The following is a 121,896-nucleotide window of genomic DNA, read 5'->3' on the forward strand; positions in this document are numbered from 1 at the left end:
TCCTACAATGTGATTTTCTGGATATTTTTTCTCTCAATTTGTCTGTCATAGTTGACGTGTACCTATGATAAAAATTACAGGCCTCTCTCATCTTTTTAAGTGGGAGAACTTGCACAATTGGTGGCTGACTAAATACTTTTTTCCCCCACTGTATATGTATGCACTCACTAACTGTAAGTCGCTCTGGATAAGAGCGTCTGCTAAATGACTAAAATGTAAAATGTAAAAATGTAGTTAAACTAGTAATGTAACTACATTTTGCAGTAGCTTGGTGGTAGCTGAACTAAATTCTAATCTAGGTTGTGTTTTCAGTAGTTAATTACTTTGTTGCCATGTAGCGGTGTAGCTAACTACTGGAACACTCTTTTTGCAAAACGAAAATATGTGTGAAGTAGGCAATAATCTCCATTCTTTTTTGGCATCAGACCTGCCTAATTCTCACTTAAAACATTGTTTTTGTGATTAATAGGCTAAATTACACATTCTGTTAACATATGACCCCAAAGTGATCTGTCCTTGCAATTTGTAGTCTATGACATTTCAGATTTATACAGTATATGATAATTTTTCACGAAGTAGTTTGGATGTAGTGAACTACTTTTTCAGCTTTAGTGTAGCTTAACTTCTTCCAGTGTGAAATAATTGGTAGCTTGGTAAACTAAACTCAGCAAAAAAAGAAACGTCCGCTCACTGTCAACTGCGTTTATTTTCAGCAAACTTAACATGTGTAAATATTTGTATGAACATAACAAGATTCAACAACTGAGACATAAACTGAACAAGTTCCACAGACATGTGACTAACATAAATTAAATAATGTGTCCCTGAACAAAGGGGGAGTCAAAATCAAAAGTAACAGTCAGTATCTGGTGTGGCCACCAGCTGCATTAAGTACTGCTGTGCATGTCATCCTCATGGACTGCACCAGATTTGCCAGTTCTTGCTGTGAGATGTTACCCCACTCTTCCACCAAGGCACCTGCAAGTTCCCGGACATTTCTGGGGGGAATGGCCCTAGCCCTCACCCTCCGATCCAACAGGTCCCAGACGAGCTCAATGGGATAGAGATCCGGGCTCTTCCCTGGCCATGGCAGAACACTGACATTCCTGTCTTGCAGAAAATCACGCACAGAACGACCAGTATGGCTGGTGGCATTGTCATGCTGGAGGGTCATGTCAGGATGAGCCTGCAGGAAGGGTACCACATGAGGGAGGAGGATGTCTTCCCTGTAACGCACAGCGTTGAGATTGCCTGCAGTGACAACAAGCTCAGTCCGATGATGCTGTGACACACCGCCCCAGACCATGACGGACCCTCCACCTCCAAATCGATCCCGCTCCAGAGTACAGGCCTCGGTGTAACGCTCATTCCTTCGACGATAAATGGGAATCTGACCATCCGCCCTGGTGAGACAAAACCGCGACTCGTCAGTGAAGAGCACTTTTTGCCAGTCCTGTCTGGTCCAGCGACGGTGAGTTTGTGCCCATAGGCAACGTTGTTGCCGGTGATGTCTGGTGAGGACCTGCCTTACAACAGGCCTACAAGCCCTCAGTCCAGCCTCTCTCAGCCTATTGCAGACAGTCTGAGCACTGATGGAGGGATTGTGCGTTCCTGGTGTAACTCGGGCAGTTGTTGTTGCCATCCTGTACCTGTACCGTAGGTGTGATGTTCAGATGTACCAATCCTGTGCAGGTGTTGTTACACATGGTCTGCCACTGCGAGGACGATCAGCTGTCCATCCTGTCTCCCTGTAGTGCTGTCTTAGGCGTCTCACAGTACGGACATTGCAATTTATTGCCCTGGCCACATCTGCAGTCCTCATGCCTCCTTGCAGCATGCCTAAGGCACGTTCACACAGATGAGCAGGGAACCTGGGCATCTTTCTTTTGGTGTTTTTCAGAGTCAGTAGAAAGGCCTCTTTAGTGTCCTAAGTTTTCATAACTGTGACCTTAATTGCCTACCGTCTGTAAGCTGTTAGTGTCTTAACGACCGTTCAACAGGTGCATGTTCATTAAGTGTTTATGGTTCATTGAACAAGCATGGGAAACAGTGTTTAAACCCTTTACAATGAAGATCTGTGAAGTTATTTGGATTTTTACAAATTATCTTTGAAAGACAGGGTCCTGAAAAAGGGACGTTTCTTTTTTTGCTGAGTTTATATTTTCAGAGTAGCTTCACCAACATTGCTAGCTAATACTGAAGATTGATTTGAGTAGCCTGCCATCTGGCTGGAAGAGGAAATGCTCAACAGGGTGGAATACACAAGCTGGCATAGAAACATCCTCCTCTCCATAAACATAGGCCAGACTCTGCTTTATCACATACACAGTGCTGATATAGGGTTTGATTTTCTTTAGAATAAGACTCAATCTGAATGCTAACAGTAAGAAAAGCTAAGACAGTAGATACTCACAGATGTGAGTAATACAACCAGTCAATGTTAGGTCTGAAGGATTACTAGTCAAGGCTGGGATAGAGCTTTGATCAGGTATTTCTCTGTCAGAGTAATTTGCAGAATGTTCATTGTTCAGTTAGTGTTAGTTCACAGAGTTAGACAGGAGAGGTGGACTGTTATTGTAGCTGATGACTAGTTTATTGATTGCAGTGGATCAACAGGGATGAATGTTGACATGCTCCAGCCTCCAGTCTTACCTAGTTCAGTCAAGTTGAATCACGCCAATGAGCCCCACACACACTGACTCCCTAACTCACTGCTCTGACACCCTGGAAAACATTAGGAGAACATTCAGAAGAAGTCCGCTCCTTACAGTAACAGTGATTCAGCTACGTTTAAAGGTCTCAATATCAAATCATTTCTGGGTAGCAATTAAGTACGTTATTGTGATTGTTTTCAATTAATGGTAAAAAATAAGCAAAAATATAAATTTCTCAAGCAATAATTTTGCTAGGACTGTCTGGGAGTGGTCTGAGTTGGAAGGAAAGTCACATTTTTGACTGCACTGGATATTTAAAAAAAAAATCTGAGCTCATTCCTGGTGTCTGCCGTTGCCGGACACAAAAAACCACAGCTATCCTTTGGAATGGATTGACATCAGACTGCGACTGTATGATCTGCATGTTTGTCTATCTGCACTTGCTGTATGTATCATTTCTTTATGCAGTTCGGTACATGACATGGTGTCTCTTTAGTCACCAGTTAGGGGTGATGAGAGAAGAACAAGAAATACCTATAGCTAATTAGATATTAGCTCAACTAATTATGAACACTCTACAAATGCACACATCAAAGCCACACAGAGGGAGCAAAAAGGACTTAGGGGAAAAGAAAGCTTTTGAACACCGGGGCTCTGTGATGTCTCGTTTTCAGAGGCATTCCATAATGCAAATATCCCACTGGACAGAATTAATCACCTTAACATTTTGAATAACCACACACATGACATCACAGCCATAAAGTGAAGGACTTTGGCTCTGTTACATAAAGCCCCACAGGGATCGGCGATGTCACCTGCAGCTTTCAACATGCAACACAATGACATGACAGCTATTGTGATTGCAGAAACATGCTCCTATAAGACAATGAGAAGTCATGGAGCAAACATACAAAGTGTGCTGCAAAAACGTAATAAGTCTAATAAAAATGTAATTGGATTAATCCTCCCTGGAAAACGTCACACTCTGCACACATCAGTGAGGGAAGGTTAGTGTTATATCTGACGCCTGCCTTTCTATCCACATGTTCAGCATAGGACGTATGCCCAATTTGAAGGTGCTGGCCACACAGCTTCTTACTCACTAGTCACCATGGAAACACCAGCTAGTGGGCTGAGAAAGTTCCATGTCTTTGGCAGACGTTCAAATCAACTCATCAATATACAAGATAGGAAACTTCAATTGATAATATTATTTCTGTCAGATATTAAATTGTACACAGCTTTCAGAGAACGTTCTTTGACCTTCCCACCCCTGTCCCTGAGCCCTGACAATCAGAGCCCCCTAATGACATGGTCACATGGTTTCTGGGAGGGCTTTTCAGTGTAACTCTACCCTCAGAGCTCTGTCCAGCAGAGCAGAGCAGGTTTAGACTGGATACCCGGGTGCGCCACTCAGGGGCACACAGCTGGCCCTCCCAGAGACACGTCACTCAGCAGACTGAGGGCATCCACAGAGGAAACCCTGGCATGGATGGAGGGGAAGGGAAAGGGGGATAATTAGTCAGTTGCACAACAATATATTCAACCGAAATGTGTCTTCCGCATTTAACCCAACCCCTCTGAATCAATGTTGTGGAAAACTGATCCTCAGGCATTCTATCCTGCTCTGACTTCCTGTGCGGTTTAGGGCTGTTTGTCTCTTTTGTCTCTCCACTGATGTAAACACAAACCACTTCCATAGTGCTGTATCATGGTGAGTAGCTAAGTGACCTCACAAGTGACCTCACTAATTTCAAGAGGAAAAGGTCACTAACAGCAACATTTGAAATGTTTACTAAGAATAAATGACAAATTCAAATGAACTAATTTCTCATAAAGAACATAATGTACTGCATTGTAGACCCCAGGTCACGATCATAAATAATTTGTATTTTGTTCAAACAAATCAGAGATATAGCAATAGTAAGTGCTTTACTAGTTAGTATAGGAAAGATCTTTAGTATATTTTATGAAGGCTACTGATTCATGGATATAGCAGCGTTCTCATGATTATCCTACCACTAGATGTCATCATGTTCTGCAGAAAGAACAGATTAATACATTCAACATACGGTTAATCCACTCTCCTTAGATCCTGTTGATTGGTGTGTTTATTAAAAGAGGAGTTAAATGGGAGAAAAGCAAACAAAAAGGCCTAAAATCTTTTCCTTTTTATTTCTAATATGAGGAGCTTGGTTAACGTGGCAACCAGCGGCACTGCACAATTATGCAGAAGAGCGCTGAGGAGGCTGATTTTGAGTACAGCCAGGAAGAGAGCTGTATAAAGCACTATTGCCCACACTCTCACACTGTGTCAACTTACATATCTTCTCTCTACCCCCCCCCCCCCCAGCTCTCTCCCTCATTCTCTCTCCCCACTGTGATGCTATAAATGAGTCCACCATCCTGTCAGTTAGATGCCTTTCCTTATGGATCCATCACATGCCTGGGAGCATGCCACATGCCAACATAGTGCCACAGTTGTTAATGCCCTTGTCAATAGCAACCTAAACCACTCCTCTCCAGAGAGGGATAGTCAGCCTCCCCAGCTGATCACTACAGTGACCTGGAGAGGGGCAGGGGGTGAAGTTAGGAAGGGGTTGGACTGGAGCACAGACCTGGCAGATCCCTCTGTGTGTTCTGGGCTCCAACACACTGTCTGTTTTGAAAATAAAGCCCCTCTGAATGAAGCAAGGGCTGTTGTGATGCTCTCTCCACCATATCAGACAATCTGAAGGTTGACTTGGTTGCAGCAGTGAGGTCATTACTCAGGCTGACGGGAAGAGAATGGGCCATACAGGAAGCATTTTCAATATAAAACAAAGCATTGTGTCAAAGCATTTCCCATATACAGTCTTGGGTCATTCAGTGATTCTGAAGCTTCATTACATCCCTGTGCCCTCACCTGCTCTTGCTGATCAATAACACAGTCAACCTTTTACTGTAGTCTTCAGATTAATGTGGAACTGTGCATGTGCTTGTGGATTTTACCAGTTACAATGCTCATCAACCTCATGCCCCATTAACCATTGAATAATTAACCACCATTTTGTAACACAAGAGGGTTGGCAGCCAAGAGCAGGGTGGCCCAGAGGAAGGCGTCATGGCAACATTTTATTCTGAGAAGTGTTGGCTAACTGCACTGCCCTAGATCCACAGCGAGACAGGCCCAGGAGGCTTTGCAGCACTGCACCCAGGCTGCCACAGTTTACTCCCAGGGCTAGGGAGCAGTGAAACGGGTATAAGTGGGCCCCGGCAGGGTCCAAGTCATGTCAAAGAGTTTAACACTAAATATTAAACTGTGAATATTTAGCATATAGTTCTCCTGACTCGTTGTCAAAAACGTAATTAAGTGATAATGCCTGAGATTCCGGTGTTTGAAGGATATATTGGCACGGGTGTTGTTATTCAAACCGTGCCAATATCCTCCAAACTGTCAGGTTGTATACTGATAGAAGACAGGCGCAGAAATAGTTTTTTTTATTACTCAACCCAACATAAGGTAGGTCATGGAAAACGACGTGGACGAAGCCCAAAACAAACACGTATATATATATATATATATATATATATATATATAACACAGGGCTGTAACCCAAACAAAAGAGCGAGGTGTAAACCTCTAAATAAATACACGGGACGAGACCCGTTATAACAAGTGTACAATTACTCGGCATGTAAACTGTAATCCAATGTACTCACGAGACCAAATGACATGGAACAATAATCGACAAGGACAATGGGGAACAGAGGGCACATATATACACATACTAATCAGGGGGAATGGGAACCAGTTGTGCGTAATGAGACAAGACAGTCCGGGGTTGGTGGTAATGAACCAGGTCAGTGATGCCTAGAAGGCCGGTGACGTAAACCTCCGGAGCTGGTGAACGGAATGAGCAGCAAACACCGGCTTTGAGGACATTATCACTTTTATACAACGGGTTACCAACATATTGAAATAATGATTGACATATTGTCATTTTAAAAAAATTGGGTTGTATTTATTCATACTATTTCATCCTTCCACGAGATATAGTCCCGAATCTAGAAGCCGGTCGTTCGTTCTATCGGTTCGGTTACCAAAGATGCGACCCAGTCGTTCAGTCTTTTTTTCTGGATCTATGGACGCGTTGGTTTTAAATGTTCTATTGCCATACTGGCTGGCAACGTTCTTATCCATTGCTTGCAAGCTAGCCAACTACGGCAAACTTACAGATTTCACCTGGCATAGAAAATGTGCTCTCTAGTCAGGACACTGTTGTTAAGAGGAGCTAGCCAACAACACAGCTAACACAATCACTTCAAACTGAAACTAGAAAGACTGCAAACTAGCTGCATTTAGTTTCGTTTTACCTGTTTTCTATTGACATGTCTTTGTATATAACCATAAAAATCATGCTGATTCATGATTTTGACTGGCTGAGAAAAGCTGCCAGCCTGTCTGTCTTGTCCCGACCCCTACAAGTCCATTACTGTATGGGACAGCTGGAGATCGAATTTCAATATTGAAACAATGTTGCAGATGTCAGAGAGACAGACAGCAAGATAATGTCCAGATGCTTTTTACAGTGGAGATCAAGTTTATAAATGTTCTGGCTGGGCTGATGAGACAGTGGATTGCACAGTGAGATGGAACAGAGTAAATAAACATTTCAACATTATAGCTTTAGCCGGTGGTAACTTGTGGAATAGACACCGCCTTGAATGTGGTTTTAACCAATCAGCGTCCAGGATTAGACTGACCCTATAAATCATATGCAGGAGTCATTTTCCGATAGGAACAAAATGGGAGAGGTACAACTGTGTGAGATCTTTGAAATAAGATGGAATGAGACAAAAACTGCTTTTGACTGAACAGAGATGCCAGTTGGAGATGTAGAAAATCAGTTGGAGAGATAGAAAATCAGTTGGAGAGATAGAAAATCAGTTGGAGAGATAGAAAATCAGTTGGCGAGATAGAAAATCAGTTGGAGAGATAGAAAATCAGTTGGAGAGATAGAAAATCAGTTGGAGAGGTAGAAAATCAGTTGGCGAGATAGAAAATCAGTTGGCGAGATAGAAAATCAGTTGGAGAGATAGAAAATCAGTTGGCGAGATAGAAAATCAGTTGGAGAGATAGAAAATCGGTTGGAGAGGTAGAAAATCAGTTGAAGAGATATAAAATCAGTTGGAGAGATAAAAAATCAGTTGGAGAGGTAGAAAATCATGGCATAAGGAGAAATGTGGGTGACACTTTTTGACCCAATTTGATTGTGTCATAACATTAGTGCGCAGGGAAAATGGTTCCAATGGTTGATGAAAATGTATTGCAAGTCAAGCAGAGTAATCATCCAGAAATCATGGATTGCAATCGGATGTCATACCTTCCCATTTCTTCCAGGTACAAGAACGATTAAGCAATAGACATAGCAGTGAACTGTTACTTTAAGACTTCTGCTGGTTCCTGTGAATCAGAGAATTGGCCAAATACAGTGGGGAAAAAATGTATTTAGTCAGCCACCAATTGTGCAAGTTCTCCCACTTAAAAAGATGAGAGAGGCCTGTAATTTTCATCATAGGTACACGTCAACTATGACAGACAAAATGATATTTTTTTTCTCCAGAAAATCACATTGTAGGATTTTTTATTAATTTATTTGCAAATTATGGTGGAAAATAAGTATTTGGTCAATAACAAAAGTTTCTCAATACTTTGTTATATACCCTTTGTTGGCAATGACACAGGTCAAACGTTTTCTGTAAGTCTTCACAAGGTTTTCACACACTGTTGCTGGTATTTTGGCCCATTCCTCCATGCAGATCTCCTCTAGAGCAGTGATGTTTTGGGGCTGTCGCTGGGCAACACAGACTTTCAACTCCCTCCAAAGATTTTCTATGGGGTTGAGATCTGGAGACTGGCTAGGCCACTCCAGGACCTTGAAATGCTTCTTACGAAGCCACTCCTTCGTTGCTCGGGCGGTGTGTTTGGGATCATTGTCATGCTGAAAGACCCAGCCACGTTTCATCTTCAATGCCCTTGCTGATGGAAGGAGGTTTTCACTCAAAATCTCACGATACATGGCCCCATTCATTCTTTCCTTTACACGGATCAGTCGTCCTGGTCCCTTTGCAGAAAAACAGCCCCAAAGCATGATGTTTCCACCCCCATGCTTCACAGTAGGTATGGTGTTCTTTGGATGCAACTCAGCATTCTTTGTCCTCCAAACACGACGAGTTGAGTTTTTACCAAAAAGTTATATTTTGGTTTCATCTGACCATATGACATTCTCCCAATCCTCTTCTGGATCATCCAAATGCACTCTAGCAAACTTCAGACGGGCCTGGACATGTACTGGCTTAAGCAGGGGGACACGTCTGGCACTGCAGGATTTGAGTCCCTGGCGGCGTAGTGTGTTACTGATGGTAGGCTTTGTTACTTTGGTCCCAGCTCTCTGCAGGTCATTCACTAGGTCCCCCCGTGTGGTTCTGGGATTTTTGCTCACCGTTCTTGTGATCATTTTGACCCCACGGGGTGAGATCTTGCGTGGAGCCCCAGATCGAGGGAGATTATCAGTGGTCTTGTATGTCTTCCATTTCCTAATAATTGCTCCCACAGTTGATTTCTTCAAACCAAGCTGCTTACCTATTGCAGATTCAGTCTTCCCAGCCTGGTGCAGGTCTACAATTTTGTTTCTGGTGTCCTTTGACAGCTCTTTGGTCTTGGCCATAGTGGAGTTTGGAGTGTGACTGTTTGAGGTTGTGGACAGGTGTCTTTTATACTGATAACAAGTTCAAACAGGTGCCATTAATATAGGTAACGAGTGGAGGACAGAGGAGCCTCTTAAAGAAGAAGTTACAGGTCTGTGAGAGCCAGAAATGTTGCTTGTTTGTAGGTGACCAAATACTTGTTTTCCACCATAATTTGCAAATAAATTCATTAAAAATCCTACAATGTGATTTTCTGGATTTTTTTCCCTCAATTTGTCTGTCATAGTTGACGTGTACCTATGATGAAAATTACAGGCCTCTCTCATCTTTTTAAGTGGGAGAACATGCACAATTGGTGGCTGATTAAATACTTTTTTCCCCCACTGTAGCTGCCAGCATGAGCTTTACTGTCTGTCAGGGGTACGCTTACTGGCTGACCCAGAGTGTGGTATCATTGTCAATAACAGCCTCTCTGTAAATATATACAGTAAACCCCTGGTTGTTTATTCGGCAATTCAGACACTGTTCTGCAATCGTCAACTAGTGATCATTGCCACGTTTGCACACATTACTAAAATCATATAGTCTCACTGTATGGGTTGGTGAGTGTACAAACGCCCATAGCATGGTGTGACGTGAGTGTTGTGATGTTGGTACTGTACTGGGACTCAGTGATGGGGATGATAAATGACTTGGAATAGGTGTTGTACAGCAGGGAGAGTCAGCGCTGACGTGTGCAGTAGCTCAGGTTGCTGCTGAAACTGGGACACGCACAGACAGTGGTGGGTACAGATACAGACAGCGCTGAGAGGGGAGGTAGTGTGAGTGCATGCGGACGGATGCGGACGCAAGGGTGGGTTGTACTCTGGGTCAGACTTGGCACTGTGTCGGAGGCAACCCTGTTCCAGGCTTAATCACCACTCAGCTGCATTGCTGCCTCCCTCCCCCGGGTGCTCTGGTCTCATGGAACGCTAGTCTAGAACACAGATGAGCCAAAACGATATACACATGACCACACTGGCCTTGTCCCTGAGCATGCCTGGGTCTCTTAAAGAGAGAAGATAACTTCCCTCAATTGGCAAGTCTTAACACTTTTGTGCTTTATACATGAGTGAACTATTTAATGAAAACATAATTGAGGCATTGTGTTATTTATGTTTTGTATTATGCACAATCAAATTGTGAAAACATTTGTTGTTGAGCAAATTCAAGGTCATGGCGTAGATTGCAGGCTTGCAATGAATCAGTGAAAAATAATGAAGATGTTTGGGTTTTGATATTAACATGAATTAATTACATGAATTAATTTCTTGCCAAGAGCAACATTCCAGTAGCATAGCAGCAATGCAGTGCACAATATGCTTTGAAGTTTCAATGCAAGTTAATTTTTTATTGATTAAGCATATTATATTGGGAATAAATCAGATATAAGGTTAATCAGTTATTTGCAAGACTTGATAAAAAATAGCTACAAGTTCCTTTTGTGTGTTTATCCAAGAGCAGTACAAGTAAATGCTCTCAAAGTCCATGACTACTTCTCAAGATTAGAATCGAATGAGGAAAAAGTCCTGTGCTTTGTCTCATCGGCCTGGACCGGCAATCCTCCCGTGATGCACCAAGCCCTGTCTGGACCCTGGTGTGGGAGGCCCCGACCCTGGAGAGGGGTTGACGTCTGGTTCTGGAGTGGAGCCGTTGACCGGAGCTGAACTGGACCCCGGTGGAGCGGACTGCTCTGGCTCTCGACTGGAGCAGCTGACCGGGGCTGGACTGGGCACCAGTGGAGCGGACTGCTCTGGCACTGGAGTGGAGCAGCTGACCGGAGCTAGACTAGGCACCGGTGGAGCGGACTGCTCTGGCACTGGAGTGGAGCAGCTGACCGGAGCTGGACTGTGCACAGGTGGAGCGGACTGCTCTGGCACTGGAGTGGAGCAGCTGACCGGAGCTGGACTGGGCACCGGTGGAGCGGACTGCTCTGGCACCAGCCGTACCGGGCTGGGGACACGCACCACTGGTCTGGTGCGAGGAACAGGCACGGGCCACACCGGGCTGGGAACACGCACCACTGGTCTGGTGCGAGGAGCAGACACGGGGCATACCGGGCTGGCGACACGCACCACTAGTTTGGTGCGGCGAGCAGGTACAGGCCGTACCGAACTGGATACACGCAACACTGTTTTTGTGCAGGGAGTAGGTACGGGGCGTACCGGGCTGGCGACACGCACCACTGGTTTGGTGCGGGGAGCAGGTACGGGCCGTACTGGACTGGATACACGCACCACTGATTTGGTGTAAGGAGCAGGCACGGGCCGTGCCGGACTGGAAACACGCACCACTGGTTTGGTGCGAGGAGCAGGCACGGGCTGCGCCGGTCTGGAGACATGCACCACTGGTTTGGTGCGAGGAGCAGGCACAGGGCGTACCGGGCTGGCGACACGCACCACTGGTTTGGTGCGGGGAGCAGGTACGGGCCGTACAGGACTGGATACACGCACCACTGGTTTGGTGCGAGGAGAAGGTACGGGCCGTACCGAACTGGATACACGCACCACTGGTTTGGTGCGAGGAGCAGGTACGGGGCATACCGGTCTGGCGACACGCACCACTGGTTTGGTGCGAGGAGCAGGTACGGGCCGTACAGGACTGGAGACACGCACCACTGGTTTGGTGCGGGGAGCAGGCACGGGCTTTACCGGTCTGTGAAGGCGCACTGGCGGCACAGTGCGTAAAGCCGGCACATAGCCTGGTGCTTGCACGGTCACACGCTCCTCAAAGCGAGTGCAGGGAGTTGGCTCTGCTAACCTCTGCTCTAAAGACTGAGCTCTCTGCTGCTGGACGGTTAATTCCTCTCTCAGCTTCTCTTGTTGCCTGGCCAGCTCCTCTCTCCGTGCAACCATTGACTCCTTCTCCCTAAGGGCCTCCTGCAGCGCCTCCTTTTGAAGGGAGCTCTCCTGCTCTATCTTCGCGATCAGTCCCCGTAAGGTGGTTGTCTCTTCTGTTAGAGTGCTAATCTGCAGGTCTCTCCGAGCCTCCTGCTGCTTAGCCAACCACCCCGTGTGCTCCCCCCCAACATTTTCTTGGGGCTGCCTCTCGGGCTTCCTTAGCGGTCGGGACCTTTTGAGTCGCCATTTTATCTCCCTCGCTGCCTCCGTCTGCTCCCAAGGAAGGCGATCCATCCCTGCCTGGATCTCCTCCCACGTCCATGATCCCTTTCCGTCTAATATCTCCTCCCATGTCCATGATGTGTGCTCCTCCTGTTCACGCTGCTTGGTCCGTTGGTGGTAGGATCTTCTGTCACGATCGTTGAGAACAGGATTGGACCAAGGTGCAGCGTGGTATGCGTACATGTTTGTTTATTAAATAAACACAGAACAAAAGCAACGTAACGTGAAGTTCTAAATGCTAACATCAAACAAGCCAAACACACAGAAACAAGATCCCACAAAACAGGTAGGCAACATGGCTACCTAAGTGTGGTTCCCAATCAGAGGCAGCTGTCGATCATTGTCTCTGACTGGGGATCATACTTAGGCAGCCATGTTGCCTACCTGTTTTGTGGGATCTTGTTTCTGTGTGTTTGGCTTGTTTGATGTTAGCCTTTAGAACTTCACGTTACGTTGCTTTTGTTGGGTGTTTATTCAATAAACTAACATGTACGCATACCACGCTGCACCTTGGTCCAATCCTGTACTCAACGAACGTGACAGGGTAGAGGAAGTTCAGGAGTAAAAACAAACAAAATATAATTATTGTAAAATTGACTGTGTCCATAAAATGTATATGGTATGTATAAGCTGGAAGTAGAGGCCTAAGCATTGTTGTTCACTAGTTTACTCCAATTAGGGGAGGGGTGGTGGGGTTGGAAAGTAATAAAGGGAAATATATTTTTAAAAGGATATGTATAAATATGTATGTATATGTATTTCTATGTATGTATGTATATGTATATAAATATATACTGTATATATTTGCGGGGAAAAAAACATATGGGGGATTGGAAGTGAGGCAGGCAATTACATTGATGGAAGTTACAATCTATCTGCAACATTAAAGCTGATCTACCCCCCACCCCACCAAAAAACATTATTCTATATGAATGATTTTTGTATTGTTTGTAAATTGTCATTTCAACTGCCTTGTCCAGACATTCTGTTTCTCATTAAGACCTTAGTGAAATACATCCAGCCAAGACTACAATATTTGTAAGGATTTTTTTTTGCCTCAATCCGCTTATTTCACATCAAGTGTAAATGAGATTAATCCATGAGTCTGCTGCTGTAAAATAAAGCCTGAACAGTATGTACCCCTGAGATATAAGTTCACAGAGCGACTGAGTTTTCACACTGAGTTCTCCCAGTGTTCTGTCTCCTCTGTTGCCCAGGCAGGGTGACTTCTCCTCATGCCAGGAGTCAGTAGATGATAGATTAATCAGACGCTTCCTTTGCAGTGACAGAGAGGAGTCTCGTAGGTTAAAACAAAAAGAGCAAGGCCACTGAGGGAAACTGAACAGCCCTGTGTGTGTGTTGGTTTGCTTAGCCAATAGCCACAGTGGTCCGCTCCTCTCACAGCAGCACCTCCGCCTGGCCCAGTGTCACACTATACGCAAGTGGAGGCTGGTGGGAGGAGCTATAGGAGGACGGGCTTATTGTAATGGCTGGAATGGAATAATTGGAAGAGTATGGAAACCACATGTTTGACTCCGTTCCATTTATTCCATTCCAGCCATGCTGTCCTACTACAGCTCCAGCCACCAGCCTCCTCTGCTATACACCATCTGGGGGTTCTCTGATACATTAGTATGGCGACCTCAGAGGACAGCGACATCATACCCCAGCCCCCACCCTACCCATGGCCCTGGGGGGGAAACACTCCTCTGGACACTTGTCACGCAAACAGGAACAAAACCATTCTAATACGAGAAAACCAGAATCTGACAGCACAGAGCAGAGTAGTAGGGACTGGAGTTCTGCAGAAGATTTATGCATGGATAAACCCATTTCAGGATTATTCAGGCTAAGATAGAGAGAATTATTTCCCCACATACTGTATATGAAACGGCATGGTAAAATTAGGAAACTGTGATAACCTTAAATAAACCATTAAAATGAAACACATTTTCCAATAGTATAAAATTATTGGAGGATGTGGCGGGAATACAGACGAGAAAATCCACTGAAATACTCTGTTTATCTCTGTTTGTATCCAATTAGATATGATAAGGAACTCAGTACTTGCTTTGGGTCTGTTGAGTTGAGTTACATGGTTGGGGTTCATTATGTTGCTGCTGGCATTGCTGTGCACTTTATCACAAATGACATAGCTGCATCAGGCAAAGACAAAAAACTGAATTCAAATAAATACAATATTCTTTGTTCAGATTAAATGAAATTGATCAGATAATTGAAAATTATTCATAATGGGGTGTATTCTAAGCAAGTTACCAGCTAACTAGCTACATGCTATTAGCTACCGTTAGCGGTTTTTCACCATTGTCCGTGGCCTGCACCACCTACCAGCCAGCTCTAGCCTGGACTATTATTCAGCCAGTCTGCACTGTCTGCACAGCGCGTTATCGACCCAGAACATATCAGTTTTTCTGCCGGAATCACTGAATCACTGGACCATTAAATCCGGATTCATCGCTACCAGCTAGCTGCAACAAAATGGACGTTGTGGTTTGGCTAATCATCCTGAGCTAGGCCCATCTCCCGGCTATCTACCTCTCTGTCAACCGGACGGGACCACCTAGTGTTGACACGGAGCCCCGCCGATCCAACACGACTGGTCTGCCGACGAAATCGTCTGATGTGGTTACAACAGGCTTCCCGTTACGACGTCGACCACAAAGATTCCATCTGCTAGCCCCGGCCCGCTAGCACACGCTAGCCGTGGCCTCTTGCTCGCTAGTGCTTTAGCAGCCCCCGAACTACCTCCGAACTATCCTATTGCTGTTCACCGGACCTTATGATAACTCAGCTATACAGCTGATGCCTGCTGGACTGTTCCTTTTTACGGTACCGCATCCTGTTTATGTTTAGCCTCAGCCCAAACTGTGTCGCCATTACCAGCTGTCTCTTAGCTCTCTCAAATTACACCTGTGATTGCTTTATGCCTCTCTCCCATGTCAATATGGTTTGCTTATTGCTGTTTCGGTTATTTCTTATTGTACTATTTCACTGTAGATCCCCCAGCCCAGCTAAACCTGCCTTAGATAGCTCCTTTGTCCCACCCCCCATACACGCGGAGACCGACTCAATCGGTGCCTCCAGTGATGCTATCTCTTTCATTGTTACCCAACGCTTAGGTTTACCTCCACTTTACTCATATCCTTCCATATCCTTGTCTGTACATAATGCCCTGAATCTTTTCTACAACGCCCGGAAATCTGCCCCCTTTATTCTATGTACCCAACGCACTAGAAGATCAGTTCTTAAAGCCTTTAGCCATATCCTTCTTATAGTCCTCCTCTGTTCCTCTGGTGATGTAGAGGCTAACCCAGGCCCTGCAACCCTCAGTATCACTCCTACTCCCCAGGCGCTATCATTTGTTGACTTCTGTAACCGTAAAAACCTTGGTTTCTTGCATGTTAACATCAGAAGTCTCCTTCCTAAGTTTGAGTTATTCACTGCGTTAGCACACTCCGCCAACCCTGATGTTCTAGCAGTGTCTGAATCCTGGCTTAGGAAGGCCACCAAAAATTCTAACTATAACATTTTCCGTCTAGATAGAACTGCCAAAGGGGGTGGAGTTGCAATCTACTGTAGAGATAGCCTGCAGAGCTCTATCATACTATCCAGGTCTGTGCCCAAACAGTTTGAGCTTCTACTTCTAAAAATCCACCTTTCCAGAAATAAGTCTCTCACTGTTGCCGCTTGCTACAGACCCCCCTCAGCCCCCAGCTGTGCCCTGGACACCATATGTGAATTGATTGCCCCCCATTTATCCTCAGAGTTCGTACTGCTTGGTGACCTAAATTGGGATATGCTTAACACCCCGGCCATCCTACAATCCAAACTAGATGCCCTCAATCTCACACAAATTATCAACGAACCTACCAGGTACAACCCTAAATCCGTAAACATGGGTACCCTCATAGATATCATCCTGACTAACTTACCCTCTAAATACACCTCCGCTGTCTTCAACCAGGATCTCAGCGATCACTGCCTTATTGCCTGCGTCCGTAACGGGTCCGCGGTCAAACCACCACCCCTCATCACTGTCAAACGCTCCCTAAAACACTTTAGCGAGCAGGCCTTCCTAATTGACCTGGCCCAAGTATCCTGGATGGATATAGATCTCATTCCGTCAATAGAGGATGCCTGGTTGTTCTTTAAAAGTAATTTCCTCTCAATCTTAAATAAACATGCCCCATTCAAAAAATACAGAACTAAGAACAGATATAGCCCCTGGTTCTCCTCAGACTTGACTGCCCTTGACCAGCACAAAAACATCCTGTGGCGTACTGCATTAACATCAAATAGCCCCCGCGATATGCAACTTTTCAGGGAAGTTAGGAACCAATATACACAAGCAGTCAGGAAAGCAAAGGCTAACTTTTTCAAACAGAAATTTGCATCCTGTAGCACTAACTCCAAAAAGTTTTGGGACACTGTAAAGTCCATGGAGAATAAGAGCACTTCCTCCCAGCTGCCCACTGCACTGAGGCTAGGAAACACTATCACCACTGATAAATCTACAATAATCGAGAATTTCAACAAGCATTTTGCTACGGCTGGCCATGCTTTCCACCTGGCCACCACTACCCCGGCCACCAGCTCTGCATCCTCCGCTGCAACTTGCCCATGCCCCCCCCGCTTCTCCTTCACACAAATTCAGACAGCTGATGTTCTGAAAGAGCTGCAAAATCTGGACCCCTACAAATCAGCTGGGCTAGACAATCTGGACCCTTTCTTTCTAAAACTAGCCGCCGAAATTGTCTCAACCCCTATTACTAGCCTGTTCAACCTCTCTTTTTCGTAACGTCTGAGATCCCCAGAGACTAGAAAGCTGCCGCGGTCATCCCCCTCTTCAAAGGGGGTGACACTCTAGATCCAAACTGTTACAGACCTATATCCATCCTGCCCTGCCTTTCGAAAGTATTTGAAAGCCAAGTTAACAAACAGATCACCGACCATTTCGAATCCCACCGTACCTTCTCCGCTATGCAATCCGGTTTCCGAGCTGGTCATGGGTGCACTTCAGCCACGCTCAAGGTCCTAAACGATATTATAACCGCGATCGATAATAGACAGTACTGTGCAGCCGTCTTCATCGACCTGGCCAAGGCTTTCGACTCTGTCAACCACCGCATTTTTATTGGCAGACTAAATAGCCTTGGTTTCTCAAATGACTGCCTCGCCTGGTTCACCAACTACTTCTCAGATAGAGTTCAATGTGTCAAATCGGAGGGCCTGTTGTCTGGACCTATGGCAGTCTCTATGGGGGTGCCACAGGGTTCAATTCTTGGGCCGACTCTTTTCTCCGTGTATATCAATGATGTCGCTCTTGCTGCTGGTGACTCTCAGATCCACCTCTACGCAGACGACACCATTTTGTATACATCTAGCCCTTCATTGGACACTGTGTTAACAAACCTCCAAACGAGCTTCAATGCCATACAACACTCCTTCAGTAGCCTCTTAAACACTAGTAAAACTAAATGCATGCTCTTCAATCGAACGCTGCTGACACCCGCCCACCCGACTAGAATCACTACTCTCGACGGGTCTGACCTAGAGTATGTGGACAACTACAAATACCTAGGTGTCTGGTTAGACTGTAAACTCTCCTTCCAGACTCACATTAAGAATCTCCAATCCAAAGTTAAATCTAGAATCGGCTTCCTATTTCGCAACAAAGCCTCCTTCACTCATGCTGCCAAACATGCCCTCGTAAAACTGACTATCCTACCGATCCTTGACTTCGGCGATGTCATTTACAAAATAGCCTCCAACACTCTACTCAGCAAATTGGATGTAGTCTATCACAGTGCCATCCGTTTTGTCTCCAAAGCCCCATACACTACCCACCACTGTGACCTGTACGCTCTTGTTTGCTGGTCCTCACTACATGTTCGTCGTCAAACCCACTGGCTCCAGGCCATCTATAAATCACTGCTAGGCAAATCCCTGCCTTATCTTAGCTCATTGGTCACCATAGCAGCACCCACCCGTAGTCTGCGCTCCAGCAGGTATATCTCACTGGTCATCCCCAAAGCCAACACCTCCTTTGGCCGCCATTCCTTCCAGTTCTCTGCTGCCAATGACTGGAACGAATTGCAAAAATCTCTGAAGCTGGAGACTCTTATCTCCCTCACTAACTTTAAGCATCAGTTGTCAGAGCACCTTACCGATCACTGCACCTGTACACAGCCCATCTGAAATTAGCCCACCCAACTACCTCATCCCTATATTGTTATTTATTTTGCTCTTTTGCACCCCAGTATCTCTATTTGCACATCATCTCTTGCACATCTATCATTCCAGTGTTAATACTGATTGTAATTATTTTGCACTATAGCCTATTTATTGCCTTACCTCCATAACTTGCTACATTTGCACACACTGTATATATATTTTCTGTTGTATTTTTTGACTTTATGTTTTTTTTACCCCATATGTAACTCTGTGTTGTTTTTATCGCACTGCTTTGCTATCTTGGCCAGGTCGCAGTTGTAAATGAGAACTTGTTCTCAACTGGCTTACCTGGTTAAATAAAGGTGAAATAAATCAATAAAAATAAAAGTGTGTGTGTAAATTGGCTTGAGCGTGTCATGGAATCTGTGTAAAAGACCATGACCTTTGATTTAGTGCCAGAAAAAAGCCTTCAGCTCAACATTGAAATGGCCTTGGAGTCAATCACCATCAGGAGTGTATTGATGTGTTAAGTATTAATGTGACAGTAAAGTGGTGGGCCCTTCACATTACCTCAGCTATCAAACACAGACCCCTGAGATCAATGTTTTATTCCCATTTCCTCCACACATCCCAGTCAGCTGGCTGAGGCTATGCTGCTGCTGCTAGCTATGTGATACGCTCCCCTTTCAGTTTTAGACAAATACATCCAGCAGCCTGAAGAATCTGGCTAATTTGTTGCTTTGGACCACAAGTCTCCTGGAGAAAGAAAAATAAGAACACCTTCCTAATATTGAGTTGCTTAAAAATCCTTCATTAACCTGTCTCCTCCCCTTCATCTACACTGATTAAAGTGAATTTAACAAGTGACATCAATAAGGGATCATAGCTTTCACCTGGTCAGTCTATGTCATGGAAAGAGCAGATGTTCTTAATGTTTTGTCCACTCAGCATACAAAACCATGCATGCGTGAAAGCTGTGCTGAAAAAACATACACTGACATCCACACTTCCCTCCATCTCCTCTTAAAAGGAGTGAACATGCTGACAGTGGTGTTGAAATACTGGTGGAGAGGTAGAGGGATGGATGGGAGAAACTGGCAGTGTAATTTCCGTCTCCTAAGCACTCCACTTCTCCTTGCGTTCCTGTTGTTCCCTTAACGTCGAATTAGCGTTTGGGGCACAGCAGCACTCGTTAACAAACCAAAGCTACAGACTGAAGGATGCGTCTAGCCAGGCTTTACATGCTGCTGCATTGACTGACTAATAAGCACAAGATAACAATGTGACTCTAATTAGACTGTGATAACTAGATCTAATATCTCATATTGGAGATTATTGATATGTTGAAATCACATACACCCCCTTTACCTTTCTATGTAACTCTAATGTATATTGCAGCCTTTCTGATCCTGTCTGCTGTACCTGCAGACACAAAGTAGGGAAGGCAGCAATGAGGGTTTGGGGAGTCAGAACACACATCTTCCAACAGCCCCTCCCCCTTCCTATTCTCCATGACACCGTGGCAACAGCTCATCACGGTCAAACTCTGTTGACATTCTCACAATCAGTTGTGTGAGAACACTGAGTATACAGGGATAATGAAGTGAGACAGATGATAGATGTAATGGATTAGAGACCCTGGCTGGCTTGGCCTGGCATACAGGAGGGGTATTTTCACTGGGCTGGATGGACAGACAGGGAGACACTGACAAAGACAAAGGAGAGGAAGACTGAAAGATTTCACTAAAGCGCTGTCATTTCATAGTTTTTTTATTTATAGAAAATATATGTTTACGTTAGCATATCATTAATACAGTATTTAACTTAGCCTATTCTCCTTGGAGTAGGATAAATAGCCAAAAAGCAATTTCATTAATCTCAGCTTAATTCTTATCAGTGCAAAAAATGCATGACATCTTCTCTGCTCGCAGCCACTCATAATCAATTAAGGCATTACCATATCCAGGTCAGCAGAGAATACAAAAGTACTCTGCACAAGCCTGCCTGGCCTCCTCTCTGTCACCTTGGCCCATTTTAACACCACACAGGGGGCGAAGCAAAGAAACAGCCACACACAACCAGGATGAGAAAATAATGCATACAACATTACTGTCGGATGACACACCCACATGCTGCTGTTGTAAAAGTGAAGTAGGCCTATTGGAGCAGCCCTCAAGGAAACATTCTGAACAGAACAAATTGGAGACTAACTATCTTTAAGATCAGCTATAACAAATCCAAACAATGGGCTTCCTCTTGGTTGACATTATGAATGCATTTTCCATTCATGAAGGTCACATGATCTCATCACACTGTATAACAAAGCCAGAACATTTAACTATACAGCTGCTTTGTGATTTTTATTGCTCATCTCTAATATAATGAAAGGATCAAACTAATTTCACAGTCAAGTGAGTCTCCTCTCTCAGGGACCTCTGTGCCCCTCAAATATTAGTGACAGATGAACATTGCAGTCAAGCGCAGTGTAATAGAGCACATAGTTCCTGAGCAAAGACGACAGGCAATGGCCCTATCGACATCTCTCAGTGAACAACTGCCGGCGCTTCAGCTCGAAGAGTCCCATATGAGTATTCAGAGTGCAGCTGTCGATAAGAGGAAACAACATCTATCAGGAAGGCCAATCTCTCCAGTCCCACTGGTCCCCCATCACTTTCCCAGTACCTTCAGCACCAGCACCTTTCCCTTGTCACCCAGGGCTCCCAGTTGCCTGCCCTTGAACTGGATGTTGTGTTAAAATAGCCCTGCACACTACTGGCCCGGAGGTTCTGGAGATGGAGACATGAGTGAACAGGACAACGGTAGGTTGTGGAGATGGAGCACATCCACTGGAGGCTGCTGCCCAGATGCATAGCCCGAGGCACCACTGGATCTTATAGCATTTACATGTTTTCAAACATACATTTCTATATGAACAATGGTTTTGTATGATTGTGTCCAATCGTGTATCCTTACATGCACCATCATAAACAAAAACACCCACTCACCTGAAATTACATTTGCCTTGATTTCCTTGCTCCAGCGTGTAGCAGATTTGTTCGTGTCGGACACCATATGCTGCCACTGAGGTTTTAATGGCCCAGGGGCAGGTGGCCAGGTTGTGGATGACCTTACCGTCTGTCTGTGTGCCAGGTGAGAGGAGCCAGTGAAAGAGGACAACGGTGTGCCCTAAAGCACTGGACACAGTGGGCAGGAGTCAGCTCAGTGTAGATTAGAATATGATTAGGATTGAGACAGCAGGACACATTTTAACTGTGTGTACACCTACAGTTAATATCCTGCCTCTTGAGAACAATAAAAGCTTTTTCTATTTAAATCAGAGGAAAGATGGTTCATTCTGAGGACAACACTAGCTGAGGGGAGGGAGGTCTGAGGTTGCAGGTGCTACTGAAGGGGCATAATGCATAATGATGTGAGAGATTACTTTCAACCAGTAAAATAGAGAGAAAGAAACAGTTTTTTTCATGTGGAAAATATACTTTGCAGGAGGTTCTAAAACAGATATTTATACCTCACATGTCAGTTGACATTAAGCTCAATATAAAGAGAATGCATCAATCATGTGAACAAGTAAATAGCAAGATACTTTGGGGAGACGATATTCTTTTTTCCAAAATCTTGTTTATTAAATTTAGAAAAAACAATTTTGTTAACGGTTTCATAGCAATAGCAGGAAATAACTGAATCTGAAAGAAGGAGAGAGAGGGGGTGAAGGGCCGACCCCTGAGTTTAAACCATATCTGTGTGGAGCTCAGCTGCCCCTATCTTGCCCCTCTGGGGGGTCAACTGCCCCTAACCTGGCACAGACTTAAAAGAGTCAGTATGGTCATCAACAGCATGGTTTTTACCCGGTAAAACATCTAAAGAAACAGGACATAACTCCAAAGACATCAGGTAGAAAAGTTGAATTGCAAAGTCACTCTTCAAGTCAAGGTATTTCCTGCCAAAATATACCGAATATGCAATAACATTTAATTAGGTTGCCAAACCATATCGGTATGTGGATTTCATCACTAGGGAGGGGAGTTCTGCACAGCTTTGGGGGAGGAGAGGGTGTATCGGGATGCAGTACAGATGTAGTCCAAAGTGCAAACAATGTCTATGGGGTGTGGGGGGTTGTGGGGGTGTGAGCGGAGCGGGGTGTGCCCCCCCCCCCCCATTCTTCAAGGGGCTGAGAGGGGTGACTCTCTGGAGGGGGATCCCATCATGTCCTCTGGGGGAAACACTGTGAGTGTGCAGGCTCGGATCCCGCCCAGCGACTCAGGCAGGTCAAACACTTTGTGCCACTCGTCTTTCTCCGGGTCATACTTCTGCACTATCTCCACCATGCAGCGGTTGTTCCACGAGTAGCCTCCCACCACGTAGATCTTGTTCTCAAACACAGCCACGCCCACGTCACTCTGGCCCCGCAGCATGGCGGCGATGGGCGTCCACAGGTCCAGGGCCGGAGAGTAGTACTCACAGCTCAGCACGTCATCATAGTCGCTGGTGCCCCGGAAGTGATTCCCCCCGATGACGTAGAGGCGGTCGCCCACCGTGCACATACAGTGCAGGCCACGCACAGTGGTCATGGGCGCTTTCTGAGTCCATTTGTCTGCGTCTGGGTCAAAGCACATCAGCTCTTTCTGAAACGTGTCGTGAGTGATTCCCCCTGCAACACAGAATAAAACAGGACCACGTTAAATACGTTTGAAATAAGGTTGAAAATAGCCCTGAGGTCTACTCAAAAGCATTTAACGGACTGAGCCAATTGTACTGTACCTAATGGTAACTCTATCTTGGCCTCAACCTAGACCTACATTCAGCCCTGCCACGATGGATAGGGTCGGCCTCGACCAGGCCCTGTTCTGTCCTGACAGTCACATGACCAGACCACAGCACTGCAACTGGCCACGCAGAGCATGTTGTAATCCTGAACGCCCAGTTCACTCCACCCAACCCAACCACTCCTCAGAAACATCAGGCTACTCTGCCCAGCAACACACACACAATTAGCCCCATGCTTAGCACCACTAACATACACTGCACACATTTTCTCAGCCACATACACTCACCTGCAATAAAGGATATTGATACAAATAATAGCATCAGAAATTCAAAACACTAATACAGTGCATGTTTACACGTACACACATAGGTACTGTAGTGGTGGAAACAGAGGAATAGACAGGACACACAAAGCTGAGGGAAAGTGGGGAGAAAAAAAAAAACAGGACATGTCTACAGGGAAGGCTCAAAATAAAGAGGAACACAATCCCAGCATGCATCTGGGTGGGAGCCAGGCAGCCCACCCCTCCCCCTCCCTGTGTTGTGCAGAGTGCGCAGCGCAGTGAGGATCTGCAGTACATGCCAAATGGCGCCCGAATCCCTCCACTGCTTCTGCTACTGCCCAATGATCCCTCTCGCTCTCTCTTTCCCTATTTCCTTTCTCGTTCTACCTCCCTCCCTCATTAATCTACACAGGCCTATTTTTAATCAGTGGCCCTGACTGATCAGAAGTCTATAACATCAGCCTCCTCCCCCTCGACCAATAGATCAAACACTGAGATACACAGTTAGATCCATTCTCTTTATTCAAGTGTGTGTGTGTCATTAAAATAATCTCTGACACAAGAAAGACATATCAAACCCACTGATAGAACAGCAGCTTGATATGGGGTGTGGTTCTTTTCTTGTTGAGCTGCATCTCACTGCCCAAGGTTAGTAGCATCTTAGAGTAACTGATGTCTCTGGCCAACAACCTTCAGGGCTTATAAATGGCTGAAGGATATGTCTATTGCAGACACATATTTGTACAGCAAATGTGGAGAGGATAGATTTTGTTTCCATAGACTGGTTGGTTGTGTAGCAATAAAACTGACGGGTGCGCAACTATGGGGCAAAACAGACAGGGTTGGTTTAGATTGTTGACAACATGTTAACTATATTTTGTCTCCAATGTTTATTGAAATCATTAATACAATACATAATTACAGTTGGTTAGCTAGCTAGCAATTTTCTTGCCATATTAGCATTGACATAAAATCAGTTAAAACACCTCAAAACAAGACATGGTATCAAGAACAAGATGAAACTAGCTGAAATGAGCCACTTACGATTCCCCAAATGGCAGTTTCATGTCATTGTTGGTAACTATCTGGCCATCCAGAATCAACAACTAACGGACTTCTGCCCCATTGAAGCGTGTGCATCGTTTTCGTGATGCTGTCAGCTAACCCATCTATACATTTGCCAAAAGACAATCTCAGAGACACAATGTTCCGTTTCTCTTCTTTCTTTTTTCTTTTTTAGGGGGTAGATCAGCTTTAATATTGCAGATAGATTGTAGCTTCCATCAATGTAATTGTCTTTGTTAGAATTAATCATCATGATAATTTATCATTACTATTAATTACAGCCTTTAATTAAGGTAGTCTTATTTTTTTTATTTTACCTTTATTTAACTAGGCAAGTCAGTTAAGAACAAATTCTTATTTACAATGACGGCCTACACCGGCCAAACCCGGACGACGCTGGGCCAATTGTGCGCCACCCTATGGGACTCCTAATCATGGCCGGTTGTGATACAGCCTGGAATCGAACCAGGGGGTCTGTAGTGACGCCTCAAGCACTGAGATGCAGTGCCTTAGAACAAAGACAAAATAGTTGTCATACAAGACAACTGCAAGCATTTTGAGATGCTTTAAGATATAATTTTTTGTATCTCGAAGACAGTAAATTGTTGTCCTTTCATAGACACTTAAAGGCACCTGAGCTCATTGGTTGCGCTGCCTGGCCCACTAGATAATATTTCACCATGATTGCCATACACAGGCACATTTATCTATCTATTTGTGAAGATAAAATTGTGCCGGCGCTTTGACCCGTCGTAAAAATTTATGACCAGTTTGAAGGAAGCACAGTGCTGGCACAAATGAGACCCAAACAACTGAGGCAGGGGAACACAGAGGAGCTAGACAAAACCAAGGGGTCAGCAAGTTCCAAAAATCTGCCATGATGATAAATAGAAAGGATGGTCAGATGTGAGCTCTTGTCATCCCCCGGAAGATATAGCCCTGGTCTTTGAACTAGGCGATATGGCCAAAATATCATATCATGGTATTTTTAAAAAATTGGACAGTATGACGCTATTTTATGTTTTGAATAATAAAAGTTCTAAATTTGCTTTATGAGTAGTGAGTGACCCTAGGGCGGCAACACATACATTCTAAGTGATTTAAAATGGGTCTTTCTCCATTCTGATTGTTTTATACTGTTCAATTCAACAAATAATACGATATGGGCAAACAATCTAGGCCTAATTTTTTACCAAATGTTGCAATTGCGATTTGACTTGCGATTTAGAGTGAAACACTTGGGTGAACTGTTGGAATTATGGAAATAGAATGATTATTCTAAGTCTATAGTTAGAATATAATAGTGGGCACTTTGAATACAGTGTTTGACATGAGAATGAATGAAAATGCAGCACGTGCAACAATGTTGATGACAACGATGCTGTTTTCACTTTGCTTCTTAATATACAGTGGGGAGAACAAGTATTTGATACACTACCGATTTTGCAGGTTTTCCTACTTACAAAGCATGTAGAGGTCTGTAATTTTTATCATAGGTACACTTCAACTGTGAGAGACGGAATATACAACAAAACATCCAGAAAATCACTTTGTATGATTTTTAAGTAATTCATTTGCATTTTATTGCATGACATAAGTATTTAATACTTCAGAAAAGCAGAACTTAATATTTGGTACAGAAACCTTTGTTTGCAATTACAGAGATCATACGTTTCCTGTAGGTTTTGACCAGGTTTGCACACACTGCAGCAGGGATTTTGGCCCACTCCTCCATACAGACCTTCTCCAGATCCTTCAGGTTTCGGGGCTGTCGCTGGGCAATACGGACTTTCAGCTCCCTCCAAAGATTTTCTATTGGGTTCAGGTCTGGAGACTGGCTAGGCCACTCCAGGACCTTGAGATGCTTCTTACGGAGTCACTCCTTAGTTGCCCTGGCTGTGTGTTTTGGGTCGTTGTCATGCTGGAAGACCCAGCCACGACCCATCTTCAATGCTCTTACTGAGGGAAGGAGGTTGTTGGCCAAGATCTTGCGATACATGGCCCCATCCATCCTCCCCTCAATACGGTGCAGTCGTCCTGTCCCCTTTGCAGAAAAGCATCCCCAAAGAATGATGTTTCCACCTCCATGCTTCACGGTTGGGATGGTGTTCTTGGGGTTGTACTCATCCTTCTTCTTCCTCCAAACACGGCGAGTGGAGTTTAGACCAAAAAGCTCTATTTTTGTCTCATCAGACCACATGACCTTCTCCCATTCCTCCTCTGGATCATCCAGATGGTCATTGGCAAACTTCAGACGGGCCTGGACATGCGCTGGCTTGAGCAGGGGGACCTTGCGTGCGCAGCAGGATTTTATCCATGACGGCGTAGTGTGTTACTAATGGTTTTCTTTGAGACTGTGGTCCCAACTCTCTTCAGGTCATTGACCAGGTCCTGCCGTGTAGTTCTGGGCTGATCCCTCACCTTCCTCATGATCATTGATGCCCCACGAGGTGAGATCTTGCATGGAGCCCCAGACCGAGGGTGATTGACTGTCATCTTGAACTTCTTCCATTTTCTAATAATTGCGCCAACAGTTGTTGCCTTCTCACCAAGCTGCTTGCCTATTGTCCTGTAGCCCATCCCAGCCTTGTGCAGGTCTACAATTTTATCCCTGATGTCCTTACACATCTCTCTGGTCTTGGCCATTGTGGAGAGGTTGGAGTCTGTTTGATTAAGTGTGTGGACAGATGTCTTTTATACAGGTAACGAGTTCAAACAGGTGCAGTTAATACAGGTAATGAGTGGCGAACAGGAGGGCTTCTTAAAGAAAAACTAACAGGTCTGTGAGAGCTGGAATTCTTACTGGTTGGTAGGTGATCAAATACTTAGGTCATGCAATAAAATGCAAATGAATTACTTAAAAATCATACAATGTGATTTTCTTGATTTTTGTTTTAGATTCCATCTCTCACAGTTGAAGTGTACCTATGATAAAAATTACAGACCTCTACATGCTTTGTAAGTAGGAAAATCTGCAAACTCGGCAGTGTATCAAATACTTGTTCTCCCACCTGTAAATCCACTAGCGTTCTATAATTACACTATTAGTTTGTGTTTCTTACATCTGCAAACAGCTAGTATGTCTTAGCACGTTGGGCCTAAATCTTGTTAGCCAGCTAGCTAGCTAATAAATGTACTGAGTCAGAGCAAACGTAGCTAGTTATACAGCCTGGTGTAGGCCTAAATCAGCATGTTGTTTGTGCAACAGTATCTTCTAAATCAAAGAGGACTAGGCGAAGCATGAATATGTTGGCTACATGAAGAAACATTTAATGTAGCCAAAGATCATAGGATCCCCTAGGAAACACAGACCATCTATTTGATTCCTACCCTGTCACAATAACTCCTCCCTGGCATTTTCATTAGTTGTCATGTCAAACAACACTGTATTCAAAGTGCCTACTATTATTTATATTTTAACTATAGAATTAGAATAATCATTCTATTTCCATGATTCCAACAGTTCACCCAAGTGTTTTGATCTAAATCGCAAGTCAATTCGCAATTGCAACATTTGGTTAAAAATAAGGGATAGTTTTTTTGGCCCATATTGTGCAGCCCTACGTGGCAGTGAGGAAATGTTCTCAAATGAGTGCAGGAAATGCAGAAATTGATGGAAATGCAGGAAATTATTTTTGGTTGAATTGAACAGTTTAAAACAATCAGAATGGCGAAAGACCCATTTAAATCACTTACAATGTATGTGTTGCTACCGTAGGGTCACGCAATACTCATAAAGCAAATGTATAACTTTTAATATTCAAAAACATAAAATATTAGAAAAATACAGTGATATTATATTTTGGCCATATCGCCCAGACCTACCAACCGGCAGCTTAAGGCAAATATGCTGAAGGAGGCCGTTTGTTTAAGACAGAGAGCTCAAATTTAAATAGAATCCTATTCAAAGAAAATATACTTTTCTGATTAAAATACAGATCAAGACACTTGTTTTTATTTCTTGTGATCATATTCTTAATATATATACTGTGCATTCGGAAAGTATTCAGACCCCTTGACCTTTTCCACATTGTTACATTACAGTCATATTCTAAAATTGATTAAATCGTTTTTTCCCCCTCATCAATCTACACACAATACCCCATAATCACAAAGCAAAAACAGGTTTTTAGACATTATCGCACATTTATTAAAAATTACAAACTAAAATATACATTTACATAAGTATTCAGACCTCTTTACTCAGTACTTTGTTGAATCACCTTTGGCAGCGATTACAGCCTTGAGTCTTCTTGGGTATGACGCTACAAGCTTGGCACACCTGTATTTGGGGAGTTTCTCCCATTCCTCTCCGCAGATCCTCTCAAGCTCTGTCAGGTTGGATGGGGAGCGTTGCTGCACAGCTATGTTCGATCGGGTTCAAGTTCGGACTCTGGCTGGACAACTCAAGGACATTCAGAGTCTTGAGCCGAAACCACTCCTGTGTTGTCTTGGCTGTGTGCTTAGGGTCGTTGTCCTGTTGGAAGGTGAACCTTCGCCCCAGTCTGAGGTCCTGAGCGCTCTGGAGCAGGTTTTCATCAAGGATCTCTCTGTACTTTGCTCCGTTCATCTTTGCCTCGATCCTGACTAATCTCCCAGTCCATGCCACTGAAAAACATCCCCACAGCATGATGCTGCCACCACCATGCTTCACCGTAGGGATGATGCCAGGTTTCCTCCAGAGTTCAATCTTGGTTTCATCAGAACAGAGACTCTTCTTTCTCATGGTCTGAGAGTCTTTAGGTGCCTTTTGGCAAACTTCAAGCGGGCTGTCATGTACCTTTTACTGAGGAGTGGCTTCCGTCTGGCCACTCTACCATAAAGGCCTGATTGGTGGAGTGCTGCAGAGATGGTTGTCCTTCTGGAAGGTTCTCCCATCTCCACAGAGGAACTCTAGAGCTCTGTCAGAGTGACCATTGGGTTCTTGGTCACCTCCCTGACCGAGGCCCTTCTCCCCCGATTGCTCAGTTTGGCCAGGCAGCCAGCTCTAGGAAGAGTCTTGGTGGTTCCAAACTTCTTCCATTTAAGAATGATTAAGGCCACTGTGTTCTTGGGGACCTTCAATGCTGCAGAAATGTTTTGGTACCCTTCCCCAGATCTGTGCCTCGACACAATCCTGTCTCGGAGCTCTACGGACAATTCCTTCGACCTCATGGCTTGGTTTTTGCTCTGACATGCACTGTCAACTGTGGAACCTTATATACTCCAGTCAAGTTGTAGAAACATCTCAAGGATGATCAATGGAAACAGGATGGACCTGAGCTGAATTTCGAGTCTCATAGCAAAGGGTCTGAATACTACTACAAAAAAAGAAAATTCTAAAAGCCAGTTTTCGCTGTGTCATTATGGGGTATTTGTGTGTAGATTGCTGAGGATTTTTTTGTAAAAAAAAAAAAATCTATTTTAGAATAAGGCTGTAATATAACAAAATGTGGAAAAAGTCAAAGGGTCTGAATACTTCCCGAAGGCACTGTATATATACTTTGAAGTGAATCCGTGGTCCCCGCACTCTCCAGATAGAAGTGGAGGTGCCTCTCCTCTAGCCTCCTCCCCAGTGGTTTACGGTAGGCGTTGTGTTGTGTGTCAGTAGTGTAAAGCCGTGCTGGCTGGGTGTCTGAGCCCCACCCTGGGAGTGGGAGCAGAGCTGTGATGGCCTGTGGCTTGACTCAGTGTGTCAGCTCCATTCACCGGACAGGATGCCTTCAGACAACACGGCAGCACAGCCACCGCCCAGCACCTGATCTGGAACGACAGCGAGACACGGCCTGCACCCCCAAGTGGGCCACCTTGCACAGTGAGGTCGTGACCCCTGAGACATGGGGTGCAGCAGGAGGGCCAATCCCCAACAGAGACACACTGGCTGATAATGTCTCTGCTCCACCTGACTTCCATCACTAGTGATAGTTTATAAACATGCGAGCTGTCATAAAAGCTAATCTCTGCATGCTGCCAGTGTCCATGGAGGAAAGCAGCTTGCCCCGCTGCTCGAGGGGGGCTTGTTTAATTAATGAGCTCTACAGTACAGAACTCTATCTGGAAAGGTGGAGATACAGTGCATTTGTAAAGTATCCAGTCCCCTTCCCTTTTTCCACATTTTGGTACATTATAGCCTTATTCTAAAATTGATTAAATAAAAAAAGGTCCTCATAAATCTACACACAATAATGACAAAGCGAACAGGTTTTTGGAAATATTGGCAAATGTATTTCAAATTAAAAACAAAAATACCTTATATACATAAGTATTCAGACCCTTTGCTATGAGACTCGAAATTGAGCTCAGGTGCATCCTGTTTCCATTGATTATCCATGAGATGTTTCTACAACTTGATTTGAGTATATAAAGGTCCCACAGTTGACAGCGCATGTCAGAGCAAAAACCAAGCCATGAGGTCGAAGGAATTGTCCGTAGAGCTCCGAGACAGGATTGTGTCGAGGCACAGATCTGGGGAAGGGTACCTAAACATTTCTGAAGCATTGAAGGCCCCCCAAGAACACAGTGGCCTCCATCATTCTTAAATGGGAGAAGTTTGGAAACACCAAGACTCTTCCTAGAGCTGGCCGCCCGGCCAAACTGAGCAATCGGGGGAGAAGGGCCTTGGTCAGGGAGGTGACCAAGAACCCAATGGTCACTCTGACAGAGCACCAGAGTTCCTCTGTGGAGATGGGAGAACCTTCCAGAAGGACAACCATCTCTGCAGCACTCCATCAATCAGGCCTTTATGGTAGAGTGGACCGACAGAAGCCACTCCTCAGTAAAAGGCACATGACAGCCCGCTTGGAGTCTGCCAAAAGACACCTAAAGGACTCTCAGACCATGAGAAACAAGATGCTCTGGTCTGATGAAACCAAGATTGAACTCTTTGGCCTGAATGTCAAGCGTCATGTCTAGAGGAATCCTGGCACCATCCCTACGGTGAAGCATGGTGGTGGCAGCATCATGCTTTGTGGATGTTTTTCAGCGGCAGGGACTGGGAGACTAGTCAGGATCGAGGAAAAGATGAACAGAGCAAGGTAGAGAGAGATCCTTGATGAAAACCTGCTCCAGAGCACTCAGGACCACAGACTGGGGCTAAGGTTCACCTTCCAACAGGACAACGACCCAAAGCACACAGCCAAGACAACACAGGAGTGGCTTCGGGACAAGTCTCTGAATGTCCTTGAGTGGCCCTGCCAGAGCCCGGACTTGAACCCGATCGAACATCTCTGGAGAGACCTGAAAATAGCTGTGCAGCGATGCTCCCCATCCAACCTGACAGAGCGTGAGAGGATCTGCAGAGAAGAATGGGAGAAACTCCCTAAGTACATTTTTTTTGTTTTATATATACATTTGCAAAAATGTCTAAAAACATGTTTTTGCTCTGTCCTTATGGAGTATTTTGTGTAGTTTGATGAGGGGTAAAAACACATTTTTATCAATTTTAGGACAAGGCTGTAACGTAACAAAATGTGGACAAGGTCATGGGGTCTGAATACTTTCCGAATGCACTGTATCTAAGCCTAACCATTGCCCAGTGACTCCAGGCAGACTCTTGCCATTTTAGAAAGGTGCATGTGCAGTGAAGCCTCCTCATGTTACTCAGGATGACACTAAGAGATGCTCCATCACAAGGAGGGAAGTTGACTTTCTGGGGTGATAAAAGTTCAAACACACCATGACCGTTAACACTACCATTTGAGATGTTCTCAGTAGAGGAACCCAGAAGTGCCAGTCTGACCATAAGCCACATGCCAACCATTGACAGAAATACATAAAGGTTGAGGCAGTAAGCCCCATCAGCCGGGAAGCTAAAATGCCAAAGCTAGGGCCACCAGGCCCATGTTGTTCCTCTACTGGAGTCTGAGGCTGGATCAGAGCAGGTGAGGTGCCACTGGGTGAAGGAGGGTTACGGTGTTAGTAGTAGGCTATGAGGTGTCTGGGTTATACTTATGAACACTGTGCCCAGAGGCCGGGGGAGATAAACATAACCTCGCTTGTGTGTTGGAGCTCTATGGACATGCCCCTCCTACACAGTCATCACCCCTTCCTTCTTTTCCTCTCACTCCCTCTCTCATCCACCCCTCCCTCTCTTTCTCTCTGTCCAGCATCACTTTGTATTAGTCACACTTTGGGAAACTTGGGCTCATCTCCATAAGGCAGGATTTGTTTTCAATTCTATGAAGTGAACAAGCACAGGGCTGACTCCTACAGAGAGACAGGGGATTAGTCGCACCCAAGTCTCTGACAACCACCCAATCAATACTTCCAACCATCTTTACAATATCCCCCCCAAAATATCACAGCGAACTAGACCCCAGTGATGTGGGAGGGAGGGGTTGAGAAGGAGCAGGGTCTGCAGAATTTCACTGTATGACCTTGTAATGAAGGATGCTTTACTGTCATCACAGCCTGCTGTTTGGCCACGGTTGGATGGCCCACTCTCTGCTCCATCTTATGGCTAATGTGGGACTGAAACGATTAGGAAGCGTGACTGTCAAACATGTGAGGCTTTAGTCACCCACAGAAAACCCACACATCTATCTTGTAGGATACCAGTCACTCTCTCAAACAGAGCACTGCCATCTGGTATAGTCAGTGGCTCTAAAACATAAGTACAGTCAAATGGGAAAAGAGCCTCCCTCCAAGCCCTGGATCTAATAGGACTAAACTACCCACTGACATTGGTAACTTGATTTGGAGCCACATACGTACCGGAAATATACATGTAACCGCCGTACACAGTCCCTGCGTGGCCGTAGTGTGGCTCGTTCATTTTGGCGACGTATGTCCACTCGTTTGTCCTCGGGTTGTAGCACTCCACTGTGGCTGCATATGGGAGAAAGAGACAGGAGAAAAAAACGGAGTATTAGAGGGGAAAGTAGGTCAAGAGAGAACTAAGGAGAACAAACAGCTGCAAATGAGGCCTTGGAGGGTCTCAGTGTGGGAGCTGCTGAACTAGGGACTTAAACAGAGAGCAGAGATGCCCCCCACAAACCACCACTCCACTCCCAAGCCCCTTCAGGGTTCACTGTATTGATTATAGTCTACACACAGACTAGAGAGGTTGTGGGGCATATTCACTCTCCATTCCATTATTAGGGCCTACACTGTACCAATCTTTTTGTATTTATTATGGATCCCCATTAAATGCTGCCAAGGCAGCAGCTACTCTTCCATTGGTCCAGCAAAAACTAAAGCAGTAATATACATTATAAAACAAATTTTAAACATTAAAATACATTTACAACAGATTTCCAAATACATTACGTGTGTGCCTCCGGCCACTACAACACACAATCCAGGTGTAAGTGTGTGTATAGTGTGTATGTTATGTGTGTGTGTATGTTATGTGTGTTTGTAGCTGTGTGCGTGACTCTTCACAGTCCTCGCTGTTCCATAAGGTGTATTTTTACACTACATGGCCATAAGTATGTGGACACCCCTACAAATGAGTGGATTAGACTATTTCCGTTGCTGACAGGTATATAACATTGAGCACACAGCCATGCAATCTCCGTAGAGAAACACTGGAAGTAGAATGGCCCGTACTGAAGAGCTCAGTGACTTAGTGACATAGGATGCCACCTTTCCAACAAGTCAGTTCATCAAATTTCTGCCCTACTAGAGCTGCCCTGGTTAACTGTAAGTGCCGTTATTGTGAAGTGGAAACATCTAGGAGCAACAACGACAGCCACGAAGTGGTAGGCCACACAAGCTCATAGATCGGGACCGCCGAGTGCTGAAGCCTGTAGCGCGTAAACATCGTCTGTCCTCAGTTGCAACACTCACTACAGAGTTCCAAACTGCCTCTGGAAGCAACGTCAGCACACAAACTGTTCGTCGGGAGCTTCATGAAATGGGTTTCCATGGCTAAGCAGCTGCACACAAGCCTCAGATCACTATGCGCAATGCCAAGCGTCTGCTGGAGTGGTGTAAAGCTCGCCGCCATTGGACTCTGGCGCAGTGGAAACGCGTTCTCTGGAGTGATGAATCACGCTTCACCACTGGCAGTCCGACGGACGAATCTGGGTTTGGCGGATGCCAGGAGAACACTACCTGCCCGAATGCATAGTGCCAACTGTAAAGTTTAGTGGAGGAGTTCCAGTGAAGGGAAATATTAACGCTACAGCATACAATGACATTCTAGACGATTCTGTGCTACCAACTTTGTGGCAACAGCTTTGGGAAAGCCCTTTCCTGTTTCAGCATGACAACGCCCCCGTGCACAAAGCGAGGTCCATACATGGTTTGTTGAGATCGGTGTGGAAGAACTTGACTGGCCTGCACAGAGCCCTGACCTCAACCCCATCAAACACCTTTGGGATGAATTGGAACATCGACTGCGAGCCAGGCCTAATCGCCCAACATCAGTGCCCGACCTCACTAATGCTCGTGGCTGAATGGAAGCAACTACCCGCAGCAATGTTCCAATATCATTTGGAAAGCCTTCCCAGAAGAGTGGAGGCTGTTATAGCAGCAAAGGTCGCTACTTGGTGGGGAATAGAGTTCCATGTCGCCATGGCTCTACATAGTACTGTGTGCCTCCCATAGTCTGTTCTGGACTTGGGGACTGTGAAGAGACCTCTGGTGGCATGTCTTGTGGTGTATGCATGGGTGTCCGAGCTGTGTGCTAGTAGTTTAAACAGACAGCTCGGGCATTCAACATGTCAATACTTCTTACAAAAACAAATAGTGCTGAAGTCAATCTCTCCTCTACTTTGATCCATGAGAGATTGGCATGCATATTATTAATGTTAGGTATACATATACATATACATTTAAGGGCGTTCTGGGCCAATTATAATTTTCCCAAGTCCATCTATGTGGCACTTGACCACACGACTGGGCAGTAGTCCAGGTGCGACAAAACTAGGGCCTGTAGGACCTGCCTTGTTGATATTGTTGTTAAGGCAGAGTGGCGCTTTATTATGGACAGACCTCGCCCCATCTTAGCAACTGTTGCATCAATATGTTTTACCATAACGGTTTACAATCCAGGGTTACTCCAAGCAGTTTAGTCTCCTCAACTTAATCATTTTCCACATTATTCATTACAAGATGAAGTTGAGGTTTAGGGTTTTGTGAATGATTTGTCCCAAATACAATGATTTTAGTTTGAGATATTTAGGACAAACATTTCTTGCCACCCATTCTGAAACTGACTGCAGCTCTTTGTTAAGTGTTACAGTGATTTCACTCACTGTAGTAGCTGACGTGTATAGGGTTGCGTCATCTGCATACATAGACACAGGCTTTACTCAGAGCAAGGTCATTAGTAAAGATAGAAAAAAGTAAATGAGCCTAGACAGCTTCCCTGGGGAATGCCTGATTCTACCTGGATTATATTGGAGAGGCTACCATTAAAGAACATCCTCTGAGTTCTGGTAACTCTCAATCCACAATATAGCAGGGGGTGTAAAGCCCTAACATATACGTTTTTCCAGCAGCATACTATAATCGATAATGTCAAACGCAGCACTGAAGTCTAACAAAACAGCTCCCACAATCTTTTTATTATCAATTTCTCTCAGCCAATCATCAGTCATTTGTGTAAGTGTCGTGCATGTTGAATGCCCTTCCCTATAAGTGTGCTGAAAGTTGGTTAATTTATTTACTGTAAAATAGCATTTTATCTGGTCAAACATAATTTTTTTGTGGGTTGGTAACAGGCTGATTGGTCGGCTCATTGAGCCAGTAAAGGGTGCTTTACTATTCTACTATGACTTTTGCTTCCCTCCAGGCTTAAGGGCACACTTTTTTGTAAGCTTCGATTGAGGAGATGGCAAATAGGAGTGGCAATATCATCCGCTATCATCCTCAGTCATTTCCCATCCAAGTTGTCAGACCTAGGTAGCTTGTCATTTTTGATAGACAACAATTTTTTCAGCTCTTCCACACTCACTTTACGGAATTCAAAATTACAATGCATCTTTCATAATTTGGTCAGTTATACTTGGATGTGTAGGTTCGGCGTTTCTTGCTGGCATGTCATGACTAAGTTTGCTAATCTTGCCAATTTACAAAATCATTAGTTGGCAATATCAGTGGGTTTTGTGATGAATGAGCCATCTGATTCAATGAATGATGGAGCTGAGTTTGTTGTAATTTAAGGTGCAACAAACCTTTTACTATCATTCATCTTTGTTTCATAGTATAGTTTCTTCTTCTTTTTGGTCACATGATTTCTCAAATTTCAGTAGGTTTGCCAATAGGTTATTCAGCCAGACTTATTTGTCATACCTTTTGCCTCATCCCTCTCAACCATAACATTTTTCAATTCCTCATCAATCTATGGGGATTTAACAGTTTTTACAGTCATTTTCTTAATGGTTGCATGCTTATTAGTAACTGGAGTAAGCAATTTCATAAATGTGTCAAGTGCAGTGTCTGGTTGATCCTCATTACACACCACAGACCAGCAAATATTCTTTACAACACCAATATAGGATTAACTACAAAACCTCTTGTAGAACCTCATACACAATATTAGGTCCAGCCTTTGGAACTTTGGTTTTCCTAGATATGGCTACCATATTGTGATCACTACATCCGATAGATTTGGATACGGCTTTACAACAGATTTCTGCAGCATTAGTAATGATGTGCTCAGTACACGTGGATTATTTAATTCCTGTGCTGTTTGTAAATACCCTGGTAGGTTGACTGATAACCTGAACCTGGTTGCAGGAACTGGTTACAGTTTGAAGCTTTTTCTTGAGTGTGCAGCTTGATGAAAGCCAGTCAATATTTAGGTCACCCAGAAAATATACCTCTCTGTTGATTTCACATACATTATCAAGCATTTCACACATATTATCCAGATACTGACTGCTAGCACTCAGTGGTCTATAGCAGCTTCCTAACAAGAATGGGCTTTAGGTGTGGCAGATGAACCTGTAGCCATATTACTTGAACAGTATTTGAAGTACATGAGATCCTCTCTAAGCTTTACTGGAATGTGGCTCTGAATATAGAGCGCAACACTACCCCCATTGGCATTTCTGTCTTTTCTGTAGATGTTATAACCATGTATTGCTACCACTATATCATCAAAGGTAGTATCTAAATGAGTTTCAGAAATCAGTCAGTATATGAATCTCATCTGTTACTAGCAAGTTATTTAGCACTTTACTGAGCGGCTTATCAGAAGTAGACATGACAGTGATATTTATGTTTGCGCTGATAGTGCAGGGTGAGCTGCACACAGCAAACTTCCTACTAGGGAACACCGCCTCAGCACTTGAAGCTGGGGGCAAAAGGCACTTATAATTATTCAGTGGTGTAGGCTAGCCTGGGGGCCAGACTGGGATGTTCTCTTTACACCACACGGTGTGGGCCCTCTCAATTCTGCAGTGATTTGTTAGGTCAGAAAAAGATTTGTCCAATCAAGTTTCCAGACAGAGTGCAAAGCTGATTTCTCAAGCTTGCAGGCACACAGAGGAGTCTCCATATGTCAGTTAGAAGTAGAATATCATCATGTAGCCTAAAAGAGAAACTGGGTTGTAGGGTGATGAGGTCTTAGACACCACCTGGCTGTCCAGGTGAGGATGTCAAACACTCAAGCCTCCTATTTCTTGGTTACATGATGCAATAACCCTGACCTCGCAGTATTGATCAGTTGACCCAGTTAGTGAGTGTGTGTGTCCCTGCCTGTGGAATACGCCCCATTGTCCATGAGGGCCCCAGCTCTAAGACAAACACAAGTCTCCATAGATGATCTCCTAAAGCTCGGATTATATCATAGTCAAAAGGGTCTTCCTGGACCCTCCACTCTCTTTACTGACCTGTGCTTTGTGTGTTGAATGTGAGCGTAAACAGATCCCAAGAGTCAAATCAGCACCATTTTTGGCACAAATAGGCTTGTCCCTGGCTGAGACTCAATATGGGCTTACTTTGGGTCTAATCCAGGCCCAAATAGAAAGAGCTCTGGCTACAGCTCTGACACAGAAGTCCCAGTGGACCAAATGGATGGTCTCCAATTCAAAGCATCAACAACGTATGGCCATAGCGTTCACACTCACATTAGACCTACATCACGTTTTCATCGTTCTCGCGCCACAGATATTTGCTGTGAGAACTTGTCAAAGGGGAGGCAAACTAGGCCTTAAGTCCAAATCATTCTAAGAATAAATACATTTTTAAGGAATTTTACTGGGAGACTAAAACGGCAGCAGCAGGCATTAGTGATTCATTAGAACAATAGTCATTAGTCTTCTGTTCTATTTCTGTTCTTTCTCTATCCCCACTAAACAATAACTGACGATTTGCTAGAATGCATTCTGAAAAATATCCAAACCTAATAAATTAAGTAATAGCTCTATCTCGCTACCAAGTACATTTGCACTCGTCTCCAGAGTGCTTGGTGCTTTAAGATATAAATGCAAATGAGTGCTCAAGAGCTTTAGTTACATGCTGCTATATTTACAAGAGCTTCCTACATTATTTAAACATCAGAGATAGCAGTGCTGTCATTGTTCCTCCCATGTTTGTACTCTGGCTGTCCTAGTAGATTGGATTAATATGACAGGCTTTCACATGGACAGTTATGGAGAGTGGCCATAGAGGTATAAACAGGATGGATGGCCTTTAAACCTGTAAATATAACCACGTCCTCCATCATAACTAAGGTTAACAAATCTGTTTGTGTTTGTGTGTGTCACTGCCCTGACCGAGGGCAGCCTTTCATGTTCTTTAAATCTTTTAAAATAAGCTGACAAAACCTCAGTCGCAAATCAAGGTTTCAAAACCCTCCCTCCTCCGCATGGTTACATCAAAAGGATTTATGTACAAAAGGCTGAACTCTGTGCTGCGTCTGAAACAAGTGATAGAATGTCTGAGTGCCAGACTGGCTTCCCAAGGATAACAGGTAGTGACAAGCACAGGAAACTGGTGCTGCTTTTCAACTGCAACACCAGTGTTACACTAGTACACACCCCTGATGTTATACTAGGGAAATTGTGTTTTCATAACTAGACATTGAGGACTTGTGAAGAGCAGAATCAACAACCTCTGCATAATCAAAACAGTGGATTTGTGAGGTGTTAACCATCGCAGACGTAAACCCATGTTCACAGTTAGCCATTGTTATGTAAATGCCATCCAAAAAGTAGAGCCTGACCGATATGAGATTTTCGGATCCGATACAGATTCCGATTTTAGAGTGGAAATATTCACCGATAACCGATAAAGTGCATTCGGAAGGTATTCAGACCCCTTCACTTTTGCCACATTTTGTTACGTTACAGCCTTATTCTAAAATGAATTAAATTACTTTTTTTCCTGATCAATCTACACACAATACCTCATAATGACAAAGCGAAAAACTGGTTTTTATAAATTGTTGTAAATGTATAAACAATTTAAAACAGAAATACCTTATTTAGTCTTCAGACTCTTTGCTATGAGACTCGAAATTGAGCTCAGGTGCATCCTGTTTCCATTGATCATCCTTGAGATGTTTCTACAACTTGATTGGAGTCTACCTGTGGTAAATTCATTTGGAAAGGCACACACCTGTCTATTCAAGGTTCCATAGTTGACACTGCATTTCAGAGAAAAAAACAAGCCATAGGGTCGAAGGAAATATCCGTAAGAACACACTGGCCTCCATCATTCTTAAATGGAAGAAGTTTGGAACCGCCCGGCCAAACTGAGCAATCGGGGGAGAAGGGCCTCGGTCAGGGAGGTGACCAAGAACCCAATGGTCACTCTGACAGAGCTCTAGAGTTCCTCTGTGAAGATGGGAGAACCTTCCAGAAGGACAACCATCTCTGCAGCACTCCACCAATCAGGCCTTTATGGTAGAGTGGCCAGACGGAAGCCACTCCTCAGTAAAAGGCACATTTGCCAAAAGGCACCTAAAGACTCTCAGACCATGAGAAACAATACTCTCTGGTCTGATGAAACTAAGATTGAACTCTTTGGCCTGAATGCCAAGCATCACGTCTGGAGGAGACCTGCCACCATCCCTACAGTGAAGCATGGTGGTGGCAGCATCATGCTGTGGGGATGTTAACCAGTGGCAGGGACTGGGGAGACTAGTCAGGATCAAGGGAAAGATGAACGGAGCAAAGTACAGAGAGATCCTTGATGAAAACCTGCTCCAGAGTGCTCAAGACCTCAGACCGGGGCAAAGGTTCACCTTCCAACAGGACAACGACCCTAAACACACAGCCAAGACAACGCAGGAGTGGCTTCGGGACAAGTCCTTGAGTGGCCCAGCCAGAGGTGCTTCAACAAAGTACTGAGTAAAGGGTCTGAATACTTACGCAAATGTGATATTTCATTTTTTAAATCTTTTTTTATACATTTGCTAAAATTTCTACAAACCTGTTTTTGCTTTGTCATTATGGGGTATTGTGTGTAGATTGATGAGGGGGAAAAAACTATTTAATCAATTTTAGAATAAGGCTGTAACGTAACAAAATGTGGAAAAAGTCAGGGGGTCTGAATACTTTCCGAATGCACTGTATCTGCCAATATTTTTATTATTATAGCTGGAATGGAAAAAACAAAAAAATCTGTATGGATTGTGCTTAAAACAGCCCTAGAAAGATACTCAGAGAGCTGATTTCTTAAATTTGAGGAAAGAACCTTCATGTAAGCACCACATCACATTTAGATTTTTTAATGGAAAAACTGTGTGTTACTCTAGTGAAAGGAGGATAAACTGATTCCAGCAAAAATGTGCCTAGGCTCTGAAGACTGAGCTGCCTCATTCTAGCCAGTTGGACACATATTCAATGTATTAGTATTTAGCTATGTTTTCATCGATTGTTGGGCTGTAGCCACTCAATTCTGGTAGTTGTCACTTGAAAGGAAAAACATCAAGCACAAAATTAGCCACTGGCACAACGCTGCCTCTCGCTCAAAGCGATGCCGCAGTGAACGGTCCTTGCAATCCGGGATTCCTTGGGACGTCTCTACCCCATTGAAGTTTATATTTAAAATGGTTACTGTAAGGGTTAAGGTTTGGGTTTAGCGTAGGGACGTCCCAAGGATTCCGGATAGCACTAACCCTCAGTGAACAGCATCAAGTACTCTCTCACAGCTAGTTAAGGTGTCAGCTAGTTACGGTTTGTCCATTTTGAGACGCTGTAGCCAATATACACTTCCTCAAAATAGTCAGAAATGATCTATGATAACTCAAGAAATCTGTCATTAATTTCGACGTTTTTGCAGAGGAGATCTTAGTCCGCAATTTTACATTAACTAAGATGTTCGATGCAGTATTTCTCAATAAAAAAATGTGCATGAAAACGAGTCGTCTCTTGTTGAATGACAACAAAGACTTTATTGAAGAATCCCTACAGTTGACCAATCACAGACCCAGGGGCGTAGACTTCGGCTCCCGAACTTCGGCTGGCCTCGTTAAAAAAATGTGTATGCCCGAACAGCTGAAAAAACTCGTACCAAAATCCAAAACGAACAAAAATTTCGTCATAATATATGCACAAACACTTCTGAACTGTTTGGGCTGGGAAGCATGTGGACAACTTTAGCTGGTTAGATGGGGGTGGCGGAACGTGAATTTGGACCAGTTCCTGACAAGTGACAACCCATACATCAAAACGTAGCTACGATGAGCTACTTTGTAACCTGCTATGTTTTTTTGTGTCTCTGAAAACATTTGAATGACAGAGCTTGAGGAATACCCTTTGAAAAAGCAAATAACACACACAAGATTTTGTAGGCTTAACTAAAGTCAAAGGGCTGTAACATTGTTACCACAGAGTTGAACATTCTTAGCACGGCACTTGCTTTACATTTGGGCATAGTATCCATTGTTTGTCATGACACCACACACCCTACCATGACACTTCACATAACAGTATATGGCCAGTGCAATTTCTTTGTACTTTATTGAGCTGGCAAGCTCAGGACAAATATACTGAAATGCATAAATAAAGTCAAATTCTATGAAGAACAGCTTTTTTCCCAAGCATTTTTCCCGCATTTTATATCGGTCCTTTTCGGTGGATTAAATGCAGATACAAATACATCCGTTAAAGGATAATATCGGTTAACCGATAAATCGGTCAGGCTCTACCAAAAAGCCCCTGCGGTCTTACCTTGGCCCCAAGTAAGAGCAGGTCAACTGAGGCTATGGCCCAGTGAGTCCCAGGAGCCAGGCTGTCAGGGTCGGCCCTCCCATTAGGCAAGATTAGACAGCCGCCTATGTCGGCACTTGAATTTGGGGCGGCATTTTGACAATTGGCTGCCGCCCTCCGGCGCCCCTGATCGGCTGCTACACCGCCAACGGCACCCCAGCCACCAGCTCATAGTGTTGCTGCAGTTCCCGCCCTCACCCCATTCCCTCTTCTCCCGAAGTTCACTCCCACTATCCTTGGTAGTTATGGTGATGTGTGTGTTTATATGGGATTATCCAATTGTGAATTAATAAAAATGAATCTGCCAATTAAATGATTGTTGTTTTTTTATGTTTGTGTATGATGAAGACGATTAAGGCAGTAGCCTAACCTAGCCTGTTAATGTTAGCTAGCTACTACTAGTGGATATAATTTGAGCTAAAAGTAAGCTATAGAGATTTGAAACAATTTGCTACCATGTCTAAGAGACAAAAACAACCAGGAAGCGAATATTTTAAAAAACGAATGAGAAGAGGCACAATCTCTAAACCAAAGAAATTTGCTGCTGAAATTGATCAGCGTGCAGCAATGTCCATCAGCCGGTGTGGAGAGTGACAAACCTCAGAGGACAGGCCATTCATTCGCCGAGAACAACGAGCCCCCGTTCGCTGATTCTAGCAGCGAAGAGGGCAAACCGGGAGTCCGAGCCATGCACTTCCACTGATGATGACAGCTCTCTGGCTGGACAAGAACAGGTGGTTGCACCAGGCCTAGCCACACCTCCAAACAACGCTGGCGAAGACCCTACTATCTTGGAACCAGACCCAGATTCGTAGCTCCCCGTCCCCGATGACAGTGGTGGTGGTGCTGCTAAATCCAACTCCCAGAGAAAAAATAACTAAAAGATCCCGGTGAGTGGCCAAAATATATGAATGGATCTTTACGGGATATGTTAGTACAGGCTGGGCCACATCAGGATAAAGAGGGGCATTTCCCAAGAGATGAGGGGCAAAGAAAGTTTTCGGTGGCCCACTACATTAGGAGGATGGCGAACGGGGAGAGAGTGGAGAGAACATGGCTTGTCTCTTCCAAGCAAAATGATGCAGCCTTCTGTTTTTGCTGCAAACTTTTTTCACACGAGTGCAAATCTGCGCTGGTCAGGGATGGAACCAGGGACTGGAAGAATCTGTGCCACCTCCTCAGCTCGCATGAGAAGTCGCATGACCACCTAGATAGTTTCCAAAGGTGGAAGGAGCTGGAGATCAGGCTGGTGTCCAAGCAAACTATCGATGCCCAAGCCCAACGGGCTATTGACGGAGAGACTCTCCACTGGCAGCAGGTGCTGCAGAGGCTCATAGCCCTGATACGCGTAATGGCCACCCAGAACATTGCGTTACGTGGGACCACCGATAGGCTGAACGAGCCAAATAATGGGAACTTTCTGAAGTTAGTGGAAATGCTGGGTATCTTTGATGGAATCATGAAGGAGCATGTAAGGAGAATACAGTCCAAAGAAACATGTGCACTACCTCGGTATAATAATCCAGAACGAAATCATTGACATGCTGGCACAAGAGATCCAGCAGACAGTGTGCAGTGATCTAAAAGCAGCCAAATATTTTTATATAATTTCGGACTGCACACCAGACAAGAGCAAAACAGAGCAGATGACCATGGTGGTGCATTTTGTTTCAACCGAGGATGATGGGTCAGTGTGTACGAAAGAGCACATCCTGGAGTTTAGTGAACTGCTTGACGCAACGGGGGCGGGCATGACCGAGTTGCTCATCTCAAAACTACAGAAACATGGCATCGCCATCATGGACATGAGAGGGCAGGGTTATGACAACAGGGCGAATATGCGGGGGAGGCACAGCGGAGTTCAAAAGAGAGTACAGGATATCAATCAGAGGGCCTTTTTTTGTGCATGCAGCACGCACTCGCTGAACCTGGTTCTCTCTGATGCAGAATCGTGTTGCTTGGAGGCGGCTGAGTTTTTTTAACACCATCCAAGAGATTTATACATTTCTATCCCGATCTACACACCTCTGGGACGTGTTGAAAGAGCAAGTAAAAGATGGACTCACAGTGAAACTCCTCAGCGCCACGAGATGGGAGAGCCGCGTGGAGACTGTGAAACCTGTGCGTTACCAACGCGGGGAGATTTATGATGCCCTGTTGTCGACCGCCACTGACACCAAGCTCATAGGCAGCTGTGGTGCTAAAACAAGGTTGGAGGCAAACAGCATCGCCACCAAGATGAACAACTTTGGCTTCATGTGCGCAGTGGTTGTTTGGTATGACATCTTGTTCGAAGTGAACATCACCAGTAAGAGTTTGCAGGTGGTGAGTTTTAAACTTTCACTAGCAGTGGCTCAACTGAACTCAAACAGGGTATTCCTCCAAGACTACCGATCCGATGCAGCTTTCGCTGGCGCTTAAGCAAGTGCAAAAGAGTTGGCAGAGGAGATGGGTATTGAGCCCTGTTTCCCAGTGCAGCCCACAGTCCATCCCAGGAAGAAGAGGAGTCTGTTTGGCTACAAGGGAGAGGACGAGCCTGTGACTGACCCTCAGCAGAAATTCAAAGTACATTTCTTTAATCAGATTCTTGATTCTGCTATTCAGTCCGTCAAACAAGCGGTTTACGCAGCTCGAAGAGCACAGCAGTATTTTCAGCATTCTTTAAAACATCCCCACCATCAAGGACATGCACACTACAGCACTTACCAGGGACTGCGCAACACTGGAGAGGGCCCTTACGTTAGGGGATTCCAGGGACATCGATGGTAAAGTTCTGTGTAAGGAGTCAAAGTCTTGAGCAGGAGACTGGACAGTGAGGCAAAACCACTCAACGCACTAGAGTACATATCCAGACACCAAATGGCCTCCTTGTATCCCAATGCCTTTGTTGCCCTGAGAGTTCTTCTCACACTCCTGGTGACATTCTCCAAGCTCAAACTCATCAAAAACTACCTGAGCTCTACTATGAGTCAAGAGAGACTCAATGGACTCGCCACCATATCAATTGAGCACGAGTTGTCTTACAAAATTAACCTCCAACAAGCAGTGCATGCTTTTGCTGCCAGGAAGGCCAAGCGAGTTAACTTGTCTTTGAATAAAAGGTAAGTGTTGATCATACACTCGCATTAATTTGTAAGATTACTAAATTATCTATCACCTGTTTACCTTGTATTTTTTAGATTTAAATAGACTACATCCTAATCTCGCTCGCTCTCGCTCTCTCCCCCCTCTCTCTCTCTATTGTTTGCTTTATATTTTGAAATAAATGCATAAAACGTATCCAAATTATATCAAGCGTTCTATAACGATGCTTAACTCGAAACAAGCTCTAAAATGCCCGCGAAAGACGTGACGCCGATGCATGTGGGGATATATTGATTCCTCTCTATGACATTCTGAAGCTGAGCTTCAGCCTATAATATTAGAGGAGATAAAAAATGGACATTGCTATTCTATCCCTATTAATTGAGCTTTTCTCTGTCTGAAAAGAGAAGATGTTTGTTTAAACCCAGGCAGCTTTTAGAGAAGCACTTCTGTCGTTGGGTTATACAACGGACGAGTAGCCAGCAGTTGAAGCTCACATTTTTCTGCGTCGGTAGAGCCTCTGTCTGGGTGGAAAGGTACGTTTTGAAAGTGCCATGCTTAGATTCATAAGGATGTCTATGATGTAATTATTTTCAAACAGCATTGCAAACAAGACACTCTGTGTGCCTTTCCAAATCAGGTCCAATCAATTGAATTTACCACAGGTGGACTCCAATCAAGTTGTAGAAACATCTCAAGGATGATCAACGGAAACAGGATGCACCTGAGCTCAATTTCGAGTCTCATAGCAAAGGGTCTGAATACTTATGCAAATAAGGTATTTCTGTTTTTGATTTTTAATACATTTGCAAAAATGTCTAAAAACCTGTTTTCTCTTTGCCACTATGGGCTATTGTGTGCAGATTGCTAATGGAAAAAAATCAATTTAATTCATTATAATAAGGCTGTAAAGTTACAAAATGTGGAAAAAGTCTGAATACTTTCTAAAGGCACTGTATGCTAATACAATGCTACATTGTTACAGTGTGTACCTTGTGCTTGCCTTTGACCATCTTCAAATTAGTTGATTTGGCTATTGCTGACAGGTGTATAAAATCGAGCACACAGCCATGCAATCTCCAAAGACAAACGTTGGCAGTAGAATGGCCTTACTGAAGAGCTCAGTGACATTCAATGTGGCACTGTCATAGGATGCCACCTTTCCAACAAGTCAGTTCATGAAATTTCTGGAAACATCTAGGAACAACAATGGCTCAGCCGCAAAGTGGTAGGCCACACAAGCACACAGAACGGGACTGCAGAGTGCTGAAGCGTGTAGCATGTAAAAATTGTCTGTCCTCGGTTGCAACACTCACTACAGAGTTCCAAACTGCCTTTGGAAGCAACGTCAGCACACAAACTGTTCGTCGGGAGCTTCATTAAATGGGTTTCCATGGCCGAGCAGCCGCACACAAGCCTAAGATCACCATGCGCAATGCCAAGCGTTGGCTGGAGTGGTGTAAAGCTTGCCACCATTGGACTCTAGAGCAGTGGAAACGCTTTCTCTGTAGTGATTAATCACGCTTCCCCATCTGGCAGTCCGACGGACCAATCTGGGTTTGGTGGATGCCAGGAGAACGCTACCTGCCCGAATGCATAGTGCCAACTGTAAAGTTTGGTGGAGGAGGAATAATTGTCTGGGGCTGGTTTTCATTGTTCGGGCTAGGCCCCTTAGTTCCAGTGAAGGGAAATCTTAACGCCACAGCATACAATTACATTCTAGACGTGTGCTTCCAACTTTGTGGCAACAGTTAGGGGAAGGCTCTTTCCTGTTTCAGCATGACAATGCCCCCGTGCACAAAGTGAGGTCCATACAGAAATGGTTTGTCGAGATCGGTGTGGAAGAACTTGACTGGCCTGCACAAAGCTCTGACCTCAACGCCATCAAACACTTCTGGGATGAATTGGAACGCCGACTGCGAGCCAGGCCTAATCGCCCAACATCAATGCCCGACCTCACTAATACTCTATTGTCTGAATGGAAGCAAGTCCCCGCAGCAACGTTCCTACATTTAGTGGAAAGCCTTCCCAGAAGAGTGGAGGCTGTTATAGCAGCGAAGGGGGGGCCTACTCCATATTAACGCCCATGATTTTGGAATGAGATGTTCGACAAGCAGGTGTCCACATACTATTGGTCATGTAGTGTATGTTGCAGCATTAGACTAAAGGACTAAAAGAAGAGTAATAAGCCGGGCGTAATGAATTAAACTCACCCAGCTCTCCCGCAGCGTTGCGGCCACCCACGGCGTAGAGGTGTCCTTTGAGAGCGCTGAGGTGGAAGAAAGTACGTTTTTCGTTAAGGCACGCCACCTGCATCCACTTGTTGTAGCGCGGGTCGTACCGGAACACCGTGTCCACCGCCGTCTTGCCTTTGGTGTCGTAGTTGCTCTGGCCTCCCACCACGTAGAGGAAGTTGCCGATGACGGCGATGCCGTGCTGGTAGCGGGGGGCGTCCATGGGCGCCAGCGCCTTCCACTCGTGGGCCTTCTCGTCAAACAGACGCAGCTCCTTACTGACCACCAGCTGTTGGCGCAGGACGCCACCCAGGGTGACCAGGTGGCCGCTGTCTGAGCGGATGGCCGTCCTCTCCGACTGCATGACCGGCTGCATGTAGGGCATCATCTGGTAGTTACTGGCCTCCAGGAGGAGGTTAACGCATGTGTTGTCTGTGCGCATAAAGTCTACAGTCTGCACGTAGTTGATGAGCTCCTGGGGGTTCATGAGGGGGAAGCGGATGTTCTTCATGAGCTTGGGGGCGTGGTCCATGCGTCCGTCCTCATAGCGGAGCCAGCGGCACGCGGCCTTGAACAGGTCCAGCTCGCTGCAGTGCTTCAGACTGTTACTGGACAGAACAAAGGCCAGCCGCTCAAAGGGCAGCTTGATAAACTCCCCCGTGCCCAGAAACGAGGGGAAGTTCTTGAGGATGAAGTTGTTGACGTATTTGTCTACCTCAGTGAGGTTGTATGCGTTAGCTATGCGCCCCACCTCCACACAGTTATCCAGGGACACCTGCAGCCAAGGAGAAAGGGGAAGCAGTGAGAAGCAATCACTCTTAATCACACACAAACTTTTGCTTAGACCCGTGGTTTATACCTGTGGTCTAAAATGGCTAGTAGCTAGCTTTTCTCAAAGGCAAACCTGGCACAATTAGCCTTGATGCTGAGGACGACGAGGTGAGCACATAATTATATCCAGGATCAGAATAACGAATCAACCTATCAGGTCAACTCGGCCACCAGAGGGAGATTCTAAAACCTCAAACTTTAAGGTTTATTTTGTAAAAGTATGAAAAATGTATGCACTCACTAACTAATCTGGATAAGAGCGTCTGCTAAATGACTAAAATGTAAATGTAACCCATGCCTCGGTCTAAAGTGCAGTGTGCCAATCAATATATATTGCATGATGCTTCCTTGACTAGGCTACTGAAGTTACACAAAATTAAAAAGGCACCTTTTGCATATTTGACCAAATTCCCAATTTTTGCTTATCTATTTCACACACATTCATGTACTTTTACAGAAGAAAGTAGGAGGATTATATAACATGTACATTTGTATTCATACTAGGGCTGGGAAATTGCCAGGGACCTCACGAATCCCATTCAGGGTACGTTTTTTTACAAAGGAGAAAACACTCCACTGCAGGTCCTCAAGTGAAATAGGGCACGTCCAACTACGTCAACGATTTTAATTTGTTGATATGGAATCAGTTCCCGGATATAATTATGTGCTCAGCTGGTCATCCATCCTCAGTGTCATGGATTGTGCCAGGTTGGCCTATGAGAAAAGCTAGCCACTAGCCATTTTATCCCAGGTATAATAAACCTCAGGTCTAAACAAAAGTTCACGAGTACGGCCCCAGTGCTTTTATCCCAGTGCAAGTCCAAATGTAGACATTAAAGTAAGCAGTAGAGTACAGTAGTCGGGGGCATCTTAAGCTGCTGCTGTGTATAACCCCCCTGGCTGATTCTGGGGGGCTGAGCAGGCTAGATGAGCAGGCTGTGTTAGGCTCCTTACCCCAGATATGAGAAAGACCTTGCAGAAGTCGAGCACGGGGAGGATCTGGAGGAAGCTGGCTGCCTCCAGTGTGTCCTGCAGGTTCTCCATGTTGAGAGACAGCTTGGCCGTGTAGATGAAGTCTATGATCTTCTTCAGGCCTATTCGGTTGACACCATGAAGCTTGATGCACATTAAATCCTGTTCCTTCATTCCACCTGCGTGATGAGGAGAGAGAGGAAAGAAAATACATATTATGTAAAGTAGGGATGTGCATCTTTCCCTTTCAAGACGATTTGATACGTATCTAGATACATAGGCTCCGATACGATACAGGAATGATACATTTTAGATTGAAATGATTAGGTGCGATTCGGTTGGATTAGAGAACGAATCGATGCGATATGATTCCCTAAGATTTGTTGCATAAACACATACATTTTCCATTCTAAATTTGAGCTCATGAGCTGGGCCTCTCTGAGCTGGATGTGTCTGAACTGACGTGTGTGTGTGTGTGTGTGTGTGTGTGTAAATGATGTATGTCTATGGTCTATACTATGTAGGCACCTGATCCGAGCCGTAAAGGAGACTAGACATCTACCATCTACCACTATTAGATTAAGGTGCCAACTATTCAGATGACTGTTGTGTCTCCGGTAGTTTACTTTTATTCCGGTAAAACACATTTTTCAACAGTGCCTTCAGAAGGTATTCACACCCCTTGACTTTTTCCAAATTGTGTTGTGTTACAACCTGAATTGTCACTGGCCTACACACTATACCCCATAATGTCAAAGTGGAATTACGTTTTTCGATTTTTTTAAACTAATGAATACTAAATGAAAGCTGAAATGTCTTGAGTCCGTAAGTATTCAAACCTGTTGTTATGGCATGCCTAAATAAGTTCAGGAGACAAAATGTGCTTAACAAGTCACATAAGTTGCATGGACTCACTCTGTACCCCACACATACAATTATCTCTGTAAGGTCCCTCAGTTGAGCAGTGAATTTCAAAAACAACCCTTGCAAAGAAGGGTACCTATTGGTAGATGGGTAAAAAAAAAAAAAAAAAAAAAAAACAGACATTGAATATCCCTTTGAGCATGGTGAAGTTATTAATTACACTTTGGATGGTGTATCAACACACCTAGTCACTACAAAGATAGAGGCATCCTTCCTAACTCAGTTGCCGGAGAGGAAGGAAACCGCTCAGGGATTTCACCATGAGGCCAATGGAGACTTTAAAACAGTTACAGAGTTTAATGGCTTTCATAGGCGAAAACTGAGGATGGATCAACAATACAACCCAATTAACGAAGGAAGCCTGTACAGAATAAAAATATTCCAAAACACGCATCCTGTTTGCAACAAGGCACTAAAGTAATACTGCATAAAATGTGGCAAAGCAATTCACTTTTTGTCCTGAATACAAAGTGTTATGTTTGGGGCAAATCCAATACAACACATGACTGAGTACCAGTCTCCATATTTTATTGCATAGTGGTGGCTGCATCATGTTATGTGTATGCTTGTAATTGTTAAGGACTGGGGGAGTTTTTCAGGATAAAAAAGAAACGTAAAGGACCTAAGCACAGGCAAAATCCTAGAGGAAAAAGTGGTTCAGCCTGCTTTCCACCAGACACTGGGAGATGAATTCACCTTTCAGCAGGATAATAACCTAAAACACAAGGCCAAATCTACACTGGAGTTGCTTACCAAGAAGACAGTGAATGTTCCTGAGTGGCCGAGTCACCGTTTTGATATAAATCTGCTTGAAAATCTATGGTAAGACCTGAAAATTGTTGTCTAGCAATGATCAACAACCAATTTGACAGAGGTTGAAGAATTCTGAAAATAATAAAAATGGGCAAATGTTGCACAATCCAGGTGTGCAAAGCTCTTAAGAGACTTACCCAAAAAGATTCACAGCTATAATCGCTGCCAAAGATGCTTCTAGCATGTATTGAACTCAAGGGTGTGAATACTTATGTAAATGAGATATGTCTGTATTTCATTTTCAATACATTTGCAGACATTTCTAAAAACATGTTTTCACTGTCATTATGGGGTATTGTGTCAATTTAATTCATTTTGAATTCAGGCTGTAAAACAACAAAATATGGAATAAGTCAAGGGGTATGAATACTTTTTGAAGGCACTGTAGATAACAATAACCTAACATATTACATCAACTTATAATACCTAATATCAGGCAAGCCATTTTTGCATGCTGAAGGTGCCGAGCAGATGTGCAAGATCAGGAACAACGCGCCAAGCTGGGCACAGTGCGCAGTTTGACCAGGCTACTGATATTCCCTAGGGTTATTCGGCATGCAAAATTACTTGTGGATCAGTGACTTTCAACACAGTTACATACTTAGTAACTTAAAGGCACTAGTCAGATAAAAAGGTAATAGCGTTACATATGAGCTCTGCCTTTGACAGTAAAGGCTAACAGAACGAACAGACGCCATTCCACTGAGCTTTCACACACCTACCATTATGGCTGCATGTAAAGGAAATGTAATAATAATAATAATAATAATATGCCATTTAGCAGACGCTTTTATCCAAAGCGACTTACAGTCATGCGTGCATACATTTTTTTTGTGTATGGGTGGTCCCGGGGATCGAACCCACTACCTTGGCGTTACAAGCGCCGTGCTCTACCAGCTGAGCTACAGAGGACCACGTAGAGCCTGGAGACTGTATAATTCACTCAGAGAGGGCTGTGGGTCGCAGTGAAAAGCCTTTGCTCAGCATCTGCAGCAGCATATTATTACCGGCTTAAACAGTGACTCACTTCCCTTTTAACACATCTGGGTCCACCAATTCGGTGCCTTTTGAGATGTGTAACTTGCTCAAAAAAACGTTTGATTTCACCTAATTGTAACAGTCTGTCATAAAGAGCACATTTGTGACTAAATACATTTTGGACATGTAGGACAATTCTAATAAGACCAACTACAATCGACACGCAACCAAGGCTCTCCAGCATATAATCTCTGATTACATCCACATTGATGCCTGGCGAGCACATAATCCTAAAGCTAAAGAGTACACTTTCTACTCAAACAGGCATATGTCATTCTCACAAATCGATTTCCTAATATTATCTACAACTATTTTCTTTAATCAAAATATAAATTTGACATGAGTTTGTCTGACCACCACGCTTACTACAAAATCCTACATTCTCTGATCAATTTGAAATGGAAATAAATGAATTCATAATGATCAATAAAAATATAAATCAAAAGTAACAGTCAGTATCTGGTGTGGCCACCAGCTGCATTAAGTACTGCAGTGCATCTCCTCCTCATGGACTCCACCAGATTTGCCAGTTCTTGCTGTGAGATGTTACCCCACTCTTCCACCAAGGCACCTGCAAGTTCCCGGACATTTCTGGCGGGAATGGCCCTAGCCCTCACCCTCCGATACAACACGTCCCAGACGAGCTCAATGGGATTGAGATGCGGGCTCTTCCCTGGCCATGGCAGAACACTGACATTCCTGTCTTGCAGAAAATCACGCACAGAACGAGCAGTATAGCTGGTGCCATTGTCATGCTGGAGGGTCATGTCAGGATGAGCCTGCAGGAATGGTACCACATGAGGGAGGATGATGTCTTCCCTGTAATGCACAGCGTTGAGATTGCTTGCAATGACAACAAGCTCAGTCTGATGATGCTGTGACACACCGCCCCAGACCATGACGGACCCTCCACCTCCAAATCGATCCCGCTCCAGAGTATAGGCCTTGGTGTAATGCTCATTCATTCGATGATAAACGCAAATCCGACCATCACCCCTGGTAAGACAAAACCGTGACTCGTCAGTGAAGAGCACTTTCCTGTCTGGTCCAGCGACGGTGGGTTTGTGCCCATAGGCGACGTTGTTGCCGGTGATGTCTGGTGAGGACCTGCCTTACAACAGGCCTAAAAGCCCTCAGTCCAGCCTCTCTCAGCTTATTGCGGACAGTCTGAGCACTTATGGAGGGATTGTGCGTTCCTGGTGTAACTCGGCAGTTGTTGTTGTCATCCTGTGCCTGTACCGCAGGTGTGATGTTCGGATGAACCGATCCTGTGTAGATGTTGTTACACGTGGTCTGCCACTGCGAGGACGATCAGCTGTACGTCCTGTCTCCCTGTAGCGCTGTCTTAGGCGTCTCACAGTACGGACATTGCAATTTATTGCCCTGGCCACATATGCAGTCCTCATGCCTCCTTGCAGCATGCCTAAGGCACGTTCACGCAGATGAGCAGGGATCCTGGGCATCTTTCTTTTGGTGTTTTTCAGAGTCAGTAGAAAGGCCTCTTTAGTGTCCTAAGTTTTCATAACTGTGACCGTAATAGCCTACCGTCTGTAAGCTGTTAGTGTCTTAACGACCATTCCACAGGTGCATGTTCATTAATTGTTTATGGTTCATTGAACAAGCATGGGAAACAGTGTTTAAACCCTTTACAATTAAGATCTGTGAAGTTATTTGGAATTTTACGAATTATCTTTGAAAGACAGGGTCCTGAAAAAGGGACATTTCTTTTTTTGCTGAGTTTATTACTCTTTCCAAAGTCAAGACAGAACTTAAGTTATTGATAAGACAGAGAGCAGAATTTGCCATCCATCAAGTTAGACTTAACCATTACTTCCATAGTAGTCGTCCCAGTTGTTTACTGGCCAACAAGATACGCAGTACTGATCAATTAGCTGACATAGCGACAATTGAATATGTAACAGGGGAATTACAATCAGAACCCAAATTAATCAAAGATTATCCTGCTTCTATGAAGAACTGTACACCTCTGATTGTACATCCACACCAAGCCAGACTAAGTCCTTTCCAAAATAAATAAGAAATCCTATTTTCTCAACAGAGGAAGCCACCTCGCTGGGAGCACAAATCTCTCTAAATGAACTCAAAAGGGCATTGGATAGCATGAATAAAGGCAAACCACCTGGTCTATTTAACATCTTGGAGTCAATTAGGTCCACTATTGCGCAAAAGAATTAACACAGCCATTCACAAAGGTTAATTTGGGAGAGATGTGAATACAGCACTAATTTCCCTTTTATAAAAAATAAGGTAAAGATGCCACACAGTGTTATCACTATCGCTCCCTATCTTGGATAAATACAGATATTAAACTGTTTTCAAAAATGTTGTCGTCCCGTCTCGAGACAGGTCCACACGGACCAAAGCGGGTTTGTTAAAAAACGTTTATTCTCTGATAACCTCCGTCCATTATTACATATCTTAAATATGGTGTCTCCTATTGCCCTGGAAAAGGGTGGTTTTTACTGATATATATCTTAAACAATGGAAAATACTCTTTGGTCCTATTATCGTTCACCCAATTCCTATTTGGCGCAAAATTGAAACACAATGTAACTAGGAATCAAAATGGCATGCCCAATATTTCACAATAATGCCTTGCGATCTGGAGGGCAGACTTTTGCATCGCCCCAAAGGTGGAATCTGTACCTTTGCCGATATCATGGACAGTAATGGTTTGAGAACATTCCAGGATTTGAAAGATACATAGGCATTACCAGGCAACTCTTTTTTTTCTATATTTACAACTTAGGTCAGCTATGGAGTCCATTGGGGAACCCAACTACAGAACCATCCAATGATGGAATTTATAAATCAATTATCTGGGCTCCCGAAAGGACTGATCTCTATAATATATAAACAACTTTCGGAAAGCTCATATTCTGTGCTAGCTATAAAAAAAGTATGATCCACAGACCTAATTGAATCTGAACAACCATTTAACTGGAACAGAACGAGGAATCCAAACCATCAACTTATACATTTTAAGTTTGTTCACAGACTGTATTTAACACCAAGGAAACACTTTACGATGAAATTTGCCCCAACTCCCAACTGTGTCCCCTAAATCAGGTAGGCACATTCCTTCACATGATGTGGGAGTGCCCTGCAGTTAAATGCTTCTGGGGCAAAGTTACAAATGCGTTGCATCTTATGTTACTTAACGATGATCACTCCTTGAACCTCTCAATCAATCAGAGATGACTACTGCTAGCAGGCAGCACTGCCGCAAAAAAGATGGCAATCACCTCACTCTCTCGCAATTTGCCAGTGGATACAGTTACTATTAGAAGTTCTAACATTAATATTATCGACAGCGGGAATGAATGGTGCTAGTCAAGGAACAATTGAGGCTTGGACAAATATACTTGACTCTGTAAAGAATAACCTCAGCTAAATCCCAACACATACTTACAAACGGGGGTGGGAAGGGGTGGAAAACATGGTTTCCAGGAGAGGGGGGTGGTTGGATGGAGACATGTTGGCTGGGTGGGGTTGGGGGAATGGGATGGGAGGTTGGGGGTGGAGGCCCACTTTTTCGTTTTCTTTTCCTGTTTATACAGAATTTTTTATTACTTAAACTCTATGTATCTCTTGCTTTAGTTTTTATTTTTGAGTGGCAGCCCATGGGTACATGTTATATATGGGGCGACAGGTAGCTTAGTGGTTAAGAGCGTTGTGCCAGTAACCGAAAGGTCGCTGGTTCTAATCCCCGAGCCGACTAGGTGAAAAACCTGTCGCTGTGCCCTTGAGCAAGGCACTTAACCCTAATTGCTCCTGTAAATCGCTCTGGATAAGAGCGTCTGCTAAATGACTAAAATGTAAAATGTACAGTGAAATAAGTATGCCCCCAATGCGTCTGCTAAATTGAATATATTAATTGAAATGGGTATTGTACCAAATATCTGTTTAATAACCACTTACAGGTATTGAGGCTGTACTATTTTGGATTGTTAAGAAGAGGACATATGAAACTGCCTAACTGTTGAAGGATAGTCTTCCTCTCACTGCATCTATCCAAGTAATGTATATTTGCGTCATCAGTGAGGCAGTTACTAAGCTACAACAAGATGAAATACAGAAAAACAGAAATACAGAAAATAAGAAACAAAAAGCGGAATATCGTTGCTTATCACTGAATTGATTTCCCAGGTATTGTAAAATAAAAGAAAGCACATTTCTAAACAACCTCAGGGCCACCTCAGTGATGAATGCAATAGTTGTGTTATCTTGTGAAAAGCAAACCTTATTATTTTTCAAAAAGCACAAGGCAAATCAAAACCTTAACCCCTGGGGAAAAGGACCATGTCTAATTCAAGGTAAGGTAGCTTGTCAGAATGTAAAGATGACAGGGAAAGTAAAAAGCAGCATCTCAAATCCTGGAGGATTCACGCTGTGCTTAAAGGAGCACTTTGGGTCTCTTTCATATCAGAGAGAGATTTTACGCAACAACCAGACAACACAATGCTATCAGCTGCAGAGCTGCAGAGCCCTAGAGTAGAGATTGATTGACGGACGCGTGACAAGCAGGCAAATCCTCTGATTACTCAGTCTGTTAATCAACATTAAACACAGTATGCGGACGTCCCATCCCGTGCTGCTGTGGGTCAGTGAGAGGCGGTGAGAGAGATGGAGGCATAATGGCTTACCTGTGAACATGGCTTTGAAGTAGTCGCTGGAGGAGGCCATCATGGCGCGATGCACTGGGAAGGCTTCGTCTCCGTCCCCCGCCACCAGCGTGACATCACACAGTAATCCCTCTATCCTCAGCTGGTCAAATCCCTGGGAGGGAGGGGGAGAGAGAGAAAGAGGAGAGACCAGCCTGTTAGAGAGCTGCTCTGTGTCCTGTGTGGAGAGACCATCTGTCCTGAACCAGACCATGGCCTCATTGGTATAAGGCCTGCCCAGACTGGTACACTGAGACTGGATTAGTCTAACTCAATCACTACATGAAAAGACAAACAGAAAAACACAGCCCCCCAAGTGTTCCCGTTTCTTGACAACCTGCCTGCAAATAATTTCAGCCAGTGCTGTGTCTTTTTTAAAATTAATTTTTAATTAATGTGTCCCTAAAACTTTTTCAACACACAATAATACACTTCAACAGCAGGTATAAAAACTATTCACCAGTTAAAAGGCTATTACACTGTTGAAGGGGGACCTTAGAAGCACTCTGCCTAACAACACAACACACCTCCATCATACTGACAGGTTGTGGAGTACACACAGTGTGGACAGGTCACACATTGATGAGTCCAGTAGCTTTCTGCCAGCTCCTGCCTGGCGGCCCCTCTCTCTGTGACGACCTTCACGTGTGGACTGAGACTGGCATGGGCCAAGCAGAAAAGGCAGGGCAAGGAGCCGGACTCACTGGCCCACTGGTACTGATGCGTCATCAAACAGCTGGAGCCCAACACGCTGAGCCACTGTCTGTCTGCACTGCAGGAGTCACTACCATCGCTCCTTCGTCCCCTTCAAATTACAGCTAGCTAGCCTATATAAATTATATAAAGGATTTAATCTCCATTTCAATTGTCATCACGTTTTCTTTTTATCTCCTCATATGCAGAAGACATCTCGTTCTATGAGTGCGATGAAAAAAGTAGGCCATTTCAACTAGAGGGAACAGTCATTTCCATTATTTTAATGCAACTTCATAAAAGATATCAGTTTGACAACTCTTTGTAGAGAACATAACAGTTTTCAATGATCTTAGAACATAATTCCCTTCCTCCGCAGTGAATCACTGATCATTCGCCTTATCAAATGCAGCGAATAGGTTTGAAAGACAAGTCTTATCTCTTAGACAGCTCGCACGCACGACCCTGATCTGATTTATTCCATTGTTTATGTGCTTTGCCCTCCACGCGCATTGCATCCTGACTTTAGATGTGCCAGTGATTAGTGGGAGACCACATTTTTATAACGTTGGTTGGTTTTTAAACGGGATAGTGAAGGCTAAACCCTGATGTGCTTATAAAAAGTTTGACATTAATTGTACGAATTCCATAATAGTTTATAGATCAAAGGAAGAAATGTGTGCAGTGTTTGAAGGTTACAAGCATGAAGGAGAAACAAAGTGTGATTAAGAGCTGCACAAAATAGCCTAGACGAGATTGTTTGAGATAGATGAGTATGATTGGTGCTGCACATCGTTGAAGATCTGCACAGGAACAACTTTTTGTTACCGGCAATGTGTTTTAGAATAGAATTTTGAACAGAAAACCTGATTGAAACAAACTAAGGGCCATTTGTGTGGTTTTTTGTTGTGTTCAGATATTTTTTGAGTTGGGTAAAGGCCCTTAGTCATTCCTTTGTCTGGCAAAGTTTCAGATGCCATACAGACATAGTCAGGTCCATAATTATTATCAGATGAGCAAAAAACGACTGCATAAAATAAATACAAATACTGAGCTATATTGTATGCAAAAGAAATTGGGAAATTATATTATTTTATATTAATACAATTGCTCAGGTAATGAGATTTTGTTTAACAAGTAATCTATTTTTTTTTTTTTTAAGATAAGGGTCAAAAGTATTGGCACCGCATATCTTCATTACTCTAGCACCCTCCCATTGCGAGGATAACGACACAGCCTTTTTATAAAATGTTTTATGAGATTGGAGAACATGTTGGGAGGGATCTTAGACCATTCCTCCATACAGAATCTTTCCAGATCCGTGATATCCTTTGTCTGCTCTTATGGACTGCCCTCTTCAATTCAAACCACAGGTTTTCAATGGGGTTCAAGTCCGGAGACTGAGATGGCCATTGCAATCGTTTTATTTTTGTCAATTAACCATTTCTTTGTGGATTTGTATGTGCACTGGAAGATCCACTTGCGGCCAAGTGTCAGCCTCCTGGTAAACTTTGCAGCTGCATTGTGATTTCATGTGGAATTGTATGTATTTGTCTTAGCATTTTAATGGAAAACAGATTTTTTTAAATGGCAGTGTAAACAATAAGACATTTTCCCATAAAATCTCATTTTAACCAAAAACCTGGTTGCCTCTGCCAGGAGGCCGCAAGTGGATCTTCCAGCAAGACAATAACCCCAAGCACACATCAAAAACCACAAAGAAAGGGTTAATTGATCCAGAAAAATTTACGTTTTGCAATGGCCATCTCAGTCTCCGGACTTGAACCCCATTGAAAACTTGTGGTTTGAATTGAAGAGGGCAGTCCATAAGAGCAGATTCATGATATCAAGGATCTAGAAAGATTCTGTATGGAGGAATGGTCTAAGATCCCTCCCAAAGTGTTCTCCAATCTCATAAAACATTTTAGAAAAGGTGCTAATAATTTTGACCCCTCTCTTTTTGAAATCTTGTTTAATTACTTGTTAAACAAAATCTCTTTCACTGAGCAATTGTAATAGTATAAAATAATAATATATATAATTTACAACAACAACATTAGCATTCAATATAGCTCAGTATTTTAATTACTTTATACAGTCTTTTTTGCTCATCCTTATTAAGGGTGCCAATATTTATGGACCTGCCTGTATATCTATCATTTCAATCAATCACAGGACTTCTGAAGGAACATGAAAATCATCCTGGCATATTTCATTATGGCTTTTATGAGGTTGATCAATCTGTACATCCTCCTCAGCAGCACCATCTCTCTGTCTCTCTCCTTTATCCCTCCACTACTACTCACCTGAAGGACTACTGAGCTGTGCGTGTTGCTCGTAAAGAAACGAGTGTTTCCGGTTTTTGAAGCCTGTAGGTGGGCAGAGATGCCCATGTCACCACACCCCAGCGACACTTTCATGTGAGGGTCGTCGTCCTCCACGAGGGATCTTTAGAGAAGGCAGAGGGAGGGAAAAAGAGAAAGAGAAGAGGGAGAGGGACGTTTAGCTCACAATCATGCAGTACAAGCACGGATTTACATTAAAATCAACTCATTGATTCACTAGCCTACATGATGAGAGAATCTTGAGAATTTCTGATGCTACATGCACAGCACAGAGGCTGAGGAAAGGGGTTTTAGGAAAATGTAAATAAATACAAAGCACAACAAGGGGAGAGTTTAGCTAAGACATTTGCACAGCACAACAAGGGGAGAGTTTAGCTAAGACATTTGCACAGCACAACAAGGGGAGAGCTTAGCTAAGATATTTGCACAGCACAACAAGGGGAGAGCTAAGACATTTGCACAGCACAACAAGGGGAGAGCTTAGCTAAGATATTTGCACAGCACAACAAGGGGAGAGCTAAGACATTTGCACAGCACAACAAGGGGAGAGCTTAGCTAAGATATTTGCACAGCACAACAAGGGGAGAGCTAAGATATTTGCACAGCACAACAAGGGGAGAGCTAAGACATTTGCACAGCACAACAATGGGAGAGCTTAGCTAAGACATTTGCGTTATCCTAATCAGGCACATAGAACATGATTTCCCAGCATCTTATAATGTCTACATGAACACCAAACAATACACAAGTACGCTCACACACACGTACACCTGAATTGTGCTTATATACAGGGAAGTAAGGACAGGCAGTCAAACTACAAGGCAAAGGTAGCTACTAGCTAAGAGTAAACATCCCCCGCCTCTCCCCTCCCTGCGTGTCACCTGCTACTTTTCCAAAATGTCACTCTGTGTCTCAAGACACTATTCCCATCACCTGACAATTACAATGCTCACACTTCAAATAACAGTAAATATGCAACCTCAACCTTCTGTGCCTCAGAAACTGCAATCACTGATTCTGATTGCAGATATGGAACGCCGTTTGAGTCTTTGCGTGTCAAAAAAGATACTATTTGACGAGTTAAATAAGCTTTTAATTTGACACGTCAAATAATACAATTCTATTATAGAATGTTGTGTGTGCTGAATTTCGACGTGCAAGCCAAGCGCCACCACTACAATCAGTAGCACTATCAAAGCTGTACAAACAAAAGTCTGCAAACAAAGCATATCGGCCACCAACGATGTGTTTACAATACCGCGTTGGTAATAAGGCAATATTTGTTTGACCGAATGGGAAAACGTCTGTGTGAGCATTTGAAATAAGATCAGGATCAAACGAACAGGATAAAAAAAAAAAAAGAGGCAAATATCTTTGATACTGATGTTATTAGCAACTTCTGGGGTAGCTAGCTAGCTCTAGTTTGGTAACGTTACCTAGCTAGCACCAATGCAACCAGCCTGAAAACAATGACCAGTAGAAACTGCAGTCATTTTCAATAGTTTTAGCAATGATTTAGGAATCCTTGTGAGTAACTATTAGCTAGGTAGCCAGGTACTTAATCATGTTGCCCAAAGCTAACGTTATAAGCAGCCAGCTAGCTTAATCTGGCTAGTAAAGCTTGACCGGACCGGGTTATGTGTTGTGAAGCTAGCCACAATAAGGATTAGCCACAATAGTGGACTTTGCGGTTCGCCTTCAAAGTAAAAGTCCCTCTTTCAAAGTGATGCAGAAGGTTACAATTGGTGGAATCATGCCATATTTAGACCAAATAATGTCAAACAAGGTTGGAATGTGGAGCAATGAAATTGGTTATCAGTCTACTCGGTGACACCCACAGAACACAACTGTGAAGAGTTTACGCAAATATTAGCGTCGTAGCTCTTATCGTGGGACTGTGACTGTGAAATCACCTCCCCAGTCAGCCTATTGTGCATATTGACATTCATATTGCACTGTACAACTTTACCTAAGGATTGCGTATCAATTAAATGGGGTATCAGTCTACTCAGTACCCAATAGCTTTTTTCCCAACATCCCCCTCAGAGTTATCAGACTCCAAAACATCCACGTTGTATTGTTTTTCCTCAGGAATAGTGACTGGTGCAATAAATGTGGCTCAATTCAGTGGTTTCAGAGTCACGCAATAAGAGCTACGACGCAAATGTTATTTTGGTGTCACTGAGTAGACTGATACCCCATGTCATTGATCCACAATCCATAGGTACGGCTGTACATGGGGCGGCAGGTAGCTTAGTGGTTAAGAGCATTGTGCCAGTAACCGAAAGGTCGCTGGTTCTAATCCCCGAACCGACTAGGTGAAAAATCTGTCGATGTGCCCTTGAGCAAGCCACTTAACCCTAATTGCTCATGTAAGTCGCTCTGGATAAGAGTGTCTGCTAAATGACTAAAATGTACAGTGAAATAAGTATGCCCCCAATGCAATTCTAAAGTCTTAATACATCCAGTGTGACTTCAACAGATTTTTGTCAAATTAACAAATTATTGTATTTTGCTGAATTTATATAAGAACATTCCAACCTCGTTTAGCACGATCTATTCTATTATGGCATGATTCCACTATTTGTATTCATTTGCATCACTTTCATTTAGATACTTTTATTTTGAAGGCAAATTCCACTATTGTGGCTAATCCTTACTGTGGCTAGCTTCACATAGGTGGGTCCGACCACCATTAATCAAATAAGAACCGTCTTATAAATTAGGGGTATTTTAGATGATGACACCTAACTAGAAAGTTAGCTAGCTAACTATAGCTACTGAAACAGATGTCGTTTTGCTATGTTTTTGGGGAAGAACATTGTTTGCATCCATCATCTAGCCAGCTTTTATATGACCAGCACTGTCCAGAGCTTGGGGAAGTGTGTCTGCACTCGTGCGGCAGCGGCAGGTGCGCGAGACAAAACTTTACCAGCATCATAGAATACGTATCCGTCAATCGTTGTGACATATGAAATACGAGTGATAGTGTAATCAATGTGTAATAACTACGTAAAAAATTAATGAATGTGTTAAATTATTATGTGACGTGCAGTTATCTTCAAGTCTTGATTGGTCAACAAGCTTATTTGACGTGTCAAATAGTGTTATTTGACGCGTCAAATAGTGTTATTTGACTTGTATCTTGTTTGACACGCAAAGACCCAAACGCCGTTCCATATTCCATAGGCAGAAGACCTTGCCATGCTCTCATTGGGATTGTGACAGAATGACACGACTTGCTTTGGTTGGTGCCCCTCTCAGGCCAATCATAGCGGTGTTCTCACCTCCTCCTCTGCCACATTCGGCTCTCCACGCCGAACCTGATGAAGTAATACTGGTGCTCAATAATTTTTTTAATTGTACCTTTATTTAACTAGGCAAGTCAGTTAAGAATAAATTCTTATTTACCATGACGGCCTACACCGGCCAAACCCGGACGACGCTGGGCCAATTGTGCGCCGCCCTATGGGACTCCCAATCACGGCCGGTTGTGATACAGCCTGGAATCAAACCAGGTGGTCTGTAGTGACGCCTCAAGCACTGAGATGCAGTGCCTTAGACCTATGGCAGGGGTTCCCAAACTTTTTTACTTTGTGACATACCAACTGAGGTGTCTTGAGTCGTGACACATAATAAGGTTTGAGTGGTGAAAAAACATACACAGACCAAAGAATAAGTAAAAAAAATATCATCTTGGCAGCAGAGAGAACATTTTGCAGTTTTAAAGCAAATTTCCTGCAATTCTATAAATTGCAGGAATGTGGGGGGCCTCATTGTTTGGCTTTTGTTTTGTTTTTTTTGTTCTCAAAGAGCTATAGCTAGGCTATTATAAAAATATAAATAGGTCCAGTTTCTTTTCTACATACTTTCTATTTGGTTTAGTCTTAAGTTTACACTGAAAGCATTTTTTCCCTCCCAAAAATGTGTGTGTACCAGTCAAAAGTACCAGTCAAAAGTTTGGACACACCCACTAATTCCAGGGTTTTTCTTTATTTTGACTACAATCTACAATGTAGAATAGTAGTGAAAACATCAAAACTATGAAATAACACATATGGAATCATGTAGTAACCAAAAAAGTGTTAAACAAATCAAAGTATATTTTAGATTTGAGATTCTTCAAAGAAGCCACCCTTTGCCTTGATGACAGCTTTGCACACTTGGCATTCTCTCAACCAACTTCATGAGGAATGAGTAGGTTTGTCCAATCTTTTGACTGGTACTGTATGTATATATATATATATATATATATATATATATATATATATATATATATATATATATATATATATATATATATATATATATATATATATATATATACACATACATACATACACACACACACACACACACACACACACACACACACACACACACACACACACACACACACACAGTGCATTCGGAAAGTATTCAGACCCCTTGACTTTTTCAACATTTTGTTATGTTACAGCCTTATTCTAAAATAGATTAAATAAACAATTGTCCTCATCAATCTACACACAATACCCCATAATGGCAAAGAGAAAACGGGTTTAGACATTTTTGCAAATGTATTAAAAATCAAAAACAGAAATACCTCATTTACATAAGTATTCAGACCCTTTGTTATGAGACTCGAAATTGAGCTCAGGTGCACCCTGTTTCCATTGATCATCCTTGAGATGTTTCTACAACTTGATTGGAGTCCACCTGTGGTAAATTCATTAGATTGGACATGATTTGGAAAGGCACACACCGGTCTATATAAGGTCCCACAGTTGACAGTGCATGTCAGAGCAAAAACCAAGCCATGCGGTCGAAGGAATTGTCCGTAGAGCTCTGAGACAGGATTGTGTCGAGGCACAGATCTGGGGAAGGGTACCAAAAAATGTCTGCAGCATTGAAGGTCCCCAAGAACACAGTGGCCTCCATCATTCTTAAATGGAAGAAGTTTGGAACCACCAAGACTCTTCCTAGAGCTGGCCACCTGGCCAAACTGAGCAATCGGGAAAGAACGGCCTTGTTCAGGGAGGTGACCAATAACCCGATGGTCACTCTGACAGAGCTCCAGAGTTCCTCTGTGGAGATGGGAGAACCTTCCAGAAGGACAATCATCTCTGCAGCACTCCACCAATCAGGCCTTTATGGTAGAGTGGCCTGACAGAAGCCACTCCTCAGTAAAAGGCACATGAGGGCCCGCTTCAAGTTTGCCAAAAGGCACCTAAAAGACTCTCAGACCATAAGAACAATATTCTCTGATCTGATGAAACCAAGATTGAACTCTTTGGCCTGAATGCCAAGCGTCACGTCTGGAGGAAACCTGGCACCATCCCTACGGTGAAGCATGGTGGTGGGAGCATCATACTGTGGGGATGTTTTTCAGCAGCAGGGACTGGGAGACTAGTCAGGATCGAGGGAAAGATGAACGGAGCAAAGTACAGAGAGATCCTTGATGAAAACCTGCTCCAGAGCGCTCAGGACCTCAGACTGGGGCGAAGGTTCACCTTCCAACAGGACAACGACCCTAAGCACACAGCCAAGGCAACGCAGGAGTCTCTGAATGTCCTTGAGTGGCCCAGCCAGAGCCCGGACTTGAACCCGATCGAACATCTCTGGAGACACCTGAAAATAACTGTGCAACGACGCTCCCCATCCAACCTGACAGAGCTTGAGAGGATCTGCAGAGAAGATATGGGAGAAACTACCCAAATACAGGTGTGCCAATCTTGTAGCATCATACCCAAGAAGACTCGAGGCTGTAATAGCTGCCAAAGGTGCTTCAACAAAGTACTGAGTAAAGGGTCTAAATACTTACAGTCAGGTCCATAAGTATTTGGACAGTGACACAATTTGCTTCATTTTGGCTCTGTACACCACCACAATGGATTTGAAAGGAAACTATCAAGATGTGCTTTAAGTGTAGACTTTTATCTTTAATTTAAGGGTTTTGTCAAAATTATTGTATGAACTGTGTAGGAATTACAACCATTTTTATACATAGTCCCCCAATTTTAGGGGCTCAAAAGTAATTGGACAAACATAATCATAAATTAAATTGTGAGTTTTAATACTTGGTTGCAAATCCTTTGCATTCATTGACTGCCTTAAGTCTGGAACCCATAGAAATCACCAGATGCTGGGTTTCTTTCCTGGTGATGCTCTGCCAGGCCTTTACTGCAGCTGTCTTCAGTTCCTGCTTGTTCTTGGGGCATTTTGCCTTCAGCAAGTGAAATGCATGCTCAATTGGATTCAGGTCAGGTGATTGACTTGGTCATTGCAGAACATTCCACTTCTTTGCCTTAAAAAAGTATTAGGTTGCTTTCGCAGTATGCTTTGGGTCATTGTCCATCTGCACTGTGAAGCGCCATCCAATGAGTTAATATAGCCGTAAACACTTCAGAATTCATCCTGCTGCTTTTGTCAGCAGTCACATCATCAATAAATACATTGGCAGCCATACATGCCCACGCCATAACACTACCTCCACCATGCTTCACAGATGAGGTGGTATGCTTCGGATCATGAGCAGTTCCTTCCCTTCTCCATACTCTTCTCTTCCCATCATTCTGGCACAAGTTGATCTTTGTCTCATCTGTCCATAGGATGTTGTTCCAGAACTGTACAGGCTTTTTAAAATGTTTTTTGGCAAACTCTAATCTGGTCTTCCTGTTTTGTAGGCTTACCAATGGTTTACATCTTGTGGTAAACCCTCTGTATTTACTCTGGTGAAGTCTTCTCTTGATTGTTGACTTTGACACAGATACGCCTACCTCCTGGAGGGTGTTTTTGATCTGGCCAACTGTTGTGAAGGGTTTTTTTTTCACCAGGGAAATAATTCTTCAATCATCCACCACAGTTGTTTCCCGTGGTCTTCCGGGCCTTTTGGTGTTCCTGAGCTCACCAGTGCGTTCTTTATTTTTAAGAATGTACCAAATAGTTGATTTGGCCACACCTAATGCTTTTGCTATCTCTCTGATGGGTTTGTTTTGATTTTTCAGCCTAATCATGGCTTGCTTCACTGGCAGTGACAGCTCTTTGGACTTATTATGGGTTAACAGCAACAGATTCCAAATGCAAATGCCACACTTGGAATTAACTCTAGACCTTTTAACTGCTTACTTGTAAATGAACTAATGAGGGAATAACACACACCTGGCCATGGAACAGCTGAGCAGCCAATTGTCCAATTACCTTTGGTCCATTAAAAAGGGGGGGACCACATATAAAAAGTGCTGTAATTCTTACACTGTCCAATAACTTGGTCAATGTCCAAATAGTTATGGACCTGACTGTATGTAAATGTAATACTTCTGTTTTTTCATTTTTAATACATTTGCTAACAATTCTAAAAACCTGTTTTTGCTTTGTCATTATGGGGTATTGTGTGTAGATTGATGAGGGAAAAAAAACAATTTATTCCATTTCAGAATAAGGCTGTAAAGTAAGACAATTTGGAAAAAGTCAAGGGGTCTGAATACTTTTCGAATGCACTGTATATATATATAAAAATTATACAGAAATAATAATAATATATACAGTAAGGGAAAAAAGTATTTGATCCCTGCTGATTTTGTACATTTGCCCACTGACAAAGAAATGATCAGTCTATAATTTTAAATGGTAGGTTTACTTGAACAGTGAGAGACAGAATAACAACAAAAAAATCCAGAAAAACGCATGTCAAAAATGTTATAAATTGATTTGCATTTTAATTAGGGAAATAAGTATTTGACCCCCTCTCAATCAGAAAGATTTCTGGCTCCCAGGTGTCTTTTATACAGGTAACGAGCTGAGATTAGGAGCACACTCTTAAAGGGAGTGCTCCTAATCTCAGCTTGTTACCTGTATAAAAGACACCTGTCCACAGAAGCAATCAATCAATCAATCAGATTCCAAACTCTCCACCATGGCCAAGACCAAAGAGCTCTCCAAGGACGTCAGGGTCAAGATTGTAGACCTACACAAGGCTGGAATGGGCTACAAGACCATCGCCAACCAGCTTGGTGAGAAGGTGACAACAGTTGGTGCGATTATTCACAAATGGAAGAACCACAAAATAACTGTCAATCTCCCTCGGCCTGGGGCTCCATGCAAGATCTCACCTCATGGAGTTGCAATGATCATGAGAACGGTGAGGAATCAGCCCAGAACTACATGGGAGGATCTTGTCAATGATCTCAAGGCAGCTGGGACCATAGTTACCAAGAAAACAATTGGTAACACACTACGCCGTGAAGGACTGAAATCCTGCAGCGCCCGCAAGGTCCCCCTGCTCAAGAAAGCACATATACAGGCCCGTCTGAAGTTTGCCAATGAACATCTGAATGATTCAGAGGAGAACTGGGTGAAAGTGTTGTGGTCAGATGAGACCAAAATTGAGCTCTTTGGCATCAACTCAACTCGCTGTGTTTGGAGGAGGAGGAATGCTGCCTATGACCCCAAGAACACCATCCCCACCGTCAAACATGGAGGTGGAAACATTATGCTTTGGGGGTGTTTTTCTGCTAAGGGGACAGGACAACTTCACATCACCGGGACATCACCGGGACGATGGACAGGGCCATGTACCGTCAAATCTTGGGTGAGAACCTCCTTCCCTCAGCCAGGGCATTGAAAATGGGTCGTGGATGGGTATTCCAACATGACAATGACCCAAAACACACGGCCAAGGCAACAAAGGAGTGGCTCAAGAAGAAGCACATTAAGGTCCTGGAGTGGCCTAGCCAGTCTCCAGACCTTAATCCCATAGAAAATCTGTGGAGGGAGCTGAAGGTTCGAGTTGCCAAACGTCAGCCTCGAAACCTTAATGACTTGGAGAAGATCTGCAAAGAGGAGTGGAACAAAATCCCTCCTGAGATGTGTGCAAACCTGGTGGCCAACAATAAGAAATGTCTGACCTCTGTGATTGCCAACAAGGGTTTTGCCACCAAGTACTAAGTCATGTTTTGCAGAGGGGTCAAATACTTATTTCCCTCATTAAAATGCAAATCAATTTATATATTTTTTTACATGCGTTTCTCTGGATTATTTTGTTGTTATTCTGTCTCTCACTGTTCAAATAAACCTACCATAAAAATTATAGACTGATCATGTCTTTGTCAGTGGGCAAACATACATTATTTTTATGCACAAAAAATGCATCCCGCGACCCACCTGGACACCTGCCTTGACCTACAAGTGGGTCCCGTCCCACAGATTGGGAACTACTGCTCTATGCAACACCAACGCAACATCTCGTTAACTACAGCAACTTTAATTAGGCCTATAATTACTGGAGACCAGTGTTTTCCACTGGTTATTAGGGCACGGCCCCTATCTGACCATGAGGGTCATATTAACTTCAGGACTTCTGAGGAAGAGGAGCTCTCTCTGTAAAGCTGTTATCTCAGATAAGGAACAGGACCACAGACACAGGTTACTGCCAAAATAAAGGAAACACCAACATAAAGTGTCTTAATAGGGCGTTGGGCCAGCACAGCTTCAATGCACCTTGGCATAGATTCTACAAGTGTCTGAAACTCTATTGGAGGAATGCGACACCATTCATCCACATGAAATTCCATCATTTGGTGTTTTGTTGATGGAAAACGCTGTCTCAGGCGCCTCTCCAGAATCTCCCATAAGTGATCAATTGGGTTGAGATCTGGTGACAGACAGCTATGCATATGGTTTACATCAATTTCATGCTCATCAAACCATTCATTGACCACTCGTGCCCTGTGGATGGGGGCATTGTCATCCTACGGGGGGGCATTGCCATGGTAGCCAAAATAAGGGCCTGCCCACCATTTCTTACACATGACCCTAAGCATGATGGGATGTTAATTGCTTAATTAACTCAGGAACAACACCTGTGTGGAAGCACCTGCTTTATACTTTGTATCCCCATTTACTCGTGTCCATTATTTTGGCTGTTACCTGTACATCATGGCCAAAATGTCTCCACACTCGTAATCACAATGGAGCATACAGCTGCCCTGAGAATTCCTGAAGCAGAACAGGTTTAATGCTGCTTTAATGTTGTAACTATTCAGTCAGATGCATTCAGGCTCACTGGGAAAGAAAGCGCAGACATGCACTTCTTTCAGAAATGGGGCAGTTGTTTGTGTGGGCTGAAGACGTCTTTTCGGCCTCCTTCTCATCAAATCCTTTTTGCATTCAATAATGATTCAATGGTTTCTACTTCAAAAGAGAGGCACGGCTGAAATAATCAGACCGAGAGAGACTGGGAAGAATAATTATGAATCTCATTCTCATCACACGGCATGTAAAAACCAGGTAATGCAAAAATATATCAAACTTACAATGAAAAATGTAATGGACATTTAGGCCAACATAAAGAAAATACTATTTATAGATCTAGGCTACCACCACAAAACTAAGAAAAACCAGTCCATATTTAGCTACAACACATGCTATAAGTTATGTTAAACCATGGGTTCCAAATCTTCTTTGGCCCGCGACCCCATTTTGATATATATATATATTTTTAATACGACCCCAATGTAATCAACAGCCAATGTTAACTTTTTTAATTTGGGATATGAAAGTCTAACAGTAGTTTTGACAGCAGTGGCACGAGGTGGTTGGCGTTGTCAATAAAGCAGCATGACAGAAATATGATGCCAAGTTTTCGAACTACCGGTAGTTTCTTTGAGAATATATATAAAGCGATCTGTGAATTTGAACAACAGCATAAATACACCTATTTCTCTTTTGCATGTCAAAAGTCGAATGACCACTACTGCACATGCTGCCACTGTTTTGAACAGATTAGATTATACTATTCAGAACGAGTGCACCAGGGAGAACGCAACAAGCAGCATGCAGATGCGATAAGTGAACCCCCCCCCCAGCTCCTCTTGACAGCGGAACAGAAATTATTTATGTTTTAAAGTTAATTTAGTCCAATTCTACACATTTTATTTATTTTATTTCAGGGTTTCTCTCGTGACCATTTTCAAATCAGGCGATCCCACATGGGGACGCGACTCCTAGTTTGGGAAATGCTGTGTTAAACACACAATATGATGATCATCCAGGACTGCTGAGTCTCCAAGGAATGGAACTAGATGAGACAGTCAGGGGGTCAGTTGATACTATCAGGTATGTTTCTACAGGGAGGTGGAGCTGGATGGCCTAGTGGGCTCTAGATAGCAGTTGTTCAGGGTCAACACCACCACAACTAGATGCGGAGGAGTATTCATGTCTACAGGAGCGGGAACAATCACACTGACACACATCATACTGGTACATTTACCCTGTCAGGTGGTAAGTCGGAGAGGCAGCGAGGAGAGAGTGGGTTGTCCAAACCACAAAGGAGTGTTGGTGGCTGCCGGAACGAAACAAAGAGAACAACATCTAGAGCACCCCAGTCATAAAAAAACCTCAGATAAACTAACCAACAGCACAAAACAAACAAACAGAGAAGTCATCTGAAGTTTCATCCATGAACAGCAGATTTACAGTGAAAACACCAAACACACACACAGACGCGCTATGCTACAAACACATCCGTATGTGACACAGAAATGCACAGACTAGGCTACACACAACAGTATATTTCACACAAATAAACACACCAAAGTCAGTTAGGCCTATATAAAATCTTCTGCTGCGTATGTGGGTAGTGGATGGCAGTTTTCTTTTTTATTAATAAGATGCTTGAACATGGCAAGAATCATACGCTTGAATGGAGACCGTGAACCATTTCTTAGAAATACATCAGGGAATAATTAATTAAATTGGATGGGGGGTAGGCGTGCGATGCGTCTTAATTGCTTTTGTAAATTGGATGATGACTATAATGAAAACTTGCATCTTAAAGGCCCAATGCAGATGTTTTTATTTCAATATCTAATCATTTCTGGGTAACAATTAAGTACCTTACTATGATTGTTTTCAATTAAAATGATCAAAAAGAAACAAAAATAGCTTCTTACAAGAGCAATTTCTCAAGCAAGAATTCTGCTTGGACTGTCTGGGAGTGGGGAGAGGGAAACTGAAAACTAGCTGTTATTGGCAGAGAGGTTTGGAACTCTCTTTCTTATTGATCTTTTAACTAATTTACCGCCTGGTGATGTCACCAGGCAGGTCAAAACTCCGTCCCACCAAAAAAGGTCTTTTCAAAAAGCTCTTACATTAAAAGGGCATTATCATCATTTTCACAATTCCACAGTATTATTCCAACCTCATAGTGTGCTTAGAAAGATGGAAACCCGCACACTAGTGAAAAATAGGAAATATCCAAAACCTCAGTGTGGAAATACTGTATATATAAAACACAGGACAATCTCATTTTTGGCTGCACTGGGCCTTTAAGAGCAGCACACCTTTAATCAAATGGGAGATGTGAACAGTGTCTATTTCCTCTCATTAACACATCCGTTTGAGGGATTCATTTATACAAGTGGGGAGGTATTGGATTAAAACTAAATCTACATGAACAATGGCAGGGAAACAGAATGTTGTCAAACTATCTAATTACTTAATGGAAATCTCAATCTACAATGAGGAAATAAAAATATTTGACAGACGCTCATTCATCAAACTGACATACTGTTTGGCAGGCCATTTCTACACTTCCTGTTGGTGAGACAATCATTAGAATTAAGCGCCTCTTCACATTTACTACACTTTTCGTAAAAATACTGTCAGCTACACATATTACTCAAATGTAAACATGAGTACTTGCTACATCTCGACACTCGCCCAACAGTTGCCACCCTTGAAGCAGGGCTGTGTAAACAGAATTGTCTCGTTGAGCCAACACTCCTACAGTATAAATGGTAATAGCAGAGCAATGTTTTTGAACCAGCTTAAATGTTTAGACATTTTCCTAATATTTGAGGCTTGTTTTATTGAGTTTTTACCTGAAATTGTACAGCCTGTTATACTCTGAAATTGTCGCTGCCAGCTGCACTGAGCCACGTACAACTATGGAAGCCCATCCCCACCAAAAACATGTCAAATGTAGATCATACAAATAGGATATGTTTTTTCATTTGTAACATTGTGTGGTGATTTCAGAGGTGGCACCACAGGTCCCAGAGTGGTGTGTGGGTAATTGTTTTCCTGGGGCACCAGAGTTTTCCTGGTCTGGTAGTAGGCTAACCTAACCATCTCCGGACCCTAGTTGTAGCGTATGACATAGTAATAAATCACTGTAAAAAAAGTTTTATATGGGCTATGATAGGACCAGATTTTTTATCTAATCAGTTCATATGGTTAAAAAAAATAAATCCTGGAAAAACTCCTGGCCCTACAGAGGATGAAAACCCTTTACACAAAGAGACAATTTTGATTGGACAATGAAACAAACAGGGCTGAGCTTGCTGCATTGCAGGGTTGCATCGTGTACAGTGGGGGGAAAAAAAGTATTTAGTCAGCCACCAATTGTGCAAGTTCTCCCACTTAAAAAGATGAGAGGCGCCTGTAATTTTCATCATATGTACACGTCAACTATGACAGACAAAATGAGAATTTTTTTATCCAGAAAATCACATTGTAGGATTTTTAATGAATTTATTTGCAAATTATGGTGGAAAATAAGTATTTGGTCAATAACAAAAGTTTCTCAATACTTTGTTATATACCCTTTGTTGGCAATGACACAGGTCAAACGTTTCTGTAAGTCTTCACAAGGTTTTCACACACTGTTGCTGGTATTTTGGCCCATTCCTCCATGCAGATCTCCTCTAGAGCAGTGATGTTTTGGGGCTGTCGCTGGGCAACACGGACTTTCAACTCCCTCCAAAGATTTTCTATGGGGTTGAGATCTGGAGACTGGCTAGGCCACTCCAGGACCTTGAAATGCTTCTTACGAAGCCACTCCTTCGTTGCCCGGGCGGTGTGTTTGGGATCATTGTCATGCTGAAAGACCCAGCCACGTTTCATCTTCAATGCCCTTGCTGATGGAAGGAGGTTTTCACTCAAAATCTCACGATACATGGCCCCATTCATTCTTTCCTTTACACGGATCAGTCGTCCTGGTCCCTTTGCAGAAAAACAGCCCCAAAGCATGATGTTTCCACCCCCATGCTTCATAGTAGGTATGGTGTTCTTTGGATGCAACTCAGCATTCCTTGTCCTCCAAACACGACGAGTTGAGTTTTTACCAAAAAGTTCTATTTTGGTTTCATCTGACCATATGACATTCTCCCAATCCTCTTCTGGATCATCCAAATGCACTCTAGCAAACTTTTTAAGTGGGAGAACTTGCACAATTGGTGGCTGACTAAATACTTTTTTCCCCCACTGTATACTCATACAGTCATCATTATTGTGTCGATTGATTACTTCCAGTCGATCATTTTGGATTAACCCCCTATGGTCGATATCCGCGTCCCTGCTGAATCTAATTAGCATAATAAAAAAATCCCCATAAAAATATGTCAGTTTAAAAAGGCCACCACGAAGTTTGAATCTAAATCAAAATAATTGCCTATTTTAGGCTATAAATACATAGCTTAGGCTATTAAAAAATGATGTTACGTTTCCCCTTGCCGGGCCCAGAACGCATAGGCTTCTCTAGGCTACCTGCAGATGAGGTTGTTATCAGTAGGCAGACTGAAGCACAGACTAATTGTGCACGTTGACAAATCATAAGGCATTTTATCTTTTTTATGGCGGGTATGAGCTTCCATATCAATCAGCTCGTTGCAGTGAATGCACTTATACCCACGTTTTCGGTCACAATTTTTTAAGTGAATTCACTGCAACGAGCTGTTTTATTTGGAAGCCCATATTAGTCTGTTCTTCAGTCTGGTCAACTGTTGCCTAGTGCTGAGCGATTAACCAAACTGTAGGATTTTCTTTCTTTTTTTTCCTTTACTAATTGACCAACTTCAGTTCAAATATTTGAATTCCATTTTGGGTTTTTTAGTGGTGGGGGGGAGTGAGCTCAATGCGTACATCACACAGTTTCTGGAGAGATAAATCAGATCCAGCTTTAACTGTGCGATGTACTAGGGAGTTGTACTTTCCAACTGGCCAATATTCTACGTAGTTTAGTGCATAAAACGTGGTAATTAACTACAATGACCATAATCCATTGTGCATCTACTTGACCGGTCTGTGTTTCGGAAGAGAGAAGAATGCACGATCGTGAGGTGATATAGAGATCAGCTGTTGCTTCGCCAGGTATCTCTACCTGAAAATACATGACCTAAGTGATTGATAGTTGGTATACAGCAGTCTTAAAAGTATGCCTTATTTACTTTGAAGAACTACTAAAATAGTGATTCTGTCAGACAGCATAGGCAGCAGCTCTATAGAGATCAAATGATGACTTGGAATGAAATAATAGTCATCAAATAAAACAAATATAATATACACAACAACTGAAATATTTTATTTAAGTGAATAAATGATGGTTAATAATTGATAAACAGTAATGGACAACCACTACCATCATGGGACTTTTATTAATTGTTTTATTCTGTGTTGTTACAGCATTCAACCCACATAATGCACTGTGCATTTCGTTTTTTATTTTTTAACCGAACCAAAACAACCTCAAAAAGCACTTATCGCTCAGCACTAGTCTCTATGCACACTCACAGGACCCTACACACTCACGCACTCCAACACACACACTTCATTTGCTCACACACACACACACACACACACTCACACACTCACACATACAGTGGGGAAAAAAGTATTTAGTCAGCCACCAATTGTGCAAGTTCTCCCACTTAAAAAGATGAGAGCGGCCTGTAATTTTCATCATAGGTACACCTCAACTATGACAGACAAATTAAGATTTTTTTTCTCCAGAAAATCACATTGTAGGATTTTTTATGAATTTATTTGCAAATTATGGTGGAAAATAAGTATTTGGTCACCTACAAACAAGCAAGATTTCTGGCTCTCACAGACCTGTAACTTCTTCTTTAAGAGGCTCCTCTGTCCTCCACTCGTTACCTGTATTAATGGCACCTGTTTGAACTTGATATCAGTATAAAAGACACCTGTCCACAACCTCAAAGAGTCACACTCCAAACTCCACTATGGCCAAGACCAAAGAGCTGTCAAAGGACACCAGAAACAAAATTGTAGACCTGCACCAGGCTGGGAAGACTGAATCTGCAATAGGTAAGCAGCTTGGTTTGAAGAAATCAACTGTGGGAGCAATTATTAGGAAATGGAAGACATACAAGACCACTGATAATCTCCCTCGATCTGGGGCTCCACGCAAGATCTCACCCCGTGGGGTCAAAATGATCACAAGAACGGTGAGCAAAAATCCCAGAACCACACGGGGGGACCTAGTGAATGACCTGCAGAGAGCTGGGACCAAAGTAACAAAGCCTACCATCAGTAACACACTACGCCGCCAGGGACTCAAATCCTGCAGTGCCAGATGTCCCCCTGCTTAAGCCAGTACATGTCCAGGCCCGTCTGAAGTTTGCTAGAGTGCATTTGGATGATCCAGAAGAGGATTGGGAGAATGTCATATGGTCAGATGAAACCTAAATGGAACTTTTTGGTAAAAACTCAACTCGTCGTGTTTGGAGGACAAAGAATGCTGAGTTGCATCCAAAGAACACCATACCTACTGTGAAGCATGGGGGTGGAAACATCGTGCTTTGGGGCTGTTTTTCTGCAAAGGGACCAGGACGACTGATCCGTGTAAAGGAAAGAATGAATGGGGCCATGTATCGTGAGATTTTGAGTGAAAACTTCCTTCCATCAGCAAGGGCATTGAAGATGAAACGTGGCTGGGTCTTTCAGCATGACAATGATCCCAAGCACACCGCCCGGGCAACGAAGGAGTGGCTTCGTAAGAAGCATTTCAAGGTCCTGGAGTGGCCTAGCCAGTCTCCAGATCTCAACCCCATAGAAAATCTTTGGAGGGAGTTGAAAGTCCGTGTTGCCCAGCGACAGCCCCAAAACATCACTGCTCTAGAGGAGATCTGCATGGAGGAATGGGCCAAAATACCTGCAACAGTGTGTGAAAACCTTGTGAAGACTTACAGAAACGTTTGACCTGTGTCATTGCCAACAAAGGGTATATAACAAATTATTGAGAAACTTTTGTTATTGACCAAATACTTATTTTCCACCATAATTTGCAAATAAATTCATAAAAAATCCTACAATGTGATTTTCTGGATTTTTTTTCCCTCATTTTGACTGTCATAGTTGACGTGTACCTATGATGAAAATTACAGGCCTCTCTCATCTTTTTAAGTGGGAGAACTTGCACAATTGGTGGCTGACTAAATACTTTTTTCCCCCACTGTAACATGCACACACATTTATACTGACTCCACACACACACACACTCACATACATTCATCAAATACGCTGCTGCTACTCTGTATCATATCTCTGATGCCTAGTCACCTTACCCTTATACATATCTACCTCTATCACTCCAGTATCCCTGCATATTGTAAATATGGTACTGGAAATGACCCTGTGTATATAGCGTACTTACTTTCTTGTGTTCTTATTTCTATTTCTCATGTTTTTGTTCTACCTTATGTTATTTTTACTACATTGATATTGATTACTGCATCGTTGGGTTTAGAGCTTGCAAGAAAGTCATTTCACTGTACTTGTGCACGTGACATTAAAACGGGAAACTTACCACATGTAATGATTTGCTTGATATTGATAAATTGAAGCCTGGTTTGTAATGTTGTAAGGTAGACCTAATGTACTTTTACATTTATATGAGAGGGTCAATCGTTCATTTTTGATAGGATAACGTTACTTGATGAAGACATGCTTTTAGCAACTCTGTGCTTTTATCTTGAAGCTAAAGCGTACTGAGAGTAGCCTATAGATGAGAAACTAAACCTTTTAATTGTCTGCACATGCTAGTGAATTATTGCATTATTCAAGAGTGGAATATGGTTTGGTTGCATTTTTCAATAGCTTAGTGTATTATGTTTTAGAAGAAACGTTTCTGTCATTGTTGAATAGTTTGTCCTTACTGGCTAGTGGCTACTGTGATATTTACGGTCAATTAGAGCTGCTGACCAAGAATGTCGCGTTGCCAGCCACAATGAAAGGTAAGGTAAGGATGTAATGTGAGTTTAAAAGTAGAAATCTCTTTCGGCAATCTGCTCCTCAGACTCTCCTTCATATCTCTTAGTGGGAATAGGGCCTTAGAATATAAAAAGAGACACAATACTGCAACAAAGAAACACACCACCACTACCACCACAAACACCAACAAAAGAGAGCTAATTGTCTCCCCTAGGGAGGTGGTTATCAGTATAATTAAATGGCTCGAAACTATGCAGCATACTGCTCCAACCAAACCTGCAAGTTGACTTTTACAATGGTATAGTTTGAGCATGCATTCCCCCAAACACCAAAACAGGCTGAAATCAAATCAAGCTTTTATACAGCACATTTCAGACATGGAATGCAACGTAATGTGCTTTACAGGAAAAAACAAATGATACCATTTGCTTCCTGGGCTGCACCTCATGATGGAAAATGCCAACAATTAAACCCTGCCTGTGCCATCATATGCCATATAAATGACTTCCAGTCCAACAATACCCCAAAGGAGGGAAAAAGACCCTTGTAACACATTTGGGAAACGCAAATAAGCTCAGTTCTCCTCTACTTTATCTACGTTACAGAGGCAGACATTGCACCGCTTTATAAAACATTGTTTCAGACAAGTATGAGAAACGAGCAACACAATCCTCAAAATAGAGAATTAACATAACATATTTTTTTCAATCATTCATAATGATGAACTACAGCGTGTTCCAGGTACTGGTGTGCGGAGCAGCTGTGATGTGATTTCATGTTGCGCCAGACCTTCTGCTCCCTGCGAATGACATTCACTGAGGGGCTGAACTTAGCACATCCTCATCTTTGATTACCCAACATCCCTTTTAACTTTGTTGGGAGCTGACGCTCGCCTCTTAATTAAGCTTTGAGGGAGCGGCCAGATCAAACCGAAAGGTGTCTTTTAACTTTTTTCATCCAACCACCTTTGAAACCAGGACGTTGCTGACTAGAAGAGAATAAATGGTTGACGGCTGTTAGTGTTTGTATCCATATGCAAAGAAAGCACCAAGCACTCGAATGAAGAGAAAAACAACATTGATTCAATTACAGGAAATGTTACGTGCATTACAATACTAGCTTTGAAGTCGCTCCGAATGTTCACTTAGACAAAGCAGCTATGATGTAATATAAACAGCAGACATTCTTACTAATAGGAGGGTTTATTTAGACTGCAAACTCCATTGTTAAGACGATATAGCAGCTACAAACACCGTTTGATTGATCATGCAACCCTCTGGTATCATCACCTGCTATATTATTTCACTACATGCAATATGTGTGAAGATGAGCCGTGGTTTGTGAGCATCTATTGAGAAAGATTATGCCAAGAAAATGGACATTTCTGATATGAAGGAGAACAGACTTCCGAAGGTTTCCAGTCACGCAATATGAGTCACCAAATCATGCACCAAATGCGCTTACTGTGAAACACTTTAAGACCTCCAGCATTTATCCAGCAGTATTATCAGCAGATTTTTGCTTTTATAATTTTAAAAGTCAGGAAGAAAGATATGCTAATGCAGACACAGAGCTGCCATCCTATCTGAGCGGTGTGGAACATAAATAAACCTTGGGGTGAGTCCAGTTTATGAGCAGCAGCCACACAAAACACACAGCAGCACCTATTCTCCACTGACTGTCTCAGTGGCAGACAGCGCTGCACGCGTTTGACAACATTCACTTCTTTCTCGTAAAGGTCAATTCTATTAAGAGACTTACCAACACTAATAAAATCCCATCCTCTCCAATCTCCTCCACCTGCAAAGGCCTACATCCATTCACATAGATAAGAAATTCTCACTTTAGCCAACTTTCTATTCATTTCTGTAGCAAAGGTTAATTGTGGCCATTTTGTGAAAACAGAGGTATGATTCATCAGAAAACACTGTCTGGGGGAGAGAGCAAGGACTCTGACATTTTAAGAAAACCTTTCACGCATTATTACTATTGTGTTGAAGATCCTGAGTATTGTGTAATCACATTTAGATTGGGTTTTTGAGGATGTGCTGTCCTCATTGTATAACCGTGCTGAATCGACAAGCAGGGGCACAGAACATGTAGGCTTACTGAGTATTGGAGTGTTGTGGAAAACATTGGACAATCAAACAGGTCAAACCAGGTGAAATGTAGCTGCCTATCACGGTGGACTGGGGGGTCCTATGGTATTGATGGCATTGCTGTACCTGCCAGGCTAGATACACACTGTTATTTTTGTAATGATGGAGACAGAGACAGAAGCTCATGCCTTGCTTTACTGTGGGTTATACAACGGAATTAGGGATGCACTTTATTTTCGTCAACTGTCCAGCCATAATGAAAATGTTTACGTTCTAGATGAAAATAAGAAACTGTGTGACATTTTATCAGGTAACAATAATGTAAATGCCTACACCAAAGCCTGAACTTTCTTTGTGCCTAAATGTCCTTCCATCTTCTGTACTTCCGTTTTTGTTTATGCATACATGTGTATAGATGACCTAATGTATAATAACTGATACCAATAATGTATAGATGATGTCATGTATTGTAGATAAGCCAAAGGAAATACTTTACCATGTTTTGACTATGACTGCCTTTAGTGTCTCAAAACTGTAGCTATTTGAGTTGTTTTTAAAATCTGTATTTTGTATTGTCAACTATTGTGTCTTTGTGGAGTGACAATAACGTAAGATTATAGAGTAAGATGCCTTTAGATCAGGAGTGTGCATACCTTTTGGCTTGATGGCCACATCGGGATTTCGAAATTCAAAGGAGGGCCGCACAGATTTTTTGTGGACCGTTTTGTTTGTCAAAATCGATGCGTGGGCCAGAAAAAGGGCAGTTATTTGGAAATATATAGGTCCATTATAATTTCTACATACTTTCTATCTAGTTTTAGATGTTCAAAAGTGGCCTGGAGTTTATTTATTATTTTTCTTAAATAATTATTTTCCCTAAGATGCTATTATACAGGGCTTTTTCCTAACCAGGAAATCAGGGTGTTGTGCTTCTCCATACACCATGAAAAAATATCCACTTCCTTTTAATTTGTTGTCAATCACCTTATAATTAGGCCTAGTAATGAAAAGTTAGGCCTATGATATCATTTCCTGAGCAGATCGTACAGCCTATACTAATTTGCCCTATGGCCTTGTCTTTCAGTGGTTAACACAGGCCGAACAATCCTACGGACATTAGCTGAGGAACACAGATGGGGAAATGTTTAAGAATGATTACATAGTGCAAGCATAAACAGCTGAATATCATTGCTGGTTTTACCAGTGTCCTTGAGGCATAGATTAAATTAACTGTTAAGGGCTTTGCATTGCAACAAGGATAAACGTCTTGAATCCCCATTGAACTTCCAGTTATTTCATGGGTCTTCCGGGCAGTGCACCTTTGCCATTCCTCCCAAGCATGACATCTGCACCACAGGCAGAGGCTATATTTAGGCCTGAGTGGGATCACTGCAGACGAACACACAGACGAGTTTCCATAATAATCTCCAGCTAACACACAATCACACGTTAATACACACTAGCTCTTCCTAAAATACCACCCTATCCCTGGATCCCTGGTTAGATGTTAGCATACAGACATCCCCACATGCTGCTCTCCCCATGTTGAAAACGGCCATATCTAGTGAAAGGGGAGAAGCTACGCACACAGATGGAGGCCATTCCGCTCCTTACAGTAGGCTATATGGAGGAACCACAGAGGAACCTATAATCAGAGGGCTAACATCACATCTGGCCATCTAAAAACACATCACACAACGTATAAAAGTCAAAATAGCAGCTGGGTCGGGCTGGGCAGAGCTTGGCTCAGTCTTAAATGTTACAGTTCCACTCTCTTTTTGTTTGTCATTTTTACAGGGGAAAAGCTATTTTAATGTCCTAACGGAAGAGACAAAAAGCTATATGCAATGATAAAATATGTTGGTTTATAGCTCTAGCCTAGGCCTGTACATTAAAGATGATTGAGAACCTAACTCTCATGTGAGAATTGGTGGCTCCAGCTTAATTTAAGCTTATAAGCAGCACCCCATCAGGACTGTGGTCAAGTCCATCTCAATTCAAATCAATTTAGGAAAATTTACTGACACAGTTATGGGCAAAGTTTCTTGAATAACATTTTGAAATTGACTGTGATTGAAAAGGAATTCTTTCGAATGCTGTCATTTTGGTTTAGTCTCGAGTCAGTGCACGTGAGAGTGCATTTATGTTCAGGAAAGATTAGCCTGAACATATCTCAGAAAGAGAATTCATGTGACTGTAAAACTGTGCACATTTAGACTCAATACATTTTTATTTTACAGATTTACCTGCCATGCCATTTACCTCAAACACTGAACACTATATCACTGAAGGTATATTCAGAATTTTGGGTACTGTGGGAATTTCTCAGTGTTCTATACATTAATGTAATTGTGTGGATGGGAAAATTCATACATTCCATGTGTCTGCGATGCTTAAGGGAGTTTACTCAAATAGGGCATGGACAACTGAAATTTAAACAAAAGGTACAGTATGCATCCACTCCGAAGGCATTTCTCTGGTTATAGAAAGGGAAGGTTAAATCATATGATGTGCTTTGTTAGTCATGTATTCAGAATTGAGACATTTTATGGTAATAAGCAGCAATGATAGATACAGAATGCACCTTTCAATATCTAATATAAATTATCCATCTACTGTATGGTATAGCATATTGAGACAATCTCAATTGTTCTTGCTATAAAGAACTATAAACAGAGCCTGAATTTCCATTAGAAATATTTTGATATAATGAAGCCAAAAATCACACACATTCATCAACAACCATAAGCCTTTCAATCTAGCCTGAAGTACGAAGCAATGTACCGATGTTAGTTTTCACTTGACACTAGCCAGGATTGGCAGCACTGATATAGTCTTTGCTCCTGAGGATGCCAGTTCTCCAAGCCAGATTAAACCAGGTTACTGTTCACTAGTGAGGAGATAACCTGATCCCCACCATTTATGTTCAGCGAGCCTAGCAGGGTGACTGGCAGAGGACATGATAGGGGGGCTTCTCTCACACGGAAGGGGGAGACGGAAGGGGGAGACAGGAGGGGGAGAGAGGAGGGGGAGACAGGAGGGGGAGAGCTTGGATGCAGCCTCCCTATTCTGCCCTTCCTCACTCCAGAGCAGCAGCAGACATCAATAACTCCTTAACCAGGGTGCGCCAGACGCCCTGACAAAGGCATGTAGCCTCCTCCCAAGCTTGCTGTGGCGGCCAGCAGTTTTTGCAGGCGGATAAACACAGCCCCAAGGAGGGCGGCGGGGCAGTGGATGTGGTCCTGGACCCCCCAAACATCTAATGGGCCACGGCCATGGATAATGAGCCACACTGCTCTAGAGAACAGCATTCCGCTAGCTGGCCAGGCACAAAGGAGGGTATTAAATCGACCGCTCTCGACACACAACAATGCGCCCATCATATTCTGCCCAATTAGGCTGCAAAGAGAGAAGGGGACTCTACGTACCCAAAAATAATACACCACAACTAAACTGAAAAAGAAAGCAGAAAATACACCACCACCACCATAGCATGCGGTGTATAATAAAGGGCTATTTATTATGCTGTGATTGCCATGTTTGTCTTTACTCACATGTAGGCAGGAGAGAGCGGCGAGGACCTGGATGTCTTAAGAACTGGCACTGGGAATTTCCAGCTGACAGGAGAACCGCTTTTCCATTTTAACGGCATTTTGTTGTCACCAGCATGGAGCTACAGCGCTAACAACAGCAAAGAGCATTTCCACGAACAGGCTTCCAGCGAGGGCTTCCATCCCACTCTGCCCTCCCGGATCAGTGGGAGGGAGAGCAGCAACCACAGCAGTAGAGTGGTACAGGCTGCAGCAGTGCAGGCTACACACAGGCTTATGACACTAGTGGCAGCAGTGAGAAGAAGCCAACGGATGGGATCTCCTGTGCCTACTAGGCCAGCTCACAGTCATCTCCCGTCAGAAGGGGAAAAGCTCTCCCGTCCTGTCACCCTTTGAGGCTGTGTCGACTCTAGCCCAGCAGCTCAACAACAGTGACACCTTGTTAAAGGAGCGGCGACTGCAGTGCTGGGCTTGTTATAGGGAGGAGTAGAGGGAGGGAGGAGTAGAGAAAGGAAGGAAAAAAACAGCTAGCATCTCCCCACCCTCATGGAGCAGTGCCTAAAAGACCACTAGTTTATACTGGGATATAAAAAGGAAATACATAACATTTGGAATTTCTAACCACCAATTTCTTCGAGAAATCCATTAAATCTATTAAGCTTTACATCATCAATTTATAACTAGTAACAAAACATCTACCGAAACCAGGTTTCCAGCCAAGCTTTTTATGCGAGTAAAGTACATGTCATGACAGGCCTGATGGAAACAACAAAAAATGTGGTAAACTTTCCAAATGTTGACAAAACAAAATACAAGATGGGATCTTTTTGTGTCGGTAAAATTAATTATGCGAGAAATGTCAGTGAAAATGCTTTAATGCGCAAATATTTATATAATAACCATCATAACGAAGTAAACTTGGAGTCACGCGATGAAATATGTTGTCCTCCCACTACGACTCGTCTGGAAAGCATGCAGTTTATTAGGCTACAAATTAAATAAATGATGATTAACTTCACAGGGTGGTGAAAGTGCAAGGTGATGAGCTTTCCAATAAATATTGAGGGTCTTATTCTGGTGACATGATCATCGATGCTTCACTGCCGTTTGACAAATAAAAATTCTCTCTCTCTTTTGTCCATAATAATGTCATCATGAAAGCTAAAGGTGGGCTCTAGCCAACAGTGCACAGATAGTGCTGTTGGCTAGAACACACGTGCCAATACAAGAGTGGGCACACTCGCTATATAACGCAAACATTTTTGTGAGAAAACCATCAGCAGAGTTAAAATGCGATGTATTTTTTATGCGGTACGTGGGAATCATCACGCACAGGAACACAGAGTGTGCAGTCAACCTTGGCCTTGCCCGAGGCAGCCAGCTGATCAAGATGGAACACTAAAACGCCTCTCCTCAACCTCCTCAGATCAACATCCACCCAAGTGCTTAGAGCAAAATAAAACCAAGAATAGAGCGCTGTGCAGCTCATTTCCACGATTACAGTTCCTCTTGTCCAAAGAGCTCTGAAAGCCCTGTCAAGAAGTCTAAAGCAATGTCATTTCCTGTGTGCTACTTCCTTTTGGCAAGCCCTCTCTTTAGCCCTTTGTTTCAACACACTTCTCAAATCTCTTCTACTCACATCGTCGTGAAAAATGACCCCTTGTGGAGCTGTGGCCAGCCTCAACCAAGCTGGGACCCCTATTGGCACTCCTCTCCTGTTTTCTCACTCTATAACTTTAGGGAATGTCCTCCAACCTGCCCTTAACTCCTCCCTCTAGGTTGACTTACTATCTTGTCCCATAACTAGGGAGAATATCACAAGAAGAACCACTGCAGGTATTTTCACAGGAGCCATGTCGTCTTGGGCCACTTATTCACTGTGGAGTTCATTCAACAGAGGACACAGCCAGGTCTGTCAGGCAGGGTGGTCATGTGCTCGGTCTCGGTCTGTGGTTTCAAAGGATGGCAGGGAGAATCTTTTTATGGGTGCACAGACAAAGGAAACCAAGGGATTAAAAAGCCTTTTGTTAGATGAGTGGGGATGGTGCTGAGCCAAAGCATGGTTGACTATGTTCATTCTTACCTGCACTGTCTCCATACACAAACCAATTAATAACAGAGAGCGAACAAACACACCAAGCCTGCCTCCGGATCAGAAAACTGAGCTCTGTGTGCAGGTTATAGTGAACTGCACTACAGCCTGTATCTAGGGTGCTTAAGATGTAACTCTTTATTTAGATGCATACCTACATCCAATTGGAGAGGAGAGGGCAAACATCTAAAAATGGTACTGGGTCTGTCATGACACCAGATAGTCTTTTTAAATGTGCAACTCTACATTTAGGACTAAGTTAATTAGGCCAATGCAATTTCACAATCATTGTAATGTTTCATCACGAAACGTATACCTTTTTTCAAAAACAGAATGTCATCCGAACATCTATTGAAGAAACTGCATCATTCCCCAGTATGAAAAATGTACGCACTCACTAACTGTAAATCGCTCTGGATAAGACTAAGACTAAAATGTAAACATGTAAAATGTATTATTACCACCACAAAGCAATTGTTTGACTTCTGCCCTGCAAGCCACAACTGAGCAGCATTATAAAGCACAAGACAGGCTGGGAACAACGAGGGGAGGAGGCAGCACTGATAGCCTAATCCTCCATAACCAAACCCTGCTATTAGAGTAAAGCCTGACAATGGCTGCATTTATCAGAGCCATGATGAGCATCGATCTGTGGGCTTCTTTCAGAGGCGATTAGGGCCGCCGAGCGAGAGAGAGCGAGCGGCAGACTCCTGAGCTCTGCAGACACCCCAACCCCAGCCCTGGAAGACAGGCCAAAAGGCAGGAACACACCCTCACGGTGCTGGAGCTGGAGCACTGTTGTACTCTCTCAGAGTCTCACTATACCACGCACTCCATCACTGTTCTAGCAGGAACACACTGAACTAAAAAGAACACATACACCATATTAAAGGAAGTGTTGACCATCCACACACTTGCTTGTCCATAAGATTGTTTTGCATTGCTTTTTGTGCACCTTGCCTTTGTCAGACATTTGTACTGTTCAGTAGGTGTGTGTACACGCCTGTATGAGCATCAGAGGAACAGACAAGACGACCCTCAAGATTCTGACTCCAGAACAGACAAACGTATACCATCTACTGGATGCAGAGGGAACTGTGCCCGTCTAAATACCATACACACCCTCAAGCAGCTGGTTGCACATGCTGTCACCACCACACAGTGTGGTTCCTCATCCCATCTTTTACATTTTAGTCATTTAGCAGACACTCTTATCCAGAGCGACTTACAGTAGTGAGTGCATACATTTTTTGTACTGGTCCCCAGTGGGAATCGAACCCACAACCATGGTCGTTACAAGCGCCATGCTCTACCAACAGCCAAATGGGTTAATCTCATCTGACAGTCTATCCAGCTGTCACAGGAATTAAAAAACATTGATGACACCAAAGTGCAGAGACCAGAGAGCACAGCAGATCAAATTGATCAAAAGCTGAAAAACCTGTGATTTAGAATCTCTCTCCCTCAACAACAACACTCTGCTGTCTACATTTGGATAGATCCAACTGAGAAGAACCATGTAAAAAACTAAAGCAAAGGCCCTAAATGTCATTGATCAGAAAATAACCTGCATTTGTCATTATCAAAGCATTTCTGGGGTGAGAAATAATTCTGCTGAAAGTGCTAGTTGAGAGAAACTCGCCCAGCGTAGAAAATCTCAAAGACTGTGAGGTAGTGAAAGCAGAAAAGGGGCGTTAGCCTGGCATCAGAGGGATCGGGTGATGAAAGCAGAGGCCCAGCAGGTGCTGAAGACTGAGGAGGTCTGCTGAGGGGTGCAGCAGCAGACAGCATAGAACCAAGCTAAATGAGCCTACCTCTACCCCAGGAACACACTATGAATGCCTTCTCACATTCTCTGTTTTGGAACATCTCCGTCTTTTTTGTCATGATCCACTTTTAGCCAAACAATACAAACTCTGGCTAGGCCCAAATAAAACAAGCTATGGAGTAGTAAAATAGTACTGGTACTAGTATTAGGCTTAACTGGTTAGTGTTTCACTGATTGTTTTACCTTTCACATTAACGGTCAATGAGATTTATCTGTCTTAAATATATTTTAAGTGGGATGTAGGGATGTTAACGGTTAACCGTTAGTCGTCTAAAATAAATTTGACCAGTCATGCTTATCAGGTTAATTTGCATAATTAAATTGGTGTCAGAATTCCCAAATTCTCGTTAGTCATAAAACAGGAGTCGACTGGAATTATGATTTAGCCGAAAACAGTAATGTACAGTGAGGGAGTTTATTGAGTTAGAAAGTAGCTTTCTTACGTCAACTAATGGCTGTCTCTAGTCAGTGAGCCACGAGCAAGAATGAGCGGAGACTCGTTGCTAGGTTACTCACAGACGCAGGCTGCAGGGAGCAATGGGGGAGAAAGGAGCAGCACGAAGCAACTAACACGAACTAGCAACCAAAAAGGTTTCACAGCATTTCTCTCCTGTTCTACTGGTTTTCATATCAACTTTCTTTCGTTGTCCAGAAGCCAAAGGCACAATCCTAGTCATATTAACAACTCATCCTAGTTGTGGCATATTTACTTTTTCCCTCTTACTACGTTTCTTAACGGATATCTTCATCTCTGTCACATGAAACGGCTCGCATCAGGTGCGTCTTTTAGAACAGCGTTTTCCCGTGAATCCCATTTTCGCAAATGTTTGAAAATTATATATTACATTGATTGACTGCGGTACAGTAGTTGCATGTTCAATAATATGAGACGATAGGCTTGCTATTGTCACATGTTTAATTAAAAATGTCCATTCCTTGTACCCATGCATTGCTAATTTTCCCCCAACATCGGACACCCCATAACTTCGGACACCAGCGGTTGGAGGACCAAATCACCCCGAGCTCAAAATTGAAATGGACTGGAAAATAGTTTTGCGACTAAATACACCCTTCTAGCTAGCTGACCACCGATTGTCTTTACAATTTATATTTTAAAAAAGTAATATATAAACATTTTGTGGGACACACTGTTTATTGTAAAATTCGACTGCGCGACAGACCACACATCATTTAACATCCAACTTTTAACCCCTGAAATATAGCTAACGGATTTGCTAATGTTGCTAGCTTACAGTACTACGATGGACACCTTCTTCACTTCTTATGAGAAGCACTTGGAGGAGAGTGGGTTGAGGGAGAAACCAAGACAAATCTATAACTTTAATGCAGGGAAACTTAAATGCGTTTTACCTAATTTCTACCAGCATGTTAAATGTGCAACCAGAGGATAAAAAACTCTAGACCACCTTTACTCCACACACAGAGACGCGTACAAAGCTCTCCCTCGCCCTCCATTTGGCAAATCTGACCATGACTCTATCCTCCTGATTCCTGCTTATAAGCAAAATCTAAAGCAGGAAGCACCAGTGACTCGGTTAATAAAAAAAGTGGTCAGATGACACAGATGCTAAGCTACAGACTGTTTTGCTAGCACAGACTGGAACATGTTCTGGGATTCTTCAGATAGCATTGAGAAGTTCACCACATCAGTCACTGGCTTCATCAATAAGTGCATCGATGACGTCGTCCCCACAGTGACTGTACGTACATACCCCAACCAGAAGCCATGGATTACAGGCAACATCCGCACTGAGCTAAAGTGTAGAGCTGCCGCTTTCAAGGAGCGGGACTCTAACCCGGACACTTATAAGAAATCCCGCTATGCCCTTCGACGAACCATCAAACAGGCAAACAGTCACTAAGATTGAATTGTACTACACTGGCTCTGACGCTCGTCGGATGTGGCAGGGCTTGAAAACTATTACAGACTACAAAGGGAAGCACAGCCGCGAGCTGCCCAGTGACACAAGCCTACCAGACGAGCTAAACCACTTCTATGCTCGCGTCGAGGTAAGCAACACTGAAGCATGCATGAGAGCACCAGCTGTTCCGGATGACTATGTGATCACGCTCTCCGTAGCCGATGTGAGTAATACTTTTAAGCAGGTCAACATTCACAAGGCCGCAGGGCCAGACAGATTACCAGGACGTGTACTCCGAGCATGTGCTGACCAACTGGCAAGTGTCTTCACTGACATTTTCAACTTGTCCCTGACTGAATCTGTAATACCAACATGTTTCAAGCAGACCACCATAGTCCCCGTGCCCAAGGACACTAAGATAACCTGCCTAAATGACTACTGACCCGTAGCACTGACGTCTGTAGCCATGAAGTGCTTTGAGAGGCTGGTCATGGCTCACATCAACACCATTATCCCAGAAACCCTAGACCCACTCCAATTTGCATACCACCCCAACATATCCACAGATTATGCAATCTCTATTGCACTCCACACTGCCCTTTCCCACCTGGACAAGAGGAACACTTAGTGATGAGAATGCTATTAATTGACTACAGCGCAGCATTCAACACCATAGTGCCCTCAAAGCTCATCACTAAGCTAAAGGATCCTGGGACTAAACACCTCCCTCTGCAACTGGATCCTGGACTTCCTGACGGGCCGCCCCCAGGTGGTAAGGGTAGGTAACAACACATCTGCCACGCTGATCCTCAACACGGGGGCCCCTCAGGGGTGCGTGCTCAGTCCCCTCCTGTACTCCCTGTTCACCCATGACTGCATGGCCAGGCACGACTCCAACACCATCATTAAGTTTGCCGACGACACAACAGTGGTAGGCCTGATCACCGACAACGATGACACTGCCTATAGGGAGGAGGTCAGAGACCTGGCCGTGTGGTGCCAGGATAACAACCTCTCCCTCAACGTGACCAAGACAAAGGAGATGATTGTGGACTACAAGGAAAAAAAGAGGACTGAGCACGCCCCCATTCTCATCGACGGGGCTGTAGTGAAACAGGTTGAGAGCTTCAAGTTCTTTGGTGTCCACATCACTAACAAACTATCATGGTCCAAACACACCAAGACAGTCGTGAAGAGGGTACGACAAAGCCTATTCCCCCACAGGAGACTGAAAAGATTTGGCATGGGTCCTCAGATCCTCAAAAAGTTCTACAGCTGCACCATCGAGAGCATCCTGACTCGTTGCATCACCGCCTGGTATGGCAACTGCTCGGCCTCCGACCGCAAGGCACTACAGAGGGTAGTGCGTATGGCCCAGTACATAACTGGGGCCAAGCTTCCTGCCATCCAAGACCTCTATACCAGGCGGTGTCAGAGGAAGGCCCTCAAAATTGTCCAAGACTCCAGCCACCCTAGTCATAGACTGTTCTCTCTGCTACCGCACGGCAAGTGGTACCGGAGCGCCAAGTCTAGGTCCAAAAGGCTTCTCAACAGCTTCTACCCCCAAGCCATAAGACTCCTGAACAGCTAATCATGGCTACCCAGAATATTTGCACTGCCCCCCCACCCCCACCCCATCTTTTTACGCTGCAGCTACTCTGTTAATTATTTATGCAGTGTCACTTTAACTCTACCCACATGTACATATTACCTCAACTAGCCGGTGCCCCCGCACATTGACTCTGCACCGGTACCCCCCTGTATATAGCCTCCCTACTGTTATTTTATTTTACTTCTGCTATTTTTTTCTCAACACTTTTTTGTTGTTTTTTATTTTACTTTTATATAAAAAAATTAATGCATTGTTGGTTAAGGGCTGTAAGTAAGCATTTCACGGTAATGTCTACACCTGTTGTATTCGGCGCATGTGGAAAATAAAATTGGATTCGATTTGAACTGCGATGAGTGTGGGTTAACTTGCGACCAGAGCAGGCTACCCTGTACCAGCAGGCTCCGGGGACCAAGGAGCACACCACAGTGCTGGCCTGCTTCAACGCAGCTGGGGAGGACGTCCCCCCGTTTATCATCTACCGCAATTGTTTCCCCAGCGGCCACTACACACTGGGAGGCCCCCCCAAGCCTTATATGGACGTCTAACAGTGGCTACATTGACAGGGACCTGTTCAGGAAGTGGTTTCAGCACTTCGTTAAGCATGCAGTGAAGGACCGCCCTCTCCTTCTCCTCTTCGATGGGCACAAGAGCCACATGGACCCGGAGGTGCTCGCGGAGGCACTAAGGGAGGGTGTTATACTTCTTTGTTTCCTGCAGCCACAGGACGTGGCATACTTTGGCCCTTTAAAGGCTGATTTCTCCAAGATAGCTGGAGACCTCAGACATTTTGACTACTCCTACATGGTGCTCAACCCCACCATTACAAACACCAGCTCCTCCAAGCCATCGTCAGCGGTTTTGTCCACCACCACGACGATGCACACCAGCCCCCCTGTCTGTCACCACCGAAGCGGCCTCCTCTGGACCAACTGCCTCCTCCACCTCCCCTGGTCACGCCATCATAGCAGCCTCGTCTGGTGTCCCTGCCCCCTGCAATTCGAATACAGCCACCTCCACAGGTAAACGTTAAATTATAAGGGGGAAAAAAAAGTATACTGTTTGTTGTGTTTTATAAAACTGCTGTGTTTAAAAAATAAAATCTCTCTTTACATATCTACAGTCCATTGCACCAGCCCATAAGGCATGTCCACCTCCTCCAAAACTTCTGCAGCTTCCTCCAGAGGTATTGATGTAAAAAAGTTGAAAATGGTTTTCATGAAACATGCTCTGTCCAACACTACCTTTTCTCTCAACTGCAGCACAGAAAAGGAAGAGAAAAGCTCCACCGGCCACCTCTGCCAGGCCACCCACGGCAACACACTCAGGTACTTCATAATCTGTTTGTTTTTCTCTCTCTCAGTTGTATCAATTACTATTGTTGCTATAGTACTTCTATATTTGCAAACTATGTTAATCAATTTGATTGTTTTTCAAATAAAAGAAGACACCACCTGCTGTGATCCGCCTGCAAGCTCCCCTCAGGAGTGTAGGTCCGAGGTGCCATGGGTGTGCTATGACTACTGCCAGCACTGGTTCCCACTGCAGGTGTGTGCAGTGGGATCCAGAGGTGGCGGTGGAGCTGGATTTTTATTGTGATTTCTGTGACAATATAGCTAATGGAGGTTGAGATTTAATTGTTTGTTTTGTTTTCATATGCAATTATTACATCTAAAATGTTACGTCTTAATGTATATATTTTTTCAACCCATCTTGTATATTTATTCCCTTACTTTCCAAGTGCATCTCTGCAACAAAAACTCCTACACAGTGTTTTCACTGTTTATGTCAATGCACATCACTGAAATTAAAGTTTTATTTGATGTAAATTATAGGAGGAGGGCGCACCAGGCTACGCAATGAAAAGTTGACGGGCAAGTCTATTTTTTTCAACCGGAAGGCTAGCCAACTAGTCAACTATCTAGTAAACACTTCGGATACAAGGTTGGTGTCTCTTTTTTGAACAAAATTAAATAGATATATCTTGTAATTGAACAAAATAGTAAGGTGGCCAATAATTGGGGACTGTATGCCGATAATACGGGATGTTTTTTTTAGCTAAACCGCTTATCATAAAGCTGATAATAGTAGTATTTCCACTGAAATGTCAAACATGCTAATTGCTAACCTGTTAGCCAACATATTTACGACACCAATAATCCCAAAAACGTTTTGATCACAGGATAACACTGTTGAAGGTAATGTATTTCTTAAACGCTGTTGAATATGCCGATCATACTGGGTTCCACGCTAGTATTTTCTGTTGGTCATGTCATTCTACGGTTTGGAACAAATTTAACCATAGCAAAATTGACCAAAATTTGCATCGCAAGTGAGATGAGATTAGCCTCATCTGCATAATCACTACTAGAGGCCTCTACTTTGGACAGCCTCAGTCAGAGTATAAAGCATACGGACATAGGCTAGGTCACAGGGATCAATTCTGGGCAACGCATGACATAAAATAACTGACAAATTAACAACACCCATCATCACACCTTATGTGGTTGAGGACAGAAGGAAGTGTCTGCTTTAGAAAATACACATTTACCCCAGTGTTACAGGGTTGAATAGACACTGGATTTAGGTCCTTGAAAGTTCATATGTGGGCAGCAGAAACACCGCATAAGGATGTAGATTTGCCCATTGGCGTGCATTAATGCAACAGATGGAAGCTGGTGAAAAACAGCTTAGCGAACATGGGGGAACAAACCTGGCCAACGGCACACTTTCCCGTGAGCTGGCTATTAAGAGAGCGTCTAGAAGAGTCAACAGTCCGTCTCAATAGAAGGTTTGCAGCAGTCTAGTGTTTGCTGGCAAAAAACTGTGGCGTCAGGAGTATCAACTTGCCAAGTGATACACTGAAATGTTTCCCCCTTTTTGGTACATTGTTACTACCTCAATCAAGACATAGAATGTACATTAGAGTGATGCTACTTACATCCAAAAGACACTTTGCTCAGCACAGCATGAAAAAGAGAAATTTAACGCCTCAACTCCCACAACATATCCCTCTAAAACCCAGTCATGGAGCTAACAAGCTGGTGTATGATTTATTCATTACCATAGCATTCAAAATAGTGATGCTATAGAGCGGAAACTACTGATGGTTGGGAGGGGGAATGATGACAAACCCATTATGTCGTTGTCAATAATAATTGGCAATCTGTGTATTTGATTAAGCCATCAACCCCCCCACCAGCTTGTAGCCTTTCCTCTCGCTTCACTACACCACATAGTACAGTCCAGAGGCATGCTCTCTGGTCAAAGACAGCCATTGCCTAGCAACCACTTTCCTGATGCTCGTTAGGAGGCGGCTAGCTGCGTGACAGCAGAGGGACATGCTGTTCCAGCAGACTAACTACTGCTTAGCTTAAGAAGACAATATAAATAAGGAAAGACAAACTTTACAAAAGGGAAACAATAAATCTACATGCCTGAAGCACTGCCCTTAATATCTGTGGTTGTGTTTATGATAATGAAAATGACTGGAGGCAGGATTAGGTTAGATGTAACAACAGCTACTGTTATTTATTTTTTAAACAGTATACTTCAGTAGTCAGAGTTCACCGTCCTCTAATATACCATGCACTGACGCAGTTAGAGTAGAATCTGTAACATAAGTTGAGTCAATCCACTAAAATCTTCATGAAGTGCTCCGAGAAGACAAAATCCCAGAACAGCTGCAGCAACACACAAAAAGGCACAAAGGACAGGGGCTTAGAGTAGCCTCGCTGCCACTACCGCAGCGCCAGAGAGGACACAGAGAAAATACAGTCAAGAGAGCAGCATAATTTATGATAAAAAATGGTCAACTGTCATGATGTTGTGAGTATCTCCCCTGGCGCTCCACAATCACACAATTTCCTACTTCATTAGCGTTGCCGATGGTAACTGGCTTGCGGATAAAAACCCACTCACTGCTTGTTGCATTAGTCACCTGTTACAAAAACAACACGTCCCAAAGAGGGGCCTGGAGACAGGCCCAAAGAGGTACCCATTTACTCAGCGACAGGGGGACAATGACGGCCCTCTGACGGACTGAGTCATGGATACATGCTGTAACCCGACCTTGATCACTGCTACAGCATAGTCAACAGCAAAGTTAGCCCACACACACACACACTGAGCTGCATGAACACTGCGTACTTAGTCCATGTATTTGACTCACTTTAAGACGTAATTAGAAATGTTAGTTAAAAGGAATGTTCCAGTTTAAATACAGAAACGGAATATTGCATATTATGTAACAGGTAGTAATTCCAATAATCAAAAGAAGAAAAAAAATAGTTTAAAACTAAAATGTCCATCTCTGTACATTTGAGAAAGAGAGCAAACCTGACAGAACTGGAAGAGAATAACATGTTTTTCATGTTGTTAGTCTAACTTCACATTAGGGTTGGGCCGGTATCCACATTTTCATACCGTCATACCGTTTCTGTACCATACCAGGGTATACGGTATTACCAAATGTGCACACAAGGGGCGCCATTAAAAAATATATAAATAATAATATAATTTTGGGGGGACGCACTAAACAATTGAGGCAACAGGGATCTTGATCCAGGAGGGGCCTGAACGAGTCTGCTGTAACCAAGAAGCTTGATCTTGACAGTTAGCAATCCAAATGCATAGCTGGAGCCCTGAGCTGGATATAATTTATTTAACAACTTAGATTTCTTATAGTTATACTTAACTTATAAGCAGTGGCGGAGCACGCACCACCGCGAGGCGGGAGTGCCTCCAACACCAAAATAACATTTTAAAACGGTATTGAAATATACTGTTTATACCGTATACAGGGGTATCGCCCAAGCCTACTTCACATACTACTTAAGAGATGAGAGAGGATTACTAATGGGTTGCTGAAGTCCTTTAGTGAGTTGAGCTGAAAAGCAAGTGTTTTGAAGTTACACGTTCACACATAACATGGGAAAAGCAGAAATGGCTAAGATGAGGAATGTTGATTGATTGTGTATAGATGCAGAAAAAAAGTTGGACATACATTGCACAGTACCTGTCGTGCAGTCCGAGGGACATCGTCTCCCCTCTGTGTACAGGGTGCTCCATGCCCTCGCCAAAACCACACCCCTGAAAAACAGGCGAACAATACATTAATGATAATGTCCAGGCTCTTCAAAGGAGGGTAAGTGTACCTATTAAGCCCACCAAAATCATCTAAGTTTAGACATTTCTAACATATACTGCCCTCATTTTTGTAAGAAAAGTGGAGATAAAATGAAAGATTAATCTCTCATGTGAGGTTTAATGACTTGACTTACACCATTTTTTTTTTAAATGTAAGATAAATATATTTGATAAAATATGTGAAATGTCCAGACTGGGTTGAATGGGTAACGAATGTACCCTTTAAGCCCATGGGTGTTCCAAATAAGCCCAACTCTTAAATAATAAATCATTTCCAAATGTTGAAACCTTAAACTGACATTTCTTATGTAAACTTAAATTCAAATCAAATTGTATTTGTCACATGGCCGAATACAACAGGTGTAGCCCTTACCGTGAAGTGCTTACTTACAAGCCCTTAACCAACAATGCAGTTAAGAAAAATATTTACTAAATAAAAGAGCAACAATAAAATAACAATAACGAGGCTATATACAGGGGGTACCGGTACCGAGTCAATGTGCGGGGGTAAAAGTTAGTCGAGGTAATTTAGATAATGTGTACATGTAGGTAGGGGTAAAGTGACTATGCATAGATAATAGATAATAAACAGCAAGTAGCAGCAATGCAAATAGTCTGGGTAGCCATTTGATTAGCTGTTCAGCAGTGTTATGGCTTGGGGGTAGAAGCTGTTAAGAAGCCTTTTGGACCTAGACTTGGCGCTCCGGTACCGCTTGCCGTGCAGTAGCAGAGAGAACAGTCTATGACTAGGGTGGCTGGAGTCTTTGGCAATTTTTAGGGCCTTCCTCTGACACCGCCTGGTATAGAGGTCCTGGATGGCAGGACGCTTGGCCCCAGTGATGTACTGGGCCGTACACCCTACCCGCTGTAGCGCCTTGCGGTCAGAGGCAGAGCAGTTGCCATCCCAGGCAATTGGTAATGGGGGCGTGCTCTGCCCTCCTTTTCCTGTAGTCCACGATCATCTCCTTTGTCTTGATCACGTTGAGGGAGAGGTTGTTGTCCTGGCACTACACTTCCAGGTCTCTGACCTCCTCCCTATAGGCTGTCTCATCGTTGTCGGTGATTAGGCCTACCACCGTTGTGTCGTCGGCAAACTTAATGATGGTGTTGGAGTCGTGCTTGGCCACGCAGTTATGGGTGAACAGGGAGTACAGGAGGGGACTAAGCACGCACCCCTGAGGGGCCCCGTGTTGAGGATCAGCGTGGCAGATGTGCTGTTGCCTATCCTTACCACCTGGGGGCAGCCCGTCAGGAAGTCCAGGATCCAGAGGGAGGTGTTAATAATCTCCCCTAAAGTTATTAAAATCAACTGATCATTAATATTCATCATGGAAGGAGCACTCATAACAGGGGGTGTCCAATCGTATCCATAGAGATCAATATGGGCCCAGGCTTTTGTTCTTGCCAACCAGTACACACCTGATTCAACTAATCATAGACTTCAATCAAGACTTGAATAGTTGAACAAGGTGTGTTACTGCTTGGTTTGAACAAAAAACCTGCACCGCCCTCTGTAGATAAGACGCCATGCACAAAGACCATAACACAAACAACTTATGAATTATCTCAAAGCTGGCTCATATTCTTGTTAATTATTTTAACTTGTCTTCCTAAAGCCTGTCTGAAGACAGTTTCATATCTCTATCTCTACTGTTGTATTACAAAGGTACATAATAGAAACACCTGGATGAATGAGGGACAACAATATGACAATGCCCTGGACCTAACTGCATGAGTAGATGTCCAATAGCCATCTTCTTCTCCCTCATTTGTTTCCATTTTTGCCAACTACTTGCACGTCTTCTATCCCTGATATCCAATTACTACCTGTCCACTCCAAACGTCTTGGACAGAGTACAGAAGATTTTAATTGTTCTTAATTGTTTTAATCTTGGTAAAGGCACCATGGATAGATGCAAAACGGTAGTTTGAGTATTTTAAAATCAACTTTAGGGCTGTCCCCGGCTAAAAAAAATCTTGGTCAACCGAGAGTCGTCCTGTTCTTTCGACCAATCGATTGATTGAAATGTTTAAACTTATTTTTCCATATGTAGACAGACACACCCTATGTGTTTGAATAACATCAACTACATATGCACTGAGCTTGTCTGATGCTTTAAGCACACTGTTTGATTAAATAATTAAGACACACAAATGACTCAAGAAAGAATGACAGCGAGTGCCTGTGTGACTGGTGCACGTTGTCTCGCTCTCCTCCCTACTGCAGAGAAAAGGCACCACAGCACAGCAAGTGTTTATTGCGCAGTCCGTACTGAAGCTGCAACATCATTTCAGCCATTTAGTTTCTTACTTGTTTCTGACTAAAAAGTTATGTTACTGAAATCCCTAATTTGTTTAGGAAAAACGTTCCCTTTTCCCTCAACCCTTGCTCTCTTTACGTGAAACATGTAAGCATCACATGTGACGAATAGGGCCTGACCTATAATCTATCATAATCACATCAATAAATTGGTTTAAAAAAACTCTGAACACAGTAACACGTGACAGCAAAATGGATGCGGAGGACGTGAAAAAGAAACTTGAAACGGGCGAATGTTTACTGGTTGCTCAGGAGGGAAAGGGGAAGTCAGATCTGTGGAAGACATTTTACTTAGTTGTGGAAACTACTGGAGATCAAGAAAAAGGAGGGTATAGGAGCAAGCGTTGTGTATTATGTGTGCCAAACAGTTAGATTACAATATTATCATTTTTTCTTTGACCATTTGGAACAGTGTAAACACAAAATAAGTGTACCAGAGAGTCTGTTCTAACAAAAAAGAAGAAGACATAAAGCCTTTATTACAGCAGACTAAAAACAGTTGCATGCATTATTTATTGCTTAGGCTATTTATTCAAAGCTCCCTTTGTTATTTACATTTATTAGTGTTGCACCATTATTTTTACATAATATAACCATTTGCAATTTCAGTATCACGTCTTAGAGTGATGGACTGTGCCATCCCCGTGGCCTCGCAATGGATTAGTCCACTGAGACAGGCACGAATCTGACAGGTGTCTTGTGCACCACGAAGAAAAAAAAATATGACCGCTCAACTAAATAAATCTTGGTAGGCCAACAGCCTATCGACCAAACAATCGACCAGTCGACTAAATGTGGTCAGCCCTAATCAACTTAAATCAGAAGAAAAAATATTTATGCTCATGTTCATTGAATGTTAGGGATATCAACACACAATCCCCATGTGTTTCAATGCAAACCTGGCTTGATAGGAGCATACTGGGCTTAATTCGAACAATAATGATTTATGGTAAAAAAAAAAAAAAGACAGAACAGCTAAATTTACTCATAAAATATTTGGAAACTAATGTTCTGGGGTATAAATATACACTATAGACTACAATATTATGCAGAGTTAGTATTGATTCTATTGAAAACTATTTATTTCCATTTCCATTCTGTATAGAGGGAGTGCTTGTTGTGCTACTGTCCACTTTAAGCCCACCTGAGATAAATGTCAAATGAACAACAAAGGCATATGTATAATAATGCAAGGTTCATTTAACAGTAAAATAACAAAGAAAAATGTGAGCTGTGAGTGCTTGAGATCTATTATATTGTTGTAGTTCACCAAGTGATGTTGCTACTGTGGCATTTGGTACAACTGCTAGCATGAAAAAAATTGTTTGCCAATTGGCAAGAAATAGTAATGAATACCCATGTAGTATGCTATCATGTGCATATATCAACACATGAATCTCTTAATGTTGCATTAAGTATGATTACTTATCTGTGAAGATACAAAAAACATCTGAAAAATGTGTTTATCTGAGAGTTTCCTCCACAGCAAAGTTTTTTTGTAGCTTTGTGAGGGGCCACTAGTAGGGACTTACACATACAGTGCCTTCAGAAAGTATTAATACCCCTTGACTTATTCCACATTTTGTAGTGTTAGAGCATGAATTCCAAATGGATTAAATTGCCTTTTTTTTCCCATACCCATCTACACACAATACCCCATAATGACAAAGTGAAAACATGTTTTTAGAAATGTTTGCAGATGTATTGAAAATGAAACACAGACATATCAGTATGAAAATATATGCATAAGAGCGTCTGCTAAATGACTAAAATGTAAAATGATATCTCATTTACACTAAGTATTCACACCCGAGTCAATACATGTTAGAATCACCTTTGGCAGCGATTACAGCTGTAAGTCTTTCTGGGTAAGTCTCTAAGAGCTTTGCACACCTGGATTGTAAAATACTTGCATTAAAATTCTTCAAGGTATGTCAAGTTGGTTGTTGATAATTGCTAGACAGCCATTTTAACGTCTTGCCATAGATTTTCAAGCCAATTTAAGTCAACACTGTAACTAGGCCACCCAGGAAGATTCAACATCGTCTTGGTAAGCAACTCCAGTGTATTTGGCCTTGTGTTTCAGGTTATTGTCCTGCTGAAAGGTGTCTGTTGGAAAGCAGACAACCAGGTTTTCCTCTAGGATGTTGCCTGTGCTTAGCTCTATTTCGTCTATTTTTATCCTAAAAAACTCCCTAGTCCTTGCCAATGACAAGCATACCCATAACATGATGCAGCCACCACCATGATTGAAAATATGAAGAGTGGTACTCAGTGATGCGTTGTGTTGGATTTGCCCCAACCATAACGTTCTGTTTTCAGGACACAGTTAATTTATTTGCCACATTTTTTGCAGTTTTACTTCAGTGCCTTATTGCAGAATGTATGTTTTGGAATATTTTTATTTTGTCCAGGCTTCCTTTTTTCACTCTGTCATTTAGGTTAGTATTGTGGAGTAACTACAATATTGTTGATCCATCCTCAGTTGTCTACTATCAAAGCCATTAAACTGTAACTGTTTTAAAGTCACCATTGGCCTCATGTTGAAATCCCTGAGTGGTTTCCTTATTCTCTGGCAACTGAGTTAGGAAGGACGCCTGTATCTTTGTAGTGACTGGGTGTATTGATACAGTATCCAAAGTGTAATTAATAACTTAAACACGCTCAAAGGGATATTCAATGTCTGCTTATTTTATTTTTACCCATCTACCAATAGGTGCCCTTCTTTGCGAGGCATTGGAAAACCTCCCTGGTCTTTGTGGTTGAATCTGTGTTTGAATTTCACTGCTCGACTGAGTGACCCTATAGATAATTGTATGTGTGGGGTACAGAGATGAGGTAGTCATTCAAAAACCATGCAACTTATGTGACCTGTTAAGCAAATGTTTACTTCTGAACTGATTTAGGCTTGCCATAACAAAGGGGTTGAATACGTGTCAGCTTTTAATTTTGTATTAATTTGTAAACATTTCTAAAAACAATCATCATCATACATTGTATAGACTACATAACCCCCTTCGCCTCTACGAATAGCCTAAAGAAAGTTTGTTGAGTGTTTGGAAAATGAAAGACAGGTTCAGTCCTATCCCACTTCTCCACTGTCACCGGCCCAAGGAAAAGCAGAAGCTCAGGACAGTGAGACTGCAAACTGGAAATGAGGGATGGCCAATATACACTCTACTTTAACAGTTGTCACAGTGTTACTCCCCTTGCCAACACTGACTGACTCCTATCCAAACCCTGTTCCCCTCCTGCAGTGCATTTGTTTTCAAACTTACAAATAGTCTATCGAAAGTCTACATTTAAGACTTTGTTTCATTTTATTTCACCTTTATCTATCCTAGTTAATCTCATAAAATATCTTCAATAAGAGAGATATGGTAAATCATCAATGCAACACTTGAGGATGAAACGCTTGACAATGAATACAAACGTTTCTCTACCAACTTCACACAAGGCCAGGTTAACAGAGCTCAGCTCTGCCTCCTCTCTTTTTCCATGTATTTGCGGCATGTGAGCATAAGGCCTTTCTATTAATATTTCAGACTCATATTTTGGGGCGTTGTCTGCCATCTGTCCTCCCTGCACCCCACTGATCAGCGTGGTCATGATTACAGTGGAGATCAGATGGGGTGATAATTGCAGCACAGCCTGTGTGGATAGAGTTCACAGTCCACAGGACCACACCAGGGGACTACACACTCAGACAGAGGGACATAGAAAGAGAGGAGAAAGAAAGTGAAGAGCTAGTAACTAGCATAATAATACAGCTGCTAGTCTGCTACCTATACTAAAAGGTGACAACACTTGTGGCCTCCACGCCCTCCTAGCTAATTTTAGGTGAGCAAAGTAGCATTCACATTTTACAATTATATAGCTACACTGACTAGCCTAATGACTTTAAAGGCCCAGTGCAATCAAAATCTGTTTTTTCCTGTGTTTTATATCATATTGTATAGGGCCAGGACGATACCAGTTTCGCAATATTTTTTCCATGGCACAAATGAAAACACCAAGCAGACCAAACTCTACAATCCTTTAAAAACCTGCTGCATGTAAAATTAGTGTGTGCTATAGCTTGGAAAATAAATGTTTGTTTCCAAAAATAGGGCTGTTTTCCTAAAGAAGTTAAATCTGCTTCGTGTATTGTTTCCTTGCCATGATACTAATGAGTCCCGCGATACTGGTATCGTCCCGGACCTAATTGTACAACAGCTGATGAAACTAACACTGTAACAGTGTGAAAAATGTGATCAGTGTCATCTCCTGATAGTCTTTGGTTGAAAATATATTTTAAATCAGCTGGTTTGCAATGGTGGGAGTGTCTGCTTTCGATGGTGACATCACCATGCAGTAAATTGGTTAATAGACCAATAACAAACACTTCCAAACCTCTGCCAATAACAGCTAGTTTTCCCCTCCCACTCAGACCTCTCTCAGACAGTCCAAGCAAAATTATTGCTTGAGAAAAAGTTTTGCTAAAAAGCTATTTCTGCAAAAAAATATTTAAAAAATAATGGAAGTCTGTTACAGTAAGGTACTTACAGTGAATTCGGAAAGTATTCAGACATTTTCCACATTTTGTTACATTACAGCCTTATTCTAAAATAGATTTTTTTAAATTACCCTCATCAATCTACACAAAATACCCCATGCCAAAGCAAAAACAGGTTTTTAGATTTTTTTTGCTAATTTAATACAAATACAAATGGAAATATCACATTTACATAAGTATTCACACCCTTTATTCAGTACTTTGTCTTCTTGGGTATGACTCTACAAGCTTGGCACACCTATATTTGAGGAGTTTCTCCCATTCTTCTCTGCAGATCCTCTCAAGCTCTGTCAGGTTGGATGGGGAGCGTTGCTGGACAGATATTTTCAGGTCTCTCCAGAGATGTTGGATCGGGTTCAAGTCCAGGCTCTGGCTGGGCCACTCAAGGACATTCAGAGACTTATCCTGAAGCCACTCCTGCAGTCTTAGCTATGTGCTTAGGGTTGTTGTCCTGTTGGACGTGACGCTTGGCATTCAGGCCAAAGAGTTCAATCTTGGTTTCATCAGAACAGAGAATATTTTTTCTCATGGTCTGAGTCCTTTAGGTGCCTTTTGGCAAACTCCAAGTGGGCTGTCATGTGCCTTTTACTGAGGAGTGGCTTCCGTCTGGCCACTCTACCATAAAGGCCTGATTGGTGGAGTGCTGCAGAGATGGTTGTCCTTCTGGAAGGTTCTCCCATCTCCAAAGAGGAACTCTGGAGCTCTGTCAGTGACCATCGGGTTCTTGGTCACCTCCCTGACCAAGACCCTTCTCCCCTGATTGCTCGGTTTGGCCAGGCGGCCAGGTCTAGGAAGAGTCTTGGTGGTTCCAAACTTCTTCCATTTAAGAATGATGGAGGCCACTGCGTTCTTGGGAACCTTCAATGCTGCAGAAATGTTTTGTTACCCTTCCCCAGATCTGTGCCTAGACACAATCCTGTCTCTGAGCTCTACGGACAATTCCTTCGACCTCTTGGCTTGGTTTTTGCTCTGACATGCACTGTCAACTGTGGGACCTTATATAGACAGGTGTGTGCCTTTCCAAATCATGGCCAATCAATTGCATTTGCCACAGGTGGACTCCAATCAAGTTGTAGAAACATCTCAAGGATGATCAATGGAAACAGGATGCACATTACCTCAATTTCGAGTCTCATAGCAAAGGGTCTGAATACTTATATAAATAAGGTAATTCTGTTTTTTATGTTTAATACATTTGCAATTTCGCTTTGTCATTATGGGGTATTGTGTGTAGATTGATGAGGAAATGTTTTTATTCAATCAATTTTAGAATAAGGCTGTAACGTAACAAAATGTGGAAAAACACAAGGGGTTTGAATTCTTTCCGAATGCACTGTAATTGTTACCCAGAAATGATATGATATTTATATAAAAACATTGTGAAACAGGGGCATGACTGTACTCTACTCTAGCCTAAATTCAATTGATTGGAAAAGGCTAGGACTATATTTGTCAGTGGGTGCTGTAGGTGGGTGTGGTGCAGGAATCAGGCGCAGGACGCAGAAAATAAGTCCAAAAGACTTTAGTGAAAGCACACTCAAAATACACGAGCCAAAAGCCCGGAGGCGAGAAAATCCGCACACAGGCGTAAACAAAAGGGCGCACTAAACATGTGCGATAATACCCTCCTTAACAGAGGAGGAAAGCTACAAAGAGCAAACGGTAAACAGTAGCGCACAAACACGACAGCGAAACAATCACACACAACACCTGACAAACACAACGAGAACTTATAGGACACTAATAGCGCTAAACGAAAACAGGTGTACATAATCAAGACAAAACCAAACGAACATAGAAACATTCAACGGTGGCAGCTAGTACTCCGGAGACGACGACCGCCGAAGCCTGCCCGAGCAAGGAAGAGAGGCAGCCTCGGCCGAAACCGTGACAGTACCCCCCCCTTGACTCCGGCCTCGGGGACGACCAGGAGGACGCGGAGCAGGGCGCGTCGGGTGACTACGGTGGAATTCTGTCAGGAGAGACGGGTCCAAAATGTCTCTCCTCGGCACCCAGCACCGTTCCTCCGGGCAGTACCCCTCCCACTCCACCAGATATTGGAGACCCCCCATCCGACATCTCGAATCCAAGATGGACCGCACGGAGTACGCCAGTGCCCCCTCGATGTCCAATGGGGGCGGAGGAGTCTCCCTGATCTCATTTTCCTGGAGTGGGCCAGCTACCACCGGCCTGAGAAGAGACACATGGAACGAGGAGTTAATATTTTTATACTCAATAGGCAGTTGTAATCTGTAACACACCTCGTTCAATCTTCTCAGGACTTTAAACGGCCCCACAAACCGCCGACCCAGTTTCCGACAGGGCAGGCGGAGGGGCAGGTTTCTGGTAGAGAGCCAGACTCGATCACCAGGTGCGTACACCGGCCCCTCACTGCGGTGGAGATCGGCGCTCGCCTTTTGACGACGGAGGGCCCGCTGCAGGTGGACGTGTGCAGCGTTCCACGTCTCCTCCGAGCGCCGCACCCACTCATCCACCGCAGGAGCCTCGATCTGGCTCTGCTGCCAAGGTGCCAGAACCGGCTGGTAACCCAACACACATTGGAAAGGGGTTAGGTTAGTTGAGGAATGGCGTAGGGAATTCTGGGCCATTTCTGCCCAGGGAACGTACCGTGCCCACTCCTCCGGCCGGTCCTGGCAGTATGATCTAAGAAACCTACCCACATCCTGGTTCACACGTTCCACCTTCCCATTACTCTCAGGATGGTAACCCGAGGTGAGGCTCACCGAGACCCCCAAACGCTCCATAAAGGCTCTCCAGACTCTGGAGGTGAATTGGGGACCTCGATCAGACACAATATCCTCGGGTACCCCGTAGTGCCGGAAAACATGGGTGAATAGAGTTTCGGCGGTCTGTAGGGCAGTAGGAAGGCCCGGCATAGGGAGCAAACGACAGGCCTTAGAGAACCGGTCCACAACGACCAGTATAGTAGTATTCCCCTGTGAGGAGGGAAGGTCAGTGATGAAGTCCACCGAGAGGTGAGACCATGGTCGTTGTGGAACGGGCAGGGGTTGTAACTTACCCCTAGGCAGATGTCTAGGCGCCTTACACTGGGCGCACACCGAGCAGGAGGAGACATAAACCCTCACATCCCTCACCAACGTGGGACACCAGTACTTAGCACTAAGGCAGTGCACTGTCCGGCCTATACCAGGATGTCCAGAGGAAGGTGACGTGTGAGCCCAATAGATCAATCGATCCCGAACCTCGAGCGGAACGTACGTCCGACCCTCCGGGCATTGAGGAGGACTAGGGTCGGTGCGCAACGCCCGCTCGATTTCAGCATCGACCTCCCACACTACCGGTGCCACCAGACAAGACTCCGGCAGTATGGGAGTGGGCTCCACGGACCTCTCCTCCGTGTCATACCGCCGAGACAGTGCGTCTGCCTTACCGTTCTGTGACCCAGGGATGTACGTGATCTTAAATACGAACCGGGTCAAAAACATGTTCCACCGCGCCTGGCGAGGGTTCAGTCTCCTAGCTGCCCGGATGTACTCCAGGTTACGGTGGTCAGTCAAAATGAGGAAAGGGTGTTGAGCCCCCTCAAGCCAGTGCCTCCACACCTTTAGGGCCTGTACCACGGCTAACAGCTCCCTGTCCCCTACGTCATAATTTCGCTCCGCCGGACTGAGCTTTTTGGAATAAAAGGCACAGGGGCGGAGTTTAGGTGGTGTGCCGGACCGTTGCGAAAGCACGGCTCCTATACCGGCCTCTGACGCGTCCACCTCTACCTGAAATGGTAAAGAGGGATCCGGATGCGCCAGCACCGGAGCCGAAGTAAACAGGTCCTTCAGCCTCCCAAAAGCCCTGTCCGCCTCGGCTGACCACTGCAAACGCACCGGACCCCCCTTCAAAAGAGACGTTATGGGAGCTGCCACCTGTCCAAAACCCCGGATAAACCTCCGGTAGTAATTCGCAAACCCCAAAAACTGCTGCACCTCTTTAACAGTGGTTGGCGTTTGCCAATTACGCACGGCTGACACCCGGTCAACCTCCATCTTCACCCCTGACGCAGACAACTGATAACCCAAAAAGGAGATCGACTCCTGGAAAAACAGACACTTCTCTGCCTTGACATACAGGTCGTGCTCCAACAGCCTCCTCAACACTCGGCGCACCAGAGCCACATGCTCGACTCGGGTAGACGAGTACACGAGAATGTCATCTATGTACACGACCACCCCCTGCCCCTGCATGTCCCTGAATATCTCATCCACGAATGATTGGAAAACTGAAGGCGCGTTCATCAACCCGTATGGCATGACAAGATACTCGTAATGCCCCGAGGTGGTACTAAATGCTATCTTCCATTCATCGCCCTCCCTAATGTACACCAAGTTGTACGCGATCCTGAGATCTAATTTAGTGAAAAAACGCGCCCCATGCAATGACTCCGTCATGGTCGCAATCAGAGGAAGTGGATAACTGTACTTCACCGTGATCTGATTGAGACTACGGTAATCAATGCACGGGCGTAACCCTCCATCCTTTTTCTTCACAAAAAAGAAACTCGAGGACGCAGGGGAAGTGGATGGCCGTATGTATCCTTGTCTCAGAGATTCGTCTATGTAAGTCTCCATAGCTCTCTTCTCCTCCTGAGACAGAGGATACACAGGGCTCCGTGGGAGCGCAGCTCCTGCCTGGAGGTCTATCGCACTATCTCCCTGCCTATGGGGAGGCAACTGCGTCGCCCTCGACTTACTGAACACAATAGCCAAATCCTCATACTCAGGGGGAATGTGCAATGCGGGCACCTGGTTTGGACTCTCCACCGAGGTAGCCCCCACGGAAACGCCTAAACATCGACCCACACACTGGGCAGACCACTCCATCAGAGCCCTCTCCTGCCACGAAATAGACGGGTTATGGATACTCAACCAGGGCATGCCCAGCACCACCGGATACGCAGGCGAGTCGATCAGAAATAGCTGGATAATCTCCTCATGACCCCCCTGCGCACACATCCTAAGTGGCGCCGTGACCTCCCTGATCAAGCCCGATCCCAACGGACGGCTATCTAGGGCATGAACGGGGAATGGGACGTCAACAGGAAGAAGGGGAATCCCTAATTCTAAACAAAATTTTCTATCAACAAAATTCCCAGCCGCGCCTGAATCTACCAGCGCCTTATGCTGGGAATGAGGTGCTACCTGTGGAAAACGCACAGGTATACAGAAGTGCGCAACAGAGAGCTCTGGGTAAGTGGGGCGCCTACTCACCTGGAAGGACTCCCCAGTGCGGAGCCTGTCGTCTTCCCCCCTAGGAGACCATCCCCAGCACCTAGCCGCGGTGTGTCCTCCACGGCCACAGTTGGTGCAGGAGACGGGTCCCCTCGTACTCCGACCCCTCCTCTCTCTAGCGCCAGCGCCCCCAAGCTCCACAGGGCTCGGCTCGGAGGCGCTGGAGGGTGAAATGGACGGACCCCCCTCGGAACGTCCGCGGGTAGCCAGCAGGGTGTCCAGCCTGATGGACATGTCCACTAACTGATCGAAAGAGAGACTGGTATCCCTGCAGGCCAGCTCCCGACGGACGTCCTCTCGTAGACTACAGCGGTAGTGATCGATGAGGGCCCGCTCATTCCACCCTGCATCCGCCGCTAGAGTACGGAATTCTAAAGCGAACTCCTGGGCGCTCCTCCTCCCCTGCCGGAGGTAGAACAGACGCTCCCCCGCCGCTTTCCCCTCAGGTGGATGGTCAAACACCGCCCTGAAGCGGCGGGAGAACTCAGAGTATGTGATGGTGGTGGCGTCTATTCTCCTCCACTCGGCGTTGGCCCATTCCAACGCCTTGCCGGTAAGACAGGAGATGAGGGCGGACACGCTCTCGTGTCCAGAGGGCGCCGGGTGCACGGTGGCCAGGTATAGCTCCACCTGTAGAAGGAAGCCCTGACACCCGGCAGCGGTCCCATCATAGGCCCTCGGGAGCGAGAGTCGAATTCCCCTGGGTTCCGGAGCTTGAATGGGCTGACTGGCCGATGGTGATGGCAGGGGAGGTGGAGTTGGGGGTGTCCCTCTGGTCTCCCAGCGTTGAAGGGTGTTAATAACGTCCTGCAGGGCGGTCCCGATACGAAGGATCTGGTCATTCTGCTCACGGACCCGATCCTCCAGAGTCTCATGTGCTGCTGCGGCTCCTGCTGATTCCATCCTTGAGGTGTGTGATTCTGTCAGTGGGTGCTGTAGGTGGGTGTGGTGCAGGAATCAGGCGCAGGACGCAGAAAATAAGTCCAAAAGACTTTAGTGAAAGCACACTCAAAATACACGAGCCAAAAGCCCGGAGGAGAGAAAATCCGCACACAGGCGTAAACAAAAGGGCGCACTAAACATGTGCGATAATACCCTCCTTAACAGAGGAGGAAAGCTACAAAGAGCAAACGGTAAACAGTAGCGCACAAACACGACAGCGAAACAATCACACACAACACCTGACAAACACAACGAGAACTTATAGGACACTAATAGCGCTAAACGAAAACAGGTGTACATAATCAAGACAAAACCAAACGAACATAGAAACATTCAACGGTGGCAGCTAGTACTCCGGAGACGACGACCGCCGAAGCCTGCCCGAGCAAGGAAGAGAGGCAGCCTCGGCCGAAACCATGACAATATTAGCCTAAATAAAATATTCAAGTATGACCCATGGGGCGGCGCACAATTGGCCCAGCGTCGTCCAGGGTAGGGGAGGGAATGGCAGAGCATTGTGGGGTTGTGGGTTTGATTCCCATAAAAAAAAATTACATTTAAAAAAAATTAAAAAAAAATATATATAACATTTAACGATTAAAAAAATTAAATTAAATTAATGCACTAACTGTAAGTCGCTCTGGATAAGAGCGTCTGCTAAATGACTAAAATGTAAAAATGTAAATGACTGAAATAGGTCATTCTCTTGCATCTTGCAAAGAAAATGAAATGCTTCCTGATCTTGAAAGTTTCCATCTGAGGACATGCTTATAAGTAAGGCTAGCTAAGCCGGGAGAGGACAACCTTGTAGCACTAAACTACTAGGCCATCAATGGGACAAAGTAAACAAGGTTCAACCAAGACGACAAACTACAAAGCCAAGCAGTGACCCTATTTAAAACATGGCCTTCAGTCTCCTGACAACTTTACTTGTTATTTGTAGCAGGTAAGTGCCAAGGGCCCTTTGTTTAACTGTGAACAATGTGTACCCTATTTCCTCCAGTCACACAAGACAGTAGTCCCGAAAACACATCCAATATAGAGGAAAATGTTTTTTTTAAATGTTATGTCTGGATAGCCTTTAACCTGCCTCAGTATCAAATCAAATTGTATTTGTCACATGCGCCGAATACAACAGGTGTAGACCTTACAGTGAAACGCTTACTTACAAGCCCTTAACCAATAATGCAGTTAAGAAAAAATAACTTTTAAAAAAAGCGCAGCAGTAAAATAACAATTGCGAGGCTATATACAGGGGGGTACCGGTACCAAGTCAAAGTGCAGGGACACCGGTTAGTCGAGGTAAGAGGTAATATGTACATGTAGGTAGAGTTAGTTATTAAAGTGACTATGCATAGATAATAAACAGAGTAGCAGCAGCGTAAAAGAGGGGGGGGGGGGGGGGGGCTGCAAATTGTCTGGGTAGCCATTTGATTAGATGTTCAAGAGTCTTATGGCTTGGGGGTAGAAGCTGTTTAGAAGCCTCTTGGACCTAGACTTGGCGCTCTGGTACCGCTTGCCGTGCGGTTGCAGAGAGAACAGTCTATGACTAGGGTGGCTGGAGTCTTTTAGAATTTTTAGGGCCTTCCTCTGACACCGCCTGGTATAGAGGTCCTGGATGGCAGGAAGCTTGGCCCCAGTGATGTACTGGGCCGTACGCACTACTCTCGGTAGTGCCTTTCGGTCGGAGGCCGAGCAGTTGCCATACCAGGCGGTGATGCAACCAGTCAGGATGCTCTCGATGGTGCAGCTGTATAACTTTTGAGGATCTGAGGACACATGCCAAATCTTTTCAGTCTCCTGAGGGGGAATAGGTTTTGTTATGCCCTCTTCACGACTGTCTTGGTGTGCTTGGACCATGTTAGTTTGTTGGTAATGTGGACACCAAAGAACTTGAAGCTCTCAACCTGCTCCACTACAGCCCCGTCGATGAGAATGGGGGCGTGCTCGGTCCTCTTCTTTTTCCTGTAGTCCACAATCATCTCTTTTGCCTTGATCACATTGAGGGAGAGGTTGTTGTCCTGGCACCACACGGCCAGGTCTCTGACCTCCTCCCTATAGGCTGTCTCATGGTTGTCGTGGTCAGGCCTACCACTGTTGTGTCATCGGCAAACGTAATGATGGTGTTTGAGTCGTGCCTGGCCATGCAGTCATGAGTGAACAGGGAGTACAGGAGGGGACTGAACACACACCCCTGAGGGGTCCCCGTGTTGAGGATTAGCGTGACGGATGTGTTGTTACTACCCTTACCACCTGGGGGTGGCCCATGAGGAAGTCCAGGATCCAGTTGAAGAGGGAGGTGTTTAGTCCCAGGGTCCTTAGCTTAGTGAGGAGCTTTGAGGGCACTATGGTGTTGAACGCTGAGCTGTAGTCAATGAATAGCATTCTCACATAGGTGTTCCTTTTGTCCAGGTGTGAAAGGGCAGTGTGGAGTGCAATAGAGATTGCATCATCTGTGGATATGTTGGGGCGGTATGCAAATTGGAGTGGGTCTAGGGTTTCTGGGATAATGGTGTTGATGTGAGCCATGACCAGTCTTTCAAAGCACTTCATGGCTACAGACGTGAGTGCTACGGGTCACTAACCATTTAGGCAGGTTACCTTAGTGTTCTTGGGCACAGGGACTATGGTGATCTGCTTGAAACATGTTGGTATTACAGACTCAGTCAGGGAGAGGTTGAAAATGTCAGTGAAGACACTTGCCAGTTGGTCAGCGCATGCTCGGATTACACGTCCTGGTAATCCATCTGGCCCTGCGGCCTTGTGAATGTTGACCTGTTTAAAGGTCTTACTCACATCGGCTACGGAGAGCGTGATCACACAGTCATCCGGAACAGCTGATGCTCTCATGCATGTTTCAGTGTTACTTGCCTCGAAGCAAGCATAGAAGTAATTTAGCTCGTCTGGTAGGCTCGTGTCACTGGGCAGCTCACGGCTGTGCTTCCCTTTGTAGTCTGTAATAGTTTGCAAGCCCTGCCACATCCAACGAGCGTCGGAGCCGGTGTAGTACGATTCGATCTTAGTCCTGTATTGACGCTTTGCCTGTTTGATGGTTCGTCGGAGGGCATAGTGGGATTTCATATAAGCTTCCGGGTTAGAGTCCCGCTCCTTGAAAGCGGCAGCTCAACCATATTCCAGTCTGTGCGTTAGAGATGTCGACTATGAGTATGTCGTGTCTTTTCTCTAACGCCCTGGGCCCGGTTTCTCGATAGCGATTGAACTTAGGCTCACAAGTGTTTTAAGGATGCATCTTTCCTACAACGGCCAAAGATATAACATGTGTTTCCCAAAACACCACGAAGAGAGAACGGTCGTTAAGTGCGTTGTTGGAGCATGTGTCCATACTGATAGGATCGAAAGAAAGGGAGTGCTGCTCTCGGATCAGCTTTCTCCATTCAAAATCTTTCCTTAACATTATATTATTTCACAATACTGACGACTGTTCAGCTCCTAGAATGATATTACCATCTACGTCTGCACATACTGAGATGGCTTATTACCAACCAAAACAAATCACTAAGTCACCGATTTAGCACATTATTGACACGTTTGGCTACACATCATGAAATGTAGAGACAAATTGCAGTATGAAATGTATTTCAATATGATTGAAATAGGCCTATAGCCTACTGTTTATATTTTTATGCAGTCATCTCGATTTTCTTTTCAAGCATATTTTTTATACGTCACTTGTTTGTATCAATTGCAAAGACATTTGCAACTTTGTATTTGTAGTGAACATTGTTCTGAAGTTATCAGCGGTCACAGAGAGATGGATAAACCATGTGATTCTATGTTTAGCGGAGGTCTTCTGTGTATAAAGTCACTTGAGAGAGCAAAAAAGCATCTAACGATGCACTTAGCTGTTCTATAAGTGGTCTGAGGCAGGCGTTAGATTACGTGCGTTTTCAAATGCAACGTTAATAACGATGGTTTTGGTAAACAGCTCGGAGATAATGATGCTCCTACGAAGGATCTAAGATGCTTTTAGGAAACCTTTTGGAAAACCAGTTCTGTCTGGTATGTACTTCCACAAAATGTCTAAATAAAAATGTACAAGCAACCGAGAAAAAAAAAAAGTATATTCTACACCTCCAATCACTCATTATTATTTACATTTTTATTTAGACCTTTTTTGGAAGTACATACCGGCCGTAATGGAAGTAAATAGATAGTTTTGCTCAGCAAAACTCTATACTTGGTGAGTAACGATTAACGAATGTATTTTGACATTATAACGCTTGCAGAGCTGTCTAATGGAGTTTGAATCTGAGCTTCCTGGGCATTAAGGCCAAATCACATGGAGAGAGCTGTCAATGGCATTAATTTGCGCGCCAGATTAGAGTGTGTCAATTCACATACACTGCACAGTATATGTCAATTTAATTGTCCCAAGAATCCATAATAAACAGTTGTATTTGTTAGGTTCGCTATGTAGCCCTTGCGAATTATTGTTGTTTGTTCCTTTGACTCACCTTATATGTCCTATTGGAGCCACCGTACCTGTCTTCTGTTATGTTGGCTCAAGAATGTGAGGAGAGTTGTAGCTAATACACTCTACCAGTTTATAAAGAATTTAGCTAGGCTCGTTCTTTCTACATAACAGTATTCTCTCTTGAACGGCATTCCTCAGGTTTCCCAGCCGTAGCCTGCCTAGGCTATATGCGCCTGAACTCAAAATCAACAAAGGTAGGCAGTTATTGTTTTCAAATATGTAGGCTATTATTGGCAGCTAAACTTATCAACTATACATGTCACAATTCCAGATGTAACAATATACAGTCTATTACACAGTCTATTTTCTGGCAATTTATCCGCTCACTTTACCAGCATTGCGTCGCATAGACGCAAGAAAAATAGACTTGAAGCCATGAAGCTTTTGAGGCCGTTGACGCTCGTGGCCCGTCTGTTTTATGTCATTCACTACCATGCATTCTAATTCCAGCGTGTACACGCTCGTAAAAAAATGTGTTTAGTTTGATTTGGGCTTAATGCACAGATAGATACTGGGGCAGCCTAAGCCTAGCCTACACAGAGGTGTGCAATTGTTAAGCATGTTGTGTACTTCCCACAATTTGACAGATCTGACAAACATGTATCAATTAAGAACAATTAGCGTTACACTAAAAAAAGGTTAATGTTACAGGTGATGGTCTGGTGCTTCCATGATGATATGCTGATTATGAAAGTAAATGCATGACCCATTAGGATCAAGTAACTAATTTTGCAGTTTGAATGTTGTCTAGTATGGCAATCCATAAAACATCAGTACAGAGACAAAGTGGATTCGTAATTCAAAGGCCCAGACACGAGACCTATGTGGAGCCGGTGTAGACAATCACATATTACAAAGGGAAAACAAGCCACGTTGGGGACACCGATGTCTTGCTCCTGGACAAGCTAAAATCCTTCTTCGCCCGCTTTGAGGATAACACAGTGCCACCGATGCGGCCCGCTCCCGAGGACTGTGGGCTCTCATTCTCTGTGGCCGACGTGAGTAAGCCATTTAAGCGTGTCAACCCTCGCAAGGCTGCCGGCCCAGACGGCATCTCTAGCCGCGTCCTCAGAGCATGCGCAGACCAGCTGGCTGGAGTGTTTACGGACATATTCAATCTCTCCCTATCCCAGACTGCGGTTCCCACTTACTTCAAGATGTCCACCATTGTTCCTGTACCCAAGAAAGAAAAAGGTAACTGAACTAAATGACTATCACCCCATAGCACTCATTTCTGTCATCATGAAGTGCTTACAGAGGCTAGATAAGGATAATATCACCTCCACTGGACAAGAGGAATACCTATGTAAGAATGCTGTTCATTGACTACAGCTCAGCCTTCAACACCATAGTACCCTCCTAGCTCATCATTAAGCTCGGGGCCCTGGGTCTGAACCCCGCCCTGTGCAACTGGGTCCTGGACCTTCTGACGGGCCACCCCCAGGTGGTAAGGGTAGGAAACAACACCTCCACTACGCTGATCCTCAACACAGGGGCCCCACAAGGGTCCGTGCTCAGCCACCTCCTGTACTCCCTGTTCACCCATGACTGCGTGGCCACGTACGCCTCCAACTCAATCATCAAGTTTGCAGACGACAACAGTAGTAGGCCTGATTACCAACAATGACAAGACAGCCTACAGGGAGGAGATGAGGGCCCTGGCGGAGTGGTGCCAGAAAAATAACCTCTCCATCAACGTCAACAAAATGAAGGAGCTGATCGTGGACTTCAGAAGACAGCAGAGGGAGCACGCCTTCATCCACATCAACGGGACCACAGTGAAAAGCTTCAAGTTCCTCGGCGTACACGTCACTGACAATCTGAAATGGTCCACCCACACGAACAGTGTGGTGAAGAAGGCGCAACAGCGCCTCTTCAACCTCAGGAGGCTCACAAGACCCTCACAAACTTTGACAGATGCACCATTGAGAGCATCCTGTTGGGTTGTATCACTGCCTGGTACGGTAACTGCACCGCCCGCAACTGCAGGGCTCTCCAGAGGGTGGTGCGGTCTGACCAACGCATCACCGGGGGCACACTGCCTGCCCTCCAGCACCCGATGGCACAGGAAGGCCAAAAAGATCATCAAGGACATCAACCACCTGAGCCACGGCCTGTTCACCCCGCTATCATCCAGAATGTTTACATACTGTTTTACTAATTTCATATGTATATACTGCATTCGACATTGCTCCTCCTAATATTTATATGTTTCTTAATTCCATTATTTTACTTTGAGATGTGTGTATTGCTATATACTATTGCACTGTTGGAGCTTGGAACACCCGCAATAACATCCGCTCAATATGTGTATGTGACCAACAAATATTAGATTTTGATTTGAATCCCCATGACACCACCTCTTCCAATAAACACATCCACTCCCTAGATACCCCATCAAGACCAACCTTATGTTACATACAAATAATTCACATGAAAAGGCCTTCTGACAGATGCTGTACAAACTGTGCCTAGCAATTGAGTGTGTCACATTTCAGATGTTCAAGATCATTAGCTAAATGTGTCAGTCAATCCCAGAGATGAGGAGCAGCGAGGTGTCTAGCTAGACCGTCATCTGAAACTGGAAAAGAGGACAGCGCCCACTCGATATCCTAATTTCAATTGAATATTCTTATCCACATCTTGTTTGTCACGCTTCTTGGTGGCTGAGTAAATCTCATCATTCTCCATGCTATGGGTCACTTTCCTGGCGTTCATACTAGCGAACCAAATAGATAACACTAACTACCTGCTGTACAGTCCACTGTTAACTCTTAGCTAACTAGCTCCTTCTTTAGCCGCGAATGAACCCCAGGATTTTTTATTTTAACAGGGAGTTAAATTGAGACCAACGTATCTTTCACAGCTGAACCCTGTATACACATGATAGTCCAGATAGCCATGCATGGAGGACATGACTACACGTTTATTGTAAACTTTTAAAATGTAGCAGACTAACGTTAGCTTGCTAACTCTTTAACTACCTAGCAAGCCCACGACTGTTCTGAAAGGCTGAACGTTAGCTAGCTATAGTTACAGGCTGGCTAGCTAGTGTTAGCTAGTTACAACAAATCTTTATTCCAAACATTCATAGTCAAGCAAGTGAAAAGCTTGCTAACGTCTAAGTCCAATTTATTCGTCACATGCTTCGTAAACAACAGGTGAAATGCTTACATTAGGGCAATAAGAAATACATGTGGAACGTCTTTTTACCTAGTTAGCTATTGTGGTTTGTTTAAACCCATTAAGCAGTGTCAATTTATACCAACTCGCCGGGAGAGATTATTTGAAGGAAGGACAAACCAAACCAGTCAAGATAGCTAGCTAGCGAGCTACATCTGAAGCTACTTACTTCTCGCTAGTTACCCATAATTGGCAACGTTGGGATGCGTTTATGTTGTAATCAACATATTACATATAAATACTATATAAAAGACACTCTCTAAACTTTTAAATAGAGAAATTCCTACCTGCAACTACGGGATACGTCCTTGTTTTCTTCTTAAACCCTCAAATCCACTCTACCCATGGATCTCACCAAGGTCCGCCTCCAGCCTATCAAATGAGGGGATTCGATTAATCTTGCTCCAGTAGGCGAGTTTTGCACCGGTAAAAATTGATTGCATTTAAATGCAAACTATACTGAACAAAAATATAAACGCAACAATTTCAAAGATTTTGCTGAGTTACAGTTCATATATGGTAATCAGTCCATTGAAATAAATAAATTATGCCCTAATCTATGGATTTCACATTACTGGGCAGGGGCACATTCATGGGTGGGCCTGTGGGGGCATAGGCCCGCCCAATTGGGAGCCATGTCCATCCACTGTAGAGCCAGGCCCAGCCAATCAGAATTAGTTTTTCCCCACAACAGGACTTCATTACAGACAGAAATACTAAGGTCCTGGGCTGGCGTGGTTACACGTGGTCTGCGGTTGTGAGGCCGGTTATAAGGCCGGTTGGAAGTACTGCCAAATTCTCTAAAACAACGTTAGAGGCGATTTATGGTAGAGAAATGAAAATTGAATTCTCTGGCAACAGCTCTGGTGGACATTCATGCAGTCAGCATGCCAATTGCATGCTCCCTCAAAACTTGAGACATTAGGGCATTGTGTTGTGTGACAAAACTGCACATTTTAGAGTGGCCTTTTATTGTCCCCAGCACAAGGTGCACCTGTGTAATGATCATGCTGTTTAGTCAGCTTCTTGATATGCCACACCTGTCAAGTCAATGGATTATCTTGGCAAAGGAGAAACGCTCACTAACAGGGATGTAAACAAATTTGTGCACCAAATTTGAGAGAAATAAGCTTTTTGTGCATATGAACAATTTCTGGGATCTTTGATTTCAGCTCATGAAACATGGGACCAACACTTTACATGTTGCGTTTATATCTTTGTTCAATATATTTAATGGAAAAGAGATTGTATGTTTCTGGAGGATGCACCATGCTGCCTTGTAACCCCGCTCCTCCGCACACTCCACTGGCTTCCAGTTGAAGCTCGCATCTGCTACAAGACCATGGTGCTTGCCTACGGAGCTGTGAGGGGAACGGCACCTCCTTACCTTCAGGCTCTGATCAGTCCCTACCCCCAAACGAGGGCATTGTGTTCTTCCACCTCTGGCCTGCTGGTCCCCCTACCTCTGGGGAAGCACAGTTCCCGCTCAGCCCAGTCAAAACTGTTCGCTGCTCTGGCACCCCAATGGTGGAACAAGCTCCATCACGACGCCAGGACAGCGGAGTCACTCACCACCTTCCGGAGACACTTGAAACCCTACCTCTTTAAGGAATACCTGGGATAGTATAAAAGTAATCCTTCTACACTAAATTGTAAAGTGGTTGTCCCACTGGCTATCATAAGGTGAATGCACCAATTTGTAAGTCGCTCTGGATAAGAGCGTCTGCTAAATGACGTAAATGTAAATGTAAGCCTGGTCTCATAGACTAGACGTAACATAGTAAAGGTAAATCCGGGGGTACTCAAATGAGTATGATATGTTATGTTTGGAATGGTTACATAAGACCGATGATTATTGAAAGTAAAACTCCACCCAAAAACTATATTGAGGTAGTTTTTTCATTAGTCCATTGTTGATAGTCCCAGAATGTTTTGCAGGTCAGCAATCAAGTGTTCAAGATATGTATTGGTATTTTATTAGGATCCCCATTAGCTGTTGCAAAAGCAGCAGCTACTCTTCCTGGGGTCCACACAAAACATGTAACATTACATAATACAGAAAATGAATAGACAAGAACAGCTCAAGGACAGAACTACATCAATAAATGGGGGGTGGGGGAAGAAGGATTACTTTATACTATTCCAGGTATTCCTTAAAGAGGTAGGGTTTCAAGTGTCTCCGGAAGGTGGTCAGTGACTCCGCTGTCCTGGCGTCGTGGGGGAGCTTGTTCCACCATTGGGGTGCCAGAGCAGCGAATAGCTTTGACTGGGCTGAGCGGGAACTGTGCTTCCGTAGAGGTAGGGGAGCTAGCAGGCCAGAGGTGGATGAACGTAGTGCCCTCGTTTGGGTGTAGGGTCTGATCAGAGCCTGAAGGTAAGGAGGTGCCGTTCCCCTCACAGCTCCGTAGGCAAGCACCATGGTCTTGTAGTAGATGCAAGCCTCAACTGGAAGCCAGTGGAGTGTGCGGAGGAGTGGGGTGACATGAGAGAACTTGGGAAGGTTGAACACTAGACGGGCTGCAGCGTTCTGGATAAGTTGAAGGGGTTTAATGGCACAGGCAGGGAGCCCAGCCAACAGCGAGTTGCAGTAATCCAGACGGGAGATGACAAGTGCCTGGATTAGGACCTGTGCCGCTTTCTGTGTAAGGTAGGGTCGTACTCTGCGAATGTTGTAGAGCATGAACCTGCAGGATCGGGTCACCGCTTTGATGTTAGCGGAGAATGACAGGGTATTGTCCAGGGTCACGCCAAGGTTCTTTGCACAATGGAGTTGTCAACCGTGATGGCGAGATCATGGAGTGGGCAGTCCTTCCCCGGGAGGAAGAGCAGCTCCGTCTTGCCGAGGTTCAGCTTGAGGTGGTGATCCGACATCCACACTGATATGTATGCCAGACATGCAGAGATGCGATTCGCCACCTGGTTATCAGAAGGGGGAAAGGAGAAAATTAATTGTGTGTCGTCTGCGTAGCAATGATAGGAGAGACCATGTGAGGATATGACAGAGCCAAGTGACTTGGTGTATAGAGAGAATAGGAGAGGGCCTAGAACTGAGCCCTGGGGGACACCAGTGGTGAGAGCACGTGGTGCGGAGACAGATTCTCACCACGCCACCTGGTAGGAGCGACCTGTCAGGTAGGACGCAATCCAAGAGTGAGCAGTGCCGGAGATGCCCAACTCGGAGAGGGTGGAGAGGAGGATCTGATGGTTCACAGTATCAAAGGCAGCGGATAGGTCTAAAAGGATAAGAGGAGAGAGAGTTAGCTTTAGCAGTGCGGAGAGCCTCCGTGACACAGAGAAGAGCAGTCTCAGTTGAATGACCAGTCTTGAAACCTGACTGGTTTGGATCAAGAAGGTAATTCTGAGAGTGATAGCAGGAGAGTTGGCTAGAGACGGCACGCTCAAGAGCTTTTGAGAGAAAAGAAAGGGATACTGGTCTGTAGTTGTTGACATCGGAGGGATCGACTGTTGGGGTGCAACTCTCACTCTCTTGAAGACGGAAGGGACATGGCCAGCAGTCAAGGATGAGTTGATGAGTGAAGTGAGGTAAGGGAGAAGGTCTCCGGAAATGGTCTGGAGAAGAGAGGAGGGGACAGGGTCAAGCGGGCAGGTTGTTGGGCGGCCGGCCGTCACAAGTCGCAAGATTTCATCTGGAGAGAGAGGGGAGAAAGAAGTCAAAGCATAGGGTAGGGCAGTGTGAGCAGGACCAGCGGTGTTATTTGACTTAATAAATGAGGATTGGATGTCGTCAACCTTCTTTTCAAAATGGTTGATGAAGTCATCCACAGAGAGGGATGAGGGAGGGGGAGGAGGAGGGGGATTCCGCAGGGAGGAGAAGGTGGCAAAGAGCTTCCTAGCGTTAGAGGCAGAGGCTTGAAATTTAGAGTGGTAGAAAGTGGCTTTAGCAGCGGAAACAGAGGAAGAGAATGTAGAGAGGAGGGAGTGAAAAGATGACAGGTCCGCAGGGAGTCTAGTTTTCCTCCATTTCCGCTCAGCTGCCCGGAGCCCTCTTCTGTGAGCTCACAATGAGTCGTCAAGCCACGGAGCAGGAGGGGAGGACCGAGCCGGCCGGGAGGATAGGGGACATAGAGAGTCAAAAGATGCAGAAAGGGAGGAGAGGAGGGTTGAGGCGGCAGAATCAGGAGATCGGAGGGAGAAGGATTTAGCAGAGGGAAGAGATGATAGGATGGAAGAGGAGAGAGTAGCGGGAGAGAGAGAGTGAAGGCTGCGACGGCACATTACTATCGGAGTAGGGGCAGAGTGAGTAGTGTTGGAGGAGAGCGAGAGAGAAAAGGATACAAAGTAGTGGTCGGAGACTTTGAGGGGAGTTGCAGTGAGATTAGTAGAAGAACAGCATCTAGTAAAGATGAGGTCAAGCGTATTGCTTGCCTTGTGAGTAG

General features: G+C 43.9%; 1 protein-coding gene across 2 annotated transcripts; it reads right to left on the reverse strand.

Annotated features, from left to right (window-relative positions):
- Nucleotides 1-22,319: 22,319 nt before the first annotated feature.
- On the reverse strand, nucleotides 22,320-117,868 carry LOC311142876 (kelch-like protein 13). 2 transcript variants are annotated; one of them, XM_084178580.1, is made up of 8 exons: nucleotides 117,787-117,868; nucleotides 96,601-96,686; nucleotides 60,504-60,645; nucleotides 57,487-57,619; nucleotides 50,027-50,223; nucleotides 48,221-49,016; nucleotides 33,526-33,639; nucleotides 22,320-23,369 (listed from the first exon to the last, which is right to left on the reverse strand). In XM_084178580.1, the coding sequence occupies exons 2-8, from the start codon at nucleotides 96,663-96,665 to the stop codon at nucleotides 22,882-22,884; spliced, it is 1,935 nt and encodes a 644-aa protein (XP_084034706.1). In that variant the 5' UTR covers nucleotides 96,666-96,686; nucleotides 117,787-117,868; the 3' UTR covers nucleotides 22,320-22,881. The 2 variants fall into 2 exon arrangements, with proteins under 2 accessions (XP_084034706.1, XP_084034707.1); XM_084178581.1 differs by having other exon boundaries at nucleotides 96,613-96,686; nucleotides 117,787-117,867.
- Between the last annotated feature and the right edge of the window lie 4,028 nt (nucleotides 117,869-121,896).

The sequence above is a fragment of the Coregonus lavaretus genome (assembly GCF_964263955.1).
Source record: "Coregonus lavaretus genome assembly, chromosome: 15".
Taxonomy (NCBI): domain Eukaryota; kingdom Metazoa; phylum Chordata; class Actinopteri; order Salmoniformes; family Salmonidae; genus Coregonus; species Coregonus lavaretus.

What these genes read in the sequence shown, in the direction of transcription:
- LOC311142876 (XM_084178580.1), bottom strand. Translation starts at nt 96,665, where the DNA reads ATGGAGCACCCTGTACACAGAGGGGAGACGATGTCCCTCGGACTGCAC. An exon ending in CTTCAAAGCCATGTTCACAG is followed by an intron (nt 50,224 to 57,486) that starts GTAAGCCATTAT and finishes CTCATCACGCAG; the next exon opens with GTGGAATGAAGGAACAGGAT. An exon ending in CGGTTACATGTATATTTCCG is followed by an intron (nt 23,370 to 33,525) that starts GTACGTATGTGG and finishes TCTGTGTTGCAG; the next exon opens with GGGGAATCACTCACGACACG.